Consider the following 108,180-nt stretch of genomic DNA (forward strand, 5'->3'; position numbering starts at 1 on the left):
TGTCCCAGGGCTGCTTTCTAGTTGCTAGATCTTTCCTTTTGGGACCGTAGCTCCAGCAAGAGGTGCTGATCGAGCTGGTGTCACCCTGCTAGGACCTGACACAGCATAACCAGACATTTCTCATGTGTTCCAGCCCTGACTCTGGCTGATGAACTGCTGTGGTTTCAAGTCCCAGCGATGGACTGACACAGCAGATATGGCTCTGTAGAAAAAAACACATCATTGGGCCATCTGGATCCTTAGGTATCTGCCAGATGGCTCCTACTCTTGTAGAGTTTCAGGTTTCTTCACTTCATTTCTTTGGAAGTCTCCTGATCAAGCATTGAGCAGATCCCGCCTTCTTTCATTTTATAATTTGAACAGCTGTGGTGGGATACAGCTTTTATCTGCTCAACAGTGTGTGATGTGCACTGTCCCAGGCCACATCCCCAAGGGATGGAGAGCCAGGAGCTGAATAGGATGCCACAGTGGCAGGCAGGGACTTTGCAGGGCAGGAACCTCACCAGCTAGTGCCCAGCTCCACAGGACCCAGGCAAGGTGAGCAGGAAAGGCCCATGGACAACAGCCATGCTCAACCAAGAGGCTAGATCATCAGGCAAGTTGGTGGTGATGAGGCAGGTCTAAGGCCAAGCCTTGAAGTCAACCTCCAGATCAGGGCCAAAGGGTCCATGGCCAGCCATGGTCACGGCTATGGCTGAGCTGGAGACCAGCAGTCCTCCAATGAAGCCTGGGCAAGGACTGAGAGCCCTGGGCTGAGCTGAAATGGGATGGTGCCTGTCAAACATAGCTCTTTGGAAAAATGGTCCTCATCATCCATGGGACCCATTGACCCAGTGGAAAACATTGTGTCATCCTCTGTCTTGGGGAACAGATGACCTAAGAACTGAAGCCAGTTCCCATATCTCTGTCCGACCACAGGAGCACGTCTCATCTCACAGACATCATGAAATGGCAGGCACCTGGCACAGGCCAGGTCTACCGGTCTATTTGGTCATTCCCCAGAAATGCTGCAAGTCTTTGTTCTTTTTCCTTTCCTAATTTTCCCTGCTGTAATTATTTGCCTGATTGGCAGAAGGGTTTCACGCGGAGTTAGCAGAAGTTTATTCACATACGCAGACATTATGGAGAACTGCCACTCACCAGCATACCAAGACGTTCTGGGTAAATATAAAGCTAGAATGCAAAGTAAACTGCTTATGCAGATAGCAGAAAGCACCAGCGGTGTTTGCGAAGTACATTGGTATCTTCTGCTAGAAGGTTGCTTATGCAAGGAAACATAATGGTCTACACTGCTGTACAAAGCAGTGTAAGAAATGACCAGTGGCTGAGCTTCATTTCTAAGCTAGGATGAGCTGCACAAACAACCTCCAGGTCAGCCCAGCTACTTCCAAGAAACAAGATCCTGTTCTTGGATTGCTCCACCCAAGAGATAACCCCAGCCTTTTAGAGCAAAGAGAGCCTTGAACATTAGAAGTGTTTCTGAAACGTTCCCTCAGCCTGTTGGGTCTCCTCTTTGTGTGAAAGAGTAGAAAAGGAAAAATGTCAACACAGAAACACACACCTAAAAATCTCACTAAGTTCTGTAATGAGAACGTCGTGGGCCACTCCACTTTTCACGTACCAAGGGATCACCTATAGCAACGATCAAGGGCTCCGTCCCTTGTAGACCATAGGAATTAGGGTTCACCACCAACCTCTACTTCTCAAACCTTCCTTCCAAGTCCAGACCCTGATCTACTCCAGACACTGATCTCAGACACAGCAGAAACATGCGACCAAGGCAGATATACCTTTTCCAGAGGACTTTACTCATGCAAGGAATCCTTTTGCTCTCCCAACCAGCAGGCAAATTTATCTGCAGCTCAACAGGGAAAGCAGATCTTGAGTTTGACAGCAACTCTACTGAGCTCAGGCCAGAAGAAGGGAGCACAAGGAGTTTTTCTTCTTCTGCAGGACTTAATGCTGGCTACTGGAAACAGGATCCCTCCACTACAATTCTGGGTGTTGAAGCTAGCTTGTTCTTAAGATGCATATATACCTTATGTGAGGAAAAAACCTACACTGATTGGAGTAGTCGCAGCCAGGCTCCCATGGCTCTTTCCTCTGTCAAGAGCTCATAGCTTTAAATAGAAACTTTATTCTTTAACATACAGAGGACAGGGACCCTGAAAAACGATGACCCGTCAGGATGGGAATGCCAGAACAAAGTCTAAGAGGTCCTTCAGGTAGAGGAGGGATCCTTCAATGTGGCTGGCAGGTGGTCAAGATGGGATGCCATCAGGGCAGATCTGAGGGAGGCCAAGGGGAAAAGAGGAGGACCTCAGAAGAAACCAGGCACATTCAAAACGAAGGCTGTGTTGGAGTCTGAAATAATCTCTGCTTCACTCTTCCTCCCTCTCCACCTTCCCGGGAGAGTGTCTGGGTTTGTTAGCAGCTAGGAAAACATTTTGGCCCAGATTCAGGCAGCCTATTAAGAGCCGCAGTCCCAGCGGGAGCTGAAGACTCCTCCAGGCTGCCGGGATCGGCAAGCCGGAGCTGGCACTGGGAAAAATCCATGTGGTCCCACCAGGTCCCAGGAAGCAATGGGGTCTTCCCAGCAAGAAGGACACAGTCAGAGCACCCCCCCATGCCCATCCGGCTTCGTTCCCCCAGCCCTGCCAGCTGCTGTCACACAATCTCCTTAGGTTTGCAGGAGACGTGAGCTCACTTGCTGAGATTAGCCAAACAAAACAAGCTGTGTAAGACTATTCCCAGCTTCGCTTTGACATTTGCCAGAGGAGATTTCAAGCGCGAGAGCTGCCGTCTCCCCGCTGCACTGCAAAACGCAGATCCGTGGCAATGCAACATCCCCATCTTCTGGTCCCCTGCCCCAGGAGGCATCCCCACCTGCAACCCCTCCTTCAGTGACACCTGAACCGGTTGTCATAGAAACCGGTGGTCTGCCTGTCTCCCCCGTGTCCTGCATGCCAGGGTATGATGCTCTGCTCCCTCCGGCAGCAGCTATTTGCAGTCCGAGGGACTCGAGGTGGCTGCGGTTTCCCTCTGCATCTGGGAAGGGAGAAGCCCACGTGGCCGGGAGCGTGCTGCCAGCTGGTGATGCTGCTATAATTAACGGGAAGTGAGGGCAGATTGGGGTCACGGTGAACCCCCCGAGTATTTCGCCGGCCGCAGGATGCTGTCGTCTGATCGGGCTGCAGGAGTTCCCGTCTCTGCCGAATCGAGACAGGCTTGTTCGCATCTGCATATTTTGGAAGCCAGTGGGGATATGAATGAACAGAGCCAGCTGCAACGCCTGCTGAATATTGCAGGGAAGCCTTTCATTCAAAAAAAAAAGAAAGAATCCACCCCCTGTCCCCCCCCCAGGTATCAAAATATGTAGTTGTGGTTTTTTTAATAAAGCTGCAGAGGGTATTGGCTACAATTAATTTTAGGATGGGGTGATGCTGTTGGACAAAACCCCATAGCCTCACATTTCTTTTATGACAACAATTTTGGGTTTGAACCTAAATTGTTTTTCTGGGAAACCTTGTTCTGCAATGATCACAACCGTGAAGACGAGGCCAAGGAGCCTGTTGGAAGACAGCGATCACTCACCACTCGGCGCCTCAGCTTTTCTCCCTCATCCCCAGCCAAGACCCCAGGGAGAGGTTGCGCTCAGGGCAGCAACGCCATGGAGAGCAAAACCTGGTTTCCTGAGGGATCCAGGCTAAAAATAACCGAAAACAAAACACTGTCTTCAGCCAGCTAAACAACCCCTGCACAGCTTCCCTCTTTGGTTTGTGGCAGGGAACCAGGGCCCAGCAACACCCAGGGCATCAATAAATGAGCTCCCTGAACTCCTCCTGGCTACAGCCAAACCTCCCCCTCCGCCAGGTGTGGTGAGATGGGATGGGAAGAAAAGGAGAGGAGTGAGGTTGTGCATGAAAAGCATGGAAATGAGGCCAGGAGAAGTGTCAGATGTCCCAGCAGATTTGATGGTCCATGCCTGGTGCTACCCAGGTTCGGCCACGCCATCCAGGGTGGATTTGGCCCTGCAGGCAAGGAGGGATGGGGGCTTTCTTTTCCCTCCATCCGCAGTTCCTCTGTGAGCCACTAACCAGCCGAGTGTTTTCTCCCAAACACGAGCACTAATCAGACAGCATGTTGTGTATAATTAGGACTCGTGACAAAGTGAATCAGCCTCCCCCCACCCCCCACGGCAGGACGATGATTTCATCCGAGGCCAGGTGTTAGCAGATGGGTGCCAGCTCCATATGCACGCAGCCAAGATCCTCTTAGCATTAATAAAAGCCCTCCTCAAGAGGCTCTGAGAAGGATGAAACCAGCCATGGAAGCATCCACTCCTCAACCTGCCTGCCTGAACCATCTCCCCTGTCTCCTCTCACCAGCCAAGAGCTGGCTGCCGCTACCTGACTCGCTCCTCTGAGGTCCGTGTTTTGGAGGAGGGTCTGTGTTCCACCAAGCAGGACCTGATTCCCGCTCCTGATCCTTCCTCCACCCAGGAAGCAAAAGGCAGCAGCCATTTGACTCATCCCCATCAGGCACTGAGGCCAAGAACATGCATGGGAGCATCCAGAAGGTCATGAGAAACCTCCACATGAAAATGGGTTCTGGTAACAAGGCAGCAAAAGGGGATGAGAAAAGAGACCAGATTTCAAGGGACACTCCAAAGCAGATGGTGGCTTGGAAATGAAACAAATCTGGATGTCTTAAAAAGGCCTGGGACACTGCAGAGAAGGCAGAGATCCACCCTTTTCAAATGAGCTGAAGCTGATACTTAAGCAAAAGTGGAAAAGTGGATCAACAGTAGCTTTTGATAGTATCATCCCATTTTTTCTATGGGATGGTGCACCCTGGGAGTGGGTGGGAAAGGGTAATTCAATCAGGAGTTTTATAGCTTTGGATGAGGACTCTACTTCCAGCTTTTTAGGGGAAAAAGTGATGCTGAAGAAAGCCCTGTGTCTATTCCCTCCACTCAGCAAGGAGGCAGGTGACAATTTATCAGCCTCTTCCAAAAAGGCGCTCCCACACAGAGAGTGGACGTGACAGCAGCAGGGATACAACTCATCTTCTCCATGGGAAGAAAACAGCAATTTGAGGATATTGACATGAGCAAATGTTAAAAGTTGGGCAGCATTATACAACAAGCCAGGAGCAGCCACTGAAGGCAAAGTGGCCACCTGGAGAACATAATTAGCCTAGCAGGTCTTTTAGTGTCATTAACGGATGTTATTATTTCACTTGTCCCATTGTTAAGGGACAATTTGTTATGCTGGTTCCTGGTCAGACAAGGCTCTCCCTGACCTCCTGGCATGGCTGGATGATCCCCTGGAAGCAAATGTTGTTAAGGCAGATGGTGAGGTGGTCAGAGGTGTCCTCTCCTCCACAGAGACCATCACCAGTAACGGGAGGTCTTAGTCAGCTTCAGGACACAGCCCTTCCTGTTTAGCTGGAGAAGTGGAAATCTTTCTCCGTGGCCTTGCCTGAAAGAGGTTTTTTTGGCTCTGCTTTAATGAAATGCTGAAACTCCATGCGGAAAGCAAACGCCTCCTCCCGAGTATTTATTTTTCTTCTTGTGGAGCAAACTCCATCACTTCCCATCAAACCTGGTTTTGCAGATTTTTCAGCACACGCTGAGTATATCTCTGCCCTACTCCAGAGCAGGAGAAACTGAGGCACAGAGCAGAGCACATCAGGATCTGACAAATTCTTACACTGACATCATGGAGAGACCTTCCCAGTGTTGAGATGGCCCCAAAGAGGAAAGGTTACCTCTTACATCTAAAACATTGCAATTGATTTTCTATCCTTGTGGCCCTACAGGCTTCTACTGCCCATACATGGTCAAGTCTCTGCTCTCCACCTCCTATAAAAGGTGCTGGCTGCTTGATTTCTTGATGTCAGACCTCCTAGAGTTGTGCTTCCCTTTTAGGAAGGAATGTTCCTGGGCCAGAGGGCAAAGCGCCCCATATCTCAGCTCTTATTTATCACCTCTCTTTATAATTAACCACTCTCTAAATGAGAGGCAGCACTTGCAGCCCAGGGGTGGGCCCGGCATAAGGAAGCCAGAGGTGTTTTATGGTCCAGCTGTGCTGGGTTTCCACGCAGATGTCCCCACCCATCTCCAACCAGCTTCTATTTATGGGTGTCACTGCGAGGTACGCGATCCAGATGAAGTCAGGATGCTTATTGCTGTTCTGCTTTGCTGGCCAAATCAAACAGCGGTGTGATGCAACAGCCGTGGCTGAGGGTTGCACAAACTTTCCAGCCGGAGGAATCAATCTTTTAAATATAAGTACGGGAAAAAAGCAGTAAGCAGAGAGGGCAGGCTCAGGGCGTCTTTCTTGGAGCGGGTGTCTGCGAGACAGGCTGCAGCACATGTTGTTCTGGCTCCCCTTGGTGAACTTTGCTAATATCGCATCAGTATTTGCTGTGGGTTTGCTTGAGTTGACCTACTGCTTCTCTCCAGGCTCCAGCTTGGGAGGACCTGGTGCCTCGTGGGTGCATTGCTAAGGGACAGCACTGCCTCAAGCCCTGCAACCAGCCTCTGGGATGACCTTGAGCCAGTCCTCTCCCAGGACTGTCTCCCTATTCCTCCTCCAAATCTGGCAGGTCCATGGGTAACGGTCTTGCCTGGGAGGAGCAGGTGAGAATCACCTGAGTGGGCAGCCTTCCTGGACACGTGAGTTGGGAAGATCCTGGGGGAACTTTTCCCAAAAAAGGGTTCAAATCTCAATACAGCAGCTAGATATTAACCACGTGCCTTCTGTGTCCTGCAACAAAAAAGTGGACAAACTGGGGCAGATCAATGGCCTGTTCATCCCATAGACCACCCATCCCATGGCATATCCAGCTACTGGTCCATCTAGTACAGTATCCTAGTTCTGAGAGCAGGGAAGAGGAGAAAAAAAATAATCAAGCCAACATGGAGCAACTCCCTCCCAGCCTCCAACAATATCAAATTCAAACAGCTTCTAAAGGCAGAGGTGGGATCTTCAGCTGGAAGAGCCTTTTGAGGATGACCAAGTGCTGAAGTTTCAGGATCCATGTAAATTTTTTGTATTTGCAACATCCTGCAGCAATAATTCCCCAGTTTAGACTGTACACGTGATGGGGAGCGGCTCCCTTTTCTGTCTGAACCTGCCCTACACTAATGTCACTTGGTGGTTCATTTGACCCCTAGCTCTGGTGTCCTGATAGAGGGGCCAGTGAAGACTTGTCCATTTGTCCACTTGTCCACTCGTTGACTCTCCAGCCACCCTTAGTTTTGCAGCTCCATTCAAATCCTCCTCTGTTGTCCCTCCAGCGGGAGCTATCGTGGATGTTTGGATGTGTTTTCACTCCTCTCTGAATCTGCCTCCAAAATTCTTAATGAGATGTGATAAGGATCAACCAAAAGACCATCCGTGTGTTATCGGGGTGGTGGAAGACCCCGGGGAGCAGGCAGCAGCCGGCTGACACTTCAGCAACTCTCTAATCCCTTATATAACCACTGACACTGTTTGTTTTTCCTTCCTGACTTTTTTTGTGTGTGCTACTCCCGCGTTCGCTGCTCCTAAAGCCGCTTATAATTGTGCTAAACCCCCAGCTTAGACAAACACTGCTCTGGGTCCTGGATGACTCACTGAGCCATTTCCTTCACTCCCCCTGCAAGAAAAAGCCTCCTCCCCCTCCTCCAGCAGCCCAGAAGGACACCGCTGGCTTCGGCACCCCCTTCTCCACATGCACACCCAGCAGCTCCAACGCTGAAGGGATTTTTCTGCCTCTTGCTAGGTCCAGATTCAATGTTTGCATGGCTTTTCGCCTGCGTGGTGACCCTGATTTGGGACTTGCTGCCCAGGAGACAGCCAGGTGGCTTCCTCAAAGGGTTGGCCAAGGTCTTGCTCTTCCTCATAAACGCCAGCCTGCAAAAGTCAAAAGCCCAAATTTGCAGACAGAAGCACGTGGCAGCTCAGGCTGAGTGTGAACATGGGTGTGCAGAAGACAGTGACGGGGTCCTTTTCAAGGTAACGGCTGTTTTCTAATGTATAGCACCCAAATATTCTCAGCTTGCTAGTGTTATTTTGATAAAAAATAATGTATGCTGTTCTTGTACAATGTTGTCCTCCAAAACCTCTGTTGTGTTATATGTGTGCATACACACTCGAGAGATGCACGCACACATCTACTACCAAATCATCTGTAGAAAACCCCACGCACTAAAATTCCAGCTATTGCTCATGGTTTGCTCTTGCTAAGCCAAGTCAGGAGTTCTGGGGTCTTTCTGAAACCTCTTCACTGCACAGCATGAATTTGCAGCCCTGGCAGAAGACTATCCTGGTGTTTTTGGTTGATGCACGTGTCTTTCCAGTAAAGCAAATGAATTTCCATGTGCCCTGGGGCAAAAGCAGTATCTGGGCTTTGCATCTACTCCAGAAAGGCCCGACCTATCTGCTGCTGGAAGAATATTTCACATCCAGGCAACACCAATTAAATTAACAGTGTCCCACACTCCTCTTCATGGACCTGGGGGAATGGATGGGGGGGTAAGCCTTTGCACACCCTCATGGTGGGTCAGGTTGATCCCCACTTCTGGAAACACTGTGCCAGGAGCTGCCTGAGGCTTTCCATGTACGGTGTCTCCCTGTTTGACAAGGCACGGGGTGAGCCAAGGAGAGCTCCAGGATCTTAGGCCAAGGCAAGTGAATCTGTCAAAGGAAATTTTAAAAAGCTTTTGTGATCTTCGTGATGCCTGGACTGTGGCAAGGAAACACAGGACCTCTCACGTGCACTTGACAGTCTGTTTTACTCCTGACACAGGCACAGCCAGGAGCTTGGGAGCCAGCGATTGGCCCAGACAGGATATTTTTAATGCCATAAACTGTACTGCAGCCTCTCCAGCCCGGTTTCTGGACCTTTTTCCCCCACACCAGTCTCATAGCGGTGGCTGCAAGGGCTCAGCTTGGAAGCAGCATTTCCCTTTGTGATGCTAAACATCTAGGAAGGAATAATCAAATTATATCCACACGATTACACAAATGAGTGTATGAAGCATCCCATAGAGATTTGTCCCTTGTCCCTTTGCGAGGGCCACTGGATCACTCAGACTGGCAAAATGCTCCTCTGGGTTTTGATCAGGGAGATGGGAGGACTGGTTTGGCCACCTTTGGTTGCCTTTCTTGAGTGCTTCTGGATTTGCACACCTGGTTCCCACCAGCCATAGCATGACAGTGTTGTCTTTTCCAGGTCCTCACCTCTTGCTGCTGTGTTTTTCAGGTGCAGCACCCCATCCTGGGCCCTCTGCCCTCGTCCCAGTTGTAGCCTGAGCAACGGGCGGTCCTTCTCCTCTCCCGTATAGAGGGTGGTCCCTCCACACAACCCCCGTGCCGGTGCACAAGTAGGAAACAGATGCTTCCCCGTACAGCTCTTGCTGGAGCAAGCGGCTGCGAGTGCATCCCGCTCCTGGGGCTTACGCAATTAGCGGATGAATCAGCAGCACATCTGGGCGCCTGATGAGGCTGCACAGTCACATTTTCCCCTCCATCCCATGCCGATGTGCTCCTAAGCCCCGGGAAGGCAGCAGGCCAGCCCAGCCTGGCTGCTTGGCTGAGAAGTGGGAGGGAGAAGAAACTGGGTTGGCTTGCCTTGCCTTGCAGGGGAAATATTAAGTGCTGCCATCAAAAACTAGGTCATGTCCCTTGCCCTGTGCCTTCTTGATCCAGGGGTGAGAAATCAGGTCTGTTTTCTGCAGGCAGTGTTTTCAGGTCCTCCCCTCCCACCCCGACCTTGGCTATGATGGGGAGACATGGAGTCTCCCTTCTTTCTCCTCCTGGCTCCAGGCTTCGAAGTAGAGGGTTGCTCCTGAGCTCAGCCCCATGGCACAGAGCTTCGTGTCCTGTAAGGCTGGGTTTTATAGAGTCAAGTCAAACCCATGACAGCACAGTGTGTGACAGCCAACAGCAAGCTTTTCCCAAACGCAGGGCTAGCAGAAGGAGCCAGGAGGCTGGGTATGGAAAAAGGGAGGCTGGGGATGGAGAAAGAGAGGCTGGGGATGGAGAAAAGGGAGGCTGGGGATGGAGGAGAGATGGCCTTGCTTGCATTTGAGCCATGAGGATGTGAAGCCAGGCTGAACAGGCACCATTCACCATCATCTATTGGGTACATCTCCTCCAGCCCATCATCCAGATCTGCAAGTCACGTGAGTCCCAGTCCCAGAGATGCTCCTGCCCTCCAACACCGCACAGCCCCATGCAAGGGATGATTCGTCACCAGCAAGTGACCAGGGGCATTTTTCTAGCCCTGCCACACCAGGTCCCATTTAACACCTCCTCCATCACACCTCAGATCTCCGGGACCCCTCGAACAGTCTCATTCCAAGCTGGAAGGCTGGCTGTGGGGAGCAGGGTGCTGCTTGGCACCACGGGAGCAGCTCCCCGGGGCGATGTCGGCTCGTCCCCAGCGCTGCGGGAGGGGGAGCGGCTGGCGGGGGGCTGCCGTCTCCCCGCTCTGCACAGTCAAGTGTCACTCCACATCACCATCACCTTGCGTGGCGAAGGGATCGGCCACAAGCAGACAGGACCGGAGGCGGGAGAGGCGGCGCAGAGAGAGCATCCCTTCCCCCACCACCCCGCTCCTTCCCCCAGCACTTTCCCTCAGCCGAAATTCAGACCTTTCCCAGGATGCAAAAAGAAAGGCTAACAGGGCAGGGGGAAGGAAGGTGTTCATCAGCCGAAACAAAGCCGGGGGGTGCTCCTCGGTTAGCAATTCCCCTCCTGGGGTATGTCATTTCCTTGCCTGCCCCCTAGTTTCCCCTCTGAAAGAATTGAGAGATCAGCCTGTAAAATCATGAGATCTTGCCCAGAAGGAAAATGGAGCACGTGGATCCTGCACTATCAAAACACAACCAGCCCCTTCCACAGCAAAAAAACACTTTTTCGGCAAAAAAAAAAAAAAAAAAAAAGGGAAGCTGGGGCAGGCTGGGGAGATGCCTCTGTAAAGGGAGAGCTGGTTCCTTCGGGCTGTGCATCCTGGAGGTGAATATCTCATCCTTCCCTACACCAAGAGGCATCAGCAAGCCCAAATTGGGCCCTCTGACTTTCGCCAGCAGGATGTGGCCCTCATGAACACAGGCTGCCATGTGCCTCCTCCACCTTCAGTCATGTCCTGGGGCCACCATGCCCATGGGTGATGGAGGGAAGGGGACACCAGTGGGACACCCCCATGCTGCCATTTCAACTCATTATTAATAAATAATAGATGGTTGACCCAACACAAAGCTCAGCCACCACCATCCTCTCCCTCAAACTGGGTTCTGGGAGGGGAAAGGAGGTAGAGAAGGAGGGAGAGTTTCTCCAGCCAACCTAGGTCATGGGCTGTCGCAATTTTTCCATGCACAGCAGCTAAGACCATTTCCAGATTCTTAACTTTGAAGTGTTACACTCAAAATCTAGTGGCAGGCAAAAAGGGAGCAGACCTTATGCACAGAGCAGGGAGTTTAGCGTTAGTCTCATTAACAATAAAGTAAGTCGTTAGACCTCCCCTCATTGCAATGAGACCAACATGTAGTGTCCAAATTCTCCAATTACCGATAATTCCCACTAATATTGCAATCATGATTGATATACGTAGACTTTCAGCCACCCCTGGTGCTGTGCCCACCCCTCCTTAGAGTTGTCCTGGTAAGTTACCAGCACCCAAAATTTTTTGCTGGAGGTGCTGAGGGTGGGAGTGCTGCCCCAGTTGGTGCTGGGGGGTTGATGAGGTGCTATTTTCATACCTCATCAAGCAGCCTGCTGCTGGCACTTCTGGCTTACTGGTTGGCAGACCAGGTTATACAAGGATCCCTTATTTTTTTTTAGACCTTTATTGGCTGGTAGAATGTTTTTAGGGCGAAACTACGCAATTGCAAAAAGCTTAGCTAAAGCTAGATGCTCATCACCCGACCGCTGGGCAGATTGGCTGTCACAGCCAGCAACGCTCATCTGACCATTGGGCAATACGCTGTTACGGCTAAAACCAGCTAAAAAAAGCTCAGGCCAAGATGAGTCTGCCAAGGCCTCACAAGACCTTAGCCCTTGTCTTGCTAAGATAAATAAGGCTCATGACCTAAAGGCAATGGCCATACCTTATTTTCTGTGCTACCAGGCCATAAAAGCAGTGTTGAAAAGTTTTATCTCTGAGTCCTCCCTGGAGTGATGCTCGCACCCAGATGCAGCATCAGCAGAGGCAGCTACAGCCAGCCTCAGTGGCACTGAGACCGGTCACAGGTTGTCCTCTCCTGCATGGATCAGTCCCAGCAGGCTCCAGAGCTGGCGTAGAGAGAGCCTGTGTGATGCCCAGGGAAGAGCAGCATCCCTGCAGTCTTGCATCCTCTTGCATCTGCAATGCCCTTGGGTCCATCCCACCCTCCATGTTCCCCAACCAAGAAGAAGCTGCTCTGAGAGGCCACTAGACCTCCACATTCCTCTTGGCCTCAAAGTTATAGTGATACAGGCAACAAAACATTAATATTTACAGTGCTGTTACGGGATTTTTGCTAACTGACCCCCTGTCTGAGTCACACATGAACACTGAACAACAAAGCTCTGGGTTTCTTTCTTTTTCATCTCCCTTTGATTATTATTAGCAGTATACCTTTAATTAATATCACAAAATCCTTTGCACAGTGGGGTAAACGCCCACCCATTTTCTAGTTAACAGAGCTGAGATGTGATGTGTGCCCTCAGCCATCCCTGCCAAAGAAGAGCCTCGGGCTACTGTTTCAGAGGATGGTCAGAGCAGGGACGGCTGGGGAGGAAGAGCAGGAAGGTTTTCTCTCAGAGCAGGGTTGGAGGAGGATAAAACGCTGCATGTAGTGTGAGCTAATGGCAAGGAGAGATTTTTTTGAGCTTGTCAGTAGGAAGCATATGGCTGCTGCTGAGCTCTCAGGCTTATTTAGGATTTAGTGCCTATTTGATCTATTTTAATCCAGATGTTCAGCTCATCACATAATGAGATCCCACCAGAGGAACCATAGTGTGATGCCTCCCAGACAGCCAAGGCCCCCAAAATGTACTGAGGACAAGGAGCAGCTTCATTAAGGCCATGCATGGCTGAGCATCGCAGAAGGGTGAAGGTGAGGACTGCTGAGATTGGGGAGCTCATGGTTTTCCATGGGGGTGAGATCAACACACTGGTGTTGGGAGTCCAGTCAGCTTCCCAGGTCCTTCTGGCATCCTACCCGAGCAGCATCTAAAATTTGCAATTTTTATCTTAAAGCACAGAAATTTTGAAGGGTTTCACCGAAGTTTGGACATGCTTCTCTCCAGTCTTCTCTCCCTGTGTCATGGGTCTTCTGTCCAGACAGAGGCACCGTTCTCCTTATTTCGGTGCAGGGACTGACCACTCCACCATTCTCCTGCCTCCTGCATCACGTCATTACAGGCAGCAAAACAGAAAAGCAACTGTGAATTGCAGAGTGATGGGAGGGAAAGTGGGAAGCACCAGCATTGCAGCCCTGGAGCTGTGATCCAACATGGAGAATGCGCCCATTGCTGTACCCAACACATAGTCCAGGATCTCCCATCCTCAGATTCACACTGGGATCATTGAACCATGCTTGGAGTGCTGGGGTGGACAGGGTGGGATCTGGTGGAGATTACCTCACGTGAATTTCGAACTGTGTGCACGTGGAGCGTATCAGCTCCCTCTGTAGCCTAGGGAGATGGAGAGGAGTCTAGGGCTGGAGTCAGTTGCCTGTTGATACTGACATCTGAGAAGCCCTGCTAAAGTGCTTTCCTGGAGAAATTATGGTTATTTTGGAACACTAAATTTCTCTGCCTTCCAAGTTGTCTTGTGTTGTGGGGTCCCCAGAAGCTGATAAATCCTACCAGGGCAATTCCAAAATCCCACTGTCATCACTGCAAGATTTATATTGAGATTTGAAAGTTTATCAAGACTAAAAAAGGCTTTCGCCAGGTGCAACACTGGCTCTGGCCAGGTCCGAGGCTGAAGCAGCGAGCCAGAGAGCAGATAAAGCTGACCCGAGGTGGTGGCCTGGGGCAGGAGCTGCTTGCATTTACGGTTGGCACTGGACCATGGGAAGATGGAGGGGATAAATATGTCCTGCCTCCAGCCCTCTGTCTTGCCTGCTGCTTCCTGCTGTGCTGCCTCTTCTCCTGCTTCACCTCCAAGCCTCCTTGGGAGGACAAATTGTACTGAAACATCCAAACACCTCCTTTGAGGGTGCCAGCACTCGGCATCCAGCCCTCCATCAGCTGCAAGAAAGCACATTGGGCATCTCTCCACAGCAGTCACTGCACATTTTACAGGATATCTTTAATGAAGAGGCACGCAGGAAAGGAGGTGGCTTCAGAGGACTTGGTGTGGAGACGCAACAAAAGATGGTAGCATCTACCCACACCTCTGAAGGGCCGTGCCAGGCAGCCCTTTGCTGCACAAAAACCGTTTTTGTCCTTCAGGACATCCCATGCTGATGCAAGATGGGTCTGGCTTCCCCTTGGGGTGATGCCGCAGGACTGGCCATCACTTTGGAGGTGAAGGAGCTGCACCTCAAGCATGGAGGTGGCCGGTTTTAGTAGATCTTTGCAAATGAAGAGCCCAAAGTATTTCCAGCAGATGCAGGCTGGCCGTAAGCGTATATCAGTTTTAATTGTGCTGTTTTGCAAGCTCATCTAGGGGGCTTAATGGTTTCATCGCATGAAAAATCTCAGAGATGGGTATTGTTCTGCATTCAAGAGACATAGAATCATAGAATGTGTTGGGTTGGAAGGGACCTTTAAAGGTCATCTAGTCCAACCCCCAGTGGACGGCATTGATGGCATGATGGCATTCATCGGTTTTCACAGCCTGGTGAGGTGGGAAGCACAGCTCAGGTTTGAGCACAGCCAAGGCATATTTAAGGCAGTGCCCTGATCCCATGTGTCTGGAATCCCCATTTTCTCTGCAGTTTTCTTACCCGAAGCTTTCCCCCCTCCCTACCTCCTCACCACACAGTAATTGAGCTCTCCATGAATCTTCCTGAGCGCAGGGCTCTTAAAAAAAACCTGCATATCTTGACATTTAATTAAAGGGATGCGAGTGGTTCATTGGGGATGCAGAGTGCGCAGCAACGGGCCAGGAGAGCCGTTAGCCCGGTGCCCTTGACGGAGCCTGAGTGAGTTGGTGGGCACAGGGAGGGGGGAGGAAGGGAAACCCATTTCAGTTAAGATGCTGAAGCATGAAAGCCCCCTTGACCTCACTGCTCCTTGCACTGATGACCCTGGTCTTCCCCCACTCCATCCCAGCTGGTTCCTGGGGGGTTTGCCCAGGGCACACCACAGAGCATTCTTGCAGAGAGAGGCAGGGGGAGAGGGATGGAGGACCAGCAGTATTGGCCAAACAGGGCCGTGTGAGCAAGGAAGGCAGTGCAAGGCAGCAAGCAGAGCAGGGAACCTGCAGGGCCGGGCTGAGCCCAGGTGGTGCTGCTCTCCGCCCAGGAGGGGAATGCAGGAACAGCCACCCAGCACCAGCCCTGCCTGTTCCACGGCTGATTTTGCACCGGGGCACATGTTTTCAGGGCAAACATTGCAAAGGGGGGTTTCTTTCCCTTTTCTCACCTCTTGCAGGTAAACTCTGGGTAGGAAATGCATCTCTACTCTCGTATGAGAAGAGGCTGGAGCAAACTAGCCTTTGAAATGAATGTATTTTCAACACTTTCCTGCTGGGTTCAAGAGACCCTTGTGGGGCGAGTCTGGCAGGTCCTTCTGCATCCTTTCTCTGGCACCCAGAGCTGCAAGGCTGAGAGAAGAGAGGAGGAGCTCATCCCAGAGCCATTGAGCCGTGGCACTGGCAGTCTCTCATCCCTCTTACAGCAAGACTCCCTGTTTCTGCATGATCTGGGATGGGTTTTGCAGGCTGCTTCCACAGCCTACAGTCCTGCTACAGCACATCTTTTGGACCTGCTGGGCATGTGTTAATTACTGATGGCCACTGAGCCTTCATATCTCAGCCCTTCCTGCTCCAGCCCAGCTAGCTGGCACCCGCAGGATGCTGAGAGGAGCTGCAGCTAGCTGGGATGGTATCGTATACTTGAGCTCCAACAAGATGGGCCAAACTAACCCACAGAGGAAGGTCTCAGTCCCTGCAATAACGAGAAAGAGTTCCATTCCCTGTGCAAGCACAGGCTTGCACCAAAGCTTCCCCACTGCTCGGATGCCATCAGATGTGGTTGACCCCAGAGCACAGGTGAACCTGGGACCTCAAAACCTCTTAGCGTGTTGGCCACATGTCTCCGCCCATGCATTTGAATGCCTGGCACCCCACAGCAGGACCCCTGGGATACCCAGCACTTGTTTCTCTTCGTCCTCCTCCAGAGCAGGGAAGAAATGCCCTTGCTGAGTCCTCCCCTGTGTTAACGAGCCAGGAAGTGCCCTTTGCTACAGGAGATCTATTCACCTTAATTACCGTAGACAGAGCCTTCCCCAGAGCAGGGGATGTTTAACGGAGGCAGAAATGGAGAAGGAAAGAGATAGATTATCCCGTGCTGATTCACATCGCTATCAGGTGCTGGCTGTGTCTGGAGGAATGAGAAGCGTAAAGGGAATGGATTCAGCACCCAGATCGCCATTAATCCCCAGGATCCTTGGTGTTTCAGACTGCATCCTGCTCAGAAGTGGGTGAATCCATGCATCTCCACCTTCTCCAGGCCATCCGTCCCTTTAGCCTTTTCCCACTTTTTCCCTGTCTGCCCTGGCAGAGGACGATCAGGGCATATGCAGATTTCTGTCCACATTTGAAATCCTGGGTAATCCTTCAAAGGACCCAGTTTCTCAGGAATTGCTGGTGTTTGCCATCAGCGACCTGCCATGGGGTTGTCTCTGATTTGGCCAAGGTCAGAAAAGGTGACACTAGAAGTGGGATCCTGCTGGATCGGGCTCTCCACAGCCTTCAGCAGGATTTTGTAGAGATGCTGTAAGGCTTATAATAGTGGACTCCTTCCCCCAGCCGCCCCCAAATACGGCACGTGCAGATCATCAGCTAAAAGCCTGATGTGGGCAGACAGCCCACGGTTGTTTCTCTAAATAAACCTTCCCCTCCCTGGCTGACTCTCCATCTCTCTGCAATGGGATGGATTTATTTCTTGGGTTCGTATCAGGGCCTGGGTATCTCATGGAGATTTCTCAGCACCAGCCCCGCTCCCTGGAAGGAACCTGCAACTCCTCACCCCTGTTGGACCTCTCTTGCTCTAACAAAGTCATTTTCTATCTTCTCCCTCCTGCCATGGAAATGCAGTACCCAGTGTGCCCCGTACTACGTTGCGGACCCTTTGGCAGCAGAGATAACTCATATATCAAGCAAGCACATTGCCGTGGCCCCTTATAAAGTGGGAAATGCCCCTAGGCCACGAGTTACAAGCACGGTGCTGCTCTCAAAGACCCTTTTGCTTGTGGCTGGGCCCCACAGCCCCCAAACAACCTGAGGCGTTGCTCCTGCAGAAAGGGTAGGTCTGAGCAATGCCGGGGGGACCTCATTTGCAAGAGCCTCTCAGCACGGTGATCTCCGTGCCAGCAGCATTAAGGCAATTTACCGCCTGACCCCAGCTTGAAAATGAAATCTATCATGCTTGACTTGACCTGTTGGCCGAATCATCATTATGTGGGGAACATTTTTTTTCTGCAGTGTAAAAACAAGAAAGAGGGGGAGGGAGAGAGGAAGAAAGAGGCAGGGGGGAGGAGAGGCATGGTGCCTGGCCGTCTCCCCTTCTCACGTGTCCCTTGCTGTGGTCAGTCCACAAGGAGCACGTGGGATCCAGAGGAACATCAGTAAGTGCTTTATGGAAGGGCTGGCCTGCTGCCCTTCATGCCCTGGCCCTGGCCAGCGGCAAGCTGGGCTGGGTGGGAGGCTGACCCACCTGCTCCTGCTGTATGTCTGTCTGTCCCTTTGCCGTAGTTTGCACCCCTCAGCATTGCAGACACCACTGTTCCCCACAGGCATCTCTTATAGCCTCTTACCCTTCCCATTGCTGCGTTCTGGCAGAAGCTCTGGATGGGTCCCTGGTACTCTGCAGGGACCATACTTTGCTTGTCCATCCTAGCACCATCTCGGGTTGAGTTTCCTTAAAGAAAGCACAATCCAAAAATGAACCCCCCTGAGCCTCCCTGTCATGCATTTATTACAAATCCTTTTGCCCAAATCATGCCATTTCATTAATTCAAAGGCCAGATTCGGCACAAGATATTACTAGCTTCAGTGAATGAACAGGAGAGTCATCTTTGCCTTCTTGTCATAACCATCTGCCCATGTACCAGTTTCAGCATTAGTGAGTGCAGACATGGGAACAGCACAGGGCTGAACACCCGTAGCAATGCCCCATCCCAGTGTGGCTGGTGATGCTCTTCCAGGAAGGGTTGGATTAAGGAATAAGATAACTCAGCCCTGCTAAGAAAATACCTGCAAAAACATTTAGTGAGCCCCAGTCACCTGGCTTAAACCAAACCTGTCCCAAGCATTTTCTAGAGGAGAGGAACAGACAAATACCAACAACAGCTTTCCCAAGAGTCCTTTGTTCAGGATTTCTGGCACAGCTGGGGATGTCAGGAGTTATTTATGGGTTGTTTCTTTTTTAGCCTGCTGTGATCAATAGGTGTGACCCATCGCACAATCCAATACCATACCAGCAATCATAGCAGAAGAGCAAAGATTTTCCTCTCTGCGGTTATAATGCCACGCACTGAGTTGTCCTTCGAGGAGGGGAATAAACAGTTGCTCCCTCCACGCTGCAGAGAAGTACTGGCCCCCTCCTCCTTTTATTCCTATGGGTTTCCAACAGGCCACTGCTATGTGCTTCAGCATTTCATGAGACTTACCAAGCCCATCCTGGTCACCTGCCTAAAAATAACCCTAGGGAGAAAAAAACAAGTGAACCAAGCAAGCCTCTGCTGCAGGAGGAGAAGCAAGACCCAGCTGGAGTACATGTAGCACTACCTGTGCTGCTGAAGCTCCTGATTACTCTGCCGTGGCTACGCCATCCCTCACCTTCAGGTCTTCCTCAGCATGCCACCTAGACCAGCAAGTTCCTTCCAGACCACAGTAGCAGGCAACAGTAATCTGGGGAGTCACCCACGCTTTCCTGCTCAAACTGGTGCAGACAACCTGTATCTTGCAAAAGGAGGTGTGGGGGGACAGGATGCTGCTCCTGATCCGTATTCGTGGTGCAAACATGCGTCCCAAGGGTGGGATCATGGAGCACAAGGAGGTAGCGTTGAGCAGCTGTCAGAGGACCTGCGTCCAAATGAGGGTCAGGTCTCCACAGAAAAGGTCCTCACTAAGCACGCACAGCTCTCTGGTCCCTAACCCAGACCTGGATCTCGCTGGGGTTCATCCCATCATGGCACAGGACATGACCTTGCTGCCTTCATCGGTGAAGCAGATACCCCCATTAGATGAACTGGGACCTCGCACAGAGAGAGCTGAGAGGCTCTTTGGCTCTCATCCAGCAATGACATCTGAAGATTTACAGCCTGTGTCTCTCTCAAATTGCTTTCCTTAAGTAAATACCATGAGTTATGTTTGGCGCCAAGCAGTGAAAGTGAAGGTCTCGTCTTTTCTTTGCAGCTACCTTCACTCATTGCTTCAGAAGCAGCAGTAATTGTGGTGCACTGCACCAGCGAAGACCTCCACTGGCTGTTCAGCCAGGTTCCTTGCATCAAGCTCCTGCATCTCAGTATTTCATCCCCTCTGGTTTTGCTAAATGATTCTTGCATTTACTCCCCAATGGCTCCCCGTGCTCCCCTTCTTTCAGGACGTCCATAGGTTGTGGCTGGAGTGATCATTACTGGTTGTTGCAGGCAACAGCCTGAAACTGTTGCTCTGGCATGGACCAAGGGTGCAACATCCACTGTTCCAGACCCTGAAGACTTTGTCACCCAAATACATGAGGAAGACAAATGGCTGGGTGCAGAGAGATGATGGATGGCACAGAGAAATTGCATGAAGCAGGGTTTTGGCCATCTCCAGAAAAGGTCTTTGATAGCACTTTGTCAGACACTGGTATAAAGTCCTACCAGCACATGCATCAGAGAGCCCCTGTCACCTCTACTGATGGGGACACTGAGGTACCCAAATTAGTAGCACGGTCATTATAAGCCATCTACAGCAGATAGAAAATGTTCTTTATGGGTGAAAACATTCCTTCTCTCTGCTTGGGTATGTGATTTAATCCCCACAGGAGGGTTTTGCATTCCAAAGGTCACCATGACACCTCTGATTTTTCTTGAGAACTGGTAAAATTAGGATCAAAGTTACAACCTCATCGCTAACCGCCCACATGGTTTCATCTTACACCCCTTGCAAGGACAAGGATCTCTTTTTCTTTATTATAGTAGGAATGCACAGGCTCCTGTTCCCATCCCAGATGGCATACCCAAGAGCAACGGCTCCGGATGGACATGTCACAATAAAATCTCCTTTCTATTTATACAGTGCCTATGACCTTCAGCTGTTGCTACATCACACTAGGCGTAGCACAAACATATTTTAAAACATCTTGGAGTTCGTTTCTGAAAGGTGCATGGGTTCGTTTTGTTTTCCAAGGGGTTGTTATGTGCATTTTCAGAATGTGGCTAACAACTTGATTTTTTCTGTCCGGATCATAATTTCTGGGGTTAAACTTAGTACTTAAAAACACAGATGGGCTCAGTTTAAAGACTGGGAGAGGATCCAATTTTAAGTTGTCCAGCTGGTAAAACACCCTCACTGTTGAAAAACGGGTGAACTTGGGAATTCAGGCAGCTACATCTTCCCATCGTTGCCTTTCACTGTGCCTTTTCCCAGTGACACTGACAAGCTATGAACCCCCCAAAAAGGCTTCACAGTGCAATTGGTGTCAGTCCATGACACATTCGCCTCTTAGCCTCCTCTTGCACAAATCCCACCGACTTCTTTAAACCTCTGGTCATGAATCAGGTTTCCCAGGCCATTATAAATGTGGTGCTTTCCTGAACTTCCTTCAATTTTTCTGTCTTCCCTTTGAACCTCAGGCACACAAGCAGGATGCAGGATTGACCCTTGGTGGGACATGGAGCTCTTTGTCTGATGCATCCCTCAGCCTCTCAGCTGATAAAGCATATGAGCCTCTTCGCTCATAAAGCATATTACATAGAATTATGCATGAATTCATCACAGGAATGGGCATTAAGCATCTTTTCTGTTAAACTGGGCTCAAAACCCACCTCCTGTCCATGGGGAGGAGAACACAGCAGGCTTAGCTTTGACTATGTGGTGCTCCAGCATCAGAAGGGACCCTTGATGTGCTTTACATGGCCCAGCAGTGAGCTGAGCTGGGAGGAGGGATTATAGAAGGATGTCCTCAGCCTGCCTCCTCCAAGAGCTACGAAAGTTACTGGTTTATGGTGACTTCCTTCAGGAGACATGCAGGATGGGGATGAGGCAGGGGAACAAGGCCTTTCCAAGTTTGTTAATCTAAGCTTGAGGGAAGCCTGGGAGTTGTAGTCCAGATACATAGAGAGAGAAAGGTCTGTTGTCTGTTGGGAGAGGAATTAGTATAAAAGCAAGATGTGTTTGCTATTTTGGGTGTTTTGGGGAGGGCAAAAGATAGACAATGGGATGGGGTAGGGTGTTCATTGGGTTGCATGTGAAATAAGAAGCCTTTGGGGTGATGTAGTCAGGAAAGAAATCCTGGATTTAAAGAGAATGAGGAAGAATATCTGAATATGAAATGAGTTTGTGGGCTGAGCCCTATTGCTAGAAGGAGGGATTGACTTTCTCTGCTTCAGCGGAGCCTCAGTGTGGTGTTTCCACTTAAAAAAAAAACAGAGGTATTTTCAGTGGAAACTTGCTTTTGCTCCCCTTGTCTGGCCCCAATCTGGGGGAAGCTGGACAGTCCACTGGCCAGAAGGATGGGGGCACAGGCGTGATCAGCAGGCATTAAGCAAGCCATCCCCTTGCAATGGGACAGAAGGTCAGGACTGGTCCTCTTCAGGCTGCATGAATCCAGGGTTTTCATTTAGGGACACTTGTTTGCTTTCAGCAGAGTGAAATCACTGAAGAGAGTGGTTTAGATCAAGCCAAAGTCCTGCTGACTTTCAAAAGAACTCAGTTATTGATTTTTGGGGACTGTGTTTCTCCCCGGAGGACTGGAAAAAGCCCAAGGCAGTTGCCTAGGATGCCTGTAAACTCTGGCTCTGAGAACAGCCTTGTTTCATGAGGACCTTTCTTAATGCAATTTGAGTCTAAGGTCATTTCCCCAGGCTAGTCTCCGTCAAGCAAACAGCAAGAGGCTGGAGAATCTGCTAGCCAAGGCTACCGTCCCTGAAAGGGGATCTGAAAAGTGAGTAATGATGATTTCTCCCAAAAGCCTTTCTGTGGCAAAGAGACAGAGATTTCCACCTTGCTGAAGTGGCTGATCTGGTGAGCCCAGGGTGAAGCCTGTGCAATGCAGAGCTGGGAGACTTTTGTTTACCACCCAGAGACCTGGTGGAGTGGGAGAGGGGAGAGCTGCTAAAATCACCTTGGAAAGCAGTCCTCTTGTGCAGAAGGTTCAATAGGAAAGCTGGCTGTGGACATCTGAAACAAGTCTGGACATGGGCATGAACAGTGCACATGTCTCCAGCATAGGGAGCTGAGATAGCCAGAGCTCCTCAGTTTCCTACCTCAAATAGCCGGATGTGAACCTGTGGATCTGACACTCATCAGCACAGACGCCCGCTCATGTGGGCTGATACCTTAGTTGCAGGAGAAAACAGGCAGTATTTGGTCTCTACCAAGATTCGCCACCATAGGTGATGCTAACAGAGACCTTATGCTATGTCTATCTGCTCTGTGTAGGTGCCTCAAAGATGCCAGGACACCTACAGTGCCACTGGGCATGGGCAGCTGAACTGAGCTCCAATCAGTACAGCCAATGCAGCTTGGAGAGCTGCTCACCTGGCGCTGGTGTAGACACCAACTGAATGACACCCAGACATCACTGACAAAGAGCAAGTGCATTCAGTCACCTGAAGCTGGGTGTCCTAATGCACCTCAATCCCAGGCCAGCAAAGTCCTTGTAACATCAGCTGTTATTTCCTTTGATGCTGTATCAAGGTCTACGGGCTATTTTTACTGCAGAAACCCAGTGATACCACCTTGTGTAGTGACACAGCCCTGGGGAGCAGGCATCCATCCTTGCCCCCGTGAATACGGAACACTGTAGTAGGCAGTCTGAAAATAGCCCTCAGTGCCCAGGTCTTTACTATCTTTAACGACTATCGTCCTCCCACTGATTTCAGTGTGATTTCAAGGATGGCCCTGTAGCCTCCCTGACTGTGTGCCCCTTGCAACACATTCACAAAAAAAGGTCCTGACTCTTTCCCCACTAAACATGAACCCAAGGGTGTAGAAAGCTGCCAAAACCGAGCTCAGTGTGCGGGTTGGCATGATGGATGGCAGAGCTCAGCTGAGAGCTGTTTAATTTGGGTGAAAGACACTGTGTGGGAAGCAACCCTGCCTGAGCTCCCAAGGTGTGTAGGAGCCAGCTCAGTTTCATCTCAGCTGATTCTAGCAGTGGCATATTCCTTCAGAGAGAATAAAATGCTGGGAGCTATGGAGGGGGATGGAGGTTAGGAAAAATCTCTCCATTCACTTCTGAGGGGATAAGAGCAGCAGCGAAGCTTTCAATGGGAGCCTGGGAGTTTCTCCACTGAGGGACTGTGGCAGATCTTGCATGGCACTCAAAGAGGAGATAATCTGGAGCATGCCTGCCTTGGCTAGCTTTCCGGGCTTGCATCCTTGGACTCTCACTTGGAGAAAGCCCTGAGACCTTTTCTTAGCAAAACCAGCATAGCCTCTCCCAGTGTCCCTTCAGCATCAGGGCTTCAAATTCTCGTGGGTTTGGGGAGGGAAGATTTGCCACAGAACCCCATACTTCGCATGATACCCCAAAGATCTCCGCTTCTGCTCCTTCTCCTCAAAATCCAACCAAAAGCAGAAACCATCAATATCTCCAAGAGTTGCTCACAGCCCCCTGCATCCCCCTTTCCATGGAGAGACCTCTTTGGTCTTGAGCATGTTCAGCACGCCATGAAACTCTAGCTGGTGATGAGACAGCCCTTGGCATTGGTATTTCTGAGCACCCCCAAACCATCTGCTCTAGCTTCGTTCCTCTTCTGGGTCCTTGTGAGGAGGAGGAGACTCCAGCTGAGAGAAAGGGACAGGCCGCCCACTTGTGCTGAGTAACCATTGCCAAATTGGATGCCAGCACATACACACACACACACATACACACACAAAAATATTTCCACTGAGGTTGCTATGAACAATGGTCTCTTGATTATTTGCTGTCTTAAACACATATGCCTTTGGCAGCCCTCCACAGAGAACAGGCAGTTCAAGTGCTGACCCTCCTGCTCTTGGACTAACTCGTTGACATTTACACATCCAATGCTACCAGCTGATGGGGGGTTTCATCAGCAAAGAACAGGACGTGATCCCTGCCCTGGGAGTTTGCAAGCTGAAGGCAGACACGTGGGCAATGGCAGCGCCACATCCTAATGGATGGTAGTAAGAAAACACCCCTGCCTTGTCAGACCTGGCAGTCTTCATTGCCCACTTGATGAGTTTGCCCATCTCTTTAGACACAACCCCAAACCCACCTTGTTATCATCTTCCAGCTCTTCCATAAAGTGTTGCCATGATGTCCGCAAATCCTGGGAAGAAGTTAGGGAGAGTTCAGCTACCAGCCAAGGGCTGTCCGTCCTGTTTCCAAGGACATGCCGGAGCAGAGACACCCTGGCTGGCTCTGTGCTAGGGCAGCCTTAGGTCCAGGTGCACATGTGCTGGTGATGTCCTGCCTGAATGATGAGTGCCACTGATGGGGGAAGGACTGGAGTATGTCTGAACCAGGAGATGTGAGGAGCTGTGCAAAGTCCTGTTTCCACAAGGTGAGAATGAGTTCATGGTTTGTGTGGTAGAGAAACAAAGTGACTGCCCAATGCTGGCTGCTTCCTAAAGCAAAGAGAAACAGGACTGAAGTTCTTGGAGGCAAAGCATTTGATCTGAACATTATTTGTGATACTTATGGAGGACTTCACTCAGCCCTAGCTTGTCTTTTCTACTAGTTTCTCCATACCTGGAGAAAGACTTCCAGAGACCTCATCAATCCCCAGCTATCCAAGATTTTGCACTGTCTACAAATAGTTGGTACTTGCTGAAAAGAGCAGATCTGAAACCACAGTTGGCAAATTGCATCAACAAGCATATTCTCAGTGAGGCATTGTTCCAGTTTGTATATGTCTGAAAAGAACTGTTCAGGCATATGTTAAAGTTGGCACCTTCTCCCTGGGACTCGCTACAATCTGACGGCTGGAGCATGATAACCACATCAAGACGCACAAAACACTCAGCAAATAAGGGAAAGCAACGTCCACTTGAGATGTTAGCAGGGCCATGTTGAGGACAAGGAGCAGCGGCAGATCAATGTCCTCTGGAGAGAGCATTCATCCTGGCCTGCTGAAGAAAATGACGACATCTGCAAGCACTTCTTGGAAAGGGATCAACAGTAGCGTAGAAGAGGAGAGCAGAAAACCTGCTGCCCCAGTGCTAGTCCAGGATGATCCTTATAAAAAGACTTGGCAATTGCAATGGGAGAGGAAGCTAGAGCTGCATGGACTCAAACCATGTGAAGTGTCCTACAGGCTCTGGGCTTCAACCCACGCTGTAGGAGGCAACGCCTTGCAGTGAGACAGACTCAGTGGGGACACACAGCACGTGAAGGGTTCTCAGCCCTTGTGGAGATCTGGACTCTGCAAAAACCTCTCCTTTGCATCAGTGAGGAAAAGGATCTGGGAAATGTTGCTGCTCCAGCCATCGAGGGTCCATCCATTGGTCCCTTGCGCTGCTTGGGTGTCTTTGTAGACAGTTCACCCTCCAGAAACCACCTGAACTGAAAATGGTTGGAGAGTGTTAGGGGGAAATATTGTCTTGGTTTTGCTTTTCCTCAGGTGTCCACGTGCAGCTGCTGCTGGGGATAGGATGCTGGGCTGACCTGGTGGAGCTGCAACATCATCAGAGCATCCTCTCAGCTACAAAACTGGCCCTGCCCCAATCTAGTCATGTCGCATCACTGGGTGGGAGGACACATGCAGATTCCCCCTTCATCCCCTCCCATCCCCCCAGGGTGTCCAGGAGCAGCCCAGGGCCCTTTGCAGGGTCAGAGAGGGGAGCTGGAGCCCGTCTTCCCTCGGGTGCAGTTGTTTCAGCCTTGATGCTTAATCCTGGAGGTGTGTGGCCGGGTGACGATCAAAAGGGGTTCATCTGAGGCTGGCAGCAACGTGGGAAGTTCATGTGTGAGACACCTCATACCCTTACACATCCCCTGAAAAAGGCTGCACCACCACGCTCAGAGAAGACCAAGCTGCCTCAGAGCAAGGGGCTGCGTTGCACAGACAGGGGTAATCCTGATGGATCCTGGGCACATCTTCATTTGTGGTGGGGCAGTCCCAGCAGATGTGTCTTATTTGATCTTCTCCATCCCCCATTGGCAACCCTGCTCTCTCCCTTTGCCCCGCCAGATTTAACAGCCAGAAGGACCACCCAGTTGTCCACACAGGACCCGAACGGCTCCATTGCTTGGCACTGCTGGTGGGAAGCAGCAGAGTCCCACCCACAGGAGGGATGGCTTTCTCCCAGGCTCTAATCCTGGTCCCCAAAGGTGACTATAAGTAAGTCAGGGGGCTTTGGTTTCTCTTTCCATCCAAAGAGGATCACACACAGCCCCTGGAGCTCTGACAGCAACAGCCTATGCAGAGAGATACTCACAGCCTGCAATTCTGTGGGAGCAGTTGAGTGCCTGTCCAGCGCCATTAGCAGGAATAATTAATTACCTGATCTGCCATTTCATTGGAAAGCAGCAGAAACAAGTGGTAGTAACTCCTGCCTCTTCTCCCTCTCTTGAGATCTCTGACAGGCGGTCAGGAGTCGTGTAACCATGGACATCCATGGAAGGGGCCGAGGGGAGAACCGGAGCCTGACAGTGTGTGTTGCAGGACCTAACTCTGCTGCAGCAACCCCAGCACTGGGGTGAAGCTGGGAGCAGGGACACGTGCCACCAGCCTCTCCATGTGTGGGAGCCCTGCTCCATGGACAGCATAGTGAGCTTTTTCCTTTCCTTTTCCTTCTGGCACCTTGGAAGGTGCCTTTCTCCTTGGAGAAGGCAACTCCATGCTACCTCATCGTCAGGAGCTGCCCTGCCTTCAGTTTGAGTCCTGGGCCAAATCTGCATGCCATTTGCATGTCCCTTTTCTAGTTAATCTGTGTAAGAGGGAGCTTGGGGAGCTTGGCCCTTCTGCTAGCTCAGGTCCTTGGTCTCTCTGTGGAGTGGGAAAAGAAGCTTTCATCTCCCACATTATTTCCTCATCCCACCCTCGCTGGAGAACCCCAGGGGTTCAGGCTGTGCCACCCTAAAGCATTCTGCCCCTGGAGATGGGGGAGATTCCAGGACCAAAATGGGTTTTCCATGGTCTCAAGGTGGACACAGGCAGACAGACACAGTTCCCACCCCCAGCCACACACCGTGGGGCCGTCCATGCCCCTCAAACACCAGCCGGGCCCCAAGAGACCCACACACACCCCCAGCCCACTTCGTGGAGCAATGCTGGGGCTCAGCTGTATTGGGGAGCTCTTGTTTCTGGGGCGTGAGGGTGATGAGACACAGCGAGGCTGCAGGGGACAGAGCCAAGGTGCTACCGGACCCCAAATGTCCCCTGTCCCAGCGCCCTATGGGGGAAGGTGCCGGGGGCGGGGCGGGGAGGGGTGGCGGTCCATGTATCATCCCACCATCCCCAGCCAGGAACATGGCCTGACCCAGTGGAGCCCTGTCCTGGGGGGGTGGCGAGGGAAGAGTTAAAGGGAAGGCGAGCAGATCCTCCCTCCATCCTTCCCTTCCTCGCTGTTAGGCTGCTGCTTTGACAGGGGGTGGGGTCGGGGCTGGCCGCCGTTTGCCGCAAGAAGGGGGGGGAAACGTGGCTGCGAGTGTGTGTGTGTGTGCGTGTGCGTGTGTGTTGGTGACACATGACAAAATGAGATGAGACCCCTCGGACGGGAGCGGCCACCGGGCTGCGCAGCGAAAGCCGCCTGATCCCCAGCCGCGTCCCTGCCCGCCCGCTGCCCGCCGCTGCCCGCCGCGCCGGGGACCAGTGAGACCCCCCAGCATCCCCGCCAAGAGTAAGGCTCCGGGTGGGGAGGAACTGGGAAGCGGTACTGGGAAAGGGGGGACGTGGGACGGGGTGGGGGTGACAAGAAGGGGGGGTCCCTGGAGAGTGAGAGAGATGTGGGGTGCACAGAGAGCAAAGGGGTGGTGGGGAGAGAGACCTGATGCTGGAGCTTCGCTCTCTTGAACCACCCACCCAGATATAATTTGGGGGGGGGGGAGGGGGGAGGGGAAGATTTTGGGGAGTAGGGGGGTGGGGTGGAGGATGAGCTGCCAGCGCCGCTTTCTGTTGTGATGGAGGGGAGGGAGCCTTGTTTGTGCCTAAAGTCGCAGCTGCCTGGATTTGGCCCCGCGGGGCCGTTTGGAGATGACAGCACCCAAAAATAGAGTGCAAAGCGGGGAGGGGCGGAAGGGGGGTGTGGGGGGGGCAGACTTGTTTGCCAGTGCCCAGCAGGATCAGGTTATTCCCCCCACCACCATCACCACCTTCCTCCCTTCCTCAGCTTGTTTTATTTATTTCTTTATTTCTTTTGCAGTGATGTCAGGGAGGGGAGCGGTGGCTGGGGTTGGGGGTTGGATTCAAGCAAAGGAGGTTGCTGGCGGCCGAGTGATTAACGTGCAGTTGCTGGGAATTATGTCATCTGCCTCGGTGCTGGGTGGCCCTCGCCCAGCAGCGGCGGGGAGGGAGGGAGAGAAGGAAGGAGGGAGGACGCCGGGTGGTGGTGGTGGTGGTGGGGGGGGTTGTCACGCCACGGGGCTCCCCACTTGGGACTTCACCCAAGGAGGCACCAATGCCTCCCCAGCTTGGCGCGGGCATCGCATCTTCCCCCCACCCCTTGCAACCCCCAAGCCATGGGTGCACGCTGGCAGGGCTGTGGGTGCAAACCCACCCAACTGCCCTCTGCTCCCCAGGGTGCCCGGGCCCACAGGTTCCATCCCCACACAGGAGAGGAGCAAGCTGCCGCTCTTCCCGATGGCTCATCCTGCTCACTGGCCCGGCAGCCAGGTTTGGAGCAGCCAGAGAGGGTGTCGTGATGAAGGAAGGATGAAGGCAGGCATCCCCCCTGCCAGCTCCCCGGGAGAGACCAGGGCTGGAGCTGCTGCACTGCAGCATCAAGCCCCATCCGGGGATGCGGGTGTGCCCGGGGGGGAGGGCAGGGACCCTCTCTGACACCTCCATCCACTCCTCAGAGGAAAGGCGAGAGCCTGGGGCTCTGTGGCTGAGAGCAGCCCCCAGGCTGCCCGGTCCCTCTGCTGTGGAGAAGAGCGTTGGGCTGCTGGATGCTCCACAGCTTCATCAGTATCCCCCCCCCCCCACCCTGAGCATCCCCCTGGGCATCCCCTGCCTCTTCCCCGTGCACATGGTGAGCTGGGGAAGGAGGGCAAGGCCTGGCAGCTGAGCTGGGCATGGGTCCCCGCTGCACATCGACACCCTTTTCCCTCTGCTCTGCACACCCTGCAGCCCCCTGCAGCTCCGTACAGCCCCAGGCAGCTCTGTGCAGCCCCGTGCACCGCAGCAGAAGGTCGGGCAGGAACAGGAGCAGGCAGATGCAAGCAGGAGGGCTGCAGGGAAATGTGGAGCAGAGGCAGGAGGGGCGGGCAGATGCTGTAGGGGGTCTGTGCCAGCATTTTCTGCCCCACATCAGGCTACACAGTAGGGGTGATGCCAACAGCTTCTTTGACTCAAGCTGGGAGTCAGCAGGTGTGATTCAAGCCAGGGGATGCCACTTGCCCCATGGGATAACCTTTGGCAACTCCCTCAGCAATTCCGTGCTCTGCTTTCAACACCCTCCAGCACGTCCTTTACCCGCAAACGCGCTCGGGCAGTGGATGATGCCAGCAGCTGAGCCCTCAAGGAAGGTGCTGGCATTAAAAGAGGGTGTAGGATCTCAAAGCACCCCCGGTCTCGAGCAGCCAGGGGTGGGAGGCTCCTCCATCACGTGCGGTTCATTCGCCCGTCCCCTTTCCACGCAGGGAACCGTGCAGTTTGTTTATGTGTGGCCCCAGTTCGAGCGGCGATCTACCGTGGCTATATATAGCATGTGATGCTGTCATCCGAGTTCAGCCTGGCTGGGGAATTTATTTTCTGCAAAGGTTGGGAGGCGAATGGTCTGAAAACTGGCGTGGAAATGCCAGAGTGGTGTAATTCCCCATCTGCAGTGTCTGGGCTCCCGCAAGGGAACCAGGCACGTTGTCCTGAGCGTTGGCCTTGCGATGACAATGGAGCAGAGGAGAAATGTGGTGGAGGGGCTGAAATTTCCCCTGTTTGGCTCCCTGCTGCGGGGATGGGTATTTAAAAAGCGGTGTAGCAGCATCCGTGGCCACATGGGCTCCATACAGGGACGAGACTCCCTCCTCCTTGAACTTTTCTTTGCAGGGTCACTGGGCTGATGTCCTAAGGGAGCAAACCCCAGCCCCCAGATCCAAAAGGAGGAAGTAGCAAAGCATGTGAAAGCCCAGCATCTGGTTGCAGGAGCCTAAATAATGTGGGAGACAGCCGCCGCTTGTCCTACCAGAGACGGGACTGAGAGAGCCCCAGCCTCCACAGGGGCTGCAGCATCAGCCCTGGGCACCCACTGCAGCATCCATCGCAGGGGCATCACCACGTCATGGTGCACGATGAAGGCATTTCTCTATGCCCTCCCCAGAGGCGGAAAGGTGGACCCCTGCCTTGTAAAAAAAGGCAGATGGGAGGGTGATTTCCAAAAGCACTGTGAAAATCACATTGCATCAGCAGTCAGAGGCACTCCTTGCATGATAACTCAGTGTGGAGCAGGAATCTGGATAAACTGGGCTGCAAAAAAGTTTCTGAAGGGAGTCATGTCCAGAGGGGGAAGCTTAAGGGTTAGTAGAGCGTTGCTGGAGCTGTTGTAGGGCTTAAAATCTGCTTTCTCATGAAGGGGAACTGAGCACACTAAGGAAAGCCCAGCGATGCCCGGGGCTGTCAGAGAAATCCAGCAAACAAAGGGTGAAGCAAGGAGATTTCTTGTTTCCCTTTGCTGAGGATCTTTCCCCATTAGTCATTCTTGTCACAGGAGCTGGCAAACATGGTTATTATTTGTGGGATCTGAAAGTGAAATGGAGGCACACGTCCAGGAGCCCAGACATCCTTGCCCCACAGGCTGTGGGGAGCAGGCAGCAACCCCCCCAGCCCCTCCGGCTCACCCACGCTTCTCCTCCATGGGTAAAGCCTTTATACTCCACACTAGGTCACTGGATTCCTCCTTTGGTTGTGCTTTCCGCAGTCTGGGAAAGTCTTTTTCATGCAGGACATGGTGGCACCAGGAGCCATAGGTAGGCTGTGATGCTCCATCCCAGAGGTGGTGGTGGTCCAAGTGCTTTGAGACCCTGCAATAAGCCCGGTTATCCCCAGCAGGGAGAAACATGCACTCAAAACTCAGCTCTTCCATCACCCCAGAGCCCCAGGCACCATCGTTGGGGAAAAGGACCATGCTAACACCCCTCTTTTTTTGGAAGCCAGGGGTCAGACTTTTGCCTTTTCCCACTGTTCCTGCGGGAACACATCTCAGTGGGTGGTGGGTGAGAAAGACATCTCTTCTGAGACCCTCACAGTGGTGGTCCCAGAACAGGTGGGGACCAGGCAGGGAGAGCACAGCCAGGAGGAGGTTCGCTTTCCTGGGGGGCAAGAAGGTCCATGTAGCTCCTTAAGCAGCAAGGAAAGGAAACACAAGTGTTAAAGCAGCTATCGGGAAAGAGCGAGATGGTTTATGCCTTATAATCCAGGGTTGGCTGAAGCCAAGAGCTCTCCTGGCAGAGAGACGTGAAAGTTCCCTTGACCTGGTGGAGGAGCTGCAGAAGCTCCTGCTTCATCTCAGCAGAGCTGCTGCAAAGGCTTGAAATCAGGCTCCCAGTGATCTTAGCTGAGTTTCCCTCTTGCAAAATTGTTCTTGCAATGAATATGTGGATCCTGGTGGTTTTATCTGGCTCCTGAGTCAGAAGGACAAGTTTTGGCTGAGCCTTGATGGAGTTTGCCCCAAGATGAGACCTGGTGGCCCAGTCTCTACCTTCCACCTCCTCCCTGTTGACTGCTGCGATGGCTGGCACCTTCCTTCTTAAGTGCATGCATTGACTTTTGGAGTGGTCACAGGGGCTGGAAATGTTTTGGGTTTTCCTTTGGATGAAAGTAGTAGGGGTCATGGGATAACGTGACTCCAGCAGCTGGAGTCTCACTGGAGCATGTAGACCATAGGCAGCTCTTGTGCACAGAAGGATCCAGGATGGCTACAGCAGCCTGGGCTATCTCAGGCATCAGAGAAACTCTCTCAGCCTCCAGCAGTTGGTAGTTATGGGATTTATTTAATGATCTGAGCTTTCTCTTTTGCTCCACGTTTTTTTCCTGGTTGCTTTCTGAGCCCCTGCATGCCCTTTAGCATCCTCTGGCCTCCTCCCTGCTTCCACTGCCCACCCAACAGCCACCTCCAGCCTTTCGGTCCTCAACTGGTCCCAGTGGGACATGCTGAAGTCTGAATTGCAGCATTTATCAATGCAAAATTAACTCACATGCCTCATCCTCACACCAGTATGGAGACAAGCAACCCTCCCTCTCTTTTTGGGCCAAATCCTGATTGCGGGCCAGTGAGATGCTCCAGGTTTAGACAGATGTAACAGAGCCCGTTCTCTTTGTAGGAAGCTCAGAAGAAAGATGATCATATCGTTAACACATGTCGCTCTTCACACAACCAACCTCACAAATATTTATCAGCTGGAGAAATACACGGGCTCAGAAGTTGCCAAGTAACATAACAAGAGGCACTTTTAAATAAATATATGTGCGTCTGCGGGTGATGAATAAACCAAATCCCTTGGTATGTGGCCCAAAGACATGTTTTCCTCTGGAAGCCCAGCACCAGTAAAAATAATAATGATTCAAGCCAGGAAATGGGATAAGCAATTTCTGACCATGTGTCCAGCACCCAGGGAATCCTGGGGGAAATTGGTTCCCTGCCGGGAAGCTTTGCAAATAGAGCAATGCCTGCCAGATCTGTGTCTGCCAGGGACCAGTCGGGAAGGAGGATGGGATGGGGGTGTTTATTTTGCAGGGGAGGTGAGAGCAAGCCCAGTGCACTTGGTTGTGTTTCAACCTGCATCAATGCACCTCTCCTATATACCTAAGGACTGCGCTTCTTTATAGGCTCAGGTTTTCAAGATACCTTGTAGACCCTATATCTCTTGGTGGTTCTCCGTGTTTCCTTCCCTCCAGCCTCGAGGCTAAGCAGCAGGGCACACTGGACCTCTTCCTCTCCAATCCAGGCAGCTATGTCCCATAAATCCAGTGGGAACATTGCCTGCCCGAGCATGGTCTGCACTCTGCAGATGGCCAGGGTTTTCCTGTTTTCCTGTCACATTAAATCCTTTCTGTGAGGCCAGTTTGCAAGTTTTGGGGGGTTATTAGGGGAGTAAGTGCTACCAGAGGAGACAGGGTGGGTTCGCAGATGAAGGAAGATCTCTTGCCCGGTTCCTCCTTCCATGGGGAAGCCCTGGCTTGTGGAGCTGGGATGTGGTGGGGATGTTTCCATGAAAATCCACCATCTCCTCCCCACCATCACCAGAGAGGATGGCCTGAGAGTTTTGCAAGATGGTTGTCATTTTGGGGACATTCTGGAGTTCTTGCCTGAACCAAAGCATGGAAGAGAGACAACCTGGACACAAAACTGGTAGGCAAAGTCAACTGGGTGAGCAACCTCAGCTGTGTGGTTTGGGGGGGGGTGACACTGCCCACTCTCGGAAGGCCCAGGGTAAGGGGGGACAAGAGGAGACAGACTGGACCAAGTGATGGTGGTGGATGTTGCCCAGAGAGGTTGCAGATGCCTCATCCCTGGAAACATTCAAGGGTGGGAGTTCCCCGCCAAGCTCACGGCCATCGCAGTACCCTGCGGACGCACGCTGGAAATGATGCGCAAAGGGAGGTCAGAGTTTTTATTAGCCCAGCTGCTCGAGCTGGAAAAAACAGACCAGCTTTCAGGCACAGGAGCTCATCTCCTTGTCCCTGCTTTCTAATTATATCATTTGATCTAGTACAAGCTCATTCCACTCCCTGTGGACCATGCCTTCATTACATCCCCTGCTCTGCCCTTCGCAAGCACTTGGAGTAACAGCCAAGCCATCCCACCTAAGTTGTTTCAGATGGGAGGACCAGACGTCCCACCTCAGACATTTCCCTGCAGACGGGTCTTCTGCCTCCAGTGATGCAAGGAATTGCAAGGGGATGGGGAGAGGGGAGAGGGGAGAGGGGACAAGGGACAAGGACATGTTGGTGTTTAATTTGGCCAGACCATGCACCTTGTCCTGCTGTTGTCCACCCAGGGTGATGGCTCTCAGCAGTGGGGTGGAAAGCCAGAGAGGGCTGTCCCTGCAATGGGGGGCAGCTGGGCTGGCTCCTCAGGGTGGCTCAGAGAGGTCAGGACAGAAAAGAGAGGATGAAAACATCCCAAAAGCCGTCTGGGATGCTGGGCTGAGATGGGCAGAGCTGCACTCCCATGCCCCTTGCACTGCACAGAGCAGCTCCTCAGCTCCTGCCGCTCTCCTTCCCCAGGCACTGTGGTCCCACTCTGCCTGGCCTCTGGGAAAGACCAGGACCTGTTCCTGGCTCAAATTTCTCCTTCCTCAAATAAATACATTTCTCAAAAGGCCTCTAGAAGAAGCCACAAACCCACCCAGTTTCAGCTCAGCAAGGGTATAAATACCTGTCTCCAGGAGCAAGCTGAATACAGCCCATAAAGCACGGCTCTCGTGCCAGTCTCAGGGAGACCCTGATGTTCTCGACTGCTTCCAGCTTCTCCTGTAATGCAAATAATAAATCACTGCTGCTCAGCTGGTCCCCGGCCAGCCATTGCACAGCAGGAGTTTGTTCTCCTTTTTCCTCCAATCTGCGAGCTGCTGTGCTGCTGCACTCTTCTTCCCTCTCAGTGGTTTTCCGAGCTGGGATGCAGTTGCAGTGGCATTTGCAGACCCCACGGGTTGATCTCTTTGGGGATCAGGGTGTCCCCAACAGCCAGGACTGGGTTTAGCGGTGTTGAGTCCCAGGTGGAAAGTTTGGTCTTGGTTTTGTGCTCTGCTACTGGCATTTCGTGTGGCCCCTGGCATGTTCCTTAACCTCGCAGATCTCTGTTTCGCTCTGCTAGGCTGTACTGCAGCCCCCCAAGCCCCAGGCAGCAATGGTAACCGATTATACTGAGTGGGAACTAAATGGAGGACTATGGTGAGGTATCTTTAAACCCACTCTTGTGGCTAAAGCAGTGAATGTGCATCCTGCACATGCTTGGGGCAGGTAAGCCCCTCCAGGCAATGACCAGTCTGTTTTCCAGCAGAGTCCAAACAAACTCATCTCACCTGTGGTCTGCATCTCAGGAAGGCTGTGCGACACCTCAGGGACCGGCCAAACCAACCCACAGCCTGTTGAAATTCCTCAGTGCCAGCCAAGGGCTTTGTGTTCCCCATCATGCTCTCAGAGGCCCAAATTACCTTTTAATAATAATAATAATAATAATAATAATAATAATAATAATAATAATAATAATAAAAAAAGAAATCCCTGGGCAAACAATCCAGCCCAGGCGCCCGCCGGGACAGCAAACACTCCCCAAGAGGCACCAGGTGTGGTGCATTCCTGATAGCCGGAAAAGAAAGGAGGGATTATTTCCCTCTCCCTGCAATGTGCTGGGTGAGTAGCACCATCCATCCCAGGCGGCAGGAGGGGACCCACCCCGGCTCCAAGTAGGGCTGGGTTGTGGGAGGTGAGTATGTGGCTTTTGGGAAGAGGTCCCTCAGCCACGGCGTGAGCAAAGTCTCAGGCTCCGGAGGTGATTAATGGTAGTGTTTCTTGGTTGAATGTTTCCTCCCATCTGAATGTTTCCTCCCATTGGGGGTGTGGGGTTTCAGGCGATAAAAGAGATCTGTTTATTTTAAAAACAAGTCCTACCAGTCACCCGAGCTATCCCTGAGCAGCCTCCCCATGCCGTGAATGCCCGCGTAGCCTGCACAGCTATCTCAGCATCTGGGTCAGCATCCACCACCCAGAGGTTATTCCTCAAAGCTGGAAAACTTAATTATTCCTTCTTTAATGAACTTTGCTATCAGTCTGTTGATGTCTTTTCCCCTTCTCCTTAGCCCTCAAAGAAGCAGAAGTGTGTTAATGGCTTTACCTCCGCTGGTTCCCATCATGTGAATGAGCAGAGAAGTCAAGGAAGGGTAGGGCAGGCTGGTGGTTATAGCCCCAGCCCCAGCTTTGGCCAGGCCAGGACCTGGATGAAATCCTTCTGCTTCAGTTCTCCATCCATGACACGGGGGTGAAAAGCAATTTTTCACCCCTCCAGGACTTTAGAGATAGGCAGAGATTTGGGCTGCCGGGTAACGTTTTGCTGGGCCAGCTGCCTTGATAAAACCAGAGCATCTGCCAGCTCCGGAGCCAGGCAGCAAAAGTCCCCACCCAAAAGTCCGGCACAAGATGACAGCAGGCATCCCTTTCCTCCGAGGGAGAGCATGCAGGAGATAACACCAGCCCCCCCCGGCGCATCCCAGCGGGGGCCGTGTCTCTGTTTCATGTCCCGCCGCAGGAACGAGAATCCCTTCATTTCCTTCGGACACTTATCCTCTAAGGATCTTGATCCCGGGGGCGAGTGACACAAACACCCTTTAAATCCATCACAGCGGGCTTAGCGGAGGATTAGCCAATGCCTCTACAGGCTTTACGCTGGCCTCTGGCTCCGGGTTGGAGCTGGTCCCAGAGCTTCACGTCCCACCCTGGTAGTCCCATCTAGCTCCAGGCTTGCTTTTCCAAAGGAGATGCTTGCAGGCAGAAACACAGCAAGCTCGGCTCTAACTCCCATCAGGCGATCGTTGCATCCCAAGCAAGCCCCATCTGGCAATTCACTTCCAAAAGTGGCAGTCATTTTTAATTGCAGAGCCGATTCTGGTGTGGGTCGAGGACATGGATGAGCGTTATCTCCTGCCCTCTGCCTGCACCGTGCCTGTGGCTAGGGAGGAAGGTTAGAGAGCCCTTCCCAGGCTGTTTGACCCCGGCATTGCCCTGGAAGGGAGAAACTCTCCCACTCCCCTCCTTTGAGGGGATTCCCTACAGAGGAGCACAGGTATTTCCCTGACTTCTCCCTCTCATCCTGACCTGTGCATCATCCAGGTTGGCACCTGGGCATCATCCCTCTCTGTCATCCCCTTCGTGTTTGCAAGCAATTACCTGGATCGCTTTCCACTCTCGAAACCTTCCCTCCTTAATTTGTCTCAGCGATGTTTTTTTTTTTTTCCTTAGTTTCACTTCTACCCATGGTATCCCCTTTAACTCTTCCCATTTCCCATCCACAAGGACTTTTCAACCACAACAGCTCTCGCAGACCCTCCCAGGATGGCTTTACTCCAGCACAGACAAGCTTGCATAATAGCTGTTGACACTGTAACTTCATTTGAATCGATCTTGTTTGCTAATTAGCTGATTGCTGTAATTGGCATGAATTACCTCGGGGGATTCTGCCTCCCTAGGGGTCGGCAGTGTCCGGTGTGTCCCACCTAAGAGGTGGGAATCACAGCACTGAGATGGCTTCTGCTCCAGGGACACCTCTTACAGGTGTCCTGTGACTTGTAGAGATGCAGAGGAGTTGCAAGAGGGGAACTAAAACCTGGTACAGTGATTTTTAATTCCCAGAGTGCCTGAGAGGCACCAAAACTTTAAGCATATTCATACTAGCTACTATAGAGCTTAAAATGTATTAAAGTGCCTGTTTACGGCATGAAGTGATGAGTGGAGGCGACTCTTCGCTCTTCCTCAAAGCGCAACTGGAGATCACTCAAATACTGAGTTAAAGATAAACCAAACAAAGCAGGTTTTCTCAGATGGCATAATTCCCTTGCAAAAATTCACCGCCAAAAATTAATGGAGGACAAAATGCCGCTAGGTTGGGTGAGAAGGGACCTGGCAGTGTCATGGAGAGTGAGTGCCCTCTGATGGCATCAAACCATTTGGAGGATCCAAAGGCATGAGGTACCCCTGAAAAGCTTTGTGGCAGCAGAGATATGGGGGAGGATCAGGAAGTTTCTCCTCTTCCTAGTCCATTTTTCTCTAAGCACCAGCTGCACAGGGAGGATGGAGTCTGGGAGGACTTCCATGGAGCCCGGCTTGAAGCACACCTGTCCCAGCGCCTTGGGATCCAGTCAAGATCCATCACTTCACCACTCCCCATCATACACTTTAATGACAAACCATACTCATTTTTTTAACCAGAATAACCATGTCACTCCAAACCAAAGCACCTCATACAAGCGTATTTCCACCTGTGAAGCTGCCTGGGTCATCTAATACAACCTGCCCCAGATGAAGTTGAACGAATCTGCAAAGTCCTATTTTGTATGAGACATCTATTTATATTGACAGCTTCCCACACTCCATCCCTCCAGTCCTGCATCACTTTCTGCTGGGCTAAGCTGCATCACTCCAGCTCTCCTTCTTTCCCCTTTTCTGAAATATTGCCCTGCAATTATCATCTTTCCAGTCTTCCGGGATCAGAGAGAAATCCCAGGACTTCTCAGAGAAGATGAGCAGCAGGCCACACCACTCCTCACCCTGCTTCTAGGGGACCCTTGGGAGCAAATTAATCTGAGCCCACAGTTTAAAAATATTTATCCCTAGGCCGTGCCATTTAGTGTCTTCCTAGGTTACTAATGGCCTAGAAAGCACTTTGTTGCCCCTGTGCAGAGACCATCAGCCTGCTTTTGCCTGGGCCAGAAGAGAAATTATTGAGCGTTTCTGCCTTTTCTCCATTGTTATCAGCAATTTTCTGATCTCCAGCTTGGGGACAGGGAAAGCTGCTGCAGCTCAGTTATTTCACTGCTCTACGTTTTGCAAAATCAGATCAAAAGTCGCTTCCTCCCTGTTGTCCGTGAACCTCCAGGAGAGATCTGATATGGCCATTGCTGAACTGCAGAGTAAATGCCGCAACTTTCTTGAACCAGAATACCAACTAGCTCTTTTCCTGGTAGCCAATGTTAGTTCTTCTGTATTTTCAGTGGAGAAAAGCCCAAACGAAACTGGGGTCTCCAAGACCCTTTGACTCTCTGCCAGTGCTGCCAAAAGTCCAGATTATTAGCTAGGCCTTTTATTCTTTATTTTAAGAGGGTGAAATTATTAGCTGGGCCTCCACTGGCTGAATAAACATCATAAACAGGTCTCAAGCACATGTAACGCCATCAGTCACTGCCAGCGACCCCAGCTGCAGAACGCTGTCACCTTGCCATCTGTGTGGGTCACTCGTCCTCCTCTGAAATCACACAGGGGGTGCACAGAGAGTCCCAGGGACAAGTGTCACAGTCGCAGCAAATGCAACCCGTCTCTGCAGCCAGGTTTGCAGGTTGGCATCACCTGAGGCTCCCGTTACCCTCTGTAACCACCTCTGATGCATTCTGAGCACTTGGCAGAGGTAGAAAGCAGGCAATGGTGGCTATTAAAGGAGATCCTGGGTTTGCACTATTTACCTGGTGGTGTCCAAACACACAAGAAGTAGCTGGACTCAGCAGTGCAAGGGGAACACTGGGACTTTGTGATGACTTGTATTTGCTGCAGCAGAGAGGTGAAGATCCCCAGGTACGAGCTGGCCACAAGATGGATATCCCGTTTTTACAGAGGAGTTTTGCTGGTGGAGCTGTTGTTGAACAGCTCTGCGAAGGATGAGTGGCATGCGTGGGGGTGGCTGGCTCCTTTGATCTAAGGGAGGAGTTGGGTGAGGACACGGGACTCGTCAGAGTGAAACAGACCCAGGCAGAGAGCAACAGCAGCAGGAGAAGGCGATGCTTTTCCTCGCTGAAGGTTTGCAAGGTTGGACACAATGAAAATCCCTCCTCCCTCTCTTACTCAAAAAAGCAACATGCCAAGAGGCATTCAATGCCGTGTTCGAATCCATTCAAAATGTCGGGGTCAAACCTTTTTAATGAAAGAATGAAAATAAACCCAAAGACAAAAAGCTATTCTGGAGGAGGGGCGGGAAAGGAAGCAGCTCCCAAAATATCAATAACAACCCTTCCTTTTACCCCAGCTGCAGCTGTAGGTTGGGTGGCTCTACACCAGAGGGACCTAGCAGGGCAGGAGATCTGAGCACATCCATCTGCACCTTTCTCTTGGTGGGAGTGGCCCACAGTGATAAAACCACAGAGCTTTGGGCAGGTTGCATTAGGACCATGAGGATCTGAGTACTACTGGAGAGGGGACATCTCTTGGTGGGAAGGAGGCTGTCAAGGGTTAAGAAGGATAGGATGGTCCTGCAGGGACAATGGAGTCAGCTGGCACCAAAGCTTGCAAAGCTGTTTGCATCTGGTTTAAATACCATTAAACACAGCATGGACCCCCTCCTCTATCCCATCTCCTGCAGCCACCATGCTCTGGCAGCAGGACTTCATGCTGTGTGGGCTCCTGGGGTTGTCTGGTGGCTTTTGGAGGCTGCATTGCCCTTGGCTGTGATCCCAGCTGGATGGCTGGAGGCAGCTGGACAGAATCTTGGTCCCCGCCTCGCCAAAATAATTTGGGTTGTGTCTTTCTTGCATTTCTGCTCTTTACCTGGAACCATTAAGTGAGGCTTTTTGAGAAGGGGCCTTCAAGCTATTCCTGTGTGGGGTTAAAGTGCTGGCACTCAGGAAGACATGGGGAGGACTGCAAGCTGGAGGAGGGGGTGGATTTCAAACCAGAGACAACTGAAATCCAGTTGGATGGGAATGGACACACATAAGGTCCTACTTTCAGCTGGGCACCTTATTGCAGTGGAGGAGGCCACCTGCAGGTATAGAAAATCCCAGTGGTAGGGCTCAACCCCAGAAGGGAGCCCAGCAAATCTCTGGAGAATGAGAGGAATGCGAGGGTGCTCAGCCCACCCTCCTTTCAAGCCCACCTCTGCTGGGATGCTGATACATCTCCCCTGTCCCTCTTAGTGCTGTCTCCCACCCCACCACCCCTGCATGCTTGTGAGGACATTGCTGTCCCTCAGAGGAGGACTAAGGGAGACAAATACATGTTCTGTTTGGAGCAGTGCAGCAAAAGGCGATTTCCCCACAGCCCGTGACATGTCTCAGGAATTTGCGGTCTGTGATGGGTGAGTCAATGTGAGCGGGAAAAGTCCAGCTATTTTTAAGACCACTGACATTTGGGGGTGTTTAACCCCTCTCCCTCCTCCCACAGCCAGCATCTCAGCAGTGCCTTGCTTGCGGCGCAGCCACCTCCGTCCAGGAGTGAAGTCAAAGGCATAGCTCAAAAGCCATCACCAGTGCAATGCTCACTCGAGCAATGATGGTTCTTCAGAGGCAGTGCCAGACTAGAAGCAGGCAAAAAAGACCCTTCCCAAGGCAAATAGGTGCCAACCTCATGGGGTGGTGCTTCCTAGGATGAGAAGGTGAAGGATGCAGGGTCAGGGTGACTGGGAAGAGAGGATGAAGGAGGCAGGATCAAGGTGATCAGGAAGAGGCTGTTAGGAGCCATGGAGACAAGGCGAGAAGCTGTGCACAGATGTTTTGTCCACGCTGTGCTGACCTGCTTCTCCAAGTGCTCCAAGGTCTGTCTGCACCAGGGTGATTCCCCTGCTAGGAATCCACTTGTATTGAGCTCCTCACCAAGTCATGGAGAGCTTCTCCAGAGCTTACACACCTCCTGGGACTAGGGCTCATTTGTAATCGCAGCATAGTGTAGCTATGTTCATGTGGCTCTGTCCTCCTCTGAAGCTCAGTGTACCTGTGCCACCTGCACTGCCCTGCCTGGTGTCACTCACAGGTTTGTGTGCTGGTGAGCCATCAGGTCCTGCATTGCTTGGCATCCCCTCTCTGGGAGTCAACTCTGATGACTCCTCCAGCTTATCTATCTGCTAGCGTGGCATCACGGGACTTGCCCAGCTTCCAGCTGGGCTCCAGGGCAGTGTTGCCTCTTAGCCAAGCCACTCCTTGTGCTTGCCACAGGGCAACCATGGTTTGGGTGGCCCACAGTCCACCACACTATGTTGCATCTGTCCTTATCAGGGAATCTGGGTCCTTCGTTTCTCCTCAGCAGCCAAACTGCCTCTTCCCAGGGATGCTCTTTCTTCTCACACCATGCCTGAAATGGCATCCACCATCTCCCCCTCCCCATATCCCCACCTTCCTGCTGGAGCAGATTTTCTTGTCCTATCTTCCTCCCACATCTGTTCAGCCTGCTGCTCTCCTCTCTAGAGCTATGTCCTCTCCTTGCTGTCCTGCTCACACACAACCCTGGCTGCCCTCGACTGAAACAAGAAAAAGAAGGTTTTCCCAAAGGTGAAATGTGTTTTCATGGAGACTGTGTATGGGATGACCCTATTGAAAAATTCACTCTGCATTTTCAGAGTGTATGCAATTAAGCCAGGCAAGTGACACAAATTTAGCAACCTTCATGCCAGATAATCTATAGTTTAGAAAATTTTCTGGTTTATTTTTATTTAGCAAAAAATATTAAGGGAGTTTGTGTATTTATTTTTTTTTAGTATCATGCACAGGGGACCCTCTGGATCTTGATCATATAGGTTTTCCCTGATCTTTCTTCAATGTTTTGCCTTCCTGGGACGTGGTGGGGGCACTTGGTGTTTCAGGGAAGAATAGCGGGGAAAATCAATACAAACAACGGAGAAGGATGATAGAAAAGGACCTGTTAGACAGACTGCTTTACATTTCCTCAATTGACTCACAAATGTGACTTATGTGCATTTTGCACTGACTCGTGATGGATTTCTGGTCCATGAACTTGTCAAGTTTCCCCTTGAACCCAGGTACCCACTGAGCATCAACTGCATCCCAGGCCAGCTACTGCTGCATGAGGAAGGGGCTTCTTCCTTTTCTTCCTGATTTCCTCCTTTACCTGACTCCCAATGCGCTTTGGCTAAATGTTGCTCCTTTCCATTCTGAAAAGGAGACAGAGATCGACATCTGTGTGTCATTTGGCTGTGGCTGTGGTCCTCTTCCCAACAGCAAGCTGTCTGAAGCACTGCCCCAAAGCTGCTGACGCTCTTGTAAAGTCTCCCAGGGATGTCTGAGCAATTTGTCAGCACGGATTCGTTTAAAAACCTACAGAGGGAAAACACTGAAAATACTTCTGGTATTTGTACAGGCAGATCCCACGGCAGTCCCTGTCAGCAGCACAGGTGAGACAAACGGCGTGGGATTGCTCACAGACCAGACAAATTAATAAGAATGCTGTGCTGGGATGAATTCTGCCCTAAATATATGAAGTGCAAGCTTGTAACATGTGCCAAGCTCCTCTGGAGCTTGTTTCACAAGTGCTTCCCGTTTTACATGCACGTCTGAGGCATCCTGCTGCCCTGAGCCCAAGGCAGGGCTGAGAAAAAAATACAGCAGTGGTGAGACCAGGTGGTGGTTCAACCTTCTCCCTTTGCATGTCTTTGCCCCATACCAGCACAAAGTACCGGAAGCCTTTGCCTGGCTTTAGGCCACAGATGCTGAGCTGATGCAGGTTGGATGGACAGCACAAAGCATGGTGGTGGGAGCTGGACTGAAGGTGTGAGGCTTGATCACCAAGGTCTTCTCCTCTTTCAATGGGGGTTGGACGTATCCTGGATGGATCCTTGGCCTGATTGAGGGTGTATTGACTATTTGCTCAGTGCGAGGTGGCTGTGCTGAACTGAGCAACATATGCAAACCTACTGGAACTAGGGAAAAGGGATGCTCTGGAGGGCTGGCATGTGGTCCATTCTCAATGAGGAGAGGACGAGCTCTCAGCATCATGGACATGGGCCAGGAACCAAAGGTCACCTCATCCAGTTCTCCATGTCTCCCTGCCAACCACAAGTCAAGCAAGCTCTTTCTCAAGTCATTTGTCATCTGTAAGGCTTGGACCAGGACAGAAAAAAATGCTAAATGCACCAAATACAGCCCGTGAAGAAATGCAACACAGGGTTATGGTCAGGATATCTCTAAGTGAGGATGAAGAGGCCGGAGGGATGGATGGCTTTTGTGCATAGAGCTGGATGTCCCTGCATATGGCAGGAGAGGTGTCTTGCTGTGTCTTCATGGAGTGGACAGCAGCCAGGAGTGTAGTGTCTGACCTCTCAACCTTTGCCAGCTCCAGAGCCAGCACTGCTACAGAGTGATTTTCATCCCCACCTAACACGTACAAGTCTGCTTAAAACCAGGACCTTGAAGCTTCTCCCTGGCCTTGCTTTACTCTTTCAAGACTTGTGGCCACAACATCCCATAAAAGATATAATAGGATTGGAAAGGGAATGGGTAGGGAGTGGGGTTTTATGGGGAACAACTATCTAGGCTAGAAATCTCCAGCCTGGGAAAGAAATGACTGAGAAGGAGCTCTATATATAAGGGCCTATAAAATCATCAATTTCAGGGGCAATAATTCTCATAATGGAAGAATAAAGGGTCTCAAATTATCATCTAGAGGTCATTTGCTCTTTGCTTTCACCTTCAGGTAGCCTTGTCATTGGCATGACCTTGAGAGAGGCTGGGGTCTGCTTTAGGATGCACTTGCCCCAACAGCCCCAGTGCAAAACAGGCTGAAGCTCCTCTTGCCTGAAAGCTCTGCCTGGCTCCTTAATCACATTCCCCGTGCTGCCGAAGTGTGTCAGTGCCCAGGGAACGCTTGGCTTCACACATGGTGGAAACCCCAGCTAGACAGAGGTTAAAGGTCTTTCCTAAACTGTGTCTGAAGCTTGAGAAAAAGGGAAGGGGGAAACTGTGTACGGGATGTGAACAATTACACACCTCACTGAAAGATGTGGATAGGATGGGGAGAGCAGATAAGCTTGACCTGAGCATCTGCCTCTGGTGGATTTGCAGCTCTGGAGGAGATGTTCATTGGGTTTGGGCTAGAGATGAGGGAGGGGAGCCATGCTGTAAATGAAAATCCAGTATTAAATCTTCTTCCAAAGGACACGTATGGGTGTTAAGGGCACCACTGAGTTTGGAGAAGGTGTCTTGCTGCCTGGTGTAGAGGCAGGAGCAGAAGTAGAGGTGTTTGGGACTTGATCCTGGCCATGAGGAGCTTTGCAGTGCCTGGCTGAGACCCTCCTACTTCAGCACAAGCCCAGAATTAATGTGGTGACCATTTCCTCCTGGGTCCTCATGGCTGGTTCCTGTGGATCCAGCACTAATTGGTTATCAGCAACCAAAAGGAGCCTGAGGTCCAAGAGGTGGTTAAGGAAGAAAATCAGCTTTGTGGGGGGTACAGGAGACTGCTTCACTGGGAGAGGTGCAGGAACGTGCACAGGGGAGGACAGGGTGGGGAGGATGTCAACTGTGATGGGAATGGGATGGGAGTGGGTTAGGAGGAACGTGGCAGGGTCTGGCACGGCTTCTGCAAGAGGAGCAGGCTGGGACTCTTCAGTCTAGAAAAATGGTGGCTAATGGGAGATATGAAAACAGTCTGGAGGCTGGAGCAGAAATATTATATGTGCTTGCCCTGGTCTTTCTGCTTTGCCTTAGGCTTTTGGCCACCACTGGGAGACAGGATCTGGACTTGGTAGATGTCAACCTGACCCGATAGATCTGCTCTCCTCTCCTGACTGATGGTGAGCAAGGGACTGAATGGATATGGTCATTTTAGACCAGATTAGCTGTGTCCAAGTCCTTGGACATACCTCTTTGTCCCCTCTACAGGCTGAACTGAGAATTGCTGTGACCCTTTGAAAACATCCAGGACCTTGTTTTCTCCTCTGCAAATCATTTACAAAATTGCTTTCCCTTTTCCCCTCACTCCCACGCCATCCTTCTCCACCTTTCTCTCCTTTCCACTCAGAAAGACGTGCCCGCTGCTTTGCGATTGCAGTATCATTCCCCACCTTCTCCCCGTGACACCAATGCTGGGGGCAAAACAATTTCTGACGAAGAGGAGTTTTAATGGTCCCCCAGGAGTGCTGGGGTGGAAGCAGTACCCTGGAAGCCCAATGACACTTTCCTTTTGGTAGCAGAAGCCATGTTGGCAGTCCCGATGTGGAGTGTCTCAAGGACTGTTTGCATAGCAGGTTATCTACATGCTAAATTTACCCCTGCCCTCGTAAAACCATTTGAAGCCTTTTCTCACAGTTGTAACCAAAGGCTGTTTTGTCAGCAAGCAAAATGAAAATCAGATGTAAGCAAGGTTAGGGCAGGAGGGCAACACAAGCAGATTTTTCTACCTGGAGGTGCAGGCACAAAACACCATACAATGCCACGTTATGGAGTCCCCCAAACACCATCCGTCCATAAGCTGCTTTGCAAAGCTCAGGTGAATGCAACAGCAACAAAGGGCATGAAAGCTTGTAATGGGAGGGTCAAAAAGTTTCCAGTAAGGACAGGGCCATTGCCCATCAGATTTTGGCAGGTGATGGTCATCTTCTGGCTGATAGGGGCAGTGGAGAAAGGTTTTGCATCAGTCATGGGGTGCTGTAGAAAAAGCATGAGATGACACCAAAGCACTGTAAGAAGGTTTGGGCTGGAGACAGGTCAGCAGAGATAGGGACATCATGGATTTTTTCAGTGCTGTCTGACTTGAGTCACTATGGGTTTTCCTTCCCTTCCCTTCCCTTCCCTTGCCTTGCCTTGCCTTCCCTTGAAGGAGCTGGGACTGTTTAGTTTGAGGAAGAGGAGGCTGAGGGGAGACCTCATCGCTCTCTACAACTACTTGAAAGGACATTGTAGAGAGGTTGGTGCTGGTCTCTTCTCACAGGTAATTAGTGATAGAATAAGAGGGAATGGGTTCAAGCTGCAGCAGGGTAGGTTTAGGCTGGACATTAGGAAAAAATTCTTCACAGAAAGAGCGGTCAGACACTGGAATAGGCTGCCCAGGGAGGTGGTGGAGTCACCATCCCTGGATGTGTTTAAGACTCGTTTAGATGTGGTGTTAAGGGATATGGTGTAGGGGAGAACTTTGTAGAATGGAGTTGATGGTTGGACTCGATGATCCCAAGGGTCTTTTCCGACCTAAATGATTCTATGATTCTATGACTATTTCTGATCACTGACAGCAGAGGTCCTGCAGCCCCTGAGAGTGACTGTCAACAGGAGTAAAATTGTCTTCCTTCTGGACAAGTCTCCCCCCGCATCTGCTGGGTTTTTTATTTAGCCATCACAGGGCATATCACAGGGTTTCATTAGATCTGGCCCTAATTATATCTCTGTTGAGCTTTGTAGTCTCCCTCTTGCTCTATCCTCCAGCTCTCTCTATCTACGAAAAAATGCAAAACAGAGAAACAGGGAGGATTTGTCACCCCTCTCTGCGAGTCCAGGATACTGAGGACATTTTTCCATCTGAGGACAGTTAATCCAAGCTGCACACGCCCCCTCTCACACCCATAACACAACCAGAAACTTTTTCTCATCAAGTCCTGGGGATGTCGGTGCCCCCTCACACGCTCCTGGCCGTGCGCAGACCCACTATCCATCAAGGCACCAGCTTGATGGGATCCAATGGGGTGCTTTTCTGATGTGAGGAGGCCTTCCAGGTGAGATGACCCCAGGCAAAACAGACACCTGATAAACTTGGTGTTAGGGGTGCACGGGATGGGGCGCAGGGGAGGTATGAAATGGTGTCCATGCTCGGCTGAGTGGTGCTGGTCCATCAGTGCCCTGAAAAACGATGTCAGGTTAGAGATACACAACAGGTTGCTGAAGGAGCTTCTTTAGGGGAGATCTGGATATATCTCCTTACCGGTGCATTTGCAGCAGACCTTCTGGCACTTTCCAGTGCTCTTAGGCCATTTACAAGCAAATGGAAAGTGAAGAATAAACCAAATCTGTGCCTCATTCGTCCTCCATCCCTGACCCAAAGCTTGCTGCCATGTCCTTTGTGCTGCCAGGCACTGTGAAAGCGCAGCTGCCCTCGGAGAGCAGAGCCTTATCCCGTGGCCATCTCTAGCTCCACAAGCAAGACAGAGCACATGAAAAGGCCACCATCACACCAAGTTGTTTGCAAACTCTGCATCCATGTCAAAGCAATACTTTCCTTTTGCAGAGGATCTGGGGCGGGGGGAGAAGCGTTCAAAGTCGAAAGATGGTTCTGAAATCCAAAGCTGGGAGGGGAAAAGGGTTTGTTTAATAGGACAGAGCAGAGAGCCCAGAAACCTGTGAGAGCAACACTTCCCTGCAAATCAGGTCATTTATTTAGCAAGTGAAAAATGGCTTCCCAAGGTTTGCAGCACCAGGGTAGAAATCAAAGAGTATTTGAAGGAGAAGGGAAAGCCAAGCCCTGGCTTTGCCGTTCCTGCCCTCCCACCAGATACCCGCCAGCACAGCAGGCACCGAGGGAGACTAAGAAAATATTTCACTCTTCACACACCACTTCAAAACCTCAGAGCCACCTCAGAGCCACGGGGACTTGTGTCAGCTGCCACACTAAACTCCAAATATTTTCCTAGCTGGCAAATAATAAAAAAAATCTGTCTATCTGTGTCTAGCTCTATAGCCAATGTATATGAAATGATAAAGCCCCTGGTACATATCTTGCGAGAGCTAATTATAGGATTTGGAAGCTAACGTGATAATATTTTCTTTAGATGTGTGGTACAGATGTAATTACTTCTCTGGAGATGCCAGACACAGATGATGCAAGATGCCCTTATGTAATTGGCTGTTATTATGTAGTTACGGAAATTTTCCCTCTCTGGCCCATCCCCTACTTTCCCCTCAACTCCTTCTTTTCATTTTTCGCCCTAAACTCTCTATGGCTTATTCAAAAGGTGATGGGGTGAGGTCAGTAGGCCAAATGGACAGTAAGCAGAAGGGCAGTTTCATAGAAAGCCCGTTCATGGATTTCCCTGTCTGCCTCGTCAATGAAGGAGCAAAAGGAGTTAATGGCTTTGCATCTGCTGCGTTGGCTTCAGTGGGGCTGGTAAAAGGCCCCCATCCACCTTTCCACCTGATGGACTTGACGCCGGTCACGTCAGAGCCAGGTCTCCCCCCAGCCCTGGCATCTACTGTGGCTTGGACATCAGCAGATGCCAGGCAGCCATCTGCTCTCTCCAGCATACCATGGAGGACCACCTGCACAGAGAGCTCGCTGCCCCCTCCCTGGGCCGGCACTGGGCCCCAGGGCCCCAAGGAGAGGCTGGGGGATGCTGACGCTGTGACCAAACCATAAAAAAAAGCCGGTTTGTCAGTACCAGCGGTACCAGTGCTGGTCAGGAGGGACACAGTCCCCTGACCAGTAAACCCCACCTTGACTGCAAATATTCAGCAGAAAAGGTCGATAAACATCCTGAAGGCATCACCCCATACCTGCAGCACGCATTATGGCTGTACACCCTTCTGCTCCTACCCTCTTCCATCCCGCTCGCCTGGTCAAACCTGCGTCCTTTCTTGCTGTGTTCTAGGACTAATACATGGTAGGGGGAGGCGACTCCTAGCTCTGGGCCATCCTGTCACCAGTTGAGGTTGCAAAACTGAGTCATGAAGACACTTCCTCCTCATTTTCTCTGCACATCATCTGAGGACAAGCCTGGAGATGAAGCAAGCCTGAATCCTTCCATAGCTTGGAAGCAGACCGCAGGCAGAGTTTAGAGAGCTGAGAAAGGGGAAACTGGCCATGTACGGTCTAAAGAAAAGGAAGCGAGAGCTGGGAGCAGAGACAAAACCACTGGTTCACCCACCGGAGAAACTTGTTTCTAGACATAGTCCGCTGCCAGTGATTGCAGAGGAATTTGTCTTCAGGGCAGGGAATACCTGTGTTTCTCTGAGGACAAGGAAGCCATGGGGAAGGCAATAGCTCAGGGTTGTGTTTGTTGTACTCATGGCATTTATTAACTACAAACTGTAAGCTCCCAACGGAGCCCAGGGCCATTAGCTGGTCATGGACTGAAATGGCATTTCAGCCCATGCTCACCTTCGATCAGCCAAATCCCTCCCTGTAGCCCATGGACTGTGTCAGCTGGATCCCCATGGACTGGAAAGGGACTGTAGACCTTGGGTCCTATACAAAGAGGCTTGGTAGACACCACAGAGATGTTCCAAGCTTCCCGCTTGGTTCTCCACCGCCTCAGAAGCTCCTTCTTCCCAGGGCTAGAGGACCCTCTTGCTTCTGCTTTTGCTGAAGCCATTCATCCACCTTGTCTTGCCCAGAGAGGTTGGCCAGGATGGAGATGGAGTGGGTGGATGGAGACAGAGCAGCTGGACGGGGCTTCATGCATACACACAACTGAGGATCTAGCCCCAAATTCCTCCCTTGTAATGTTGAAAAAAACCTTCCACCCTGAGCCAAGAGGGCTGTGCCAAATCCTTGAATCCTGATGTGGACAGAAATGTCACTTTCATACAGAATATGTGCTGACCTGCTGATTTCAGTGGAAATTTAGACCTCCTGGATGCAATTTATCATGCTACAATTTATTTTTACCAGACCTGGCTTGCTGTGACTGGGACATTTGCTTCCTTCATTCTGGATAACCACCCAAGGTTGTTTAAGCAAGCTTCTCCAGTCTAGAAATTAGTTGAGAAACCTGGTAATGCCTGGCTTTCTCAAAGAGTATTGGCTGCTGCTTGTCGGAGACCTCATCAGTATTGCCACCACCGCTGCCCCTCCTGGGGTTGTTCAGCCAATGCATGAAGGAAGAGCAGGGAAAAAGGACAACATTGCTCACTCGCTTTTCAGCTCATAAGTTTTAGATGAAGGTCTTGGACAGCATTAATGTTGTTCAAGCTCCTGTGAGAGAAACAGGCTCCCTCCTCCTCTGCAGAGGCTGTGTGGTTTGAAGGACTGATGAACAAAACCCGACTCTACTCATTCCTCTCACTAGCTGCAGGAAGGAAGGTGGTCATTTAACGTGCATTTCTTCACTTACGACAAGCAGGCACAGGACAGGAGTGCCATATGGTTAGGAGTAGCCTTTACAGAGCATCACATGTTCCCCCTATGCAGCTCAGACCTGACCTACATAGCATGGCCAAGCCACCGTGCCGGAGCATCCCAGCACACACGCCGGGCTTTCAGCACCCGCAGCTGGAGATGCAGGAGCCTCCCCTAACTTATGGGAAGACCTGGGCAATGCACCAGGTTGTGGCTTGCCAGCGCTGCAGAGGCTTTGTCTGCCCTGTCTCAATACAAGAGGAGACAGCTTATACCAGCAGGGATGTTTTTGCCAGAATAGGAAACCATCTCTCCGGATGACATAAACCAGAGTCTTTTGGCTTGTTCGCATTGCCTCAAACTGAGCAGGCAGATGTTGTCATGGATTGGAGATAGAAAGTGTCCTCGATCACAGCAGATGGCATCAACCCAGCTTTGCAGTGCCAACCCCGCCTCGGGACCCCCTTCCAGTCCCCTGTGGCAGCTTGGAGAAGGTCCTCTCCCATCCACAGCTTTGCGTGCGTATGAAGGGGCCTCGCACGGACTCAAATTATTCACCTAACGAGCAGGAACAAACTGCCTCAGCATTTTAACTTCCAGACCAGTGCAATGGTGAGATCTCATTGTGCAAGGACTGGTGCAGGTGAACTTCCAGGTACAGAAAAGCTTTTACATCACGTAAGCAGTCAACAGTTTGTTCTAGTGTAAATAAATAGTGGGTGTTCACATGACATTTTTTTTATAGGAGCTCAGCCACAGAGCTTGCCCAGGTTGTGCAGACTGGAGGTGATTTTATCAGGTTTTGTAACAGCAAGGCTGAATTTTCTGTCATTGCATAGTCATACTCCCCTACCACACAGCCCATTTCACTATGGTCTCTGCGATCCCTGCAAGACACCCACAACAACCAGATGAAGCAGCATCGCTCCAGAAACACAGGGAAGCCCTTGGATGCTTGACACCCATTGACTGGCACAGAAAGCAGGCTCGGGTCCTTCCTCCCAAGACCAGGCTGGAAATCTCCGCTCTAATAACAGATACTGGAGAAGAGCTTCAAACAAAGGCTGATTTGGAGGTACCACATGAGATCTGCTTTCAGCATGCAATCTGACGGATGTCAAGCACCTATTACAAGTGCAATCAGTTCACAGCTGAGGTCTGAAGTTGTTGTGATGCTGGTTGGAAAGCTCTGGAAGTCTACAGCCCAACTCCACAGTCTGTGTGAGACTACCATCATCACTAAACCAGGCTGGCCTCAACATTGCTCAGCCAAGGCATGAAAACATCCCAGGGTGGAGACACCTCCACCTCACTCATGACCTGAAAGTATGTGCAATAGCTGGGAGACCCTCTTTTCGGAGGTTTTTCTGCTCCTCAAGGCTTTGAAAATTATCTTCCCTGTAAATAAAGGACTCTGAGTGAAGGGAGGAGGAAGGCTCTTGCTCACATCAGGGTGTTTTGCACTAAGCATTTGCTCCCCAGAGCACCCATTTCCATCTCTACCTCCTCCTCACCGCATGCCTGAGCACTTCGATGTTTTCTGCTGCTGTTCCCCGGGGAAAGTCCCATTCCTTCAGCCTTCACTACAGCTGACATTTTGCTCCTTCTCTGATAGGTGCAGAAAACTCTTAACCAGTTCTGCAGCTGCAGTCCAGGGACCTCAAAAGAGCTTTGAGATCTAGAAATGAAATAGCTCCAACAGGAGTGAAATCACCCTGTCCGGGGAGGTGCTCAGAGGATACCACTTCTGTGAGAAAAAGGAAAAAGAAAACAAAGGATCTGGGGAACAAAGAGTCTGGTTTTTTGGTAGGGTTAATTTTTCCTTTCCTCGACAGGAAGAAGGCTCTGGGGAAAAAACAGGGAAAACAGCAGTATTTTTCTTTCTGAAAACTGAATTTTATTTTATTCAAGAGAAGGAGAGGGCATTTCACTGAAAAAAACTCACCGCCAAAAAAAGCCCCAAAATCCCAGAATATTTCCACAGAAATAATTCTCAAACAGGAGAATTTCTCTGAAGAAAGAAACTCAACAGGAGTCCCCCCATTTGACAGCAGCCAGTCCAAGGGATTCATTGAGTAGAGAAGAGGATCTGCTTCTTTCCTTTTTTCCTTTTTTCTTTCTTTTTTTTTTTTTTTTGAAGTTACAGGTGCTTATTTTGTTGTGGCTCCCACCCAAAGCTGCAAACCTCCATAACTTTAACCAGCTCTGTGCTGCTAAACGCTTTGCAGCCTCAAGACTTGTGCTGGAGATCCATCACCTTCTTGGCACAGACACGGTGGCCATGGCCAGCTTCAGCCATGGCAGAAAGGGAGGTTTGGAGAGGGGCTGCTGCCCTGCTGTGAGCTGCTGGAGCTGGAAAAGCCAGGGTAGACCTTCCTCCCATCAAGGGAAGGGATGTGTACAAAATGGGGGAGCCAGTGGTGCCCTCCTTGGGATGCAGGAGCCTCTGGGGGTGCTGCCTGGGGGCTGCTGTGTTTCTCTTGGCTGTTTTGGGGCAAAGACTGGCGTTGCTGCCCTGGCCCTGTGTGTGAAACCAGAGTGGGATGCATTGCGTTTTGCTGGATACAGGGCTGACCCCAAGCCCTCTACCAGGACTGAACGGGGAAAACCACAGCTGTAATTTCTCATCTGAAAGGATCAAACCGGGAGTAGGGAGTGATGGATGCTGTGCCTGCTCTCAACATGAACCATGTGCAACGACAGCCTTGCCCACTGTTGAACTGAGGCAGAAAGGGGTAAGGGTGTAACCAGCTTTGAGGGTCCTTTGAGGGATGTAGTTTTGTGTCCAGGTGGATGTTCAAAGCCTCTTTTCCCAGGCAGAAGGAGACCAGTCTGTTGTGGATGGGCAGGGATGGCTTTTTAGTTCGGTGGTTCTGTCCTATGGGGACAGGGAAACAACGATGGCCTGGATGCAGCTGGCTGCACAGGAGCCCCTGCACGACGGGATGCTGGCTGCAAACCCAGGGGTCTCTGCTGGCTCTCAGAGGTGGTGGAAGGGCTTTGGTGAAAGTAGAGCTTGATGGGTAGAGAGGTTTATGCCTCAGTGACTGGAGACCTGGGTTAGAAATGGGAGTTCAGGGTTCAAAAGTTTATGACTTGCCTGAGAGCACCAGGAGCGTGGGTTATCCCTGAGTTTCCAGCATTCTCCAAAGCCTCTTCCATCATGATTTATTCATTTGTGGGAAGCGCTAAGACATAACACAACTCCCAAAGAGAGACTGAGAACAGCCTTAATCAACTGTAATGTCAGGAAACCGCCTGCCTCCTGCAAGATCTGCTGAGCCTGAGGGATGCTGCACCTCCACGTCCTGCGACCGAGGGCTGCTTTGCTTGGGCAGCTTCACCAAGGGTGAAGGTCCATGCCCTCACAAAGCTCCTGGATCATCTCTGGTTACTGCAAGAGCCATCCCTGGGGCGGAAAGGGCTTTCTAGATATGTGGCTATTTCCAAGGTGTGTGCCCAGCACCCTGCTGCTGGGAATCTCTTCTAGCAATGTATAAACCAGCCTGTTTCTTGGAATTCTTTGCTTCTGAAGTCAAAGGGCAAAATTAAGAGCTTGAGTCTCTGCAGGAATCCATTTTGGTATAATTTACACCTTCCCCATGCACCCCAGCAGTGCATTTTGCTGTAGTTTAAATGCATGCGTAACCCATATTTGATTATTGTTAGCATTATTGCTATTTTACTGTTCTTGCTGCTATTAGCCCACCGATGACGATGCTATGTTTGCGAGGCTGCGACCAACGACTCCTTTGATACGCAGACATCCTGCCAATAGAAAATTCACTTGAGCAAATAAGTCTAAATTAGTGGCAGCTTTGTGTAGCTTTATTTCACTCGTTGCACTCCCTTCACGACTGCAAATAACCCAATATAAGTGCTGAGGCCAGCCGGCCCGCGATGGGAAGTCTGATTGCTCTCCCGCTGCAGCACTGGCAGCCAGGGAGGAGGGAGAAGAACCTCTGGACCATTCTGTGTCACCAGGGCCCTGCTCTGAAAGACTGGGGTGGGGGGGGCAGGCAGATGGCACATAATGATGGCAAAGAAGGGAGGGCAGGATCCCCGGTCCGGCTTCCGTGGGGTGATGGGCATCATCCCATTTGTCCAAACAGGCTGAAAACAGCCATAAAATGCCAGAGTTAGGAAAGGAGAGATGGGCGGTTGGACCTGATGATCTTAAAGGTCTTTTCTAACCTAAACAATTATATAATTCCGTGACAGATGGACCATTTGATGCTTGCTTCCTCATCTGCACTAACCAGGGAAGAAAATCACTGCCCCTTTCCATTTCCTCTGTGCTTAAATGTGCCAATTGGTTACAGAAGGATCGAATCTCTCCATAACTTTGGTTTTTTGTTGTCGTTCAATGTGTGCACAGCTTTATCAGGGAGTTTGGGGTTGAGATGGGTCAGCATTGGCATATAAAGAAAATGTGATCTTTCTGGGTGTCAGAGTCTTGTGTGGTTTGTGAGATTTAGGAAATCAATTAACCCAAATCACCTCAAAAAGAAAAGCTGAGGCTCTTTCAAAGATACCAGGCTGGACTTGTACTGTCTGCCCCTCTCTCTGCAGTGAATGGGCTCTCGGTTCAGCCATGCAGCTGGGAAGCATCCCAATCCCGATTGGGATGGGAAAGTTGAGGAGCGGGGTCCTGTGCTCGGAAGAACCCAAAATAACCATTTGAGCTAAACCAAGCCATTAGACCCCAAAATCCCCATTTGAAAAAAACAAGCAGTCAGACCCTCCAAATCACCACTTGAGCAAAAACAAGCCATCAGACCCCAAAATCCCCATTGGGGAAAACCCAAGGCATCAGGCCCCAAAATAACCATTTGAAAAAAACAAGTCAACAGACCCCAAAATTCCTATTTGAGCAAAATCAACCCTTTGTGACCCAAAATCCCTATTTGAGCAAAACCAAGCCATCAGACTCACAAATCCCCATTTGAAAAAAAACAAAACAAAACAAACCAAGCCGTCAGACCTCAAAACCCCCCATTTGAGCAAAAACAAGCCATCAGATTCCAAAATCCCCATTTGAGCAAAAACAACCTGTCAGACCTCAAAATTCCCTTTTAAAACAAAAATCAAGTAGTCAAATACAAAAATCCACATGGGAAAAAACCACAAAGCTATCAGACCTCAAAACCCCTATTTAGGCAAAACCAAGCCATCAGATCCCCAAATCCCCATTTGGGTAAAAACAAGCAGTCGGACCCCAAATTTACTATTTGGAAAAACAAAATAAAAACCCAGCTATGGGACCCCAAATCCCTATTTGAGCAGAACAAAGCTGTTGGACCCCAAAATTCCCATTTGAAAAAAAACCCCAAGTGATCAGACTCCAAAATCCCTATCTCAGCAAAAAGAAGTCATCAGACTCCAAAGCCCCTTATTTAAGCAAAACCCAGCCATCGGACCCCAAAGTCCCCGTTTGAGGACGCTGGGCTCATCGCCGTCCCGATGGGAAGAAAGAGTTAAGATCCCGCAGGCGCGGGCCGGCGGTGGCCAATCACACCGAGCAAAGTGCGGCCCTTGGCCCCAGACCAGCAGCAGGTTGCTCCCCGCAGGTATTATTTTAGGGGTTTTCCTGAGGTATCAAGCAGGGAGACGATGAACGTCGAGACCTGCGGAGGACGGAGGATGCACCCCTGGGCTGCCCAGGTAAATCCCGGTGGGTGCCGGCTTTTGGGGGGGGAGTTTTTTTTTTCCCTTTCCTCTCCTTCCCCGTCTCGCTGGGTGTCTTTGTTTGAAACCAGAAAGGGGCCAGACAGGGGAACGAAGGGTTTTCAGTGGATTAGCGTGGGGCTGAGCCCACCACAGTGGGACCCACTGCAGGTGCTTTTTTGGGGTGGGATGTACCCACTGGGCTGCGTTTGCACAGTGGGGTCAGAGCAGAGGTGGGGTGCACGGAGGTGGGTTCCTCAGGGTGGGGGGAGCTGCTATGTCGCTCTCCCTGCCCTCCCCCCCCCCGCCCCGAGCCTTTAAACTCACCCTGGATCCAGCTGGCATCCACCAGCACTGGGATCTTGCACCCCAATGGGTTTTGGGGCGCCACTCTGGTTAGTGGCTCTAACCCCGGCAGTGGGGACAAGACACGATGAGGAAAAGCCACCATGGGGGCTTGCTCCAAGCACAGTGTCTGGGGAGGAGCAAGCACTTCCCAAGCTGGCTCCATGCCCTTGAAATTCCTCAGGGTGAGTTAATGATAAATCATGGCTGGGTCGGTGGCGTGGGAGCCGTTGGTGGGTCCCCTTGTTGTCCTTCCTGCTGGGACAGAGGTTTGGGCAATGTCTGGGGACAGCAGAGCCAGGCAGGGGCCATCAGGCTGGCTGCTTGTCACTTCTCCAGCAATGATGGCTCACCCCAAAGGGCAGGATCAGGGCCCCCCCCAGCAACACACAGGCCAGGGGTCTAAATTGTGCAGGGGGTAGATCTGGTGACAAGGGGGTTCCCCCTGCTCCCACCATGAGGCACTCGGGGCCAGGAGCAGGTCTGTAGCAGAGGCTCACATTGGGGTCAGGATGCTCAGACAGACAGCTGGGATGCCAGGCAAGTGGCATCTGCCCCGCCTCCCCCAGCCCCCTGGTGGGGGACTTTCAGGGGACAGCAGCACACGCTGTAATGTGCCAGGAGCTCCCCCATACCCCCCACTGCAATAATCTGCATCAGGGAGCACCATGGGCTTAACCGGCAGCAGCTCACCTCCAGCCACCTTGCCGAGGAGGCAGTGCCTTAATAAGGGGAAACTGAGGCACGCAGGGCTGGGATGACTTCAAGTGGTCCAGCCTGCAGCATGGAGCACCCCAGACCCTCAGCCTTGCAGCCAGCGCCAAGACTGCTCCATCAAACCATCCTTTCCCTGTACTGAGTGAATTCAAGGAATTTTCCTTGTGCCACCAAAGCTGGTGTTTTCTGGGCAGTGGTTGTCATCAGGACTTCACCGGGGACGATGACCAGCCCACAGCCAATACTGAGCATCTTCTGGGGGCAGCCACAAGAGTAGGTGGGCATGGATGAGAACATGTCCAAACCCTTCCTGATGGACACATAAGATTTGGGTTGGCAGTTTGGGCTGAGCTTGAAACCATCCTGTCCCACTGGCACTCTGCTCCTTGGGGTGATGGGGACAGACGTGCCATGTAATGGAAAACGCCTCCCATCTGCCCTTGGGTCCATCCTGGAGGATGCCAGCCTGGATCCAAACCCAGGGCTCTGATAGCAGCCTGGGAAAGGGGGGGAAATGCCCCTGAGGATGAGGACTGTGCCAGCAACGCAGCCCCATTGCTCCGGCCAGGGCAATGCTGACAGACAGCCCTCAGGCAGCTTGCCAAAACTTCCATCCTCCATGGCAGGATAATTCACAGTGGAAGGGACCCTGGGCGTCAGCAGGCCACCTTGCCACTCAAGGCAGGCTCAGTTACAAGGCCAGACCCCGCCTGGCCCATTCAGGGTCTGAAAATCTCCAAGGATGGAGATGGCAAACCTCCCCTGGGACCCTGTACAAATCACAGAGCACCACATTACATCTCCACGTCACTTGCTGAAGTTTCTCTGGGGCTTTGCTAACCTTGCTGCCACCTCCAAAGCAATTTTTATTTCTTTCCTTATTGGAGTAGCTCAAGACTGGTGCAGCCTGCCCGGTGCTTGACCTTTTATTTCAAACTTTTGTCTGCTCTTTTGCACCCAGAAATACTGTGGATTAAAACTGGGAAAGCCCTGAGATGAGGAGCTGTGGTGAGATTGGGTTTGGGACAAGCGGAGCAGCTCTTCCAGAGGAGCAATAGGAATGCCCAGATTTACTGATGTTTTTTGCTGTTGATAAAGGGTTTCCAAGTAGCTGCAGGTCTCTCTGGGCCTTGTGCTTGCAGAGGGATGCTCTGGGGCAGCGGCATGGTCCACAAGCGTGGACCCAGCACAAGCCTCTGGTGCTCTTCATCATCCTCACCTTCATCACTCCTGGGGAGGAGCGCAGCTGCTGCAGCAAAGCACAGTGTGTGCAGACAGGGACTCGTGTCACTGCATGCGACAGAGGCACAGCCCAGGCGTAGCATATACATGGTGGGGTGTCCATCCCGGGAGCACCCCCGGGGAGCAGAGAGGGAAGAAGGAAAGGCTGGAGGGCATGGAGCCAAGGCCACGCGCTCCGTGGCGGAGATTTCAGCTGTGCTTTGCCATGATTCCCCCTCCTGCCGCTTCCTGGGGGACAGGGACAGGGAGGGGTGGCGGTGGAGCGTGTCCCTTAAACACAGCGACTAACCAAGGAGGAAAACTGATAGCAAACCGGGAGGATTAGATGAGGGAAGGTGGAGCAGGCTGCACTATTCAGGCTTTGTCGGGGGAGAACAATGGGGCCTTTATTAAGGAAGGGAGGTGGCGGGTTGGCAAGCTGGCCGGGACAATTTGGTACACAGAGTGTCCTTTGGTCAGCTGAGGGGAGAGGGCATTGGGATGTGGAATGGGACAGTTTGGTACCCAGTGTTCCCTAGCCAGCTGTGGGGGCAGGGAATCAGGACGTGGGATGGGTCAGGGAACCGAGATGTGGGAGGGGACAGGTTGGTACCCAGTGCACCCCTTGGGCAGCTCAGGGAAAAGGGAATTGGGTTGTGGGACACGGGGTGGGACAGTCTGGTACTAAAAGTGTCCCCTGGACAACTGGGGGGATATGGGACATAGGACATAGGATGGCACAGCATGTCCCTTAGCCACACCTGGGGGCATGGGAAAACTGGGACATGGGAGATGGATCATGGGATGGGTACCCAGTTTGGTACCTAACATATCCTCAGGTGGTGGGACTTGTCCCAGGATGTCACTGCAAGCCCCACATATGCTGACCACATCAAGGCAGAGCTGACGCGGCTCCTCCCACTGCCCACATATGGGGTCTACGGCCACCCTTCCCAAATCCTTCAGCAATGGGAATCATGGTGGGTGGTTCATGAGACCACATTGCACTTGTCCTGGGGACTCAGGGGCCCTTGCAGCTGAGAGCGAGGAGCATCCCATGCTGGGGACATCCCTGACCAAATGCTTCCACCCAGTCCAGACCTTGGCATAAGGACCTCAGGGACAGAGAAAACTATCATCCCACGGGCCCTCCCTCGGCAGCACAACAAGGCTCTCCCCGAAGAGCCGCCTGGGTCTTTTCATCTCGTCTCTTTTGTTTCAGGCTTATTATGTAAATAGCTGATGAGGCCGGTAATGAGAAAGTAGTTTCCCAGAATACAAAAGGCTGTAATTATCTCATTAGCAGGCGGAAAGGAAAAGGAAATGTTTCTAAGCCGCTTGCTTTTATTTCCCACAGCAGCCCAAGAAAGTGCAGCCCCTGAAAAGGGGACCTCCCTGCCCCGAATCCTGTCACCCCCACCCCAATGGTGCTCCATTTGCAGGAGAAAAAAGCAAAGCATGGTCCTCACATCTCAGACAGAGCCATGTACTGGGGGGGCTGATGGCTTTTAACTGGGCCCAGTTATCCTGAGGATGCTGCGGGTGCCTGTGCGGACTCCCAGTGCTCTCGGATGCTGGGACAGGAGGTGTCGTTGGAAAGCGGGGGGACACAGAGGGACAGGATGGTCCCTATCTTCCCAAACTGGATGTTCCTCGGCAGGACTCACAAGCTGGACTTGTAGCACAGAGCTTCAGGATGGATTTCTGCAGTTGCATGCCTGCGACATAATGTGATAGGAAATAGCCTTAGGACACATGGAGGTTGCTCCCAGGAGAAGGCATCTAGGATGGCTTTGGTGTTGCTTTGCTTTCTGAATTCATGCCTTCCTTGCTTCTAGCTAAACACCCAATCCTCGGGGCGCAAAGCCACAAAGGTCCCTGCAAAACACCCTGGGCTGCAGTCAGGAGCTGGTCCTTGCTGAGGTCTCCAAAACACCCTTCTGCTGGGTTTTGCTCCTGCCCACACTCTATTCCCCTACAGGCTCTTTGGTCCTGGCCTAAGTCCTCAGTGAACTGGCTGGAAGCTGCCAACGCAGCAGCAAACTGCTTGCTGGTTTGGATTGACTTTCTGACAGACTTGTGAGCTGGATCAGGCCATGGAGAGAACTGACAAGCAGCAGATCCGGATGGGATCCCTCCTACAGGAGGGACTTGATGGAAACCTGGTTATGGGCCACAATTCCTGCTGTTTCCCAGGGGATTTGCCTGGCTCCAAGGGAAAAACTGCAGCGCTTTCTCAAACCACAGGGTCTTGGGGAGAGAAAACAACTTTCCACTCATTTTTGCGTGCAAAACCAGCGCCAGAGCTGAAGTATCATGTAGCTCCTAATCAACACCGTCCTAAAAGCCCTGAGCGGAGATGCAGGGCAGCCGAGCAGCATCGATGTATCCCGACGGAGAATGGCCCTAGCAAATCAGCCCTTCTCGACATTAACATTTGCATTAACAAAAGCAAATATTGGGATATTCCGAGCAGGACTGCTGCATTCACTACACACCATTGCCCTGCTCATCGCAGCCGGGAGCTTCTTTCAAAACCTCCTTAAAACGTAACGATGGGAATTCTCCGGCCTGGGTGGGTTTTATGGCACAGGTTTGCAGTGACTTGGTCCAAAAGCCCTACACCCCTCATGGTGCCAAAGGGGCTGAGGCTCAAAGCGCAGCTCAGCTGTGCCCTAGGAGATGCTGGGCAATGTCCTGCTGGAGTCTGGAGCCTGCCCTTGCACTGAGGGATCAGGTGTTGTTGGAGAGCTTGTCCCTCTCTTTGTAGCCCAGCAGTAATTGTAAAGCCTTTGCACAGATGGATGCAAGATGTGCAAACACACAGCAACCCCATGGCCAAAGAGGTGCCTGAAGGTGGCTACAAGAATTTGGCACTCCTTGACCCTCCAACCTACCTTCCCAAGTTTGCTTTTTGGCCCTGAATTGGAGGAAGAGCTCCCCATCGCAAAGCTCCTATTTCCTTCAGTAGGGGTAAATGGGAAAAGGGAGGTCTGTGTCCTAGGGAAGCAGTGGGAGTTGTTCGTCTGACATCGTCTGGATTTTGGTTGTGGAAAAAGCTTGTGGCTGAAAAGCCTGACATTTGAATGTTTTTGCAGACAGGTTCAAGTGCCTTCGTGCCGTATTTCAGCGGTGGAGGAAAACCTGGCAGCCACCAAGCCAGGATGTTGGGGGTGGCGGGGAAAAGAGTTGGAGGAGGTGCAGAAAAGAGCCACAAGAATTACTTGAGGGCTGGAAAAAATGCCTGTGAGAGATGGGAAAAGCTCATTCTGTTCCCCTGTTCAAACTGAGGCAACTTGAGAAGGGTGTAGAAGAAAAGGAGGTGGTGACGCACTGGAGCTGGGTGGGAGGGGAGCAGTGGTGTCCCTGCCTCTTGAATTGAACCTTTTGGAGGTGCTCTTGGCCAGTTTTGGGTCATAAGAAGATAACTCGTGACGGCCCATGACACAGAGGAGGCACAGCAGTAGCTGAATGGTCTTTTTGGAGGATGTGATGTGCACAGAGAGGCTGAGGGCTGTTTGCTCAGCCTAGGGAAGAAGAGGGATGTGACTGCAAGTTGTGTCTGCAACCACCTGTTAGGAAGAGAAAAACCTTCTTGGAGGTGCAAGGTGGTACTTGCAGGAAGTAAGGCAAGCAGCACATTTTGCAGGGCAAGATGGGAGCAATGAGAAGAGAGGCAGGTCCATCTGATCCTCTCCAGCACTGCAGTGGTTCTCCCCTGTGCCCACATCCACCCTCCGCAGCCCGGGCAGGGAGCAGGAGGTGGGCTCCCGTCTCACCATCACTGCTAGAACTGCCTCATGGGAACACAGGATGTCCACACCAACCCAAGCAACAACCTTTGAGGTGCCAGTAGCATTGCTGAGATCCAGACTCAAACACCTCCCATGGATATATCGTCCCAGTCTGACTGAAGGCCTTGGATTTCAGTGGTGTTTTTTCTCCAGGGCTTGTTAATGCTTCACCAGACACAGGTGGTTTTGCTTCCTACAGGGTCTGCTGTCTTCTTGCCATTAATCCATTACTGGTCTTCCCTTCCCTCTCCATATATCTTTCTGGAAGAAGCTGAAAGGACCACAGGAAATATTTTTTACACCCTTATTAACTCCAGTTCTAACTTGCTCCACCACACCAGGATGTGATGACTTCTTTCCTCCAGACATACCAGCTCCCTGGCACTGTTGCCAACAAACTGGAGAGCCACCTGAGCTCTAAACACAGTGCAGGTGTAGGTCCTACCCCCCTCAAAAAAAAAAAAAAAATATGCATGTTTTCATTGTGTCGGTAATTGCTTGCTCATTAAAACAGACGCAAACAAACCCAACTATTGAAGGTCACGGGCACACCTGTTACCGTAATTGGTGGGGGGTGGAATTTTTGACCTTCAGATGCCTTTGCTGCCCGTCCTGCCAGGACCACATGCCTGGGATGGTGCGTGTGCCAAGGCACTGCCTTGCTTTCGGGCTGTTTGCTGGAGCTCGCTCTGCTCGAGACCAGTGATTGATTTCCTTCTCGCATGGCACGGTGCCTAGGTATGTCTCCCAAAGGCCTTTGTTACTAGAGTGTTAACAATTAACCTACTCAGGCAGAAACAGAGCCAGGCCTTCATAATCTAGGCTTAGTTAACCATTCATCTGCTTATCTGAAAGCAATTTGTCTTCTGTCTAACTGGAAGGCATTTGCTAACTCATTTGGGTAAAGCAAGTGTGAAGGCGCAGGAGTTGTTTTACAGATTATTATAATTACAATAGCATCTAGGGGTCCCCCAGAGCTGCAGGCATGGTAGGAAACCTTGGTAAGAGGTGGCCGTGAAGAGTTTACCCACCACCACAGCTCGGGAAAAGGAAATCTTACCGCAGGTTTTCTGCACAAGGCATAAAAATATTGCTGACTCCAAGGCAGGGCTGCTGGAGGAAAGGCCAAGGGGCCACCGTGGTTGGATGGGATGGGGAGGTCATGCAACACAAAGATGGTGGGGACCTGCACTGTTGTGTGAAGTCCTGGTATCCCTGGCCAGAGAGGCGGCTGGCTGTACTGATAAGACACCAGACTCTTCCTAGGTATGGTGCTGGCGTGGAGATGCCTATCAGGAAGGGTGCTTTGAATCAATCCAGGCAGACAAAGAAACCCTTTTCAGCTTTTATTGACACAGTAATACTGGGAAATGGGAAATTAGCTCAGCATTTTTTTCTGGGAGGGTTCCCATTTCCCCCTTTGTGTCTGCCAAAAGTCCCTTCACTTGGGTTCCTGCTGTAACAACGTGGCTCTGGGCAATTGGAGCTCGGCAAAGGCTGAGTGTTGACACTTGGAGGTGGTGGCTGCTGCGGTGGACAGACAGATGGATGTCACTTGGGAGCGATTTGGGTAGAGCTGGTCCTTCTTGGGAGGTGGGATGGACCTGGTGTCTTCTTGAGAGCCTGGTGCAGAAGAAGAGTGAGGTGGTTCTGGTGCTTCCTCACCACTGCAGATGGGACGTAACATCTGGAAAGGGCAGTGGCTGGCAGGTCGCCTAAAACTCCTGCTTTGGTTTTCTGCCTCTCTGTAGCCTCTCTACACCACCAGAGGGTAGAGGAAGCCACTTTCACCCCTCCGCCGTGGCTCGTGGGTCTTCTCCAAGCCCAGCTGTGCTCAGAGGTGACTTCTCTTTCCTTCTAAAGGACAGAGTTGGGAGTGAAACACTGGTGAAGGCAAGCCAGTTCAGCTTTCCTCAGCCCTACTGTGTTCATGGACTGCCAGGCTCAGCATCCTTGTTCCTCTCATTGGCAATCACCCGTAAACCCAATTTTAGTTCATGTTCCCATGGCAGGGAGGTGGTTATGAGATTTAAGGAGGAGAAATGCCCCAGGGAAGTTTTTAACCTTGCATTCCTCCAAACCTGGAAGGAGGGAAAAAGACCCTCCAGCTCTGCACTGTACCCTGGCAGGATTATTCTTTACCTCACTGTACTCAAAACTTTATTTCACAGTTCACCTGAGGAATGACTCGGGTAAAACCTGACTGGGAACTGGAGCTGGCCAAAAGACACAGAAGCAAGAGCCGTTGTTCTCGAAAAAATGGCCCTTTTTGGCAAACAAAGCTGTACTGTCAGGGATCTGTTGGCACTTCTGGAATCTCCTTAATAACATATGTGTAATGCTTGTCCGTATGCTCTGTTTATCAGATCCCGGGTTTACAGTAAACATAAGCTAATAACCATTTTTTCCAGAATATTTTCTTGGCTGATTCCCAGCTAGGAGGAAAAAAAATAAACATGGAAAAAGGTCCGTTTTCACAGTCTGGCTCTGTGATGCTGCTTTGATCACACATCCTGAGAAGGCAGCTGAAGCCCCCCTTCCTTTTGGGTTGCTGGTATCGAGCAGAAACACCAGCCCAACATCCCAGTGGGCTCGGGACATGGCCCTAAGCAGAAGCCTGCTTGATGTGCAAAACACTGCCTGGGAGCCAGGAGGTCCCCAAGGGCAGAGGAAGGCTGCAATACTCTGCTGGTGAAGATCAATGACAGAGATGCCACAGCACTGAGCAGGTCCCAGGGGTGTCCTGGAGGTCACTGCCACGTCTCTGCCCAGGCTGTGGCTCTCACTGGCCTAAGTATACATGCCTTCCTCCCTGCTTGTTGTTGTGTTGGCCTTTTTTTTTTTTTTTTTTGGAAGGAACAAACTTTCCAGTGACCTTATCTTGCCCTCACAAAGTCAATGTAAATGTGCAAATGTCACTGTGGAATTTACCCAGCGAGGAAAAGGTAACCTGGATTTCTCCTCAGCTGGCTGAACAGGGCCAGGGAGGACTGCATGGAGGCGATACAGCCATTGCCTTTCCCTTGTCTGGAGTTGAGACCTTCCAGCACATCCCTCCTGTGGTGGCTGGTGGCCCATAAAAAAAGATAGAGCATATAAAGATCCCAAAGTCACTGAAAGGCGGGTTATTCCTAAATTAGCAGAACAAAACGTCTTCCCTTGACTAATAAAATCCAAAAGCACCATGGGTTGAGCGTAGCTTCAGACGGGCAGTCTCCATCCCTCCTCATCGCTCCACAGCTCAACCAAGTCTCCAGGTGGCCAGCACACACCTAGATTAATCCCTGGGCATTGTGCGCTCATGAACTTGTTTATTGTGTTGCTCTTTGGAAAGTGTCTTGAGGGTGCAATGGGGTCGTGAGCCTTTAAGTCCTGATCAATGTGTTGGAGAGAGACATGTGCAAATGCTGCATGCCAGATGCGTGACCAGACCTGGACACTTCTCGGCTGGTGGATGTTTTATTACTTATGACTGATAAACATTTGTGTGTTTTGATTGTAGTGGGTCCCCATGCCACATCATGCGATGCTTGTGTGATATTTGTTCACCGCTCAGCCTTTAGACCTCAACCAATGTGTGACATGGAGACATCTCTGTTGGGGGACAGAGGTGCAAGCTGCAGGAAGGTTATTAGCAGTGACTATAAAATGACCACCTAATACCCATCACTTCGTATTGCTGGTGGCTCAGTGGGGCAAGTCCCCTGGGGACCTTCCTTGGGTGGGGTGATGTGCAAGGGGATGGAGAAGGTTACACCACCAGACATGTTCTCCTCTGCCTTGCAGCTGTTTTGTTCCCTGTCCATGATGGGACACATCTGGTGTGTCTCAGGACACAAAGGTTCCTTCACGCCTCAACAAGAGTTCAACTGGGATGGTGGCTTTCACCAGAGCACCTCCTTAAACCACTTTTTCCTCTGTGACCACCACCATACCCTGCTCTGCCCCAGAGGAGCTCTGCCAGCTCACTGTAGGTATCAGCTCTGTGTCCTCTCCCTTTGGCAGAGCAGTTTGCCAGGTCTGTCTGCCAGCCTGACACTCAGGCCACATTTTAGACAGGGCATCATTCTATGAGAAGATCCGGACACTGAAAAAAAAGAGGCGGCTACAGACAGTGTGCCTGGCAGAAGCCTCTAGAAATGCAATTTAATAAAAGCGAAGTCGAACAGCACAGACCCTGCTTTAACCTTTTTAATTTTTCTTTTCCATTCCATTATTAGTGCAAATAGCAAGACCCCATGAGACGCCACATGGGAGCCGAGCTCTAGACCTAAGCTAGCTCTCCAGGGAAATAAACCCATCTCTCTCCTGCTTTATTCGGGAAGGGCTGATTTAACATCCCTACTCCAAGAATAGGAGAAATCCCACTGAAATGGGGGTTTTCTCCATCTGCCCTACCTGCTGGCCCTGCCTGAGCCCCCTGATCACTGAACCTCTCTTCAAAGGGCATCACTTTTGTTATCCCTCTTTTATCCAGGGGGAAACCTGCATCTCCCACTCCCTCTAAATTCTGCTTTAGTCCCCACGCTGCCAGGATGGTTTATCCTGGGAAACCTGGAACTGAGGGCTCCTGGAACCAAAATAAAAGCAGCCTTCCTGGCCCATGGGGAACAAGCCTATGAAATCAGTAGGGTTGGGTGGACGCTGGTCAGCTAAGTGTCTACAGCTGTACACATGACATTGACTGTGCTGCTCCAGACTTGGTTCAGCTGTGTCCAGTCTGAAGGTATCAGAGACATCTGCACAGGCTGGCCAATATGAGGCAGGACTCCAGGAAGACCCAAGATTTTTTGGAATGGCACTGGGAGGACATATACACCTCCCCTCAGAGACCTGGACACTCATGCACCAGTGACTGAAATGAGCTGTGTCTTTCCACAAATACAGAAACCCCAGGATTCACTGCAATCACCCAAACTTTGCAATGCATCTTCTCCCTTCCCTCAGGTAGTGAGTTCCTTAGCTGGTATGGGTTCAAATTCACCATTATTCAGAGGCAACCAAAAAAAGTTTGTTGCGGGGCTTTTTATTTCCTTAAATAAGATTTTACACCTTTGGGGGGCTGATTGCATTACAGGAGATCAAGTTAACACCTAAGCAGATGGAATGGGAATTGTGGGGAATGCAGTCACTCTCTGCGAGATCTCCATCTTCTGCTCCAGCTCCGTTCAACACGGAGCAGCTTCCCCAACACGCATATTTTATGGGCACACTCATCAGGGAAAACCCATAGGTTTCTGTAACTAAAGAAATTCTGTTGAGAGAAATAAATCCATGGTTGGTTTGGGGTTTTTTTTTCCTTAGTCACAGTCCACACTGGGGCATGACTGCAGAGGCTTTGTCACACTCAGGGTGGTAGTGGAGCAGTGCAGACCAGACCAGATTACTGCTGGGTCCAAGAGTGCAGAAACAACTTGATTTTCAGCTAGGACCTTCAGAAGGGACTTTCAAAAGGCCTTTTATGAAGTTATAAATTATCCCCATGTGAAATCTCTTAGTACCAGCAGCTCTGGACCTTGACTGCCTCAGCTGATAATAAATTCAGCACCAATGCAACCACCAGTATTTGCAGAATTTCCCCAAAACACGAGTGTGAACAGGCCTGCGCGCCTATGAAGCCAGAGCTGAAATTGCAGGACTGGGGTTTGTGATGGTGATGGAGCTCAGGAAGAGCATCCAGACATGTGAGGGCTAGTACCAATGACCTTGACCTGGTCAAAGACAACTTTTAAAACCATTATCTGCATGTTATCCACTTCCCATGGCCTAGTTTTGGCCAATCCAAGGCACAGCCTAGGTAAGAATAAAATGGAGTAGGGATTTAAAAGGTTTAAAGAGGTTTTTTATACCTTTTATAAAGGTTTTTAAACCTTTTATAAATGTTTAAAAGAAAATTTAGGATGACACATGGACAAAAGCATCTTTTTAAAAGCCCAAGTCCATGAGACAACACTCCCAAGGAAAAGATGGAAATTGTTTTGCTTAAACCCTGTTGAATCATCGCTACGGGATATACTGGGGAGAGCAAAAGTCTGAGCCTACAGATGGACCAGGGCTGGAAACCTCCCAACCCCATGGCCACACAAACTTGTTCAAACCTGAGAAAAGTGATAGAAATAATTCAAGCTTGGGAACTGCAAATGGTTGTGTCCAACCGATGCTGTAGAGCTGTGCCCATTAAAACCCATGCAACCCCCCTCCCCTGAAAGCACCCAGCCGTTGGGCTAAGAGGCTTAAAAGCCGTTATTTTGCATAGCAGTGAGTGGGATTTGGGGGACCAGTGCACACTGCTCCTCCAAGGCAGGCCAAGGGTCACGGAGAGGAGGACAGCCCCATTGTCTGCTCCATAACCTATATTGAGACATGACAGCTTCTGTCCTTGCGTCACCCAGCCAAGAGATTTGCTCATCTCTGCACGATGCCGATCTGCAAAGGGTATGGTAGATAAAAGGCATCTCCTTAACAGTCCTTTCCTCTTCCTTCTTCTCCCAGTGCCACTGACCTGTGCCTCCACCTCACCTCTGCACTGCCATGGCCACACTAGAGACGCTGCCCATTCTTAGTGACTCGACCTACCCCATCCCCGAGAACTTCCGCAGTTTTGCTCGCCGGCCACCCCAACCCATCTCCCAGAACACCATGGGGAGCGTAGGCAGCGGAGTCGCCAATGACCAAGAATTCGCCATGAAGAGTGTAGGGACCCGGACGCAGAGCAGTGGACGGCAGATGGAGGGGTCTCGCAATGGGTACTCCACGCGGGAGATCTCTAATCGCTACTCTGGCGAGGAGAAGACATACAAGTCAGAGAAAGTCTCCAATTCTCTCTACATCAACGGCGACCTGCGCAAGAACGAGAAAGTGAAGATGGACATCTGTGGGAATGTGACCACCAACAATGAGAAGAACATGCCGCCTCCTCCACAATACCGAGAGCCCAGTAACCCACCAAAGATATTGCCAATCTCCGGCAAACTAGACCAGGTGAGAATCCCCACCTCCTGAAACAGTGTGATGGCCATGGCACATCTCTGAAAACACAGATCAGGAAGCCTTGGGCAATGGTGCAATCCAGACAGATAGTCTAATTCTTACTTTGTAGATGGCATCATTTTTATGTACAGATAATATAATTCTTATCACTTTCAGGGGGTTGAACAAAGGGGTCAGTTCTTAAGGACCCAAGAGCATGATCTTCCATAGCGAAGTTTCCAGCTCATTTAAGCCTGTATTCAAGTCACTGTCTATTCCAAACCAGACAAGATGCTGTGCCTACCTCCCTGATTGATGGGGAAGGAGCTGGAGCTGTTTCTCATTTCAGTAGGTCCAGCATCTGAGTCCCACTCCTATGTTTTGTGTCATTTATAGGCAATCTCCAACAGGCCACTTCCACCAAAAGGTGTTGCTTGAAAGATGCTATGAGCATCTGTTCAAAATCCCAGTGCTTCTTGTGTGGGACAAGTTGACAAGGCTTGAGAACTATCCCTGTAGGCATTATCACCCATCCAAGCCCAGTCCTCACGGCTCGTATCAGCTTCAGGGAGCAAACACCTCCCAGGCCCACAGGAGCAGAGCCCCAGAGCCAGTGGTGTTTTATATCGCCTGCTGCTCCGCTCCAGCGACTTCCGTAATTTGTGTCGTGGTGACACTGCCCTGTGCAGTATTATTTCTGCAGCGTTTGGTAGCCTTGTCTCCTGGGTTGTTAATCCACCGGCCCCTGTTGTCCATCTCAGTCCCACATGCCAGCTGCCAGGTTTTTGGTCTCCAACCTTGCGTGCTTACCAGGGCTTGTTCTCTTTCACTTGGAAGGCATTTTCAAAATATCTTTGCTAATACAAGGTGGCTTCCTCTGGGTTAATTATCACCTGAAGCCCAACCTGCATAAGGGGAGACTCAGTCCCATTTTTAGGATAATTTTGTTTCTGTAGGTGCATTCATGGACAAGGAATGTGCAAGGTTTTAAAATCCTTTCTAAATCCTTTACAGCTGCGGCCCATTCTCCTCCCAGCACTGCTTAGAGCCACAGGAAACACAAACATTCAAATGCAGAGCAGCTTCACCATGTTCCTTGGCTGGTGTTGCTGCTGGGGTCACAGCTCCTACTTATTCCTGTCTGAGCATGACCAGGACATGATGTCCACACAGGGAAGTGATCACTGACGGCAGGGGGCAAATGTGATGCTCCTGGGGCAGAATGGCTGCAAATCCAAGGGTACAATTCTGTTTTCAGCAAAAGGGAAATGCACCCTCAATGCTAGAAGTCCTTCAAAATATAATCTGCCAAAATCAAAGAATTGTTTTGATCAAGTCTAGTAGGCAGGTGGCAGCCCTCCTTCTTGCAAAGAACACTAACAGGAACCAAGGAGTATTCTAGGGAAAAATCAAGCAGATTTGGGGTGAGACAAGTTTTATTTTTTTTCAGTTGGGGTGAAGAAAGACAAAGTATTGCCCTATGAGTGATCACAGGTCCCTCGTGTTAAATCTCAAGTGGCCCAGAGTGTAATAAAGCTGAGAAATACGGAGCTAGCCCAAGTCATCTTAGCTCCATCAGCCCCAGCCTGTGCTGATGTGTCTCTTTTGTGTGTTGTTACCAAGCTTCCTGCTATGTTTGATGCGTGGTCCTTTTTCCTTTTGCAGAGCAATGAGCCCTTAGTTAGACCCTCAGCCTTTAAACCAGTAGTTCCTAAAAACTTCCATTCCATGCAGAACCTCTGCCCGCCGCAGAGCAACGGGGTGACAGAGAACAGAAAGAGCTTGAACCATGCCAACAGCAATAGCCCGTCCGCACCCAAAAGTGGACTCGACAAGAGCAGCCTTAACAGGACTACAAATCAAGTGGGGGGTCTTTCGGATTCAGGCCGTAACTCATTAACAAGCCTGCCCACGTACGGGACAGGCTACAGCCAGCACGTGGGTCCAATGAGTGCCTCCACGAGCCACATCAACCGCATTGGTACAACCTACGTGGACAAGAACATTGTGGGATACAACGGGATATCTACCTCAGACAGCGGGCGGTCTTCAAGCAAGAGCACCTCTTCGTTTAACAGACTGAACCATCTCAACGAAACGATGCCTTTCCACTCTCCTTCAACAGACGACATCATCCAAGACCTGGAAGACCGCCTGTGGGAGAAGGAGCAGGAGGTCCTCCAGATGCGAAGGAACTTGGACAAAAGCGAGGCAGCCATCTTCCAAGTATTCGAGGAGAAGCAGAAGATCTGGGAGAGGGAAATGGAGGACTTGAGGCAAAACTATGCCAACAAATTGCAACAGGTGTCCAAAAAGGCACAGCGGGCTCAGCAGGCCTTGCAGCTCCAAATCTTCAAACTCCAGCAAGAGAAAAAAAAACTCCAAGATGATATGGGACAACTCCTCCAGCAACGAGAGGAGCTGGAGAAGAAATTTGTGGCTTTCAAGAAGGAACAGGCTGAGTTTCTCCCAAAGATTGAAGAGACCAAGTGGGAGGTAAGAGCCTTGTTGTAACACACCTTGAGTGAGGTTTTCATTGTGGGCTCTCATAGCCCAAAATACATTTCATTTGATGTAAGTGGACCCCACAGACAATGTCTACGGGTTAGTGGCCTCCAGGTAACAGATGACACTTCAGTCACATCTTCATTTGTCTGAGTCCCAAGCCTGTAGTTTTGAATTAAACTTAAAACATTAAATTTGCAAATTTTTGTGCATACCTCCTATGCTAGTTAATAATTTGGCTTCCCAGTCAGGTCACTCCAACGTGTGACATTTGAATCCAGTTTCAGTGAATACAGGTCTTTCTGTACAGGTATTTGTGCCTACCAAAAATGGGTTTAAGTCTATTTTAATTAAATTCTTCTAACATTTGCGTTTGGGCAAACCTTGAAACTGCTTTTCAAATATTTGATTTTCTTTTTTATTTAAGATATAAAGCAAGTGAGCTAAGAATTATACCGATAGCCAAGTCTACCTCATGCTTTCCATTGTAACACACTGTTTTCAGTTGCTAATAAGTTTATCTCTCTTAAAAGGCTGAAAGGCAAATTCATCTTTCTAGTTCTCCTTTTGAGTCTTACATATTTTTTTCCTACTGTTTCTATTTTTAGAACATTTTATCAAAGTCTGTTTGTATAGCCAGTACTAACATATTTTTTTTCAGCTTGATCATGTGAAGAATTTTAATCCTTCCATGGACTGGCTAGAAACTTTAAATGTATTAAGAGCGCAGAGGCAACACGTAGCTCTAGAATCAAGAAGACCCTATTCTGCTAATCCTGGTGAAAAGTCAATGAAGCTGGGATTAATTAAGATCTGAAATGTGCTATTTGCAGATGTTCAGCAGAGCTTACTACAGGCTTGCTGTAAAATCTCTGCGTGTTGCATCCCAGAACAAGCAGGCTGCATTGCCCCACATGACGCCTCCTTTGGCCAGCTGCTCTGCCCAGGTCTTTTGTTTCTTCTAACAAGTTAGGTCTGGAAAGTTCCCTGATTTTGCAGCAGTAAAATTGCAGATGGGCTTTTGATTATTTGCTTACTGCTATAGTTCTGTTTGCAACAGCTAAACACAGTGATATCAATGTAAACACAGGGATTCACCTTGTGGATCAAGATACCTAAAATTTGTAGACACCTACACTCGTTGACTTTTTGACTTGCTCTCCAGGCTCCATGGACTGTATTTCCCAGATCTCCACAGCACCCAAATAGAGGCCTAAATTTAAATATTTCAATCTGTAAGTTGATTCCTATCCAAGCTGTTCTTCATCATGTATTTCTCTGCCTTTTGGGGAGAGCTAGCCCACGGAGAGCACTTTCAGTAAATTGTGCAGTTCTTTAGCTAGGCAGTAACTACACCCCTCTAACTACAGCTAAACCAGTGTGACACAGTTCTGCATCTGCTGCAGACAAGTGCTGGTGTGGAAGTGAGTACTCACAGAGTTAGGTCTGCACGTGGAACCACCACAGTTGTCAGCTCTGGGGAAAGCTGCTACCTGTAGGAAGTGACTGGGTACATCTCCTAGCTCTTCAGCCATTTGTAGTGAGCTCTGGACTCTCCTGATATCTGAGCTTCAAGATCTGTTTCAACATTATGCACCGGGAAAGTCCTCTATAGCAGAGAAAGGTGGAGGTTGTAATGAAGGCAGTGGAGAGAAGAGTTTGTGTGAGGAGCATGGATCCAACTGGAGCAGAGCAGCAAGGGACAGTGCAGGCAAAGCAGGAGGGAGGAAAGGACAAGCATTTCGTGTGTGACAAGAGACAGGAGCTTCAGGAGGATAGGACACCCTGGTCTACAGGTGGCTACCAAATTTATTTTTAATTATGCCTATCCTCTCTGATCACTGATGGTTCCTTGGTGACTCTCCCCAGCCCAGACTCCTGCCAGCATAGGTAGGGTCTGTGTGCCTCTGCAATCATCCACAGTAGACAGGTCAGATCTGCCAGTGCAGAGCCCTGAAAACTATGCAGTTCATGGGAAAATGAGGGTTTGGTCATTGTTATGGTTCACTTCCAGTACCCCCAACTATTCATGCAACTATCACCTTTGGTGGACTATGCAGGTGCAGAGGAGTGTCATACTGAATTGTGACATCTACGTAATGCAAATACACATTCCATCAAGGGTATTTCCATGGGGCTTGTGTACCCTACCACACGAGTGAGACCTGAGTCACTCAGGATGAAACCTGAAGCTCTGGTGCCCAAGGACAGTCACATTTCAGCAAGGGTGGGTTGCAGCTCTCTCCTTGATTTTTGGCAGAGAGGCTGCCACTCTTCATGCCCTGCCCCAAAAGAATTAAATAGCTATCAGTCCCTGGACTGTCCCCAGTGAGGTGAACCCTAAAATTTAGTCAACTGGGTTCTTCAGGAGTCTTTGGGAAGGAAAGTGTCATAAGACAAGTAAGTAATATCTACTGTCTCTGCATCCTGTCCTACCCCCCCAGTGCTTGGGGAGAGCCTGGGTAGTACCTGGGTCTGAGATATTTCTGTCTCAGGCTTGTTCAAGGTCCAGATCCCTTTGAGGTCAGTGGGAAAACTCCTCCTGAGAGCAGAGGGTTTGGCGTCAAGCACCACAGGCTTGTGGTTAGGTAAGTAAGATGAACACAGGGAGGGAAGCAGTGTCTGCTCACCACTGGGGAGGACCACAGCACTGAGCTTAGCTGTTTGGTCAGCTCCAGCTGGGAATAGCACCAGGTCCCTTGGAGCCTAGAAAAAACACCAAATCTCGCCCACAAATGTGGGCACAACCTCTAGGTCTTTGGCATGGTCTGGGTTCTGGTGAAGGCTGGAGCTCAGTCCTTGAGCAATGTTGCTGTCTGTCCCCTCCATTACCTGAGCCTGCTGCCAACAGGAGTCCATGGAGACACTAATGGGCTGTGCAGGCAACAAGCAGCAGTGGTGGCTCCTCACTGCGTTCCTCCTGCCTCACGGATGCTCTCCTTGCAGGTGTGTCAGAAGGCAGGGGAGATCTCCCTGCTCAAGCAGCAGCTGAAGGACTCCCAAGCAGATGTCTCCCAGAAGCTGAATGAGATTGTGGGACTGCGGACACAGCTCAAGGAAGGTAAGAACTTCCTACGGGAGAAGGAGGAGCAGATCCTCACCCTGAAGGACTCCTACAGCTCCAAGAGTGTCAACTTGGAGATCTGCGAGAGCGAGCTACAGCGGAAGATGAGCGAGGTCCAGGTGCTGAGGGAAAAACTGAACCACTGTGAGCAGGAGGTCTCCGGCCTGAAGCGGACACTTGCCAGCATGGGACCTCCAGGGCCTTTTGGTGGGGACCTTGGTGAGAAGCTACGGGACCCGTTGGCCTGCGAGAGTGATGAAGCCAAGATGCAGCGGCAGAGCGAGGACAGTGTCAACACACTGCGGAAGGAGGTAGAGCGGCTCCAGACCGAGCTGAAGCTGGAACGGCAGCAGCGGGAGCAGCAGGTGATGGACTTTGAGGAGGAGCGGCGCACGTGGCAAGAAGAGAAGGAGAAAGTTATCAAGTACCAGAAGCAGCTGCAACTGAACTATGTGGAGATGTACCAGAAGAACCAGCTTCTGGAGCACAAGGTGAATGAGATGAACACGAAGGCCACCAGCCCCCCACACACTGAGGAGAAAAAACCGTGGACTCCCTCCAGACTCGAGCGAATAGAGTCCACCGAGATCTGAGGTGGGACCAAGAGAATACAACATAAGTTTTTTATTGCTGTGCATGTACTACCTACTCAAGCCAGTGATCTTCCGAAGGATAATACGCTACCGTAGGAGCGGTGTGAATCTGCTCACACCAAGCTTCACCACCCTTACTCTATACTTCTGTGCTCTGTAGGTAAAATAACTGTGGATGTGCGTTGTTTTTCTATCAATAATGCGACATCTCTTTTGGGTTTTTTCCTAGTCAAGCTGGTGAGGGTCAATTGGCTCTTTTGTAATCTGCCGTGACTGTTACTTTGCTAGAGGCCGCCATCTCCTCTCCTACAATTCACCCCTTGTTGGTTGGTTGTTTTGGAGGGCTGTATTTCGTTTCTTTGGTTTTCCAAGCATTTACGTGCAGCAAACCAGTTCAAAGTGGCAGGTGGGGTTTTTTTCAGAGCATTTTTAGCCACATTGGCTAATGGAGCAAAGCTCTCGGGATCATGAGCAAACTCACTGTTCTGTATCAAGTATCCTGTCTAGACGGTGGTCTTAGTGAAGTCAGTGGGATGTTGGCCACTGATTTCGGTGAAACCAGACATATCTCTACCAGATGACTCCCTCTTGCCAGCCCACGTCTACCATGGTTGCAAGAGGTTAGGACATCCTTGAGGAGCAGGATGAGCTTGTCCTGGTAACATAAGCCAACAAGGAATGATTGCCCAGCAGGAGCCTCTTTGTAGGCTCAGCAGAGCTTGACATATGCTGCGTTTTCATTTTCTTGTGGTTTCCTTCTGTACTTCCACTTCTCTCATGGGTTGTGGCCGATCCTGGGAGCCGAAATACCTATCCACCTCAAACTTCATCCCCCTATTCTTACCATATACTCAAGCTGGCTACAGCAAGAAAAGAACTTGGAAATCCAAGCTAATTTCCCTTTCCAAGAGACCTCTTACTTCCCAAAGTCAGTGTAATCAAGGTTTGGGGAAGCCTCCAAACCTGTGGGATGTTTATGCAAACTGAAGCACTAGCAATTTGCCCCAACAATGGGCAATTGTGCTACCCCATTCCCAAATGAATGATGCTTCGGTGCACTCTCTTGGTCCTGGGTCTACATAAAAAATGGCATCCGAGACTCACTCAGGAGTTGCAGTGAGCACATATCAGCATTACCACTAGATTACAATGGGGAGAGCATTAGCCTTCAGTACAGCCATTTCAAACAGCAGCCACAGCCATCCCACGTGGCATCACATATTCCAGGGACAGAGATAACACAGGCCTAGCTTAAGAAAATATTCAGCAGCTAACTCTGGGCATGAAAGCAGCCACAAGAAGGGAAAAGGCTGAAGATCACGCAAGTGCTTATGCCCTGGCAGAATAATAACCGCATCCTATATGCACAGTCACTGAGAATGGTGCAGGCATCAAAAACCAGCATTCAGCTTTAAAAGGTGGGGAAAGTGGATCTGGCTCTCCCTTTCATGGACACTTTGTCACCATGATCCATAGCAAAGAGTAAAAAATGTTGCAAAGTGGAGTTTGCACTGACTGGGCAGTGGCCAAAAGATCAACGCAAGTGGGAATTTTGGCTCTTTGTCCTAGGGAGCAGCAAGAAGAACAATGCTAGAATAACCACTGGGATGTCTGGGAATGTCTGTGAGGTGACTCCAGGGAGAGTCTGGCCAGATTGCATTTCATCTACATACCAGTGAAGAACCTCACGGTGCTAAGGGGCTGAAGACCTTCCAAACAAAAGCCCTGAAGCTACTCACTTTCCACGTTGCTTCCTCAAAAGCACCCCCTCTCCCTCACCAGGTCTGACCTTCAAGTTGGGATCAAACATTGTTGTGGCACTGACAGTGAGGTTGGTTTCCCACTAACTATCACAGAAACCAGCATTTCAGTCAGTGGCTCAAGAACATGCAGAGTGACTGAGTTTCAAGGATCTGCTGTTGAGGAGGTGTACACCGCAATCCCCCGCTGCGTTAGTGCTCAAGAGGAATGGACACCGGCATCACCCTGCGGGACACCTTCTCACCAGAGCTCCTTGCTAGTCCACAGGCAGGGGAAGCAGGGGCTTGTCTGGCCTCTTCACATACCTGCATCCAGTTAGCAGCAATCAGCCAAGCCCTCCAGTGTGCCAGGTTTGCTCCACGTCATCTTTTTCCTAGATCTTTTTTGCAGTGGTGCCAGGAATGAGTTTGTCTTGATGGACCCAGTGAAACCTGCAGGCATACAGGTTTGTTTGACTGCTGGGGGGTGCTGGACTACCTGGGGACTCAATGGCCTCACAGTGCATCCATCAGGGGCTGCAGAGCTCCTTGGGATGAAGCAGGAGCGGCAAGGAGAGATGTTTCACCTTGGAGGAGGAAAGGTACACTCCACCTTCTTCTTCACTGCACCACTTTGATCTAGAGTTTTGATCCAGATCTGAGCAACCTTGATTGTGGCCATTCCCTGGATGACAGAGAGCCTTGCAGACACCCATTAAGATGCTCTGCTGATGATGACAGTTTTCTGTTTCTTGGGATTTGCCCAGCATACCCCAAGCACTCAGCTGTCCTGCAGAAAGCACTCCCCTATGCTACGGCGACATAAAATACAGATGGTTTTGGCAAGTGCCCCAGACAAACTGCCATGAAAGATTCCTGCTCTTCAGGAATCTTCCCCACAACTGGATGCCCTGCTTCCCATCATGTCCTCTCCCATGTGCTAGCACTGTGTGGCTAGATGCTGGCAACCAGTCTCTCTTGGAGGTGACTACCCTTTGCTCAGCAGAGATGGAGCAAAATGATGGTAGGACACCTGGGTTCCTGTTGTTTGTGCTCAGATCTGGCTCGGATGGGAGCTCACCTTGCTCTTCCCAGACCTTAACACTTTTACCCACTGACTGGATGAAGTCTCCCTTCACAAACTTGATGTGTATTGAGGATCTGGGGTCTATCTCTTGAAGCGAGATAGCCAAGGGGTGCCAGACTGGCATTTTGATGACATATCCTGGAAATGGCCAAGGAAGCTGACATCTTGTCTCTTGGAGTCTCAGGCAGGGCCGATAAAATGTTTCTGTCCCATGAAACTCACCCCAGAGTTTGGCCTTGACCATAACTCAGCTGTCTCCTCCACCTTTGCTCAGCCAGCTCTCGAGCTGATGGGATTCAGTGTGATGTACTGGCTCATGTGTAATTCTCCAAGTACTGCCCTCAAAATCTTGCACATGGTTAGTCTCTCCACTGAAACAAGAAGTCATCTCTAATTTGCCTTTGGTCAACAGCAAAAGCTGTGGTGACAAGGGTCTCAGGTCAGTTGCCCACACATGGGGTCCAGGGACATTAGAAATGCTATGAGATACCTGATACATGGGGCTGGCCAACGTGATCCATGACCTATGGGAGAGCCAGGCCAGCGGTGGGAAGATCTGGAGCATCTCTAGTGGCACTTCACCCATGTGCAGGCAACTGAGTCATGTTCCAGGCATGTCCATATGGTTATTATATGAGCAAACTGAGGACACTGAACAGCTCCAGCAAATTCCATCATTGAGGATTTGGTCTAAGCAGGCTATCCTGGTGCCAGAGAAGGTCTAAGCAGCCCCTCTTACCACTTGCTGCAAGTGGGGTTGCTTTGCTCCACCATCATTTTGAGGTTGGTAGCTGTTGCTGTAAGATGCTGACCCAGCTGGGCTAGTTCCCTTCATGCTGTCAGCACTCCTGTCTCACCCTGGGTGTGAACACCGCAACCATCACACGTTGTTGTGCTTCACACAGTCCCACTTAGCTTCTGCCACTGTCTTGTGACAGCCGGCTGCACTGTTCTTGCTGTCGCTGGCGTCACGCTGGAGGGAGATCACCTCCGGGTTTCCGCACTCAAAATAGGAATCTAACTGTTGCTCTTATGCTGCTACGTTATACGGAGACAAGTGTACTTGGATGTAAATAACAGCCCAGCTCTGTATATACAATGATTAAATGAAGAGACAAGAAAGCTCTGTGGCTTCTATATTGGTAAGCCGGATTGATAGTAGCAGCAGATGCTGCGTTCGGGCGCTGAGCGCTACATGGAGAATGCTCAGCACGCCCTGAGCTTTCACTGGCTGCAGTGGAAATGGTGGGTGTTTGGCACCTCCCAGGAAGGCAATCCACTTGGGACTGGCTCTGACAGAGCAGCCTGGTGTCCCTCCGTCCTGCTTCAATGTTTGCTGTCATCCTGAGCCAGGATTTGCAATTGTCCTCTGGTTAAGGCTGCACTGTAGTTCCCTCTGCCCTTCCTTGTGTCCCCCCAAAACCCCTCGCAGACAGTGGCTCCCAGCAGTGTCCCCCTTCGGTCCTGCTGCCCATGAGCTCTGCCCATGGAAAGGACCAACCCACCCCACTCCTGCCCCTCACAGTGGCACTTTATAGCTTGCTCAAGACAGTAAGCTCAAAAGCAACATGACCAAAGATCTCTGGAGGGACGCACGCTTGGAGCTGCCTCCTGGCTTTCCTGGGTAGTGATGAGGCCAGTGTGGACAGGGAAGGGGGAACAAGAGCTGGCAGGGGACAGTCAGGGCTTGGATTTCCCTATGTCCCACCTGGGAACACGTGCAAGGCCATGAGGAGCCTCTCCTGTGCTAGACAGGACAGCGTAGAAAAGAGTTCTTGGTAGAGTTGATTGTCTCCAGTTGGTTAGACCAGTATCCTCCATGGCTGTGCCAACTAGCTCCATGCATTGCTCAGGGAGAGTGTGGACCAGGGGCTGTTCCCAGGAGGTATAATGGACAGATGCAACTCCCCTTTTTTCTTGGGAAGAAGAGAGGATGCATGCCAAGCCACTACACTTGTCTTCAGGGCCACAGGTCTCCTCTACTTTAGCAGCAGATGTTGCTACAGGGTCCAGTGAAGGGCTTGTTCTGGCTCAGTGTGAACTGGCCAGGAAAAATGTGTATCCTGAGAGCTGGTGGTCCTGCTGGCTGCCTCTTTGGCGTCCTCTCCCCAGCTCACCACAGGACATACTCAGCACCCTCCTTACCACGGAACCATCTTCCGAGGTGAAGGCACCTTGGTCTTTGCATCTCGTGCTTGGGGTGCTGAAGGCATCTCTGCCTACCTTAGCTCCATGAAGGCTCCTGAACCTGGTGCCAGCCTTGGCAAGTGAAGCATGGGACAGTGGGACATCTGTGCTCCCCTGCCCACAGTGGTCCTGTGGATGGTGCTCAGGTGGGTCTGGGCCTTGAGCACGTACCACCCCTTCACCATGCCTCTGTACCTGAAATGTGCTAAGCCTTCTCTGCTCCATTCCTATCAAGACCATGAAATCCTGATGATGTGCAGTGACAGTCCTCACTTCTGCCCTGGATGGGAGTGGGTCCAAGTTGCCGTTATTCTAACCCAACCTTTCAGCCTAAGCCTTGAAAGCCACTTTCTAGAGTTACTTTTCATCAAGACCCCCTGCTAAAGATCTGTTCATCATGTTGCCTGTGTCCTGCTTCTCCTCCGTCCCAGCTCTCCAGACTACCCTGCCTTCTTTTAGATCATCACCACCCACACCGTCCTAGGAGTAGTCAGTGCCTCTACCAGTACTCTGACAGATATGTCTGACCAAGCTGGAGCTGAAGCCCAAAGCCCCCACTGAGAGTGACATGTCCTGACCCTGCCCTCAGAGGAGCTTTCTAGACTACTGATTTTCTTCTCTCCGTCATTCCCATGTCAGATAGATCAGCCATGCTTTATCTCCATGAGCAATCTTGCTTTTTGCTGAAGGACAACCCCATGGCTTGCAGTCACTTGAGATGACTGCATGGGGTTTCACACCATCCCACCACCACAGTCAGCCAGCTCTGGGGCTTCCCTGGTCCTTCCACCCTCTGGAAAGACTAGGATGTGAGGGGTGTATGAGTATCCCTGGTGTGTAGGGGCACTCAGCACCCATGCCACCTGGTTCCCTGTGTACCAAGGGGTTGTGATCACATCCAGCTGTTTGCAGATGTTGGCTTCCCAATAGGATTTTCCATGCTGGCAGTGCAACTGTCAGAAACACCAGAAATGAGCCTCTGCATTTCCAGGAGAAGCCTGCTTCCTGGTTCTCCCAATGAAGGGGATTGTGTCAGGTCTGGAGCCTGGGACAACCACAGGGTTGTGTTTTCATGGCTCTTTTACATATCTGTTTTCTCAGGCAGAAAGTTTTTGCTTTCTGTCTCAAAGCAATAGGTTTTTCTAGAGAGATTTAAAAGGGACTATTCCCAACTCTGATACCTGCAGGCAAGCCAATGTTCCCTTGAATACCTTCATAGCTCCAGCCCTGGGCTCTCCTCCTTCAGAAAGGGATGAGACGTCCAGTCTGGCTCCAAATAACCAACAGTTTGAGCTTGGCGATACCCATTCGCCCAGAGAGCCTGAAGCTGCCCATATCCAGCAGGCCACCAGTCTGGGTCCCAGGAGGTGCGGTCCATCCCCCTCTGTGCCCATCCCATGACTGTTACTGGGTCCCTGCAGCAGGTCTTCTCCATTAGCTCACCCACATGGGAGCCGCTGGGTCCCCTGGGGCATCTGAGCTCACTGAGTCACATTCAGTGACAGCTAGACACCAGTGGGAGACCATGGCGCTGGCTCTGCCGTTCCTGAAAGCCAGGCTGTCCTAGGAGCCCTCTCAGAGCAGAAGGTCGCCTTTCCCCCATGGGTTGCATGTGGGTTCCCTTCCAGTGGCCGAAGGGAGCAAAACGTGCACAGGCAGAGCTCCATCACCGGTGCAAAAGTGTTCCACCACCGGTGCAAAAAAAATGCTGCACAACCGGCCAATGTGTCTATGCAGTCCCTTTCCATGCAGCGGTGTCCCCGCAGAGCCCAGCCCAGGGCTGGAGCTCCTCCAAGGTGTCTTCGTTTGCACTCACTCGGACCTGGTAAACGCTGTGAGCTGAGAGGAATCCCTCTTGGTCTTTGCCTTGCACCGGGCAGTACGCTTGTGAGGGTTTCCTCATCCGAAATCGATGCACGTTGCTTAGTTGCCTGTCTTCTGCGTCTGTTCTCCAGCAGATCAATAGGTGTCCCCCCCAAAACCCAGCTCCCCTATGGGAGAACGTCAGGTTGGGCCAGCCGGCGCCCCCGAGCAAGCCTGCTGTCTGATTTCACCAGCAATAAAAGCCCCGCGGAGGAGCGGCCAGAGCTCTCCGCCGCTGCTCCACCGCCAGGTGAGCTGCAGGCTGTGTCTGTGTGTAGGACCTCTGCATTAGACCCTTCGTCCAACGTTTTGGACCTACCCGACTGTAAATTCAGTCCCAGACTTGTGCTTTCTTTCCTCTTGTTCGTTTCTTGATGCCTCGGTCTCTCTCTGCTCTTACTGTGAATTCAAACCAGAAGTGTTCTGAACTCGACTGCGTTACTGTTTCGTTTCTGCGTTGACTGTTGCTGGTTCCCTGAACTGCGTTTAATGAGACTTTGCAAAAAATAAAATAAAAAAACTTAAAAAAATTATATATATATATATACACACACATATATATATATATACTTAAAAAATAAAATATTTAAAAAAGAACTCCGTAAGGTTGGGTGTCTCTCCTGTCCACCGGTCACTTCCAAACACTGTTGTCTTGACTCTGCCTCTGGTCAGTGTATTTAAACACAAGAGGTTGAAAAAGAAAGAGATAAAACGCAGCATTCTGGGAATTTTGTACAGCAAAGGTGTATCCGTTTCGGAAATTCTCGTTAAAACTATCCCACACTTCCCAAACTACTGCTAGTCTGTTGTATGTTTCCATTGGGTTATCAAGATGTGAAGAGCTACTGCCTTTGCGATTTTCTACAGTGAATATATATATATATCTGTACAGAGGTATGTATATATATAAATATATATGAAGATCTATATGTATACGTATCTCTCACTCTCCTATCTCTACCTGACTGTGAAGGATTTTTATTGGGCGAAATAAAATGGAGAAAGGCCCCATTTTAAAAACCCGACTGTGTGGCTTGTCTGGTTGTGTTGTGGGAGGTAGAAGTGGCAAGACCCACGTGGGATTTTGGGAGGGGCCCACAGCCGGGCTGGGGAACCGCAGGGAAATGTCTCCGTGAGAACCACAAGGGGAAGAGGTGGAGGTTGCTGGGAGCACAGCGAGACATTATGCATGTCCTTGTCCGGATGGGACGTTCCCCAGTCCTGCTTTCCCGGGGCACAAGGGCTGCTCAGGCTCTTCAAGCACGTGAGAACAAGCACCACAAGGCCACCGTGGTGGCTGCAGTGGTGGGACAGTGCTGGACAAGACGTCTGTGTTTGTGGTCTCACCCCCGTCCACAGCTCAGATTCCCATGGATGTGTCTGGAGCCCCTGAGGATATCCCAGGGCTAAGTGAGAAAGACACAGGCTTTCCCTCAGTCCCACAGACATGGTGTCTCCCAGCCCCACGTGGATGTCCAAGACCTCCTAACACTCATGTAGGTGACTGAATTGCTCCCAAGCCTACCACCACTGGCTCCCAAGCCAGGCTCATACCTGAGGGATTTCCAGGTGAGGACACACTGGGGAAGACAAGACCCAGGTGGAGATGCCAGGCACAGTCCTGGAGCCAGCTGTAGTGGTGGGAACCCGGCATGAGTTACCCCTTCCCTCCCATGCCAAGACCTCACTTTGAGCAGCCACATCTCATGCTGCAGTATCTCTCTGGGGTTTCCCTGGCTCAGGGTCTCAGAGATGCCACCCCCAAGAGAAACCTGCGCTGAGCTCAGGCTGCGAGGCTGGGAAGGGAGACGGTTTGAGGGAGCTGCTGTCTGGGCTGCAGGGAGGTGTGGGATGTCCACTGATGGGCAATCTGACCCCGGGTTGGAGAACAGGGCTGCTTCCCTGGCACAAGCCCTTCTCGTGGCTGAAGACACAAGCAGTTGAAACGCGTCAAATTCATGTTGGATCCCCATATGGTTGGGGTGGGGAGGAGGATGTTGCCAGGGAGGCGGTTTTGGAAGCTGACCCCAGGCTGAGGTCCATTTCGCCTTCCCTCACAACCAGGAAGTTAACACTATGTCCAAAAACTCCTGCCAAATTGCAGGTTTTTACTCAAATGAATCCCACCCCAGCTGCTTTGTCAGTGTCACATTAAAGCAACATTCAGATGAACACTATTTTTCTAAAAAAAACCAACAAATCCAGCACTTTTTCCAACACCAGCTTTGCTAGAGATGTCTTCTGTCCTCTCAAGACAAAGCTGATGCCTCCCAGGGCAAAGCAAGTGAGTCCCAGCGCAAAGCAAATTCAATTATTTCCCTCAGACCAGGTTTAAGGCCCAAAATGCCATCAACAACACATGGCTTTTATTACAGTTTACCGCAACCAGCATGGCTCTCCTCCAACTCCATTCTGGTCTCTAAAGATGTGATTTCCTCAGTTGTCAGAGGATAAAAGGCTGATGCGAAGGAAGAAGTGAAAAGGCAATTCACCTGGCAGACAGATTAGGAACGGATGCAAGTGCTAAGTAAGTTTATGTGCCATTCCCTGCTTAACGCACTTCCATGCTCAAGGCCTTTTTTAATTACTGTTTGCCAATGCTTAAAGCCCCCAGTGGACAGCAGAGATGTCTGGGCACAGCGGAGCCGTTAATATTTGAAATATTCAAAAGTTGCCTGGCCGCAGCCCTGGCCAACTGGCTTTTGGTAGCCCTGCTTGAGCAGGGGGGTTGGACCAGATGACCTGCAGAGGTCCCTTCCCACCTCAGCCCCTCCAGTTCTCTTGGTAAGGCTGCAATGAAGGTGTGTCTCCACCACACTCCTTGGTTCGTGACTCCACTCCACACCGGTGTGGAGCAACCCCCCAAAGGCAGTGCTCTGGCCGTTGGCCGAAAAGTGGGATCCGTTATCCGGTGTGCAATAGTCAGTCTCATACGCCAGGACGAGACACTGATGATTTATTTCAGAGTTACACAAGGCTGGGTGCTTGGTGGTTTCCCACAGATCAAGCACGCCTGTCAGGACTCTCCATGTGATTTTTATACACGTTTTACAACATCATTGTAATATTAGTACCACCTACCTATATTTGATTGCTTAGTAATTTACATACAATTACTCAATCAAGTTATAGCTACCATGCACACTCAAAGGAAGGGTCTTCACCTGGTCGAGGGTCTTCTTGACCTATGGGCGTGATTTTTGATATTATAACGAAGGTAGTTCAGTTTATGACATTAAGAATTTTCACTTTCCTGCCTAGTTGGCTAAACTGCTCAAAACATCCCACTACCTAAGCAGGCTTACAGGAAGGATGGGGAGGGACTCTTTATCAGGGAGTAATGATAGGACGAGGGGTAACAGTTTCAAACTGAAAGAGGGAAGATTTAGATTGGATATTGGGAATAAATTCTTTACTGTGAGGGTGGTGAGACACTGGAACAGGTTGCCCGGGGACGCTGTGGATGCCCCATCCCTGGAGGTGTTCAAGGCCAGGCTGGATGGGGCTTTGAGCAGCCTGGTCTAGTGGGAGGTGGCAAGGGAGCTGGAACTAGATGATCTTTAAGGTCCCTTCCAACCTTATTCATTCTGTGATTCTATGATTAGTACCATCTTCAAGGTCCTTATGCTCACACGTCCCAGGATGTGCCTCCCTTGATTAAGAGTTCTTTCATAACGAATGCCTGACAGATTCAAGGATAGAATCCTCATTATTCATGAGAATACACATAGGGCCTTTCAACACAACTTACTAATGACACTTCAAGGATACGCTTTGGTAACATAGCCACCAGCCAGGATTCTCTCACCGTCCCCCTGCCCTCCAGGGCCGGACTTTGCCCTGCTGCCCGCGACCCGCAGCCGCTCCCTGTGAGGCAAGGCCAGCCCAGCCCCCCGCGAGCCCCGCACCGGGGATACGGGCCCCCGGCGGGGCCCAGAGATCAGCTGCTGGGGGGGCTGCTGAGGACTGGGGCCCAGCTCCCCGGGGGACCCCCTGGGCTTGCAGCCGCCGCGCCCCGGGCCGGCACCGTGGAGCCGCAAAGCGCCCTGTGGGGCCCGGACCCCTGCACGCCACCGACATGGCTGCCGCCACCATGAGCAGCCACGTGACACACACGCCCCCGTCACATGACTTCCCCCATCACGTGGGGCCGGGCCCGGCCGCGCGCTGCCGCGTCGCCACCTGCCGGCCGCGCGCCGCTCCTGCCTCCTCGGGAGCCTGGGCTCCGCTCGGCTCCCGTACGGCCGGAAGTACGTCACCCGTCAGGTGGCCGGAAGCGGCGGGAGGCGACGGGGGCGGCCGGGCGGAGGGGCTGGCTGGCTGGCGGCCGGGCGGCAGGGCCAGAGCCAGAGCCGGCGGCGGGTGCTGGGCCCCGGTGAGTGCGAGCGGGCAGCGCGGGCCGGCACCCTCCCCAGTCCCCCTCCCATTCCCCCTCCCCTTCCCGCACCCTCAGCCGCGGGGGGTGGGGGGGGAGTGGCACAGGCGCATGCGCGGAGCCCCCCGCCCTGCCCGGGGGCAGCAGTGGTGGGGGCTGCGCTGACCTGTATGCCTCTGTGTATGTCTATATTATATATGTATATATTATATATATATAGGTACAGCCACGCGGGTAAGTAGCGGGGCTCGGGTTTCCAGCGGTGCCTGCCGGGGCTAGGCCTGCCGCCCGCTCTGCCCCGGGTGGGGTCGAGCCCCTGGTCATGCCTGCTGCCATTTGAGGGGAAGGGGGAAGGCACAAGCAAGCAAGTGACGGGTTTCCACTCTCACGGCGTAATGTGCTGGGGGGGGAAGAAGAATTCCTTTCCTGTAATTTTCCTCTTCAGCCCAGGTGCAGGGGTTAACTGTACACGCTTGGCCAAAACGAGCGGTTTTACTCCCAGCATTTTACTGCTCTTATCTGAAGTTCCTCTCACGTACTGAGTTGGTGCCGTACCCTTTTGCTGTCAGTGGTGCTGGGTAAGGGGACGCAGGGTCGGGGCAATGTGCTGCAGCAGTGAGTGGTCTCCTAGTGTGGGTTCCGCGAGGGTTTTCCAGCACTAGTGAAAGGCCCTTTGTGTGTTTCAGAGGGACCAAAAGGACAGACAACATTTTAGAGTGCACTTGTATCCCCTTTCACAGAGTTGATACTCCAAGGCTGGTGGCATCCCTCCAGGAATGTTGTTTTCCCTGGTGTTCAGCTAACGATCAGCTGTGCAGTTGCGCTCTTGGCCGAGAACTCAGCTGTAAGTGTGACACACAGACACACACACAGATGTTTCCATCCCAGAGGACATCCACAAAGTGCATTCACAGCCTACAAGGCCCAGCTCCAAAACTCGCTTTTGACTGGCTTTTTGGAGTCACTGGAAGTGAATTTTCTGGAGAAACTTGCCCAGAGGTGGGAAGGAGTTTGGCTGTGTTTGAACAAGAAGAGAAGTGGGAGGAGGAAGGAGGGCTGATTAATCAGGGTAAGAGGAAGAAAGGAAAACTGAAGAGAGGTGTAGGTTGAGTTGGAAAAGAAATGCTGTAGAAACTTTAAAGATCACAAAGATTTAGGCTGGGCGTGGGTGAAAGTCACGGGCAAAAGGCCATTTCCACCTAGCCTGTTTCTTTCAAAGGTACTTGAATTACCTCAAGCCAACCTGACCTCGCTCCCCTGCGTGTGGTCTCTTTTTTTTTTTTTTTTTGTTGGATTTGGAGCAAGGGAATAGAGAAATATTCTCTTTACTGAATAGTTTCCCAAATCCATCACAGCTTAACACTAAACTATGTGGATGGTTTTCTTAGCAGGACACGACATTCACCTTTGGAGCCTTTGGTGTGCAAATGCGGTGGCTTGGGTTTTGTCTTGAAGTGGGGCTGTCCTCACCGAGAGGGCTGTTTCTAGTAACAGCAGAGTGCTGAATTGCATAGGTAGCATCACCTTTCCACAGCAAATAGAACTTGTTTTAAATAAATGGTGTGTCTCTCCATAGTGCTTGCCTGTCTCTCAATAACAGAAAAATAGAGGACGTGCAAAATAGAGTCAGACATGAAAGTCTGTCAGAAAGCCTAGGTAGGATAAACCTCCTCCTTTTGCCCCGGATCGTTTTTGCAGCTTGAACCAGCCCCTCCAAGTGTCCTCTGGGACAAGCTCTGCAAAGTGCTAGAAGAGGAAACAATGCTAGAGGGGACAGGGTCTCCTTTCCCCAGCCACAGTGCAGATCTGAGCCTTGCCTGCTTCACAGCTGCCTTGTCTGCAGCCACACAAAGATGGCATCTGTCACTTGTGGCCGGGTCAGGCTGGACATCACAGCCAGTAGAGACAGAAATTAAATTTTCATCAAACATTGCTATGTGCTGAACGGGAGAGCTTTGAAATCCAGCTCCTGCTTGCTGCTGCTGATGGCTTTGTGACACTTGAGCTGTGCCATCGCGGTTCTTGGCTTGGGTTTTGCTGTCCAGGTTCTGGGTGGGCTCTTCCTTTCCCAGACTCACAAGATGGTCAGTGGTAGGGAAGGGGTAGAGTCTCTTCTGCCTGTCATGATTTAATTTCTCTTGTGGGAAGGGGATGGTTACAGCCTTGTAGCTGCCTGGCTGGCAGGGAGTAGCCCAGCTGTAAGGGTCAGCAGTGCCTGGGCTCTGCCTGGGGTCTGTGGAGCAGAGCCTGATCTGGACCAGGGGGCTGCCCCATGGTGTGCCTTGAGATGCAAATAAGGTGCCCAGCAAGCTTCATGGCTAATGGGAGTCTCACAGTATTTATCAGCCTTTTACTACTCCTCTTAAAAATGCATTGGCCTCTTTCTTGTACGTTCCTCCTTGCATGGCTGTCTCCAGAAATCTTCATTTCAGCTTGCCTTCCCTCTTTTTCCCTCAGAGCCCCCTGTTCTCCACCCAGGTTGCTTTTTTTCACCTTCTTGCTGGAGTGGCTGAGAGGGTTCCTGCTTCGGCAGCTTCTCCTCACCCGCCAGGTGGCAGTTGCTGCCCCCAAGCTCTGCCCACGGAGCAGACGGAGCGAGGTCTCCTTGGCTGCCTCAATGCGAGTCGAAGTGGTTGATCCCAGAGGGCTGAGTTGAGCCACTTGACTTTACACTGGAGCAGATCAGGAGCACTCCGATGCCAACTTTGTGCTGAGATGCTGTCCTCGGACAGAAGCTGAGCCCCAACAAGGCAGAGATAAAGCTACCTGATTAGAGAATGGCCTGCAGAGAGCAGCAGGCTGCTTGTGCCTGTGCCAGATTAGAGATGTCTTTCTTGCCTGCCTGCCTGCTCCTGTTGCTGCTTTTGCTGCTGTTCAGGGCACACAAGAGGGAATCATCCCCTGGCAGGCAGCGCTCCGCATCTGTACCAAGAGGGAGCAAAGACCATCACTTCGACTCTCCCCATCCTCCTGTCTCCCCTTACCCTCCTGTTCCATCTCACCCTTCCCTGGGAGGAGCTGACGCTTTGCCGTTGTGATGCAGGAATAGATCATCTAATGGGCAATGGGAGATGTGGGGATTCTTGTACTCAATAAAAAATATCTAGCTTATGTTTAGCCAGAGCTGGTTGTGATGCCCCATCCCACTGCAGCCCTCCTCTACTCAGATAGACCAATCCCAGACCATTCTCCCCACCTCTTCTTCCCCCAAGGTATCCATTTTACTGCTGCAAAGCTGAGTTTGCCTGCTCTGATTCGACATCTTGATCTAGCCCTAATCAGGAAGCCACATGTATAAGCAGAGCTCAGAGGGATGCCAATAAAGGATTTATTTCCCCCATGTGGGGAACACAGAAGCTAACGCGAATCGCTGTTGCAGTGTCTCTGCCAGACTTCAGCTTTCCTGATTGCTCAGTGCCCTGTGGTAATGAGAGCACAAGGGACTTTAAAGAAGTTGAAAATGCCTGGTCTAATGCATCTTTGGGGTTGGCCACACAGTGGTGGGATAAGGGTGTGTTACACAGAGCGCTGACCTGGTGCTTTTTTTAAATCAGCATCTGAATCATCGTAAACAGGCTCGTTTGGCAGCTTGTGCAGGCTGGCAGCACAGAGCTTAACTCCTGACAGATTTCTCATCCTCACGCTCTGTGCTGTAGCTGGTTTAGGCAGGAGTTAGGAAGGAACCTGGCATTTTTAAGCCTTCTGTACCCTAAAACTATGGGAAACGCTCCCAAGTCTGAAGCGTAAGCGTAAAGCTCTATTCCCTCTGATTCTCAACTCAGAATGTAGCATCTCATAATAATTTGTGTTACTTCTGCCATACTCTTTCCCGACTTTGTTCTGGTACCAAATTTCTCCTTTCAACTAATCTTCATCTGCAGGTTATGGGCCAACTTTCCCTCTGCGGACTGATTTTGCAGAGACTTTGCTCACAGCCTCCACATCCTGTCTCCAGGTGCAATGAGCGGTGCGGCACCCTGCATATTTTGACAGCTTCTCGGGTGGTGGTTGGTATTTCAGACTATGGTGACTGAAGTAGCAGAATGCTCTGTTTGAATACATAAAGTCTGTTGAAGCTGCAGCTCTACTGCAAAAATCTGTTTTCATTGTTTAGAAAGAAAGAAAGCAGTTTGGGTCTCTTAAAAAAGAAAAGGAGATTACTTTCTCCTTAACTCCCCCAGTCTCTGCCAGGTTACTTGTAGCTGCTGAGTAGCAGGTAATACCTGACTGCCGCGTACCCCGACTTCGGGTATATCAGGTCACCTGGGTGCTTGTCTTGGATTGCTTTTTGCATGAAGTGATTTTCGATGGCAGCTGCCTTACAGCTTTGCAGAAAAACAGCCGCCCAGGCTAGGGGAAACACTGGCATCACCTCACTTTTGGTAGCTTAAAGGATAGATTAAAAAGTGCTTCTTGTTAGGTGGAAGCCACTCATTCTTCGTCTGCCCTTTTTTCAGTACCTGGAAGCAATTCTGACCCCAGTAAATTGTGATCCATGGCTACAGTGCTAATATGCCGAAGAGTTCCAAGACTGAGCAGGGTGACTACATTTTCGACTACAGCCAAGTGCAAGGCCGAGAGCGGAAGCAACAAAAGTAAGCAAAAAAAGGAGGAGAACCCAGAAACAGCCAACACCAGAACCGAATCTGCAGCTACAATCCAGTTGCTGAATCCACTGGATTACAGAGTATCGTATAATCCATCTGCCTATGCCAAAAGCAGAGCTGCCTCCCAGCAGCACACTGCTAGGAACAGTGGCCAGGCTCTCGGTGACACTTTCACCAGCCCTGGCACCGCACAGGTTCAGCATACGTTCGGTACCGCCTCTTCTCAAGCTTTGCCACCCGTCAGAGATGCCCTGCCAAAGCCCAAGTCCAAACCAGTCCTCGAGCAGACCGTCTCAGCACTGCTCTCTGTGGCACAAACCAAGGAGGAAGCAGAAAAGGGAAAAACAGAGATGCATAACTCAAAGGAGGACCCTCGTGTGTTTCAGAAGGGGAGGCCTGAATACAGATCTCTCAGCTATGACAAGTTTGAGCCGATAGAGACCCTTCCTTTAGAAGAAAGTGAATCGATTTTACACAGTGTGGCCGTATGCAAAGGCAGACAGAGCCCAGGAACTATCACAGATTATTTTTGCAGACTGAGTCGTTTGCCAGTGGAACAACACGCAGTGTTAGTGTCCGAACTCAGGTTTAATACACTGTGTCACTGTGCTGTGAAAAACATCAGGTTGTTCAGTACTTCAGATCTCATCGATATTTTAAAGGCTTGTGTTCGTTTGGTTGTTCCACCCACCCACCCTCTGCTGAACGCGTGCGAGAACGAATTCTGCCGGCGGGTGTGGGACATGAACCTGGACCAGCTGCTGCTGGTGGCTGATTGCTGGCGCTGTCTGGAGCGTAGTGTGCCTTCCTACCTGAGCATTTTGTTCAGCTATGCCAACATGCACTGGAAAGACCTCACTTTGCCCCAGTTTGTTCAGCTTGTTTATATCATAGGTGAAGGCCGGAGGTCACCTGTGGACTTGAAGCAGAAAATGGAGAGCATGATTTTGAAGTACTTGGACTCCTTCACCTTGGAGGAGGTGGGTGCGGTCTGCTTAGGGCTCTTCAAGTCCCTCAGTGGTATCTCTGACCACATCATGAGAAAAATTGCAGACAGAGTCTCCCTGCAGATGGAAGACATGAGCACTTATGCTTTGGTGAACGTGCTTAAAATGCTCCGCTATACTCGCATGGACCACTTACCTGTCATGAAGAAACTTGGGAAGGTTATTCCCGCTCGGATTCCAACAGTAAACATCCAAGGCATCATGCACATCACTCTTACCTGTTCATCCCTACACTACTTTGATGAAGGCATTATGGCTGCTGTAGCCATGTCTTTGCCTTCTAAGGTGACTTACTGCCGAAGCAAAGATGCTGCCAAGTTCTTGTGGTCGTTTGGATGCCTGGACTATGAACCTCCGAACGAGGAGGAGTTTTACTCCAGCCTGATAGAGCAGATGCATAGAAAACTCCATGAATTTAGGAAGTTTCCGGAGCATCTCCTTACTGGTTTGCTTGGCCTGGCATTTGTCAAACGCTTCCCAGAGGAGCTGATAGACTATGCTTTGAGGGATGAGTTTGTCCAGAAAACGAGAAGTAGTAAATACGAGCTCAAAAAGGACCTGTTCACCCTGAGTAAAAGCGTTGAAATTGAGTGCCCAAGCTACCAAGGCAACCGCCTTCCACCTCAGCTTTATGAAGAGGTTACCAAGATGGTTTTGAATTTTGCAGAGCAAGAAATCTATGTCAGGCCCGAAATTGTGGAAGCCGTGTCTCTTCTTCAGAGTATGTTAGGTGGCCCTGAGTATGTGAAGAACCACATGATCCTGCCTCACACGAGATCAAGTGATCTGGAGGTTCATTTAGCCATGGATGGGCATCCCATCCCTTTCAACTTAAAAGACCCTATTCCAGATAGGAAACTAAAAGACATCGGAGTTAGTCTAACAGATGACTTAATGACTCAGCTTATAAAAGGCAGATCTAATAACCAGTCTCCTGTGGAAGTGGAAAATGCAGACAGGACTCCCGGTCAGGAAAGAGGGGAAGAAGCACGAACACCACGCACCGGGGATCGTGCTGCATTTTCAGGTGCACCTCTTATTGCAGATGCCAGATTGCAACTTGAGCCTAAATTGGGGCGCTGTCTTGAAGCCCTCCCGTCTCTTACACTGAATCGGCAGCCTCAGAGGGTGAAACTGGCTATTCAGGTGTCCAACCGAAACCACTACTGCTACTGCTCCAAGCGGCTCTTGGGGCTGCACTGTTTGAAACGGCGGCAGCTGCGGCAGCTAGGGTATGTGGTGGTTGAGCTTCCCTTCTGGGAGTGGTTTCCTCTGCTCAAACACACACGTTTGGAGAAACTGAGCTACCTCCATTACAAAGTATTCGACCCAGCTCTGCTTAGCAGGGCTGGCTAGTCTGGTGTGGTGCTTGCTCGGAGGCTGACACGGCCTCCCAGATGCATCTCTCTTTCTGATTACCAGTTAAAACGATGTCTAAGTGTTGGTTAAGTTTTTGGCAGGTCCTCTGTGTGCTCGGTCTGCTTTGCTATGTTAGTCAATTCTGCTCTGCTGACAGTCATATATCCCGCGCTCTCCTTTTGTACGTAGATCCTCAAATGCTTCCATGACAAATAAAAACTGTCCTATTCATTTTTCTCCGTGATTACTTTCTTCTCCGCCCTAGATGAAAGTGGATGTATGTAGTGACTCTGAGAGCAGAACAGTGATATTTGGGAGAGAATTGGAATGTTTTTTAGTCATGAAACTGACCTGGGTGCCAGGAATACACATAGGTGTTTCCTTACTGTTTCCATCACCATCGAGCTGTGGCTGGTGGGCACACAGTCTGAGTTTCTCCTTTAGGAGCTGTGCATGAGCAGGACAGGTGGTGAAAGCTGAGTGATGAGATGGAATCTGGAGCTGAGGGTCGGGGCGCTCTGACCCTGAGATGTGAATTCCGTGCTCAGCTCTCAGCAATGCCTGGCAGAGAGGATTTGCATCCTGTTGACCCTGTTGATAATGTCTGCCACCGAATGGGGACGACAAATCCACCTCTAGGTGATTCTCCTGCCCAGGTGATGAGTCCTGTGCAAACTAGAGTGCAAATTCTAGCTGTGTGGAGCATCTGCTCTGGAGGCTGTTGCTTTCATCCTCTGTCACATGGCTTACCACATTATTTTCTTGCTCAGGATGCGGCCTGGTGTCTGATTTCTGCACGCCATTCTGAGGACAGAGTTGCTGGCTTCTTCCTGAGCTTGCAGGTGGTGATTCTCTGCCAGAGGAGGGACGTTTCCTGAGGTGCACAGGGCAGGCCCTGCATCTGACCAGAGCTGCAGGGATTATTTCACATGGAGCAGCAGGTGAAACTCCCATTCCCACTTGCAAAGGCAGACAAGCTGTTCTGGCTATTTTGCAGTGTGGCATTTCAAGGCGTATGGAGGTGAAGGATAGGGAGGAGAGGTGCCAGTAAGCAGGTTGCTGTCCCAAGACAGATACTGTATATTAGCTCATTTTGGCTGCCTGGTTTAAAATGTTTGGGCTGTTTTTTTCCTCTCCCTCAAATACTCAGCCTATGGAGCACCTTAGTTCAGTGTCCACTATGCACGTTCCTTATTGCAGCAGCTCCCTAGTCATGTGTAGGACACCAGGAAGGCACTTAGTGACTACCTCCAGAAAGCCTGGTTTTAAATGACATGGCCAAGACCGCAGATGATCTTGCTGGCATAAAAAAGTACAGAATACAGTCCTTCAGGTCTGTGTTTCAGTGCCTCAGTAGAAAGATCTTTGTTCACCTTAAGGAAGGTACGCACTCCAGATAGGTGGACAGTTGTGTAACATCCTGATGGCATGAATCCTTTGTGATCTTTGAGTCATTTGTTTTGACGAGTAATGACTTTAGTAATGCAGTTTTGTGGGTATTGTATTTTTAAAGTGTTCATAAATTCAGAACCTCCTTTGTGCCACAACCATGTGAGTTCTTGCTAGCACAGGAGACCTCCACACATTTGGTGTGTAATGGCAGCAGTAGCCTTATGAAGCCACATCTGCTGCCCCATCCCATTCATTTTCCAGAGATTTTTACAGTCTGCTTCAGCCCAGGCTCTTTGCTAGCGGGGTCTTGGTCTCACTGTCCCCATCTGATCCTGGCTCCTCCTCTGATCTGTTCCTCTCACCTGCTTTTGCCTGTCCCTTCTGATTCTTGACCTCAGCCAGAGCCTTAACGTTCCTATCACAGTGTGTCCAGCCAGTTCTCGCTTTCCTTTTTTACAGAGAAGAAGCTTAGTCCCAATCTCATTCTGGTTTCTCATTTAATCTGTCCCTTTATCCCCGCTGTCTGTCTTCTGAGTTGCGTTTTCGTGGAAAGAGTAAAAAAAAAAAAAAAAACCACAGCCATGGGTAAAAGCAATTTAGTGACCAACTGAGTGTAGCAAGAGCGTAGCAGAGCTGTTCAGAAGAAGAGGGAGCGGTGACTGGGTCATGGAGAATAATGCATTTTCTTACTGAGACGTTGAACCTTGAAAAATTAGCCTGAGCTGTTTAAGTCTGTCAGGGTCACAAACAGCTAGGAGGAAATCCTATAAAATATACCAATATATACATGCATAACTCCTTGTGCTACAGAACAAGGAGCAACTTGTTGAATTGAAAGACAGCAAGCTTAGTGAGAGAATAAATTATTTGTAATTAACCAGAGGTAATTGCCACAGATTATTAAAAGCATGGTAGAAAAGACTCAACCTCCATAACAGCCTTAGGCTTGGAAGGAGACGTGAGTCTGTCCTGAGGAATGGCTTCCTTGTATCCATGATTTGCCTAGCACGAGACAGCACTACGAAAGAGGAGGTTGCACGACCACAAGGTCCACGGGAGAATTTGGCATGCACTGTAGGCAGGATCTCAGTAGGCAGCGGCTCATGAGAAGTGAGTTAAAGGGATGAGTTTGCAGGGATGCTGAGGTGAAGGAGCCTCTCCTTGCTCACTGTCGTTCGGAGAAGGTCTCACCGAGACTTGCTGAATGCGAATGCACCAGTCTGGTCAGATGGGAACGGAGAAGTCTTCAGACCAGGAAAGAAACGTGAGGAGAAATAGATCAGAGGGCAAATATTGAGTCATTCCAAGAAAAGGAGCAGAAAGAGTCGATTTGCCATTTTTCGTAATACCAGCGCTGAGGGCCAAGCTAATTTACCAGGCAACACGTTCAAAATGAACCAAAAAGAGTAGTTTTTGTCACACAGCCTGTAGTTAAACTGACAAGCTTACTCCCACAAGATGCGGGTGCCAAAAGTCAGACCAGTTCAAAAGCCTGTTTGAAGAGTTCCTCACTGGCAGCCCTGTACTCGAAGCCTCTCAGGCTCAGAAAGCCAAGAAAGTAGCGCTGAGGGAGCGTTGGTTTGTGCTTGTCCTGTTCCCGTGTTCCCTGCTGAGGAGCAGGAATTGCTCCTGATGGCTGTCTGACCAAATACCGGGCTAGAAGGGGTGCTCGTCTGGCCTGCTACAGCTTTCCTTAGGTTCACGCCTGCTTCGGTCAAGCATTGGCGTTGTAACCTTCAACCTCTACTCTGCTCTCAGCAGGCTTGGCTTCTGTTGTGTTGATTTTTGTATGTGGGATTTGTACCGCGGATACGGCATTTCTGGTTTCAGGCTGTTGCACTCGATCGCACGCCGACCAGGCTGCACCCACACGCTTAGCAGGCAGGCAAAACAAGCTTGTTAACACTCTGCATTTCAGCAGCCGGACTGACGCGCCCCCAGAAGGCCAATTTCATTTTGGCTGAACTAACAACTTCAGCTGAAAAATCATTAAAGGGCTGCTTGTTCTTGAAGACAGCAGTGGGTTCCTGATTTGCAAGGTTGCCCAAGGCAATGACACGTTAAAACTAAGGTTAATGTAAGGTTAAAACTCTTACCTCGCAGATAATTTCATTCTTAAAAGGGAACTGATATAACCAATTCAAGTCACAGTTTTTTCAATGGAAAAGAAGGTGCGTTCACTTGAGTTTCTTTAATGAACGTTGTTGGAAGAATCAGCTGGGTCGGTGTTCAGAACACAGATAATTTCCTTAGAGCTACTAAATGCCCTCTGCTCCCTCGGAGCTATAAAATACCGATTATTAATATTTGTGTTTAATCTTAGCTTACATCTGAAGCTCTCAAGAAACATTTCTCTTTGCAGCAGCGATGTGCTAGTGCTGACTGGTGTTAGCCCTGTCTTGAGATGCCCCATCCAAGCTTGGCGTGTTGGATGTTGTCCAAGAGCACAGGCAGGTCCTGCCTCAGACTGCTGAAGGCAGCAGATAGACCTGGCGTGCGGGGGCAACCAGGCACAGAGACTAAACAGGCAGCTCAAGGACACACGGTGGGAATGGACCTAAACATGAGGAGGAACTTCTTTACCCTGAGTGTGGCAGAGCACTGGAACAGGCTGCCCAGAGAGGTGGTGGAGTCTCCATCTCTGGAGACATTCAAAACCCACCTGGATGCATTCCTGTGCAACCTGCTCTAGGTGCCCCTGCTCTGGCAGGGGGGTTGAGCTAGATGATCTCCAGAGGTCCCTTCCAAGCCTATGATTCTATGACACTGCCTCTTTCCGCTTCGCAGCAGTGAGGGTCTGCGATGCTGAATGTCCTGGTCGGATCACAGACCATCCCCTGTCCTCCAGGTCCAATGGAAGCTGCTGAGAGCTTTGACATCCTCATGTGATACTCTACAAAACCTCCTACATCTTTGATAAGCTTTCAGGTCTAATTGCTAGTCTACCCATAGGTAAGACTTTTTAGTTAAAATAGCCATTTTCTCTTTGATGTTTGTCCAGGGATTCACTAATTAATATAACACATTTTTTCCTCTCAGTCCCATCTCTCCATGACAGTCATTTTGGTTTATATTGGCTTCACCTCCTAGACTCAGATCTGAGTTACATTTTAGGAACTACTGAGCTTGTAATTCATGCAGGCTCCAAAACATGAGATCCTTTCACTGTTTGTGGGTGTTCACTGTCTTTATTTTGCCTCTTTTTTTTTTTTTTTTTTACAAGCTGAATCTGATGCTCAGAAAGTGAGCTTTCTCCAACTGCCAAGATGGTAATAAACGTCTGTCTCCCACAGTTCAAGCCCAGAATTCACTGCAACAAGGTAAAATAATGATGGGCTGGGGGGTGGGGGTTAGGGAGCTGGAGAGGTTAGGTGGAAGTGGCACGCTGGACTGGTTGGGGCTGGGGAGGGCTTGTTTGCTGCTCATCTGTGGTAATTATCAGTGTTCCTGGAAGACTGATTTTTGGCTGGCTATGCCAGACTTCCCTGAGAAAACAAAGCAGGGGCAACTCACAGCAAACTCCCGTCATTTTGTGTGGTCTGGCTGGTTCAGGGTGGGATTTTAACATGGGACACTGTGTATGTCCACCGGCAGCAGAAGCACTGAGGACAGATGCAGGTAAAGTGTAGGCTTGTTAGTCTGCAAAGCCAAGAGCATTTTTGTCAATTAAAATCGTGTTCCAGAGATGTGGGAGGGTGGTGATTTGGGTGGGTTTGCTCACAGCTTTCCCTTCCAAGCTCACCAGTCTCCTGTCATTCCCACCAAGGAGGTTTTGTGAACTGCTCTTGAGAATCTGGGCTCCCGGATCCCCTTCCCCTTTTGTGCTTTGGTCTTGAGAGAGTCGGTGATGTGCAAACACTGAGAGAACCCATGTCTGGGTGTTTGTGATCTGCAGCTCACATAAAGATAAAGCGGAGCTGAAGGCTTAGTACTTTGAAAAATCAGTATTAAGAGATTTCGCAGAAGTTACTGTTCAAAATTTCGTTTGTCCTGTCTGTGCTTATTTCAGTCTCTGCTAGGTAGCGTTAGAACACTGTATAACCTCATGTCACGGCTCTGATGTGGCACACACTAAGTGTTGGAGGGAAAAAGCCCTAATTTTGTAGGATCTCAAAACAAGACAATGTTACATGCTTACAGGTTTGCATGCTTTGACTTGAGATACCTTTGACTTGAGATACCTTTTTCCCTTCAATATTACAGCTTTCCCTTTGTCCAGTAGAATACGCAGCTCTTGACAACGTTTGCTGAAGTTACTCTACTCTACAAGTAGTTACATTTTCACTTAGCATCATCAGAATCTCCTAGAAACTAACTCCGTATTAATTCAAAGCAATTCTTTAACTGCTTCAATTTAAATCCATTTTTCTCTTGAAACACAGATTTCTGCTGATGGTTACGAAGTGGAGAATCTGATCTCTGAAGACCTTGCCAGGAGAAATCGTGGTTTCCGCAGTGAATACTTTATCAAACCTCCAGTCCATGTCACGATCTCTTTTCCTTTCAACATTGAGATCTGCAGGATTAATATCGACATCTCATCTGGGGGATACCAAACCTTCTCTGGGCTTGAAGTTTACACCTCTACCTCATGCAATAAAACCTCTTGGCAGAGCCCTGAGGGTCAATTCTCAGGTCTGGCCGGTCAGCCTGTGTCAGACAAAGACACTTTCACACTGGTGGGCAAAGCTGTCTTGAAAAATCAAAGCAAAGTGACGTTTGGCCACAGAGGCTTCAAGCCAAGGCCTCCCTTCCATCAGATGGAAAATGTCTTCTCCTACCCTGGCTCTGCATCTCAAGACCTCTGGAACAAAGGGCCTGCCTCACTGAGCAACGTGTCGCACTTAAAAATCTGCATCACCCACGTGGCCGGAGGTGGCCTGCCTTGCATTAAGAGGCTGGAGGTGTGGGGACAGCCTGCCAAATCGTGCCCCCAGGAGGTGATCGAAGGTGTCTTTCAGGTGGCCTCCCAGTTCTTCTCCCAGGACGTCGGCAGCCTCAAGCCAGAGCTCTGGACACCGATGGAGAGCGACTGCGTGCCCTTCAGCGCCAATGACAGCGAGCAGCAGACCCTCCACAAGCTGGTGGACATCGTCCAAGACATCCCTGAAGAATTTCTGGACCCCATCACTCTGGAGATCATGACCTTCCCCATGCTCCTGCCCTCCGGGAAGGTGATCGACCAGACTACCCTGGAAAAATGCAACCGGAGTGAGGCGTCCTGGGGCAGGGTACCCAGCGATCCTTTCACTGGGGTGGCCTTCAGCCAGCACTCGCAGCCCCTACCTCACCCTACCCTCAAGGCCAGGATAGACCACTTCCTCTTACAGCACAGCATCCCTGGCACCAACCTGCTCGGGAGGGCTCATGCCTCGGAAGTGCTTGTACCTTCTTCCATAACAATGTCTTCTCTGAAAAGGAAGATGGACTGTATGGATCAGAGCTCTGTGCAGCCACCCTATTTTTCTTCTACAAACTTACTTGTCACGTCTACCTCAGAGAACAGTGCTAAAAAAATGAAAACTGACAATGACTCGCATTTGATCCAAATGGACTGTTCAACAGGTATCGTGGCGCCCTAAGTCACTTGTGTTTCTTGAGCATCTGGGGCCAGGTTTTCAAGCCAGGAGGCTCCAGTAGAGATTCCCATCCCACCTCTAGAAAGCTTTAAGGCCATTGTATTTTGCTGTTGATAGATGTCGTGGAAGTCAGGTCATCATCTCATTCACATCCCTTCTCCTCAGCACAGCCTGCCATCCTGGGTGGTGTTTGCTCCCATTCTCTTTCAGTTTTTCTCATCTCTAGGCTCGTTGTTCCCATTGTGTTACCCATGCAGTCTGTTTCACAGCCCTCTTGTTTGCTCAGGTCGCTGTGTTTCCCTTTTAGTTTGTATTTCTTTTCTCCTCTTTGTTTTTAAGCCACTGTCCATGTGGAGACAATGTTTTTCTCACTGTGTGCTGGTTTGAAGTTTCTTTATCATGGGTGATTTATTATCCCGGCCATCCAATATGTTCTTGCATCAGCAAGAAAATAAGCAACAGCAGGAAAAAGAAATGTCTGGTGGTGCGGTGGTGATGGCATGGGGAGTCCTGGCTGGTATGGATCTTATCACAAGGAGTGAGGTGGGGAGGAAAGTGGGAATGGGACACTAATCCTGCTCCTGGATTTCCCTACCCAGGCACTGCCAGCCTGGGCTCTTGGGGCAGCTAGTTCCCTGCACGCTCAGTGTCATTGCACAGATTGTGTCTCTGGGACACGCTGGCTGCTTGTCTTCTCACAGGGCTTCTCTTGCTGTGGCAGAGGCTGAGCTTGGGCAGCGTGTTGCTGCACAGCCTCCCATCTACATGAATCTTGGTGCAGCAGCGCAAGGGAGTGGAACAAACGGCAGGAAGGGAATTGCAGCCAGCGCTGCCTTCAGAGCAGGAAGGAGAAGACAGCACAGGCTGTGAGAGACTTGCCACAGGGTTTGCAGTTAGTTAAAGCAGAAAACCAGGTAGAGACATCAGAGAAGGGATGTGACTTGTGTCTACAGAGGAAGGAAATGGCCACTGTTTTCCTTTTGTCCTTGCTTTTCTCAGCGATCTGGTCACAGCGTCACTGGGCATAAGCTCCAGGAGGCAGAAAAACAGTCCAGACCTGCAGCCCTGAGATAAATTCCCTGAAAAGCTGAGTCCTGTCACCCATCTTGGTCCCCAGCCACGCCAACAGCTTCTCACCAAGCAGCCAAGGCAGCATTGCAGCAGTGCTGACAGACCTTTGGATCCTTTGAGCGCCTGGAGCAGGAGTGTAGGATACTCCTTGTAGGTCTGGCAGCTCCCACCCAGCAGCATTCAAGTGCTGGGGTGGGCTGGACCAGTGAGGAGGCGACAGTCCTTAGAAAGCAAAGGTGATCTGTGGCTTAAATACCAAGGAGATTCACACCTCTCTCCCCAAAATCTGTTCCCTCTTGTGGTTTATTCTCTAATGACTAGTACCTTCAGCTTCCAGTCCATGGCGAAGAGCTTGGCTCACGGGCAATCGCTCCTCTTGACTCCATGTTAGATCTTTTGCCCAAATCCACAACTATTTTGCCATGTTTGCTTTCTCCCTTGTTGGCACAGGAATTCCTGAAACATATTGGAGTTGCTGCCAGGGCAACTGTTACGTGAATGTAACTGTACTTCATACAGCAACATTTATATTTCCTACTATTAAACTGCGCTACTGCTTTAGGTAATAATGCTGCTGGAAGAGGAAGGTAAACGTAAGCTGGGAGGGGGGAGAGAGACATCTTCAGCAGTCTCATCTTTAGATGAGCTTGACAAGAACAGCAGTGTCTGAGGCTGTCTGTTGCAAGCAGTCTGGTCTGAGTAGGACGGTATAAATACCTGGTGCACACGTGTCTTCTGGTCACGTAAGGGCTGTCTCTAGGCAGGTAAGTCGAGTTTTCTTGTGCTCGCTAAACTAGTGGTCTGTAACAAGTCAAAATGTGGCCCACAGCTTCTGAGTGCTATTTGCGCCTGCTGGTACCTGTCTCTCCCATCAGCTTTCTCCCAAAATTGCCCAAAATTGTTTCGAGGAAAAAACTTAGGTGGTCGTTTGATTTTAAACAAATTCTTTAAGGATTTGCTTGAAAATAATCGGTATTTGGTGATACTGGAAAGAGTAGGAAGAAGTCAGACGACACATTTCTTCTCTGAGATCTCAGCCTAGCGATCATTCCGTGTTTTAGAAGGAGTCACTTATTTTTACTGCAGAGACATGTAGCGGCTCCGGCTGGGGGTGTGCCCCAGCCCCACATGAGCAGGGACTGTCCTGTGGGGTCCTGGAGCTCCCAAGGGAGCTCATCCCAGTGCTCATCCCAGGAAGCTCATGCTTCAGTATTTCATCAGCCTTGATTGCTGTAGCAAATGTGCGGCACTAATTCAAAGATCTTCCTTTGGGAGATGGATTTAACAGAATTAGTGATGCAGACATCATTCTCTTAATGCATAGTCTTAATTAACACCTTTGGTATTGCACAGGACAAATCCATCCCTGTGCCTTTGGCTGTATCCCTTGACTTAGAGCTGGGACGGAGAGAAAAAAGAGAGTGCCCAGATTTTGTTAGTGGCTTAAGTGTTCCCAGTTAGCTGCACAAAGCGAGCCTGGGAGCACTGGGCTGGGACCCTCGGTGGAGCAGGCTGAGGGAGCTGCCTGAGGTTTCTGAGAGAGATGGGTTTCTGGATCCTTTGGCGTTTTGTGGACCTGTGGGTATCAGCCAGTACCTGAATGTTCATTGGCACCGGGGCATGACATGAATGTCTGATCCGTAGGGCTTTTCATCTTTAGGACTCAAAGGAGATGAGGCACTTCGTCCCCATCCTGGCACCTCAGTGGGGGAAAGAAACCTCTCGACAAAACAAGTGGCAGAGGTCCTAAAATCCTAAGTGTTGTCCCAAAGTTTCAGAGGCAAAGCAGCATTTCTGTTGTGCGTTGACAGCTTGCTTTTTCCCAGCATCCGCTTCTCAAACTTGTGCTTTTCTTTGCAGATCTGGTCTCTCACGAACAAAAACTGTCGGAGAGTTTGGACACTGCCTTGAACTCGGCGCTCAGCTCCATGCCCTCGTTTACGGCCAAGCTGATGAAGAGCCAGCAGCAGGCACAGAGCGAGGGAGGCTGCAGCAGTTCGTGGAGCCTGGGCACCGTCCTTGGTAAGCAGCAGGCGCCTCTGGTTCCCCTTTGGGAGCGAGAGAGGAGAGGAGAACTGGGAGGGTTATGCTGCTGCCCAGTATCTTTCTATGCCTCTTCAAACCCCAAAATATTGTATATTCAATATAAAAATATTATATTGTCTCCTAGCAAGCTTCACTTAACAATCCCTGACTTCTGCTTTTGCACCTCAGCAGTTTTAGTGGTTTATTCTCCCAGTGAGGCAGATTAGACCTTGTTGGCCCCCAGAAAGTGAGGTATGTATGTGGTCCGTGTCCACAGTCAGAGCAGACTTCAGCATGAGTCCTATGATTTCCCTGTGCTGTTGGCTGTGTCTTGTCTGCGTTGCCCGAGGACGGTCCTGGATACGTTTTGTGCAGAGACACGTTGCTCAGCCCAGCCTGCACCAGGTTAGCTCGGACTGAGAGCTCGCCCCACATCGAAGCTTGGGCTGCTCCCAGAGCTCTGCAGATTGGGCTGAGGGGCTTCAACATTGCCCCTTTGCTGCACAGAGCAAGCTGGGCAGTTGCCATGTGGGTGGGGAATGAGTCTGGTGCGGAGATGCGGCTGGAGAGGTGTAAATCTAGCAAATGGCATGTAGCGTGCTGAGCCTTAGCAGGAACAGGTGACGGTAGCAACATTGCAGCCAAGTGCGTGCCCAGAATCCCATCAGGTTTGAATATATATAGGCCAGGATGTTGAGTCCTTGCAGTTTTCATGCCATCTACTAGCTAGACATGCTAATCCATCTGTGTATGCACTCCCAAATTTATTTCTTCGGGATGCGGGGAAGCATTGAAGCTTCCTATGTCCCTCCACAGGCCGATGCCCTAACTCCTGGCTCACTCCTTTTCTTCCCCTGAATGAGGATCTGCCTGCTCGTGGCAGAGGAGGGGGCTCAGGGGGACCAAGTGACTCTGAGAACGGGCCGGGGCTGTGCAGCTCGCAGTGGCTGTCTCTCTCTCTCTCTGAATAGCTTTTGGTGTTTCGCAGTGACATTAAGCTATTAAGCTTTTTCCAGTCCCCTTTAAAATTGCTGCTGTTTAAGAGTTGACTGAGTAGCCCTTGATAGGTGGTGTGTGACAGGAATGCAAAGTGATACCTAAAGTGTTCCACTTGGGAATCGGTGATTTAATTCATTGGAAAAGCAGAAGGGAGGCTGATTTAGTCTCAGTAAAAGTGAAAAGCCCTTTGTAGTCATCTGTCCTCAATTAAACACCTGATGGTGCAAATGCTGACGTGATCCAACCCCTTCTGAGCACAACCTGCCCCAGAAGCCAGAGCATTCCCGTTCCTTGTGGTAGTGATAGAGAAAAAGGGCCACAGTCCTGAGCCGTGAGTGCCTACAGCTGTGCCGTACACCCGCAGAAAGTGGGACTCTTGGCTCGTAGGCAGGATTGGGCACATAAAGGGCAGCACAGTGTGGACTTGTCACCCGCCCCCCCTGACCAAGCCACTTCTCCTCTCACCTTTGCAGAGCAGGGCAGGAGCAGCCAGACGCAAGGATGCGCTTCCTGCGGCAAAACCTTCTCCTCTTATTTCAAAACGGAGCCTGTTTACCAGCTTTCCTGCGGCCACCTCATGTGTCGCCCGTGCTTGGCCGAGAAGCAGAAGTCTCTATCATCGATACTGTGCGGGAGCTGCAAAAGGTCGGCTGCCACGCACGACGTCAGGAGGGTTCACTTCTGAGCCCTCGGCTGCCGGAGCCTGCCGGGAGGATGAGAACAAGGAGCCGCTGCTGTTCCCTGTGTCCGTATCGATCCGTAGGAGGACAAAGGCCTTTGGAGAGCTTGCCAGATGAGCACCCGTCATGGCGGAGAGGACTTGGTCTTCTTGTGCTTACAGAGTAGTGGGGGGTGGGGGGTTAGAGCATCGCGCCAGAGCAAAGCGATCTGAGGATAATAAAAGCCATAGCTTCTTTAACGAGGAATATGTATTTATACAGAACTGATTTCCACCTGTCGCACCCGCCCTCTTACCACCATCCCCGTGGCTCAGTGGTTTAGCATAGGTGCCTTTTGGACTGTGAGTTTAGCTTCCCTGTGAGTTAAAACCATTTACATATTTGACGAGCAGCCATTCGGTCGTGGACCAGGCGAAGTCCTTGTGATTGACAACATGCAAGCTACCTGACTTCTCCCCTTCCCCGCCTCACCCCCCTCCTCCCTGCGGTGCCCCCCCTGCGCTGCAGGAGCACCTCGTTCATCCTGGAGTCCAGCCAGTCACGAAGAGAGGTCGTGGTTGATGTGTGAGTAACCAGCAGCGATCTCATCCTGCTCGTACGAACCCTTGTAGAAAAGCCATCGCGTTACACCAAACGTCACTCTCGGTTTATGTCGTGTGACTGGACCAGCTCCCGTCTGGCTGATAGACATTTAAGCCTTAATAAAATTATGTTTAAAGTCAGGTTCTCTTTCTGACTCGTAATTGGTCTCATTGTGTGTCTTAATGATTTCGTGGAGTGAATCTCTTTGCAGAGTGCTGAATAAATGGGCTGGAAAAAGCTAAGTCAGTCGACACAAAGGACCTGCAGACCCGTGGGTTTTAGGGGAGTTGTCACAGCGGCTGCCTGGACCGTCACAGGGTTGAGACTCAGATACCTAAACCCGAGGAGGTCTGGTCTTCAAAGAGCTGTTCAGAAAAAAGCCAGAAGGAAAATGATTCAGATACGTTCTGTCTCCAGCGTATCCTGGATGTGTTGAGGGTAAGGTGACAGCAGAGGGTTTTGTCACCTGTGTAACCCCCTGCTGTTGTCACTTAATTGGTAATTTCTCTCCTCAGAGCAGACATTCCTCACTGATGTTCTGCGCCAGTTTTCTGGGATGATGAGCCTCCAGCTGACTCAACTCACCTTTGCATGTAATACCTTTATTCTCTCTTAAAAGGCACCTGCTTGCTGAGCAACCCGTAATGTTTGTGGTCTCGGGAAATAGCCCGCTCATCAAGCAGCTGAAACCCAGCTTTGTATCAGCACTGAACTGATCCTGCTCTTTGTCTGCATCAGTGGGAGCTTATAATCCATCTCCATTTGTAGCAAAAATAGGAAGTCCCCCATCCTTAAACAATAAACTGTTAGAAAACAGGCAAAAACATTCCTGAAAGTCCCACAACGCAGAGGCAGCAAAAAAAATCCTCTTAATTCTGTGGTGGTGTCACGTTTGCAGTGAACCATCCTGGCGTGATTCAGCTCTCGCACCTCCTCCGCCCCACATCTCCGGGGAGCCATCGCTGCCACAGGAGCTCCCCATCCCCACAGCCATCTCCTTCTTCTCCGGCACTAACCAAGCCTGGCTGCCTCCAGCAAAACCCAAAGCCACCGGCTCAGACAAGCATCTCTCCTGCCCAAAAGCTTCTAGTGATGTCCTGCGGGTGGGCAGCAACTGGGGCTGGGAGCCGTCTCGCTGGGGTTGAAGGCAAGTTCTCTCTCGAGATTCCTTTTGTTCTCCGGGGAGGGACAGGGAGCGAGCACTGAGCCTGTCGGAGCAGAGGTTGGAAGGGATGGCAGGGGGCATCTGGTCCAACACCTGCTCGGAGGAGAGCTCCTCTCCGTGTTATATGAGGTTTCTCAGACCCATCATCCACCCTGTTTCTCCTTCTTGTTAACCCTGTAGGACCCTTTGGCAGCAAGTTTCGACCCCTGCGACCCATCTTGCTGACTCAGGGAGGGAGAAGGGATGAATTTCTCTCTGCGCCCACCTCTCATGGCTTTGGGAGGGATCATGTTCCCCCAGACACATGAGTCCTCCTGATCGCTCCCCTTGAAACGAGCGGGGCTCTGAAACCGCAGTGGGCAGCAGAGACCTTCTCTGCACCCCAAGGAGATGGGCTTGGTGGTGGGTGACACGTAGCCAGGACTTCCCGTGGGGTCTTCGGCCAGGACACACAGCAATTCCCCTTGAGCTCCCATGCAGAATGGGCAGATGCCACGGGCAAATTTATTTCCCGGCACCGAGCCTGTCTTCTCTTCAGGAGGTGGGGAACAGCCTTTGATTGAAGGCCTGAGCAATTTCCTCTAACGCTCTCCTTCAAGCGCTTTTAGGAGGACAAATCCAGCCCTTGTTGGTCAGT

The 108,180-nt window shown here is 50.7% G+C and overlaps 3 protein-coding genes across 21 annotated transcripts; all 3 read left to right on the forward strand.

The window, feature by feature from the left end:
- The first annotated feature begins 27,941 nt into the window (after positions 1 to 27,941).
- Positions 27,942 to 83,724, forward strand: LZTS3 (leucine zipper tumor suppressor family member 3). 4 transcript variants are annotated; one of them, XM_074587207.1, is made up of 4 exons: positions 27,942 to 28,176; positions 69,188 to 69,676; positions 71,330 to 72,160; positions 75,116 to 83,724. In XM_074587207.1, the coding sequence occupies exons 2-4, from the start codon at positions 69,227 to 69,229 to the stop codon at positions 75,824 to 75,826; spliced, it is 1,992 nt and encodes a 663-aa protein (XP_074443308.1). In that variant the 5' UTR covers positions 27,942 to 28,176; positions 69,188 to 69,226; the 3' UTR covers positions 75,827 to 83,724. The 4 variants fall into 4 exon arrangements, with proteins under 4 accessions (XP_074443308.1, XP_074443312.1, XP_074443311.1 ...); XM_074587211.1 differs by having other exon boundaries at positions 27,953 to 28,176; positions 71,399 to 72,160; XM_074587210.1 differs by lacking the exon at positions 27,942 to 28,176 and adding an exon at positions 50,936 to 56,625.
- A 3,234-nt stretch (positions 83,725 to 86,958) lies between these two features.
- UBOX5 (U-box domain containing 5) lies at positions 86,959 to 106,543 on the forward strand. Of its 6 annotated transcripts, none has more exons than XM_074587225.1 (6): positions 86,986 to 87,077; positions 94,821 to 94,991; positions 98,666 to 98,762; positions 99,825 to 101,007; positions 103,953 to 104,114; positions 105,590 to 106,537. In XM_074587225.1, the coding sequence occupies exons 3-6, from the start codon at positions 98,709 to 98,711 to the stop codon at positions 105,799 to 105,801; spliced, it is 1,611 nt and encodes a 536-aa protein (XP_074443326.1). In that variant the 5' UTR covers positions 86,986 to 87,077; positions 94,821 to 94,991; positions 98,666 to 98,708; the 3' UTR covers positions 105,802 to 106,537. The 6 variants fall into 6 exon arrangements, with proteins under 6 accessions (XP_074443322.1, XP_074443326.1, XP_074443323.1 ...); XM_074587222.1 differs by lacking the exon at positions 94,821 to 94,991 and adding an exon at positions 87,818 to 87,921 and having other exon boundaries at positions 87,000 to 87,077; positions 105,590 to 106,543; XM_074587224.1 differs by lacking the exon at positions 94,821 to 94,991 and adding an exon at positions 98,230 to 98,394 and having other exon boundaries at positions 87,000 to 87,077.
- FASTKD5 (FAST kinase domains 5) lies at positions 86,973 to 99,860 on the forward strand. Of its 11 annotated transcripts, none has more exons than XR_012587013.1 (5): positions 87,042 to 87,077; positions 87,818 to 87,921; positions 91,535 to 93,923; positions 98,666 to 98,762; positions 99,825 to 99,860. XR_012587013.1 is itself a non-coding variant. In XM_074587215.1 (4 exons), exon 4 carries the CDS (start codon positions 91,573 to 91,575, stop codon positions 94,045 to 94,047), a length of 2,475 nt encoding a protein of 824 aa, XP_074443316.1. In that variant the 5' UTR covers positions 87,005 to 87,077; positions 87,818 to 87,921; positions 90,959 to 91,032; positions 91,535 to 91,572; the 3' UTR covers positions 94,048 to 94,420. The 11 variants fall into 11 exon arrangements, 9 of the variants coding, with proteins under 9 accessions (XP_074443315.1, XP_074443313.1, XP_074443316.1 ...); XR_012587012.1 differs by lacking the exons at positions 98,666 to 98,762; positions 99,825 to 99,860 and adding exons at positions 94,495 to 94,706; positions 94,821 to 94,907; XM_074587215.1 differs by lacking the exons at positions 98,666 to 98,762; positions 99,825 to 99,860 and adding an exon at positions 90,959 to 91,032 and having other exon boundaries at positions 87,005 to 87,077; positions 91,535 to 94,420.
- Positions 106,544 to 108,180: the final 1,637 nt, after the last annotated feature.

The sequence above is a fragment of the Larus michahellis genome, chromosome 5 (genome assembly GCF_964199755.1).
Source record: "Larus michahellis chromosome 5, bLarMic1.1, whole genome shotgun sequence".
Lineage (NCBI taxonomy): Eukaryota > Metazoa > Chordata > Aves > Charadriiformes > Laridae > Larus > Larus michahellis.

Coding starts and splice junctions, on each gene's coding strand:
- LZTS3 (XM_074587207.1), top strand. CDS start 69,227: ATGGCCACACTAGAGACGCTGCCCATTCTTAGTGACTCGACCTACCCC. Junction 69,677..71,329: donor TCTCCGGCAAACTAGACCAG/GTGAGAATCCCC, acceptor TTCCTTTTGCAG/AGCAATGAGCCCTTAGTTAG. Junction 72,161..75,115: donor TTGAAGAGACCAAGTGGGAG/GTAAGAGCCTTG, acceptor CTCTCCTTGCAG/GTGTGTCAGAAGGCAGGGGA.
- FASTKD5 (XM_074587214.1), top strand. CDS start 91,573: ATGGCTACAGTGCTAATATGCCGAAGAGTTCCAAGACTGAGCAGGGTG.
- UBOX5 (XM_074587221.1), top strand. CDS start 98,709: ATGGTAATAAACGTCTGTCTCCCACAGTTCAAGCCCAGAATTCACTGC. Junction 98,763..99,824: donor CCAGAATTCACTGCAACAAG/GTAAAATAATGA, acceptor CTTGAAACACAG/ATTTCTGCTGATGGTTACGA. Junction 104,115..105,589: donor GAGCCTGGGCACCGTCCTTG/GTAAGCAGCAGG, acceptor TCACCTTTGCAG/AGCAGGGCAGGAGCAGCCAG.